This window comes from Tenrec ecaudatus, chromosome 16 (genome assembly GCF_050624435.1).
Source record: "Tenrec ecaudatus isolate mTenEca1 chromosome 16, mTenEca1.hap1, whole genome shotgun sequence".
Taxonomy (NCBI): domain Eukaryota; kingdom Metazoa; phylum Chordata; class Mammalia; order Afrosoricida; family Tenrecidae; genus Tenrec; species Tenrec ecaudatus.
The window spans coordinates 56,518,361-56,662,539 of record NC_134545.1 but is presented as its reverse complement, the minus strand read 5'-3'; the positions used below and the strand labels follow the sequence as shown (position 1 = coordinate 56,662,539).

The 144,179-nt window shown below is 38.1% G+C and overlaps 2 pseudogenes; both read left to right on the top strand.

The window, feature by feature from the left end:
* Positions 1-53,352: 53,352 nt before the first annotated feature.
* Positions 53,353-96,594, top strand: LOC142428606 (AP-3 complex subunit beta-2 pseudogene; annotated as a pseudogene).
* A 12,975-nt stretch (positions 96,595-109,569) lies between these two features.
* Positions 109,570-110,047, top strand: LOC142429484 (large ribosomal subunit protein uL23-like; annotated as a pseudogene).
* Positions 110,048-144,179: the final 34,132 nt, after the last annotated feature.

Sequence of the window (144,179 nt, the reverse complement as noted above, 5' to 3'; positions counted from 1 at the left end):
AAATCTGGCGCACTGAGATGGCTGCGTGAGCAGGTGCATTGTCATGGTGGCAAAACCACTCCCCGTCTGCCACAAATCAGGACTTTTTGTCAAACACTGCTAAGCTACCTTTTTAGAACCTCTAAATAGAAAGCTTGATTACAGTCTGACCTGGTAGAACAAACTCCAAAATTCACTACAAGTGGACATTTTCATCCGTTTGGGTAGTTGATGGATGTCCAGAAGGAGAGCCGTCATTAAGCAACATTTCACCTTCTTCAAAATAAGCATTTTTACCGAGCAGCAGAGAAAATTTCACAGCTGCACGCTGTTCTCTTAAATCGGTAATCACAAAAAATGAGGTCTGAGCAAAAGAAACTGCTTTCACCAAAAATTCAGTGTGACCAGAGAGCACCTTCCCCGATGCTAGTGGGTGCCCTGACTCAGAGCGAGGTTCTGGATACTCTGTTAGCAGGACAAATGCACTACAAAAGCTCCACCCAGCTGTTCATGTGGCTAACCCCCTCGGATACACTAGTGAAATAAATAATAATGATTTAAATTTCTATATTTAAATATACTTTATATTAAATATTTGTAAAATTTCACAGGATTATTAAAATAGAAAGGTGCTCTCCAGTACATTAACATTTTCCAGCTCACAATGCACTATGTATATAAATAATTATTAATATTTTATATCCTTCGCATTGTTCTGATAGGTGACAAACCTAATTCTTAGAATACTTTACTACTGCAGGAAGATCACTTTCATTCTGTGTGATTGTAGAACTAAGCAGTTTGCAATACAACTTTCAAAATAGTTTAGAACATTGAACCATCTCTTTTATTTCATGGTTATATTTAGCTCAATAAAGTTTTACTTATTTCATACAAACTGGTGGTACCTTTAAATATATTGTCTACTTTAATTTTTTAATATGTTGAGAATACATATTAATTTATGCAAGTATATTATGTGAATTTTCACATTGGTAATTAATAACATCAATAGTAGCTATTAATAAGTTTCCTAAATTTGAATCAAAATGCTACCTCAAAGAAATTCAATAATTCTATTTCAAAACTGTACCAGGATCAAAGAAAATGATGGATGATTTTTTTTAAAAAAGGCAGTATTTGTCAATATTTATTACTTTCCTGGATCCTAGAGAACATTGGAAAGAGTTAAGAAGCTACTAACAGGATTTTATCTGCCTCCATTTATGTCTATTCTGAAAACTCTTTGTTTGTCCTTGCCTTGCAGTATATTAAGGGGACCATTAAAGTATGTGGGGAAATCATAAACAACATTGACAGGCAATAAGTGCTCCTGGAAATATCCATTCACAATTACAATGGTAATCTCCTTTGCATTACAATACAGCTGCTCCAGCTCTCAGTCAATTCAGAGGACAAATATGATGTGCTTGATTCTTTGTTGCTCCATAGATAATATTCTATTTGATTTTAATTTTTATAAATGTAGACTATTTTATAGCACTTATATTGAAAATGTGTTAAGTACATTGAACCAAAGTACATAAGTACATTAAAAAATTATCTGTAAAATCAATTATCGATATATCGATCAAGGATTAGACAATGGGGACATATATTCTGTATTTTCTCCTTACCAATCTAAAATTTCCTTCATCCTTTCTAGCTTCTCAATGTTTCTCCTCTTTTCCTCACTCTTTCAGGGCAGCCTGAATTTCTCTTCAACTAAGTTTTTATAAGTGCCATTTACCCTGGTATTCTATTTCTGGTATCGCAATCTATAATCATTACTTCCATAATTTCTTCAATTACACAGTAGACTTCCTTGATTGAATTTCTTTAGTGACTGCCCAGGACTATACAACATGGAATCACAGAGGCCTCGGCTATCCATAAACAGAGCCCTAAGCGGGCAGTCTGTTCCCAGCTTGTACGGAGTTATCATACTGGCTCATTGAAGCCCTGAGTCATCTATGTATCTGTTCCAAGCCTTTAGCTGTTCGAGAGGCCTTCAAATTGTTTATGAAAGTCCCTATTTCTTTTCATTACATTTTTCCATTAAAACAATTGAAACTCCTTCATAGATTAAGTGGCAAAAGTAATGGCTTGTTTATATAATGTCCTGGTGCCTTCTAAACATGTTGCAATTTAATTCTAAATGTGATTTTTTAACATAACGTTAATTATTGCTGAGATTGTGTGCTTTATGACTCAGTGTAACTTATTAACACCTGTTTATATTCAGAATATCAGGTCACATAAACACTTAGTGCCCAGGGAGTTTCTCAGTTTTTTAATGGGGCTCAATAACTTATTAGAAGAGGCCTTTTATACAGTATGTTTTCTAAACCACAAAAGACATAAACTTCCTCCAGAATTCTGTTGGTCTATGGTGATACTACTCTACGGAAGGAAATCAGAGAAACTGACAGAACATTGTTTTCCCCCATAAGACATTTTCCCAAACATGATAGACTATATGTCCCAAGCTTCAGGAGAACTTGTCCTGGAGCCTTAACTTGCTATAGAGCCTTTTTAGACTATGGGTCCCACTGGGGCCTGGGAGCTTCCCAAGTATGTGTCAGAGTGCTCTTTCTAAACTTAATGGGACAGTGCCCAAATCCAGAGGCTAAGTAAATGCCACGGCTCTTCTTATGATGTAAAGAACAGCATTCTTTTTGTTCTAGAGAGAATAGCAAAACATTTTTTGTAAACATTTATTGTAAACATTTAAGCATAATTTATCCCTGTGACTGTATCTTAAATTTTCAAATGGTTCATCTGCCTCCCCCCCACTGCCCTGTAATATGCAATTGTCTAACAAGGACACGGAGGCTTAGACAATCTCTGTCCAACAAAATCTACATTAGAACCCAGGACTCAACTGCATAAGTATTTGGATGCTTTGTATGTTCTTCGATGCAAAATTTTCCTGACATTTTGCGTCGAAATCCAGTTGCATTCAGTATTGATGCGGTTGAGTCCCGGGTTGCTGGATTTAAATTAAAGACGTTTCTTGTTCACCAATCTGAAATCCCCGGGCATTCAAAAAATATAAAGACATAATTTGCTGACTTAGTACAGGAGTATCGCCAAGGCCTGGATGAAAATTGTGTTCCTCAAAGACTGCTTTTACATTGTTTCCTAGAAGTCATGCAAGAGTATTCTTTTTAGCATTTTGCTGCTACTTGATAAAGCCCTGGAGCATTTTCCTCCCATAGGTGACCTAAATGAAGATATGGAAGTCATGGCTCTATCTCTCAATAAGAGTCAAGCTGTGACTCAACCTATGGATCAAGGCATGCCACCCACCAACGATGTTTGCTCAGCAATCGTTGCAACAGGTACAGTAACATTATGCAGTTTCTGAAAGGATTACAAGACTCTGCAATGTGCCTGAATGCTGTGTCTTTCTGAGAGAAAGTTAGAGGAAAATACATGCAGGGAATATGAGGAAGAAAATTCTAAGTTAGGTAAACACTCCTAGCATTCCACCCCTATGGCAAGAACACTCAATTTAGAATTTGATATTGCCAATGTGGAAATAGTCATAGATCATGAAAAAAGGAGGCTTGAGACAGCAACACTGAATGGATGTTGAAGAGGAAAGAAATGCTTATGAAGAAAAAATCATTGAGGAAGAGGGGGAGAGACATTGTCATTGTTTTAGTTAAGGATGGGGGACAGGAATAAAAGGGAAGTAGTAAATAAAACAGTCATTTCTGCTGTCACACTGTAAAATATGAAAACATTATTACCAACATCTAAGAATTTGCAATATTATATATAATTCTTGGTCCAAATTATCTCTGAAATAATGTAAAGGACCAGTAATGATACAAAGTGAATTTTAATATTCATGAATATTATCTGTAGTATTGATTATGTTTCCAAGAATAAATAAAATAATATTATAGATATAGTAATGCTCAAATTTTAATTATAAATCATACCTCCTAAATTTTGCCTGCTCTAATTATTTATTTATCTACAAACAAATGACTAGTAGTATAACTGATGTAAAAAGTTCTGTAACAGAAATTTCGAACAAATGGAATTTGTCAAAAAGGAGAAATAATCATAAGCAAAGTGCAATGCATTATAGGTGATTTTCTGCCCACTTTATGCCATGTACATTGTGTATAAACAGTCCCTCAAGGGGAATACACTTCAATGGACTCAGGTAAGAAATATAACTATGAAAGTACCGTGGAATGCTAAAAGACCCAACTAAGCTGTCTTGGAAAAAATACAGCCAGCATGCTCCTTAGCTGCGAGGATGAAAAGATTTTGCCTCACGTACTTTGCACGTGTTGTCAGGAGAGAGCAGTCCCTGGATAAAGACGTCATGCTTAGCAAAGAAATGGGGGAAGAGAGAAAGACATTCAACAATATAGATTGACCCAGTGGCTGCACCAATGGGCTCAAACATAAAAATATGTGTGAGGATGGCACAGTGCCGGGCAGTGTTTAGTTCTGTCTGTCCCTACGAGTTGGAATTGACTTGAGATGGACCTACCAACAATATATTCAATGTCATGCTACTGATTTTTGACTGTACAGGTCATAGGAACTTAACAGACATGTGTCACTGAGTATAGCTAGAATCTAACTACACTGTTGAGGCTGAAAATACAGATAATGGTAGTATTATTATCAGTATCGTAGCGCTTAGAGTTGAGCTGTCACCTTGGAAACCACAGTTATGTAGATAAGTGAACTAATAAACTCTGTACTACAAGAAACAATAGGAGTGAAAAATCATCTTAAGAAGTAAAACACGAGAGAGGATGGTTCAGATAGAAACCTCAAAGTTTAACGCAAACATAAGAATCCTCTGCTTTTCGAGTATGTGGGAAGGAGAATAAGTTTTTAAAATGAAATGTTCAAAAAGAGGATGCCTGTGATTAGGGGTTGGAAGCACGTTTTTTAATTGTTGCCCAGGCTTTCTTCTCCAGCAAGAGAATGACAAACACTGTGTATGGGGGATGTCGAGCCTACACAAAAGTGTTAGATTTAAATCTCAATTTAAGCATTTACCTGAAAGATTTTATTAATATTTTAAGCACCAATCCTCCCACATGAAACATCAAAACGATCCCTACTTGTACAAACTTCTAGCACAATCACAATGTTACATTCTTATGTTAAGGATCCCAACTTTCAAGAACCTCTATTTATATTATACACACACACGCACACACATGAAAGTATACAGTCTAAGTAAAAAAAAGTGTTCTACAAAAGCATAGAAACCACTAGTCAATAAAAATCTCAAAATGTGGAACTATCATTTTTGTGTGTATGCTCGATCTAGGTCTACTAGTGTTTCCGTCTCTCTAATTCCTCCCTGAAGAATCCTGCGCACTTCAATTTCCACCATGTCAAAGTGGCATTTAGGCACCCTTGAGGAACTAAAAAATTGCTTTCCTTCTATTTATTCTTTGAGTTTAAAGGACAGCAACAACACAAAGTGTGAAGCATCAGGATCAGGCCTTACGGGCAGATGAAGTACCGTATACACTCGTGTATAAGCCAAGTGTTTCAGCACAAAAAAAATGTGCTGGAAAACTGGGATTTGGCTTCTACACGGGTCAGTCAGTGGCATGAATGGATGTCATCTGGTCAAGCCCGACTAACAAAAGGAGGAAATCTCATGAAGCCTGACATAGAGTTCATAGCAAAGTGAGTTCAAGATGCATGGGAAGACATTCCAGAAGACATGGTACGATGTGCCTTCCCAAAATGTAGTATTAGTAATGCTATGGATGGCAGTGAAGACTGTGCTTTGTATGAAAATGACAGCAGTGATGGTGATGATGGCGATCTCAGTAAGGACAGCGTCTATGATGACCTCACACCAGCTGAAGCTCTGCATTGTGATATGGATGATGATGATGAATCCAGTTTTGAAGGATTTTAACTCTACATTTTAGCTTGGTTGCTGATTGAGCTCAGGGAATAGTACTCTTAAGATATCATTGTTGATACCTTATTGTTTTTGTTGAACCTATTTTCCACTTACTGTGCTGGTTTACTAATGTGAAATGACTTGTTGTCCTTTTATTTATGTTTTTTAATTTAGAATAAATATTTAAATACATTATCCCACTGATGTCTCAATTTTTAGTAATTTTATTTTCATTTAATTTGATTATTAAAACCCACCAATAGCTTCTGCATTTTCCACCCTAGGCTTATACTGGAGTCAATCAGTTTTTCTGGTTTCCCAGATAATAATTAGGTACCACAACTTATTCTCTGGTCGGCTTATATTCGAGTATATATGGTAAGTTCCCAATGAAATTCCCATAAGACCCTTGTGAATTGAACAGGGTCACACCGTCCCATGTGACCCTTAAAGAATCGAACAGGTGCATCATTATGTTGGAAAATAATTCTTCAGTGCAATTTTTCTGGAGTTTTAAATTTTCTTTTAAAAAAAAATGTCCTGCTCCTGTTATGTCCTTCAAGAAAACCTATCAAGATTGTCTTTTGGACACCCCACAAAAAACAGGTGCTATGACCTTCTGAGCTGATCTCAGCCGAATATAACTGGCCCATGTAGCTCTTAGGAAGGATCCCTGGTGGTGTAGTGTTTATGCATTGGGCTCCAATCCTCATGGTCTCGTGTCTCCATGGGAGAAAGACTGAGCTTTCTATTCTCGTGAACTGTTACAGTCTCAGAAACCCACAGGGGGCTGTTATGGTCATCATTGACTCAATGGCAGTGAGTTTGGTTTGGTTTCTGTTTATCTCATTGGAAAACTGTTTTGACCACAGCTTGTGCTTTGGATCATATTGGTAAACCCAGGAGTTGTAGCAGTTATGATTTATTATGTAAAGTCATCTTTATCAGCTTTGATTTTTCTTAAAGATGCTGGGAGCATCAGCTCTTTCAGCTAGCTGATGGTCATACACTACGTTTGGCACCCATTGAACTTTGTATTTGGAAAAATGATTCAGGTAACAAAGTTCAAAACAAACACACGACTGAATTTTGTTAGGAAGAACAGAAAGTGGGATACTAAAACCATTTTAAAAATCTATATTGATAAATGAGTATACAATGTATACTAAAATAATACTAAAAAGATAAATATAAAAAATCTATGCTGATGTAAGCTCTATGTATCTTAAAGTAATCATTCATGATTTCATCAGAATGCAAGAATTTTTTCATGAGTTTAAAAACAGTGTAGATTTATTAAGATATACCTGTAGATATGATTACAGAAAATCATTAAAATAACTGTAACATACTTGGTTTGTATTTGAGACACATCCATTTAATTTGTAACTAACTACAAAAATCAGTGAACGTACTTTGATTTGTAACTTAAATAGAGCTAGTGACCTTCTAGTGAATTTGATACTTAAAAAATTATTCACAGATTTAATTCTAATAAGTTAATATTAAGTATTTGGTTGAAATGTCACATTTATTAAGCATCTTTGCATGAAAAAATAAACCAATATAAAATATATAAAATAGTCTTTTTCCTTCTCAAAAGGAGAGAGAATAGGTCTTTAATAGTGTGTAGGTGGTGGTGCCAACCAATTACTTACACAAGAGAAATTACTAAGATAACTATTTGTGGTTCAATGAGACTTTATGGCACCTCAGATTAAGCATTAGGCTGCTAACTGCAAGGTCAGAAGTTCAAACCAATCATTGGCTCTAAAGGAAGAAAATGAGGTTGTCTACTGTGTAAAGATTTAGCTACCCACAGAGCCTACTTGCAAAGGGATGAGGCCCTATCCCTGAGCAAAGTTAGATCACAATTAGGTTTCAATTGCCCTAATTGTCTTACAACTGACTGGCTGTTCACAGAAGATTCTATTACGGAGTTAATGATATTGTGTTATATAACAATGGTATTGTGTTATATAACATCAGGGACACGTATTGGGCCTAACTGCAAACCAAGAATTGAGGCAGTTTAATTATGGTGCTGGAGAAGAATTTTGAAAGTACTGCCAACAGAACAACAACAAAAATTCTGTCTGAGAAGACATACAGGCAGAATGCTCCCTAGAGGCGGGCAAGGATGACAAGACTTCATATCCCATTGGACATATTGTCAGGAGAGACCAATTCCTAGAGAAGTACATCATGCTTGGTAAAGGAGTAGGTTAGTTAGAATAGGAAGACCTTTCACAAGTTAGGTTGCCACAGCAGCTGTATCAATGGCACAAATATAAGAACAAGTGTGAGGAGGGCACAAGACCAATCAATGTTCCATGTTGTTGTACATAAGTTGTTAAGAGTTGGAATCAACTGGAGGGTGCCTAACAACAACTTCAAACCTGACAACCTAAAACAACATCTCATAATGACACCCCCTGAGAGCTATTGTACAACTATGCTAATTGTAGCTAAGAACAATTATATATGTGTGTATACATATGCGCATATATATGTACGTATGTATACCAAAACTCCAAACTCACTGTCACTGAGGTGATGTCTGCTAGTAGCCACACTGTAGGAAGGGTAACTGAGAGTTTCTGACACTGTAACTCTTTACAGGAGTAGAAAGCCTTCTTTCTCCTACAGAGCAGCTGGTGGTTAGCAGACCAACTTAACCACTGCGCCACCAGGATTTGCACACTATCTATCATTTTATCTATCATCTATCTATTGTGTGTATGTATTGATTTCCTATTTCTCTGGCATACATTACTGAGAAATTAGTGACTTAAAACAACACAAATGATACATGGGTGGCACACTGGTGAAATACTCAGTTATAACCAAATATTTTATTTTTCCCACCGGCTGCTGCATGGGAAAAATATGTTTACTTCCATGAAACTAGTTACAAGTTTGGAACCCAATTCTGCCACATCACATCACTGTAAGTTAAAACTGACTCCATAACACAGCTAGAACAGCATAACTTCATTGCCTTACATTTATGGACGTTAGACGTCCTAAAGTCAAGGTATTGACACAGTTGCACCATGTATTGTGAGGCATGTGAAACCATTCACTACAGATCAATGAAACTCTTTAACACAGAGTTTCTAAGCAAACACAAATAAACTTTCCTTTACCTTGATATTGAGTATTCCATCCCTGTGAGGAATTGCAAATTTAAAAAGAAGTTTTGATTCCGCAGGAAACTGTTATGAGTTAGGAAACAGACAGATACCAGCCCTACCTAAAAGAAGAATCTTTTACATGAAATTGTCCACAGGTATTAATAAGCAAGCACAAGTAAGTCTATGCTTAACTTTCCGTCAGAGATTTTACATTCTTATCAATCTTTTATAAGAACTATTGCAATTATACTGGGCCCACCTGGTTAATTCAGGGCAATCTTTTAATTTAAGAATGTTAACACTTATACAAAATCCCCTTTGTTAGGTTTGGTAACATAGTCACAAATTCTGAGCATTAGGGCATCAACATCTTTCCAGGACCATTATTTGATCGACCACAAGATTGTTTCTGTGCTAAGTCGTGGCTACCTCAAACCAAAACCCAAACTCAATGCCGTCCTGTCAGTACTGACTCATGGCTCTGCGCCGTGGGTTTCTGAGACTGGAACTCTTTGGGGAGTAGAAGGCCTCATCTTTCTCCTGCAGAGATACTGCTGGTTTAGAACTGCAGACCACATAGATGGCAACCGAAAGCATACACTCTGTACCACCAGAGGTTAATCGAATGCCCTCTCCCTCTGTGGAAGGAATCAGGCTTACCTTTATTGGCACATTCATTCAATATGTCAGATTTATAAAAATGGCTTCAATGGATTACTCTTTGAATAGGTTGTAATATGAAGCTGGTTTTCTCATTAATAATAAGCTAATTAAAAATCTTTGACACAGGCTTGCTGTATAAGTTTATGAGATTCCTAATTCTTTTTTTTAATGTGACTATACATAGTGGCAAAGTTACAGATAGAATTCATGAGCATATCAGGGAGAGGTAAAATTAGTGCAAAAAAATTTTAATGGTGTCTATTAAGAAAGACTGGGTTTTCTACTCAGTAACAGAAAAAAATGAAAACCAAAACAGTGACAGTCTCAGAGACTCACAGGAGCAGTTCTACCCTGTCCTGTAGGGTCTCCATGAGTCAACCTCCCCTCCATGGCAGTGAATTTCTTTTCTGGTTAGTATTTAGATATTAAGGAGTAATATTAAAAGATGATCTTTGATTCAGAAATTTTGATTGGCTTTATTGATAATGGTATAAAATTTTTCTTTGACCTCATTTTTCTGGTGCATAATTTATATATTCTAAATTGAATATGTGGTGGGAGATTTTTTACTTCAAATTGGAAGCAATTTTTTTAAGATGATAGCATATAATAGATATATAAATTATTTGTGAAGAAATGTAAAAAATATTTAGATTAAAATTGACTGTGGATTTTGTGGCTGGATATGATATTCAAGCATATTTGTTTACTCTTTATTATATAAACAACTGCAATGTGGGATTATAAAGAGACTTTTCCCCCGGCTTTGTCTCCCCCAAATATATGCCAAATATTAGAGGCTTTTTGCCAGCACATGGTAGAGGTCAGACATTTAGAGATCTTCCCTGAAGGCAGGTAGGGTCCACTCCCTGCTGTTAAGGACAATGGGCTTCTTCTCCTTAAAGGCTTGAGACCATCAGTCTGGTCCACTTTAGGTGGGGTTCATACCCTACTGATAATGGTTTCTATGGAGATCCAGAGAACAGGTCAAACCTGCTCAGTGATCTCCAAAGTTAGGCTACCATCCTCAATATAGGATCCGCCCATCGTGTTACATGTGTACCCCCAATATCTCCCCCTTCCTATTGCATATATACCCCTAGAACATCCCTCTCATTACTATATTACCTATAGTATTACCCCTTCCTGTTATGTATGTCTTTTCATGTAATTAGGGGGCTTGCACCCACCCCACCCCCAAAGGTATATAGGCCTTGGTTATCAATAAAGAACTCTCTCTCCCCCCATGCCCTTCTTCTTTCTGCTCTCCCTTCACTCTCTCTGGCTCTCTCCACTCCCCCTTCCTCTCCCCTGTTACTCCCTTCCCTGTTCCCTTTCCCCAGTGTCCTCTTTCCTCTCCATCTCCATCTCTCTCCTGCCCTCCATGGTATGTGTGTGTGTGTGTGTTTGTGTGTGTGTGTGTGTCTCCACATGGACCAACAAGTTAGGCTGAGGTGAGCTTGTTACCATGAAATGTATCTGACTCCATTACTTCAATCTCTCTTCTATCTCTCATGCTCTCTATGACTTTAATCTTTATTTATTATTGTGGTACAATTGTGCCTAGCGAACCCATGATTAGTTGTGGGGGGCTGGCCTTTCTACCACATTGCATGATGCCTTTATTGTATTGATGCATTTAATTAGAGAAACCATATTAACATGAATTTAGAAAGTTATGCAATTATGGATATTTGTCACTTATATTATGTAACGTTTGGGAGTGACATTGAGAAGCCCTGGCCTGTGGAGTCTTAGAACGTCCTGTAATGAAGTGGATTTTGGAGCCTCTACAATGTAGAGGAAACAGTAGCTTATTAAGGCAGATGAAATAGCCTCTGGGCACATGCATCTGAAACTAAAGCACAAGGCATTGTTCATCCCTCATGTTTTAGCAGCTGTTTAATGAAAAGTGCCAGCTCAGTGTGTAGTTAATCCATCTAATAATTAATACAACAGCAGCCAGGGACCAATGTGGATATAACTCCAAAGTTCTTGTTCATTTGCAAATTAATACTGAGGCTTGCTTTTATAGCCAGTTTGTTACATAGAACGTAGGCTGGGATATTTAACATGCTTAATTTCAAGGCTTCTATTTGATCACATTTCATTTGAATACATCACATTAAACAGAATTTAAAAGGATAATGCATAAGACTGGAGAAGAGAAGATTAATCTCCTCATGGTTATTAAAATATGTGTAACCTTCAATGCTAAAGGAAGACCAGTGAGTGAGTTTTCTTTCCACAACGGCTAATTTGAAATCAGAGCTATTTCTAATGACCTTAGTAATATATCACCCTTTATATAGCTTGCATTTATTTACTTACTTATTTAATCAAAATCATCTACTATCCATTCAAAATGATAAAATATAGGAAAATAGATTAATTTCATGTTTGATACTTTAAAATCATAATTGAAAAGTTCTTTGTTTCTTAAGGGACCTCTGGTGGGCACATTGTGAAGAATTCAGTCAGGAAACCAGCAGCTGTTCAGTAGGAGGACAGACCAGTGGCCTGTTCCTATAAATATCCCAGTCTAGACACCTCTATGGGACAGTCCGACTCTGTCCCCCAGGCTTGTGCCAAAAGGGAATCGTCTGGACAGCATTCAACAACAACATGCATTTCTGGGTTATAATACCATGTGAGATGCACATATATTTTCTAGATATAAATAATTGGACACAGGTACTAAGTAAAGGAAAACTTCACCTCCAATAAAAACATGAATTACTTTTTAAATTGCAATGGAAAATTGCATTGAGTTAGAGTTTCAATTTTGACTAATAATAGTGATGTTGCCAGTTAGTAGTCCCAAGTTGTACAGGCAAAGAAGGCCGTATCCAGGGAGACCCTCAACATCTGGCCCACCTGCCATCTGGAAGCTCCATGGACATGCCAGTAGACACAGATTCAAAGTTTAGTGGGGCTCTCATTATCTGGGAGAAATAACACAACAGAAAATAGATGACTAGAATCTACACTGTTATTCTTGTGAAATATACTGAATTTAAGAGAAAGCAGTGTTCTTGTCCTAAACATGTCATTAAAGAGATACAATGTGACACAAAAACTCCACTCTGCAGAGAAATGAAACAGGTGCTTACACAAACCTTGCAACAAACATCAATGGCCAAATTATTCAAAATTATCAAAATACAGAATTAACCCAAATACTCATAGATTCATGGATAAATAGAGTGCATATACTCAGCAAAGGAAAAAATGAAGTGCTAAAACATGCTACAACCTGAATGAGTTTGAAAAACAATATGCTAATTGAAAGTAGATTAGTGATTTCTATGGATCTGAAAGTCTGAAAGGGGGATTGGTAGCGAGTGTGTGTGGCACGAGGGGGCCTGCTGTGAGGAGTTACAGAGATGTTAGATAAGAGTGACAATTAATGCTCACAGACACAGGGCTTTGTGGAATGATGAAAATATTCTAATACAATTTTATTATGATAGACAACTCTAAAATGTAGTAAAATTCACTGAATTATATCCTTTCAGTTGATTAATTGGTTTATGGTTTGTGTTCATCATTGTATGTACGCATGTATGTATCTATCTATCTATCTAATGTAAAGTGGCCTCTGCAACAAGAAGTCATTCTGAAGCAGGTGGATCATATTGAATTGGCCAACCTAATTAAAAAAATAAATCTCCCAGTGTACATACGAATGAGTGTTCAAAGCAATATTTTTACAAGCAATTAAAATTTATTTATTTCTCAAGAGTTTTTAATATATAAAATATAATTACAAAAATAAATACAATTTTAAACTAAAACAAATATTGAAAGAGAATCAGAAATCAAATTTTGCATACAAAACCCATGATTTTAGGAAGAAGTCAATGAAGGCTAGGAAATTATTATAGGAAGGTTAATCAAGCATCAAGCTTCTCTGAAGTTACTTTAAAAAAAATATATATATATATATATATATATATATACACACACAAACACACACACACTCAGGCAAAGATGTTCATATGGAGGTTAAAAGAAAACTTCCTAATATGTAATTATTATTGCTAAATAAACACAGGGAATTGTGACATGGAATAAGGATATATTAAATCTTGCTACATAAATGACAAGCTATGCCTCATGGCATGTTAACATTTCTCATAGTGATTTTAAATCTCTCTCTTATGAACTGAGAGTTAGTTCCCCTAAGAAAAAGGAGAGTCTCTAACATAAATATAATAGAATATGACACTCCATGAAGTGTGTTGTTGTTAGATGCCAACTCATATTCGTCCTATGCACAACAGAACAAGGCATGGTCTGGTCCTGTACCGTCCTCACAATCGTTGCTCAGTATGGCCAGGGTTACAATTTTGGCAATCCTCAGTTTTCTTCAGGACCCTCCCTCTTTTCTGCTGATGGTGTACTCACAAAGCATGCTCTCTGTTTCTAACTATTGGTCCTTACTGATAACATGTCCAAAATTCAAAAGTGGAAATTTCACTATCCTAGTTTCTAAGGAGCATTCTGGCTGTACTTCATCCAACACAGATTTGTTTGTTCTCTGGCGACCCATGGTATGTTTATTATTCTTTATCACCATAAAACAAACATATCCATTCTTCTTTGGCTCTCCTTGTTCATTTCACATGCACATGAAGTGGTTTAAAATACCATGACTTGCATTAGGTATCCTTTATTCCTCAAGGCTACATCTTTTTTTTTTCACACTTAAAGAGGTCTTTGAAGCATATTTTCCCAATGTAATACATCATTTATTCCCTTGCTGCTTCTATCAGAATTGATTTTGGATCCATGTAAAATGAAATCTTTGATAACTCCAATATTTTCTGTTTATCTATAGAATTTAGTGTTCGCAAAATAAAACTATCAAGTATGTAGTATTGCCTTAGAGTACAATCTAAGTATAGAGTAGTGTGTATTGTAACAGAACCACACATTTTACCTCCAATGCCTGCTGCAGTGGTCTGCTATGAGCTGGCATTCTGCGGAATGACATTTAAGTTACACATAAAATGTACTGATTAGACTAAAGAAAATAATCTTAAATCGATGGCCTAATGTTTATAAGTTGACATTAATGGTAAAACACTGACAATTAGATAGAATAAAAGGATATTTCACTAGTAACCATGAAGAATTAAAACAAAATCCAAGCTTTAGTAGTAAAATAATTCCTCTATGTCATCTTGAAGATAAACTAGAATGAGGAGAGCAAGGAAATATCCCTGCGACATTGCAGGCTTGGTTCCAGACCCCTGCAATAAAGGGAACACCACAATCAAAAGAGTCACAGAAATCTTTGATTCCCAGCGCATATAAAAGTTACATTTACACTGCTAAAGTGCGATAAACCAAAGCAAGCAAACTCACTGCCATCGAGTTGATTTTGACTCATAGCGACCCTTGAGGGCAGGGTTGAGCTGCCCTTTTGTGTCTCCAAGACTAATTCTTTGTGGGAGTAGAAAGCCCCCTCTTTCTCATGTAGAGTGGCTGGGGTTTTCAGACTGCTGACCTGAGGTTAGCAGCTCAATGTATAACCAATCCTCCATCAGGGTCCCCTCATTAAACTGCAACAGCATTGCGGAAAAATGTTAAATTAGAGGAGGCCCCAATCATTTCTCTGGTAGTTACGTAATCTGGTGTCAATTTGAGAGGATTATGGGTGAAGGTATAGAGTCTGGCCTGTCAATCAAGATATAACCAATGAGGCCTCTGTGTGGGCATGGCCTTTTCCTGAGAATTCTGGGAACTCCTGTATTTCATCCTTGCAGGCAGGAAACACTTCTCTCTCTCTGCTCACTCCCTGAGAGACTGCTCTACTGACAAGACAGATGGCGTTATGCCCTGGGAGCTGGAGAAACCACATGGACCTACCCTGATGCAACCAGACCTCTGGAGCTTGAGAAGCCACATAGAAAACCCTGTCAGCGCGGAGATGCTTACAACACCCCACAAGACTTCCAACCCACTGGCCTGTGATCTCATTCGGCGTCATTGCATGTATTTCATGGGTCTGAAGTGGACTTTATAGATTGGTATTGGATATATGGGCTAATATTGGACTTACTGACTTGATCTAGACTGGGCTGAGACATTTTCTCAATATTCAATTGCTCTTGTATATACTTTTACTTATATACATGAGTGTCTATGAATTTGTTTCTCTAATGCACCTAGACTAATACAATTTCATAGGAATAATCTATTACCTTTTAGTTCCATTCTTCATGAACTTTTTGAAACCCTCTCAGATTGTAAAAATTACCAATTACCAAAGTGTCAAGCAGAGACACGAAGTGAGCATAACCTGTTGGAAAACTAGCTCTCATAATTTTTTGTATGGAGCATTGCCAAAATTTTTATATTAAACAACAACAAGAACAATTCAATATCTGTGACATGCAATAATGTGAAGTGCAATAAAATGAAGTAGTGAGACAAATTGACTGACAAAAGAACTACATGACTCTATGATCACATGGGTTCTACTTTCATGATAGTCTTCCTCAAGCAAATGATATTCTAGTCGAGGAACGTATATTTCTCAAGGGTTCTATTCAATCTCTTGTGTCTGTGATTTAACACCTTCTTTTCTCTCTATGTGTGTTCTTGAGGAATGACTTTGGTGAGGGGAAAACATAATACAAAAGACGGCAAGAATGTCTCAGACAATAACGAGTGCATGCAATGACATTGGTTACACTCCACAGTGGCATGCTTTTCTTTATACATGAGAAAGGACAGAGCTTCTGTCTCTTTGTTGATTTCCCCCTAGCCCTTCTGTCATTGGCAACGGTGTTTTAATGTCACCTACTATTATTGTAGAGCTCTTTCCTATTTCTCTATTTGTCTTATTTGATGTCTTTTAAAGTCTTATTTTCGGATACATATTTATTATTATTAAGACTTTGGTAGATTAATGATTACATTTTGGGTGTGCTAAAATGGTACCTGTGAGAAGATATGAGTAGAATCCAGCCTGTTAATTAGGTTGCAGACTGATGACTGCTTCTGGCAAGGGTAGCCTAAATATAAAAAGACACAGTAAAGACCTAGCCATACCATTTTTTGGTTGTTTTCCCATCTTGCCAGGATCAGTGTGCTAACTGATGTGGCTACTTTACATCGGCAGGAAGCTCCAGAGTCTCTCATCAGCTCACTCACCACCCTTTGGGCCTCTTCACAACTTCACACTGCACGACCTGGACCAGCTGCATCACATCATCAGCTTATCACTTCGGAGAGTCGAATTGCCCCACGGAGAGTCTCACTGTGCCTTGCCTAGCCACACCATGTTCCCAGGCTCCACTACATTCATTGCTTCTCCTCTTCTCCCTCCTGCATCTTTGCCACTCTGCTCTGATTGCTGTGTAACTTGGAAAGCTCCTCAGCACATCAACTGCCTGGAAAGTGAGCTGGACTGGGATCACTCCGTTTCTGAAGTTGAGGATGTTGCTGTCCTGTTATAAATCCTATTCTCAATATAAAATTTTCTACTCACATACTCTAAGGTTTATTTGGACAAGAAAACAGAATCAAAGACCCAATTAACGAAGTTTTAGAAGCAGGCTTTATTGAGAAGCTTGCGGGCGGGTTCAGCAACTCTGGGTATTGAGCTAATGAAGGCGCGCTGGGAAAAAATCCTGGCGGCGTTTTTATGCCCACTGCTGGCAGGCACAGCTGGGGAGGATCTGCGCACACAGGGGCTTCAGAAGGGAAAAGGTCATTAATCTTATATATATGTCAGGGACGGGTGGAGTGACCATGACCGTATCTTCAGAAAACATTCTGGCTTTGGGATGAGCTGGTTCCAGGAATTTGGGGTTGAGCAGGGGAGGCGAGCTCGGTTAGGGGTCAGTCTTGATTGCTAAGATGGAGGTGTAGGACTCAAAATGGAGTCTGTTGTGCCAAGACCAGACACATACATTCAAAAGTATCCTAATTTTACTTCTCTAGAGAACCCAGCCTAAAATAACCCATCATTATATATAATGACCTTCTATATCTCTTAGAGGGAGGCTTATTAATAACCTGTGATATGTAAATAACGCAACCTTGCTTGCTGAAGGTGAGGAGGACTTGACACCTTTGCTGTCAAAGATCACTTGCAGCTTTAGGTAGGGATTACAGCTCAGTGAAAAGACAATGAGCGTCCTCACAACTGGATCAGTAATATCAGGACAAACAGACAAGATTGAAGTTAAGGGTTTTGCCTTGCTTAGATCCACAATGAAGACTAATGGAAGCCAGTCAAGAGATCAAATCGTGCATTGCAGTGGGTAAATATCCATTACACAAGACTTCTTTAAAGGGTTGAAAAGTTAGGATGTTATTTTCAGGACTAAGGTGAGCCTGACCCAAGCCATGGAATTTTCAATAGTCTCATATGCATTTGGAAGTTGTACATTAAGTAAGGAAGACAAAAGAAGAATCAAAGTATTTGAATTACAGTATAGGATAATATTGAGAGCATCATGGATTGCCAATTGGACAAACAAATTTGTCTTGGAAGAAGTACACCCAGCATGCTCTTAGAAGCAAGGGTAACAAGGCTTTGTCTCACATGTTTTGGAGATATTGTCAGGCGAGGCCAGTCCCTGGAGAAGGACATTATGCTTGCTAAAGTAACGGGGCAGTGAAAAAGAAAAAGGTCCTTGCCAAGATGGATTGATACAGTGGCTTCAAAGATGGGTTAAAACATAAGAACGATTGTGAGGAGGGGCTTGCTGAGTCAGAACTGGCTCAGGGCACCTAACCACAGCGACATGCCGCTTATCATAGATTTTGCCTTAATGTTTACTTTGGTAGTTACATAATCTGTTGTCAGTTTGAGATTTAAGAGTGAAGGGGTGGAGTTTAGCCTGTCAATCAGGTTGCAGCTTGATGATCTCATTTGGAGACACTAAAGAGATAATGAGGTCACTGGAGGTGGGAAGCACACAGACTCCCTGCTAGACATTCCTATTGAGAAGACACATGGTGCTACTCTAGAGCCCTGGAACTGAAGGAGCCATGGGGAAACCCCTGCCAGCACTGAGATGCTTCTACCACCACTGAATTCACAGGACTTTCCATTCACTGGCCTGTGATTGTCCTGCATTCCATGTCATAGCATGTGTTTTCTGAGTCTGAGGAGGACTTTATAGACTGGTATCAGACATATGGGCTAATAGTGGACTATGGAGTTGATCTAGACTGGGTTAGGATGTTTACTCAATATTCAATTGCTCTTGTATATAAAGCTCTTTCTTATACACATGTGAATATCTATGAATTTGTTACTTTAGTGTACCAGGAGTAACACATCTGTTTTATCAGAGATTGTTATCATTATCCCTGCTCTGTTTTTTACTACTACTACTTTAATATTTTTCTATACTTTATATTTTAACCTATTTATGGTTTTGCATTTTATAATGTATATTTTGTAGGCAACACATTGATGGTATGTATTTTATATATTATGCCACTCTTGCTCATTTGAAATATAGCCATCCAGTGTCATTATCAATAAATAATTTTACAACTCCCATTTTTATACTATATTTGTGGATGCTGTCAGTAGTGTCTTTGATTCACTCATTTTCCTGTGCTGAGTTGTTTTTTTAAAAGGTTTTCTTTCCTTTCCTTAGTTTTGTTGATTTTATTTTTCCTGAATATTTTTCTATTTTCTTCTTTATTTTGGTCAGTAAGTTTATTCATTTTCTTTGTGTTTACTGTGAAATTTACTTTTATTGTTCAGTTTAACTCAGACTATTATATATTTAAATAATCTTGTCTTCCTTTTCATTTGAAGCTTCTACAAGTGCATCTTTATTTCCCCCTTTTATTTCTGAAATTGTAGTCATTTGTTGTTGTTGCCATTTGCTTTTGTTGCATGCCATTGAGTCAGTTCCAATTCATGGCAACCCTATGTAACACAGAATGAAACACTACTCAGGCCTGCGCTATCTCATGGTTGTGGTTATGTTTGAGCCCATTGTTGCATCCACTGTGTCAGTACATCATATTAAGGTTCTTCCTCTGTTTTCACTGATTCTCCAAGAATAATGCATTTTTTGTAGGGAAGAACCCCTCCTGGTAACAAGTCCAAATGCGTTCATTGACGTCGCTGTCTGTCTTTTCTCCTCAGGAGCATTTTGGTGATGCTTATTCCAAGATGCCTCCATCTATTCATTCTTAGGACAGTTCAAAGAACTTTCAATATTTCAATGAAATCATATTTCTAATGCATTTTCTGCAGTCTTCCTTATTTATTGTTCAGGTTTCAATTCATATGAGGTGACTGAAAAAACCATGACCTGAGGCAGATGCACCTAAGTCCTCAAAGCGGCGTTCTAGCTCTCTCAGTACCTCAGAGTCCACAGTCAGCAGATCTGCCTGATGCAAGACGTCATTTACTTTTTTTTTATTCTCTTTTATTTTAGAGCTTGACATATCTGGTGTCCTATGAACAGTTTTGAAGCTTTATTTATTTACTTACTTTTGAGAATTTTTTTAGGTAAGTATCCATGCTGTTGTCCTGTCTTATCCTCAGATTTAGGCTGTTGTTGGTTTTCTGTCCAAAGATTTCCATTTAATATTTCTTCTAATGTTGATCAGATTTATAGAAATTATCTTAATTCCCACTTTCCCGGGAATACTCTAGGTATGCTCTAGGCATACCATCTCAGTTGAAAGACAGTTTTGCTGTCTTCTTGATACCAATTCTTCTTCTTTCAGGATTTTCAGTATGTCATCTGATTTCTCTCTTGCATGCATCACTTCTGGCAACAAATGAGCATTGAGTCTTGCTGGTGCCCTTTGTCGGAGTGATATTTTCTTTTTCGTGAACTGCTCTCAGAATTTTGCATCTTGGACATTGAAAATTGGTTGATGATATGTGCTAGTGACTTCAATTGGGGGCCTATCCTGTGTGGAGTTTGTTGAGATCCTTAGATGGGGCTCTTCTTATTTTTCATAATAATAGGAAAGTTGGTTGCCAAGAGACCTTGAAAAGGTCTCACCATCCTTTATTTTCAACAACTTCTGGAATTCCTATAATGAATAATTCTTACATTTTTCTTCTTTATTATAAAAATTGTTTCTCAGACAAATTTGTATCAGAGATTTGTTCTGCATTTTGTGAATCTTTTTCTATTTTATTTATGTATCCACCCTCTCACTTTTTTTCACTGCCCCTGAGTAGAAGCTCATTCAGAGCCACCATGTACGACAGGGAAGAAGGGTCCCGGAGGGTTTCTAAGAATGTGAATATTTTAACACTGTCGGAAAACTTGTGTTTCTCCCATGTCTGTCCTGCAGTTACATCTATTTCTAATATTTTACTGCTAAACTTCTGAATTTCTAGATGCTGATTTTTATGGTTTCCAATTGCCTGATTATTTTTGTCATTTTGTTCTTCTATAATTTTTTTTGAATTCCAACAGATTTGCCTTTGTTTTCCATAATCGTTTTAAGGAATCTAATTATGTCTTTGGAAATTGTTATATGTCTTTTTATTACATTCCCTTGTTTAAATCATGTTATCCTATTGTATCATATGATTTGTTATTGTCTGCTGGCTCCAAGACATTGTGTTAATATAGTGATTGATTGAATGTTTATAGCTTTACTTTGTGTTGATTTGTTTTGTTTAGACATATCAAAATCCTTGTCTTTTATGTTTCTCTCAAGGATATAATGTTCCTTTGTGCTATTTTAATTGTTTTGTGGTACTAATTTATATGTAACTTTGTGTGATAGGTAGGTTTGTTGTGCCAACATGCCCAATGAACACAGGTGAGATTGGTAGAAGGGCAGAGAGATAAATAACTCAGAGAGCTTCAAAGCTCTCTCTCTTGCTCTTTGATCATCGGACCAGTGTGCGGCTGTCTTGCTTGTTCTGTGCCTCCATTTGCAAGCTACACTACCTGTGGGACACCTACCCGTAGACTGTGTCACTGTAACTTGAGGTTCCTTCAAGACCTGCTTTGCCACACTACTGGAAGGTACATCTTGTGAGCTGAGAACTGTCGGAATCTATCATCTGGCTGACTCTTGGTGACCTGCTTCCTGTTTGCTGTCTGTAACCAGATAGCCTGAATTGCTCCATGGAGGACTACCCGGTGTCCCTCAAGACTTGAAGGACTGCCGGTGTACTAGTTGTCTCACAGGAGTGAGTTGCACTGAGCCATTTGCACTGCTTTATGGATTGGTTAACTGTTTATTTCTTATGTGAATATATATATCAGTGTCCTGGTTTTGTTTCTTTAGAGAACACTGTCTAACACACTTTGGTTGTATCATATGACTGGGAGTGATTCTCTTTCAGTGGTGGATAGCCTCACAATTGAACCAATATAGGACTTCATGATAAGGGAAGAAAAGATTGAAGCTGTCAGGAATTTGATTATACTTGGATCTAGTGCTCATGGGACTACTGGTCAGGATATCAAATGACCTGTTTCATTGGGCAAATCTGCTGCACAAGATGTCAGATAGAGCAAGATATGACAAAATAATAATTTATAAATTATCCAGAGCTCATGAGGAAGTGAAAAATGAGGAGCTGTTGCCAGGGGCTTAAGTGGAGAGCAAATGCTTTGAGAATGATGAGGGCAATGAATGTACAAATGTGCTTTATACAATTGATGTATGTATGGATTGTGGTGAGTTGTATGAGCCCCTAATAAAATGATTTTAAAAAAAGACCTCATTAAAATGTTGGAGAGCAAGGATATGACTTTGATCAATAAGCTGCATGTGACTAAAGCCATGCTATTTTTAATTGCCTCATATATTTGGCTATGGGTAGTTATATAATTATTTGTCATTTTAGGACTTAAAAGTATTAACATTGAGAGGTGGAGTCCACTCTGTCAATCGGATCAAAGACCATGAGACTTCTGTGTGGACATGGCCTTCCCCTAAGGACTTTGGGAATTCTGGGATTTCCTCCTAGGACACAGAAGAGAACTCTCTCTCTCGCCTCACTGTCTTGGAGACGCTCTATCGACAAGGCAGAAAACTGACCCCCTGTGAGACATCATTGAGGAGAGGCCACATGTACCTACCCTGATGCAGCCATAACCATGGACCTGGAGAAGCCACAGAGAGACCCCTCCCAGTGCTGAGATGCTTACAATGCCACTGAAAACAAAGATTTTCTACCCACTGGCTTGTGATCATCTTGCATTCGGCACCATTGGATGTGTTTCATGAGTCTGAAGAGGACTTTATAGATTAGCATTGAACATATGGGTTAATATTGGATTATGGGCTTGGACTGGACTGGGTTGGGATGTTTTCTCGATCTTCACTTTCTCTTATATATAAACCTCTTTCTTATATACATATGAGTTTCTATGGATTTATTTCTCTAGTCTACCCAGACTAACACAGGGAACATTTGGATAACCAGTAAGGAAAAAAGCAGAATTGAATTTGAATGACTGTGCCAGTGAAGCATATTGACAGTATCAAGGATTGCCAGAAAAGCAAACAGGTCTGCTTGAGTACAGCCAGAAGACTCCTTAGAAGTGAAGATGGCAACGCTTTGTCTCATGTACTTTGGACTCTGCCATGGATGCCAGACATGTTCTGTCTAAATCTCCAATGTAGCCTCCTTTCCCTGATTTACTTCTGCCACTGAGAAACTCCATGAATATAATTCTTTATGGGATCTGAAGAGGAGGTCTATCATTCTGCAGCTGCTTCTTGCACATATGGGGCAGAGAGTTTCATCACCCTGCCTGGAAGTGGACAGAATCTTTCCTGCTCTACATGAAGGGCAGCAAGCTCTTTCTGGTGCATTTGCTAGACTTGAGATGACAAGTTATTTATATGCTAGCTAAACTCTAGTCTACAGAACCTTATGAGACACAAATACTTGGAGATAAAGCTGGATCTGAGAGATTAACAACCTTTTTCAATCTCACAAATAAACCCATCAAAATCAATCTAATGGTGTGGAAGTTTAAACATTTTATTGTTATAAACACCTTTTATAATCACCCTTTCAGCATAAAAAAGTGAACGTACTATTTTGAAGACATGAACATAGATATATCTTTCCTTTTTAAAGGAATATGAACTTCCAATTACAGCAAGAATGTATTAACTCAATTTAACACCAACAAATAACTTGGAGATATTGATCCTAATATAATAATAATAATTATATAACAATTAAATATATACATGTATATAATTAATATATGTGCACATATATAAACATTTTTCAGAACTATGAACTATTTAAACCTCCATAACATTAGATCAATTTTGTGAGAGAGAAAAAGTGCTGTTAATCTCTTAGGTCCAGGGTTATCTCCAATTATTTGTGTCTCAAAAGGCAGAGGGCACTTAGCATATAAATGACTCATTGCCTCCAGTCTAGCAACTCCACCAGCGAAAGCTTGCTCCCCTCCATGTAGAGTATGAGAGATTGTTCCTCTTCCATGCATGGTGATGAAACTCCATGCCCCATCTATGATTAGAACTGTGGATTCATAGCCATTGGCATGTTACAAAATCAAAGTTAAATTGTTAGGAAAATATATCCTTATATATTTCATCTAATTATCATCCAGATGTAAACGTTTAGTTTTTGCCAATATTTGGTTTCAGAGGGCCTTATACCAATTAAATTAAGTTTGAAAGGCTGTCCTATTAAAATATATATATAAAACTGTTTGTTAGCAGAGGAAGGGAGAACTTGGAAAATGTTTCTAAAGTCAGAAAAGATTTCCCAAATAGGGGCTATTTACCCTGTGTCTGTATGCGACTGCCATTGCAATGAGAGATTCAGATGCTGCAGCTGGTGCTCATTCTGTGCAGGCCTGCAGCGTTGAATGGCCGGCGGGGTGAAGGGAGGTGACTGAGGGGTGTCTAACACCATCTGCTGGACTGGCCAAGGAGGTGCGCCTCACTCAATGTGGAGGAGGACAGACCACTGATCCCTTGTAGAGGAGGCTGGGGGAAGGAGGAGCCTGTACCCTCATCTTTTGTATAGGTCCCTGGGTGTTCACATAGAGAACACCACGTGATCAGGATCGGACGGGGCCAAATATGAAGAAGGTGGTGGCTCTCTGGAGCGTGGTCAGATGACAGATCTCTCGCTGGGATTCCCTGAACTCTACTGTGTGGGTGTTTCCTTTCCATATGATCAGGAACCCTTGCTGGTGAGATTTTCTGTCAGTATTTTCTGGATCTGTGTCTGTTCTGTTGTCACCTGTGGCCCTAGGGCCATCACTTGTTTTCCTGCATTTTCAATCCTCCAATGTCGCTCATTTTCTGTTCACCTTTATTTATGCTGGGTTTTTGTATAAAGTACCTCTATCTCCTCTTGAAAATTTCGATTCTTCTTTGGTCGTCCTAATTCAAGATCCAACTTCCACGTGCATATTCAGCCATGGACAATACAGAGAGATGAGGGATAAAATCAGGGCTCCTGACTCCACTTGCTCTTTTGGCTTCTGGGAACTTTTATGCTCCTGGTTTCACCTTGGAAGTTGTGCATACTGTTCTGGTTGTTTCTGCTCTCCTGAAGTGGCCATCGTTAGTTGTGAGCTCATGTGATAACATGCACCTTTTGGAGACTGTGATACCGAAATATTCCTTTCCCTCATAAAAGACTCTTGGATTTACAAAAGTGCTTCTGCCATGTGATTTCTCTCGGTGTTGTGAAGCAAGAAGCAGAAGACCACTGCCTACAGGTCTTGCACTCTGTTCCTGAGCGACACCCCTTCACCTGTCCTTTCTTTTCTGACACATTTCACTCCATGGTGCTGCCTTCCTTGTAACCTCCCAACTGCTGTTCACCTGTGCTGTCTAATCTGGTGGCCTCTCTGTAGGAATGCCATGATTTCTCTTATCCCCTGACCTCCGCCATTTTGTAGAATAGCTGAACACATGAGCCCCTGCTGACTCACTGCCAAGATGGGGTACGAAGATGGCATCTCCTGTTCTACCCTGGTCCAACCATGTGCTCCTGGGGGTTGGATTTACTGTTCCCATAGCTCTGGTCTCTTGTGGTTCCCAGGGTCCCTTCCCACTTCACTGTCCCCTTTCCATTCTGGTTTGTTCCTCTGGTCCTTCCTCTGAGCACACGTCCTCCAGTCTGTAGGTAAGCCAGGTGCAGATGAATGCCGAGTTTTCTGGAGTTCAGCTCTGCTTTGGTTTTGGTGTTTGGACTTTGTTTTCCTGGCTGTTTTTTTTTTCCTGTGGCCACACTTTGACAAAAGGCATTTCAGAAGTAAGGTCACTAAGCAATTACGAATCCAGTCATTTCCAAGCACAGCTGAGTCGCCTGCCTGGTACATCCCTGGTACAATTCCTTTGTGCTAATGAGTACCCAGCTAAGGATTCCAGTTTCACTAGCGTTGGCTGCATTCCCATTGAGCCATTAGACGGAACCCCTGCCATTTGGCGAATCACCCTTAGGCAATGATCCCTTTGAAAAGTCCCGAAGACACCACAATAGCTGGTGGTACCCTAATGCCTGGCTTGCATTGCTTTAGTACACTATAATAATAGCCATTAACTAGGCGCCTAATGAGAGTCCTATAAGCTTCTTGAAAGGACTAAGAGAAGCCCTAAATAAGCATCCCATGGTAGATTTAGACTCATATGAAGAAGTCATACTAAAAGACAAAGTTCACACAGGCTACACCAGGCATTCTGAAGAAGCTCCAGAAGTGAGGCAAGAGCCTGGAGGAGCCACCCTAGGAGGGATGGTCCCTAGTGCCAATGCTACCTTTTGCAATGGGGACAAAAACAAGAGGCTCAGGAGAAGGAGAGAAGAAGAGATGCTAAGCATGAACAGGTACTAGTCGCCATTGCTAATCAATGCCCATATACTCCCTCCCAGGTCAAAGACCCCTGTACAAGGTACTTAGTGCCATGTATGTTGGCATGTGGGCCACTAGGCAAGGTATTGCCCTAACAGAAATCTCCGAAGTTCTACAAGTCAGACTGTAACTGGCTTCCTGATAGTTGCCTACTAAAATAACAAATCCTTTTTATAGAGAACCCTGATGTCACAGTCCAAACCTGTAGCAACCTCAACCCAGCTCCATTAGTCCCTGATCCTAGGTATGACTCTGAGCCCCTCCATTCTTGGCTTGAGCTAGTGTCTAATAATAACCTGCCTCAGCTACACCTTAGAGACCAACCACTTGCTATCGCACAGTCTGGTCCTCTGATGCTGGCAGCTTTGTAATTGATGAAGGGCATGGGGCCAGTTATGCCATTATTTCCCTTGACCAAGTCATTGAAGCCAATACTGGAACCTCAGCCCAGCTAGCTGAATTCATAGCTTTGTCATGGGGCCTCAAGCTAGCAGAGGGAAAGAGATTAACCTATACAAAGACTCTAAATACAGAATTTTAGTTCTTCTTGCACATTATACAATCTGGCAAGAGAGAGGTTATCTACCAACTCAGGGAAACCCCATTAAATATGGGGTCCAAATCAGAACACTTCTAGAAAATGTCCAAAAAGTAGGTAAAGTGACAGTATTGCACTGCGGGGGACCAGAAGGAGACAAAGAAGTTTCTGTGGACAACCAAAGAGCTAATAGGGCAGCCATACAGGCAACCCTCAGAAAAAACAACCCCTAGTCTCCATACATGCCTTAATTCTCCAGAACCCACTTCCTTTTCCAGATTACTCTCCCAAGGAAGTGGAACAGGCTAAAACTCAAGAATTGGAGGGTGAGAGAAAAAGAACAAACTCCTATTGCAACAAAAGTAACAGTGGAAAGTTGCAAAATCTTTCCACGATGCCACACATCTTAGCTATAATTATTTTTAACCCTGTTCACTCAGCAGTTCTCTGGGCACAATTTAGCCTTGCCTATCAAGTTGGTAACCTCTCACTGTCTCACTTGCCAGATCAGCAGGCCCCAAGAGGTGCTGAGATGTCACATTGTTCAGCCTGCTCAACACAAAAGATCTCACCCTAGGGAAGCCTGGCAGGTGGATTGTACTCAAGTGTAAGCCATCCAAGTGTTCAAATTTCTAGTGTTCATAGACACCTTTACTGGGTGGGTTGAAGCATACCCCACCCGCACTGAGAAGGCTCACAGAGTATCTAAATGACTCCTCCCTGTGTGGCCTAACATGCATTCCAGAAATGTGTGCACCATTTGGAAACTACAATACAGGAAACTTTCCTTTCCCTCATAAAAGTCACCTGCATTTACGAAAGTTCTTCTGCTGCATGAATTCTTTCAGGCTTGTGAAGCAAGAACCAAGGCATACTATTCCAGAAACCATGGTTTCGGTCAGGTACACCTTAATCCTCAAAGTAACATCCTTTCCTTTCTATACTCTAAAGTGGGTTTGTGCAGTAGAAATACCTTGTCATATATGTTGAAAATAGCTGGTGAACTTTCATTGCTATGTAATGTTGATTTTGCTTTTTAAAGACATAAATCCCACAAAGGGCAACAATATTACTGTTTGCACTGTACTGTGTCTTCGTTTGAAGATGACATCAGGGAAGAATTTCTCATTCATTATTTGAAGAACAACTCAGGGGTTATTGAGTTGGAGACTCTGCCAGCCTCAATAGATCCTGTAAGTCAAGATGCACTACAAAGTACAAGGTTTTGTTTCACATTTGTTCCTCTTTTTAATCAGGATTCGTCGATTTTGCGCCTGATCAGAAAGTGCAGTCATGGTAGCAGGGCACCATCCGGTTCTTAAGGTAGAGGGGGCAGTCACTGACATGCATATTCAGTCCTGCAGTCCAGTTCATTCTCCAAAATTTGGGCTTCTTTTATTTTTCATTCCAGACAAATAATGGCCAAGAGATTTTAGACAGCCATTCCTAATCTTATAAGACATGACACTACTCACTATATTTATAGTTAGAACATAAACTTTAAGAATTATGTTATGCCATGATTATCCCTTGAATCAATGGCCTTAAGTCACCAAACCAAAATAATCTCATGAGGTACTTGGCTATGTTTAATTACCATCAGCATCTGCATCCCATCCTCTCAGTATTTACATATAAAATACTTCATGTTTTTCAGTTAAGAAACAAACAAATTTATATTATTTATTCCTCATTAATTTCAAGTATTCATAGTCATTCTCTCTGTATTTTCATTCACTGTCATACCTTCATACGAAAGATAGCAGCTTTAAGTATAGAAATAAAACAGCCAACCTGGTTTCCTAGACATTTAATTTTTATAATTTTAAAATGTTAATTTGTACAAAAGTATTTTGATGCATACACACACACACACAACTTTCCCCTTAGAATGCCTCCTGTAAAAACAAGTGTACATAGATTGTAAATTGCTATTGCTATATTGATATAAGCCATGTTGGCTTAGTTTAACAACTAGGACTATGGCCTTCAAGGTCAGCAGTTCTAAGCCACCAGCTGATTCTTTGAGAAAGATGGGGACTTTCTGCTCCCATACAGAGTTTTAATCTTGGAAGCTCACAGCAGCAGTTCTACCGTGACCTATAGGGCCACTATGAGTTCGCATTGACTTGATGACAGTAAGATAAAAATGTATTGAATTTTTAAGAAAGAGAAAACTTATGGTACTAAATTAAGGTAATAAAAGATGAGGCCAGTGGAAGATATGACAAAATAATAATTTATAAATTATCAAGGGTTCATGAGGGAGGGGGGAGCGGGGAGGGAGGGGAAAAATGAGGACCTGATGCCAGGAGCTTAGGTGGAGAGCAAATGTTTTGAGAATGATGAGGGCAAAGAAGGTACAAATGTGCTTTACACGATGGGTGTATGTATGGATTGTGATATGAGTTGTATGAGCCCCCAATAAAATGATTAAAAATAATAATGATAAAAATAAATAAAAAATGAAAAAAGATGAGGAATATGGTATGTTTTAGTAACTGTCTTTTTATTGTCAAATACATTTCACTTCATTGACATTAAGGCTACACTTCATTTCATCGCTTTACACAGTTCAATTATCTCTTTCCTTTATCACCCCAGGCCCTTCCTGCCACCCCTCAGGCCACTGGGATATTATCTCAATGCCGGTGTAACCCACTGAAAGTACACTGGTTTCTCTGCTCTAGGGTACGAAGCTAAGGATGACAATTCTTAGTCATAGCACATCTACCACATTACGCTCCCACTGGCAGGCATTTCCTCGTCCTTTCTCAGAAACCTTTGGTTACAGATTATTTTCCATTGATCTGATATGTAAAATGGCGCAATACTATAATTTAAATCTGCATTTCTTCACTAACTAATGGTAATGGACATCATTTTACATACGCTTTGCCATAGAAAGTTTATCTGTGTATACCTTTTAACCTCATTTTTCTACTGAGGTTTCTTTCTGAGACAAAAAAAAGGTACACATATTTGCCTACTAGCTTTCGTCAATTATATATGAGTACTCTAATTTATGACTTAAGCATTCATCAAATTTAAGATGAGTTCTCTCTCATAGAAGGAACTCAGGTGTCACAATTATGAAACACTGGGCTGAAACCCTGAGTTAGTTTATTGTGCCAACCTGGTTGATAAACACATGTGGGGTTAATTGAAGGGCAGAGGGATAAATGGCTCAGTGAGCCTCACCTTTCTAGTTCTCCAATCTCTTGCTTTGTGGTGGTCAGACCAAGGTGCAGCTGCCTTAGCCAGTTTTCTGCTTCAGCCGGCAAGGCTCCCTTCCTGCAAGACATCCCTGAGGAGAAGCCACATGGACCTACCCTGATGCAGCCCTGGGTGATGGAGCAGCCATGTTAAGACCCCTGCCAGAGCTGAGACGCTTACACGTTAACTGACTCCGCTTTCCTCCTGCAGTCGGCGTCATTGGGTCTGTTTTGTGAGATGGAGGAGGACTTTGTGGATTGGTGTTGGACATATGGGCTAATGGGTTAATATTGGACTTGTGGACTTGGGAAGTACTAGGTTGGGATATTTTCTTGATGTGCACTTACCCTTTATATAAAACTCTCTCTTAGACATGAGTTTCTGTGGATTTGTTTCTCTAAAGTATACAGACTAACACAAAACCTAAAATATTAGTAGGTCTGAGAAGGAAGGTGTGACCATCTGTTTCTGTGTAAATTAACAGCCAAGGGAACTCTATGGAGCAGTTCTTCTTTGTTACCTGAGGTTTCTCTGGATCAAAGATTGGCTTGGCAGCACTCAACCACATCAAGCACTTGTCTTTTTATATGCATGATTTTATTTACACTGCAATGATGAGGTGGAGAACAGCGTCCTGAGTCCTCAGGACCCACAGTGCTCATGCTGGAGTCCCTCAATGGGTTACACATTGGGCCCCTAACCACAATGGGAGCCGTATGAGACTGCCAGCTACTGTGAGGGAGGAAGATGCCATTGTCTACTCCAGTAAAGAGTGACAGTCTCAGAAACTCACAGGGGCAATTCGACCCTGTCCTATGGCTTCCTAAAAGTAAGAATTGATTTGAAGGCAATGTATATATTAATTTTGTCCATAAGTTTTAACCTCTCCATGTCTCAGCTTCACTGTCTGGGAAAACTATGTGGTAAGAACGGACTGACCTTGTATAAGGACTAAAATATGCTCAGACCCATAGCAGGGGGCAAGATGTTTTGCATCCTAATATTTGACAATTTCCTCATGATTTACAATTTTATGACATTTTTGCTTCTCCTGAGTTTTCAAAACTGCATAGTTTTGTTTTACTTGCTTATTTTAGGGGGATGGGTAGTTCTTGGTTTTGACAGTTGAGCTCTGTTGTGTTTTTCTAAAGTATAATCTCTGCTTTCATGATACTAAACATATTGTGATCTATTTTCCTCGTGAAAAACACACAGCAGGGCCATGTGAGGCCTCCTCTGGCTCCCCTATTGCATGTGACAAAAGTCCAGCATGCCTCCACCATCTGCGTTACATGTTCTAACACCGATGATTTCTCCCACAGCATTCTACTGGTTTCAGTCCTTCATTGCAAGGACCACAGAATTTGCAGACTGTAATCAGGATTAAGAGGGGTTTATCAGAGATGTAAACAGATCACCACAGGCCAGGAACAGGAAACATTAGGAATGCAATCAGTGGTCCACAGCAGCACTCTACGCACCCAGCAGTCAAGTCTCACTCTAGTCTGCGCCCACATAAGCCTTGGTCTTTGCCTCTGAGCAGGAAGGCGCCAACTGCCCTGCCTCACAGTCTTGTCCTCTGTCCTCGCTCATAGCCTTTCCTCAGCCCCATGTCTCAGTCTTCTTTGCTTTATTCCATGGCCTTTAGGCCATCAACTCTGTTGCTCATGGTCTCATCTTCTGCCACTTCAGACAGAGATCTCAAACATTCTCCACCGGTGGTTCTCCTTCCTTTATGCGTCTGGGCTTCTCTCTGTGTTCCTGATTTTCTATTTATTTATTTATTTATTTACTTATTTATTTACATTTTATTAGGGGCTCATACAACTCTTATCACAATCCATACAGAAACATATACATACATCAATTGTATAGAGCACATCCGTACATGCTTTGCCCTAATCATTTTCTTTCTTTTTTTTTAAAATCTTTTTATTGGGGTTCATAAGGCTCTTATCACAATCTGTACATACATCACATGAGCAAAGCACCCTTATACATTCGTTGCACTCGTCACTCTCATAATTCACCTTCCACTTGGGTTCCTGGAATCAGCTCGGTTTCCCTTTTTTTCCCCCCATCCCCCTCCCTCCCTGATCCCACCCCTGGTCCCTTGATAGTTTATAAATAATTATTATATCTTATCTTACACTCCCCGGCGTCTCCCCTCACCCACCTCCCCCTTGACAATCTCCCAGAGAGGAGGTTACACATAGATCTCGGAGATCAGTTCTCCCTTTCTACATGCTCTTCCCTCCTGGTGTCGCCACTCCCACCGCTGGTGTTGAAGGGTTCGTCTGTCCTAGATTCCCTGTGCCTCCAGATCCCCACTGCACCGCTGTACATCCTCTGGTACAACCAGGTCCGCAAGGCAAGGTAGGATTGGGGTCATGATGGTTGGGAGGGGAGGAAGCGTTCAGGAACTAGAGGAAGGTTTTGAGTTTCATTGTTGTTACACTGAACCCTGTGTGGCCCATCTCCTCCTCACTACCCCTCTGGAAGGGGTGTTCAGCTCTCTACAGGTGGGCATTGGGTCCCCATCATGCACTCCCCCTCTTTCACGGTGACGTGATTCTCACCACCACCCCATCTTTGATGTTGGAGACCTGGTCTCCTCTGTCCTTCATGGTCACCTATGTTGGTGTGCTGCTTCCGTGTGGGCTCGGTTGCTTCTGGGCTAGATGGCCGCTTGTTTTGTGTTCCTGATTTTGAGAGGGCTCATTCTTATATGGAGCTGTGGCTTTTGTCTTTCAGCCAACCATACTCCCAAGAAAACAGAAAGTGCTTGAGTCAGACTCTCGACTAAAGTGGAATACATCCCACTTTCATCCTGCAATGGATATCTCTCTCCAAAATGGATGCCAAACACAGGCATAGAATTTATCACAAATCACTAAAAAGATTGTGACTAGACAGACCATATTAAGTAATGAACTATATCCCACATCTTGACATTGGAAAAGACCTAAGCTTCCTATAGGAGTTATTGGGTGAGAAATACAATTAAGAGTTTAACTACTAGTTGACTATTGGAATTCATCCACAGGTGCCTCTGAAGAAGCACATGGTGGTCTGCTTCTGAGAACGGAGTCATTCGAATGTCCCAGAGAGAGCAGGTCTACCGTGGAACCTGTACGTGGCCATAACGCAGAATCAACTCAAGGCAACTGGTTTATCTTATTCCTTGTTAGCTTTCCTGGCACATGAGTTGTTGCTGTTTTCTCTTTTCACAGAAAGTATATCAAATTTTACTCTTTTTGTGACAGAATCATTTCTAGTTACTCTCTTGCTGTTTTACAAAATATACTTTGTATTCTACAAAATATATTTATATTGTTTTAAATTCCTCTTTTAATGTCACCTGAATAATTCTTTTTTTTGTTTCCTATAGCTTCCTTATTACTTTAATTTTTAATTGTTTTATTTTATTCAGCATTTTAATTTAGTAACAGAGTTGGGCACAGAACCAATCACTGATTGCATAACCATATAACGCCTGGATTTTTAATTTCAGGAAAAAATTATTTAGTTTTTATTCTTTGCTTTGATAGTTATCAATATATATAAGAACCAAAATATATTTTAAAAATATAAAATGTGCAATGTTTTTAAAATGTAGCCAAATTGTCACATTCATCCATGGATTTTTAATACAAGAATAAAAAATCCTCCTTCGTTTCTACATTATTTTCCATCTTAATTTATTATTAAATAAAAAATAAACTGAAAACTTATTTTATTTATAAAACATAATAAAAATTTTCTTTCTTTATAATTTTAGTTAGTGTGAAATTGAACTAAACCTTTTTTTTTCTTTTGTGATACAAAAATGAACTTAGCATTTGCTGCAGAAAAATACTGGTGCACTCTTGCAATTTACATTTTTGCATCTTCCTCTGTTTGTGAAGACCATCCAAATGATATCTCTTCTAGGGATACTTTTGGTGACAGGACCTCGTCTCTTTTTGTTAGCAAACTCAACATCAGTAAAGCTAGTAGAAGGTCTGCCTCTTTTGGTTGTTCTATTACTTTTTCCTTCAAGAAGAAGAGCTTCGGCGATGCTCATTTTGAACTCTTGCAGACTTTGGGAATTTGTGAATTAACATTGAAGTGAATCTTGGTCTTTCTATCTTCCCATCTATCTCTACTTATCACTTCTAATACAACAGGACAGTTTAGTTTCCTCTTCCAACATAAACATCAATTTGAGAGCTTCTCCATCGACATAGCAAGCAGTGTACCCCCAATTTTCTCAAGTTCCTGGCTACTCAGTTCAAGTGGTTAATTGGGATTTTGCTGGATTGCATAAAGATTTGATTGGTTGACAATATGAGTAATGATATCCTTCGAGAAAAAAAATGCCTAAAATATTCAACACGATATTTTACTACCCCAGAAGAATCTATTTGTCCTAACCATTCAGGCATAGGTCTAGCTGTACCGTCTCCAGAAATGTGCCACCAAAGAGGAATTCTTTGATTTCTTGATGTAGATGGCTTTAAACTTGTAGTTATTGGAATTAATTCTTCAATTTCAACAACTGAAGTTTATAATTCATCTTGACTAGTATTATCATTACTAACTGCGAGGTCTTCTAATTCATCCAAATCAGAATAATCGGGCGTATATTCACTTCCTATCATGGGAAAAATTAATATTGTTATCAAAATAATTTGAATAGCAATATAATTAAAATTTTATATTGCAAAACATAAATACACATTTTATTAACCAATTTCATCCATATTAGCAGCTAGTTCCTTGTTGAGCCTGTATCGCTTCCATCTAGGTCATAAATTTGCTGTTTTTCCATAAAACAAATCACAATCCATGCTGTGGTAATTTTTGTCACCGCTGATTCAAAAGATGAACGTAAAGAAGTCTGCGTTTTGAAAAAGTGGAAATATATAATAAACATAATGTTTTCTATGAGTGTTACACCTTCGACATAATAACTATAGTTTTATGAACATATACAAAAATATCAACACTAAAACTTCACTACATTGAAAATTATCATAAAATGCACTGAACGCCAATGACCACTTAACCTCAAACACACAATCGGCTAAAACATGTGCCACTCTTCAGCATTTGGCTGCTAAATTGTACGACTAGTGGTGTGCATTTGTACTAGGAAAGTGTGACAATTTCGTTGACATTGTCGTCGGCTCCAAAAGTTTTATAATTTTGTACCAGACACATTTTAATGAAATGTTACGAAAACGTCTCACTCAGCGTTATAGGGATAAATAGTTGCATATTCACCCTTGCTTCTTGAATTCCACACAGCAATACACTGAAAGCATAAGTGTTCGTTTTCATTGGGTTACCAATATCTTATGCCGGGTTCTATAGAGGAGATAATCCAGTGAATTTACATAACCTGCTGTCCTGAGTTGATTTCAATTCACAGTCACCCTGTAAACAGAATGTAACTGCCCATAGGAATTACAAGGATGTAATTTTTATGTAACTAGACTGCCACACCTGGTCTTCTGGTTAACAGACAAATTCCTTAACCACCCAGGCCCCATATATGAAAATATACAGAGATTTATTAAAACATGGTTGACACCAGAAGTGACGTGATTGGGGTTGCTGTGTCCGAGTGAAGTAACTTTTGATCTTACCTCCCTGGTTGGAGGGTTAGCTGGAAACCACTCACCAGCGAGTGAAGGGGCCTGGGCCCACTTAGCACCTCTCTTTAGTCCCTCCCCTTCAAACCCTACACCCAAGACCCCCTGCAACACTTATCCAACCTCAAGAATTGTGGCCCACCTGCCCACAACCTGGGTGTTTTGGGATTTGGTTGGGTGGGTAGTTGTGTGTGGATAGCAGGATGTCAGTGCCTCAGATTGTTTTATAGGTTTAAAGCCTCCTGCACCTTCCTATGAAGACACTGCACACGACAGTGTAGGCTGGCAAGTCCCAAATTCATGGGTTAGGTGTCATGTTGAAGGTTTCTGACTCATGTGCATGCAGGGGTGGCTACACTCAAAATGGGTTGGGCAGAAGACTGTGGGCTCACAGATTTTTGAGAGCTGAGAAATACCTGCATTTGTAGGTTAGACCATAGGCGTATCTTTTAAGAACGAGGGGTCAGAGTTTAAATAAGTGGATTCAGGACTGAAAGGGTGGAGGGTTACCAGAATAGCCATATTTATTGGATGCAGGCCACGTTCCAAGGAAATGGCCCTTTCCACTGATTGGCTGCCCACATCAAATTGCAAAATAGGGGATGATTGCACAATAGCTGCCAAACCACTTAGAATCATGGCCTCGCCAAGTTGACGTACAACTTTAACCATGCCAACCACCAAGGATCCAATTCGTCAGGCGCCTACACAGCTTTACTTTTTTGTGTGGCAGTTTTGCTCCAAGTTTATACTGAACTTTCTGAAACCCCGCTGTGCTTATCTGAAATTTTCTCACAAATCCATAATTATAGAATTACAAGAACATTAAAAGCCCAGGTGAAATTCATCCTTCTTTTATAACAATACATATAAAAATGTCATTCCTTATATTGCTCTGTAATCCCCGTCAAGGCTGTTGCCACGGACTCTCCTTCTTTCAACATAGGCCCTGTTATCACATGTCTTTTCATTGCACGTTTGCACCGCTGATTTTAGAAGTTGGCTTCCTTTATTGGTCTTTCTTTGTAATGAAATTCTGAATACATCCATTGCACATTAATCTAGTTTTAAAAAAACTCTCAGGAAAAATGCAAATGTTAGTCTGGTAGTTCTCTGTGTGATGTTTGAAAACTGTATGTCAGAAGGCCTCTCTGCACTCTGCTGGTTCCACATTTCATGTTAATATTTCTTTTGTGAATAATGCTCCTTAGGCTGTGAACTCTTGGATTAGTTTTTGTTTCTAGCATTTTTCCTCATCTTTTCTATAAACTCAAATGTTTTGATATAGAAAAAAAATCCACTTTCTAGAAAGCTTTAAAATAACAGGATATATTTTTCTCTTAGGCTGAGATTTTTTTCCCATGAATTATTAACTTTCTTGCTCTATTTTCTCACTACTGCAAAACCTTCAACGCCATCCATTCTTTGTGGACAGTTTAGCCTTTGCAGAAAAGCTCAGACCAATAGATAGCACAGTGAGTCATGACTCGGCCTGTGTTGTCCGGTGTTTCTGTGAGGCTGAACAGGCTTCAGCTGTGCTTTCCATCTCACACAGAGTATGGAGAAAGTGCTGGCTATCGACTTGAGAAAATCAGCCAATGAAAGCACTCTGCGTTGTAATGTCCAGTTCCAGTGGATAAAGCGACCTAGGATCAGAGGGCAATGCTCTGTGTTTTCCTGTTTATTTAATTTTTAATATTGTTTGTGCTCATGTTTAGAATACCTCATTCTGTTCTCCACTCCATGTTTTACCTATTTACCTTGAAAACTCATAACAGATGGCAACACCTCTTGGAAACTTTGGGGTGCAGTGCAATGAATTATTTTATATGACTCTTCTAGGAATAGTCTTTGTAGCTGCCACCACACAATTTTTCCTGATGATCCTAGGTAAGAGAAGATGAAGAAGATACATTTTATTGAGTAATTGTTAATGGGATTGATTTTTATTGCCATCCTATTCATGATAAGGTGAATCATCTCATAAGCAGGTAGGAAGTAATTTACTACCAACAAGAGAGAAGAGCAGGAATGGAGCATATAATTTGGTATCTAATATCCTTGAGCATTGACCCTCCTTTATCTCAGAGACAGCTGTGACCCCAGAGGAGCCACTGAGAAATGGCAGAATAAATATATTATTTTAAAACCTTGCAAATAATGCATAAAGAATATCAGAGCTAAAGGGAAATGAGGCTTGGGTGTGCTATACAATACGAGTGTAAATTTTAAAAGAATATAAAAACATTGTATGGGTTTATAAGACTACTGACTAAGTTTTACTTCTAAATACAGAGTTGTGGTTGTTAGTTGCCATCAAGAAAGCTGCAGCTTCTGGAGATTGTATGTACCATGTAACAAAATTTATCCCGTCCTGCATCATATTCCTGGTGATTTTCATGTTTGATCATGTTGTTGTTCCAAACTAGGGCTTCATCTTTTAGTGCTATATTGGACAATTTTCTCTTATAATTATGATGATTGTTTTTAATAAATCATTTTATTGGGGCTCATACAACTCTTTCATACATACATACAACAATCCATACATACATCAATTGAGTAAAACATTTGTTGCCCTCATCATTCTCAAAATTCGCCTTCCACTTGGGTTCCTGGAATCAGCTCATTTTCCTTTTTTCCCCTTCCCTTCCCTCCCTGATCCCCTCTCCCTCATGAATCCTTAATAATTTATAAATTATTATTTTATCTTTTCTTACACTGCCCAGGGCGTCTCCTCCAACCACCTTCCCATAGCCCATTTACAAGAGAGGAGGTTACACATAGATCCCCAAGATCGGTTCTCCCTTTCTACACCCCCTTCCATCCAGGTGTCGCCACTCTCACCACTGGTCCTGAGGGGTTCATCCGTCCTAGATTCCCTGTGTTTCCAGATCCCTACTGCACCACTGTGCATCCTCTGGTCTAACCAGGTCTGCTAGGTAGAACTGAGATCATGATAATTGGGGGGGAAGAAGCATTCAAGAACTAGAGGAAGGTTTTGAGTTTCATTGTTGCTACACTGAACCCTGAGTGACTCATCTCCTCCCCACTACCTCTCTGCAAGGGATGTCCAGCTGTCTACAGATGGACATTGGTTCCCCATCACACACTCCCCTCATTCACAGTGATGTGATTCCCCCCCGCCCCCGCCTTTGTTGTTTGAAACCCAGTCCCCTCGGCCCTTCATGATCACACATGTTGGCGTGCTGCTTCCATGTGGATTTTGTTGCTTCTGGGCTAGATGGCCACTTGTTTACTTTCAAGCCTTTAAATTCCCAGACGCTATATTTCTCAATATCCGGGCACCATCAGCCTTCTTCACCACACTTATTTATGCACACATTTGTCTTCAGCGTTTATGTGAGGAAGGTGATCACACCATGATGGTTTTTGTTCTTTGGTGTCTGCTACTTGATCCCTTCAACACCTTGTATTCACTTAGGCTGTGTGCTTCTTCTTTGTGAGTTTTGTTGCTTCCTAGCTAGATGGCCGCTTGTTTGCCTTCAAGCCTTTAAGACCCCAGATGCTATATCTTTTTGATAGTCGGCATCATCTGCTTTCTTCACCACATTTGCTTATGCACACGTCTGTCTTCAGTGATCATGTCGGGAAGGTGGGTATCATGGAATGACCATTTAGCTGAGCAAGGTGCTATTGTATTTAGGGAGTGTGCGCGAGGAGGCCCAATGTCCACTTGCTACCCTACTACTGAACCTATAAATATATCCACATAGGTCCATTTCCCCCATAATCATAAATATATTTACATATGTACATGTTTATATTTAGGCTTCTATGTATGCCCTTTGCTTCCTACTCCTTCCCTCTATTTCCTTACGCTTTCCTCCTGTCCCACTACCATGTTCAGCCTTCATTCTGGTTTCAGTAATTCCTCTCAGTTACCTTGCCCTTGGTCACTCCCTACCAGTCCTCCCATCCCCTCCCTGGCACTAGTTTTGCACTTCTCATTTTTCCCTTGTCCCTATGTTGGCAAACACCTCCTCCCTTCCCCTACCTCCCACACTCTCATGTCCCTCCGGGACCGTTGGTCCGACTATTTTCTTGGTTTATTTTCAAATGTAGGTTCCCAGACCTTTCTTCATAGCTTATCTTAGTCAGGAAGCTCTGTAGAAACCTAACCCCCATTGATGACCCTAGTGGTATTTGAAATACCGGTGACATCACTTCTAGCATGGAGGCAAATGCAAACCATTGTGAAACAGCTGGGTGTGTAAAGGAGGTGGCACTGTCAGTTACAGAGGAAGAGACAAATAACAAAAAGCATTGAGAATGGAAAGGGCAATACGCATTTCCAAGGCTGCACATATGACCAAATATTGCAAACCAGAAGAATGTGAAGTGAATGGTCATGTCTATAAGATTACTGCTCCATTTAACACTCAGCTCTGGGAGCATGCATAGCATTCATTCAAATCTCTGATAATCACAGATGAAGGAACCTGATTCTGCAGGATACTGACATCAATCTTATATTTATAATATATATGTAAGCTTATCTGTGATACAGAAATATGTGTCATTAGTGATATAGCTAATGAAAAATAATCTTAAATAGGAATAATTTTCATGAAAATAACTCCCCAGATTCCTCCATTGTGGAATTTTCAATAAGTTAGTTAAATGGATTTTTCAAGGAGCATAGTAAATTTATCCACTCAATTGAATCTGCACTTTGAAGCTGTTACCATGAGAGTTGTGGACTTAGTCCAAAGAATAATAAAAGCTTGGGATTTTTCTTGGAATTCCAAAGAATAATTAAAGCTTATGAAGTGGAAGGATTAAAACAAAATGTGTAATTATTGTTGAATTTAAAACAGACAATCTATGTAAATCATTTTGGTAATTATCTGTCAATTCATGATAAAGAGTTTGGAAACTTTCTTTATGAAGTTTTACCTATTTCATCTTAGTGAATAAGACACAGAGATACTTAAAGAGGAATTTCTGAATAATTTATCACTGTTTAATGGTATTTAGTCCATTATTGTACTTTTAATGTGTATTGATATGTTGGGAATCTTTAATTTGAAATTACTTTGATGAACTCAAGAACATCATTCTTAGTGTATCTCACATGCCAATGTAGTTGAATTTTATGAGATTCATTTTTTAATTCAGTGCTTCCAAGCTCATTTTATTTATCATTGGCTCAGAAATAAGTTCAGAAGATAGCATGAATATCTTCACAGTGGTCAGAAAACTATACAACTGAAAGAAAATGGGAAAAAATGAAATATGACAGCTGGGAGGGACCCCAAGAGATCAAATTTAGGCGATTAAATTCAGCAAGCATTTTTTGCATCCTTACCATATGTCAGGCACCGTGACAGACTCTGAAGACAAATGATTAATAAGATAGACCCTCAAAGATCTAACAAATTAAATAATTTAGCTGAGGTTTCAGCTTTTTTAGTAATTTTGTATGTGGACTTGATTACCATTAATCTAGAAAGAATAAGCCTTTTCACTACGTTGAAATGGTCAAATGATTTTTGTATACATGTAACTTAGCATGTTTCCTTTTCATGTGTCTCTGAGAAGCCAGCCAGGCAGAGTTGAAGGTGTTCGATTAAGGGAACTCATCTGAGAGTTGCTGGAGCAATGCACATGCCTGTGATTTTAAGTAGTTTGCTTCTACTTAGCATCCAACATTCTCTCACTTGTTAAATAAGAATTTGGAACAGGTTAACATTTCACTTTCAATATGAGGAGCTAGGCTTCTCTTACTATCATTCACTAGACGTTGAGAAATCAGTATATGTAGTCAAATAAGAGATTTTGAATCTGATGGCCTTTTGAAAATGAGTAGGCTCACCAAATGCATAAAACTGAAGAAAAAAGGATTATAGAGTACGAAAGGAGGTACATTTTATAAAATAAATTTGATGTAGGTGCTGCAAGGCTCTGGGCATAGCTAAATCATTTCAGCTGTGATGTATATTCACTGGCTATTTATTATAATAGTTATTTTATGACTATAAATTTCAATACTTAAATGCATTAATCCCATAAGTTCAGACCTTTTCCCTCTGTTTCTAAGACAATAATATATCTATATTGAAGACTTGAACTACATCCCTTGAAAGAATCACTATTTAAACTTTGTTGTTGAAGTTCAGGGGGGAAATGAGGCAATTACTTCCTAAACTGAATGAGAGATTTCAAATGCTTCAAACACTAAAGTATTACATTTATTTCTAACACAGTCCACCATTATTAACTTAAATAGTTCCAACAGGATCCACACAAGTTCATTTGTTGTGTTATTGCTAAAGTTGTTTTTTTTCCAGAAAAAATAAAATCTCAGATGTGTTAACTCTGAATTACATGACTGTACATTAGTTGTATGTAAATATACAGTCATAATTTCTAACTTTGCCTATGGAATCACATGGCAGCTTGAATTTCATAATATCCATTTCTGAAACATGGGTAAAAACTCTTTCATTGTTCTTTGAGCATTTAAATTGTTTGTCAGCATGCACATTCATGCATATAACAAATATTGGCACACAAAATATAAATATATGCTTAGTCTATTTGTGTTAGTCTGTGTACTTTAGAGAAACAAATCTACAGAAACTCATGTGTAAGAGAGTTTTATATAAAGGGTAAGTGCACATCAAGAAAACACCCCAACCCAGTGCTGCCCAAGCCCACAAGTCCAACATTAACCCATATGTCCAACACCAATCCACAAAGTCCTCATCCATTTCACAAAACACACACTATGATGCCGACTGCAGGAGGAAAGCTGAATCAATGAATGTGTAAGCATCTCAGCACTGGCAGGGGCCTCCACACGGCTGCTCCAGCACCCAGGGTTGCATCGGGGTAGGTCCATGTGGCTTCTCCTCAGGGATGTCTTGCAGGAAGGGCGCCTTGCCTGCTGAAGCAGAAAACTGGCTAAGGCAGCTGCACCTTGATCTAACCATCAGAAAACAAGAGACCTGAGAACTGGAAAGGCGAGGCTCACCAAGCCATTTATGCTTCTACCCTTCAATTAACCCCACATGTGTTTATCGTCTAGGTTGGTGCAATAAACTAACTATCTCACTATTCCATAAATTGAAATACACTGATTGAATTTACTTTACTTATTGACAATCTTATTATCCGGCATTTCACATTTCTGACAATAGTGAAAAAATTAAAAATCCAAATATTTTGTGTATTAACAATATGTATCTTGTAGTAACTAACATTGAGGTGGGAGATGGAAATAACACTGGCTGTGATGATTAAAACTATATGTCTACTTGGCTGAGCCATAATTCTTAAAGCTGTAGCAGTTGTGAATTATGATACTTGGCAATTATGTAATGATGTAGTCTATTTTCATTTTGTGATCTGCTATGGATATTTTCCATTTTCATATAAGGCTGAATTTTACATAATGACAATATATGGAATTATGGAATTTAACCATGCCAATAAGTAAATAATGGGTATTCTGTACATTGTTTTACTTTGTATGATTTTGTCTGATGAAAATTATTATTCTAACTATATAAATATTTTAACACCATTTTTCTGTCCATTTGTCACATTGTGGTGGTTTGTTATGATTCTTGGAGTTATGAAATCAGCATTTCAAACACAAGAGGGCAACCCTCAGTGCACAGATTTCAGTGGAGTTTCCAGACTAGACAGGATGTAAGGGTCTACTTCGGAAGAAAAAATAATTGGCAGTGAAAATCTAGTGAATAGCAAAGCAATGAAAAGGAAAAGCTAAACATTCATTAGTAATCTGAACATGATATGTACAAAGTATGATATTAAATAAAACAAGACTCCAGGAATGTATAAAATAACAATTGAAATGTGTTACCATCCAGTGGTAGGGACCTGCAGTGAGTGACAACCTGAAGAAAAAGGTGGCCAGTAGGCTGCTGATCCAAAGGCAAATTTTATTATAAAGAGCAAATTATATATGTTGCCCTATATAGTAACGAGGCAAGGGGACATATCATGCATAGTGTAACAATAACATTGTGATAAAATTGCTCTAAGCACAAACAGTTCCTTGGCAGTAATCTTATCTTAACAAACACAGCTGTGTTTTCAGTGTACACAGGGCATCTGGACTATGGGAAAACAGCACAGGGACACAGCTTCTCCAAGCACCCCAGACAGTCACCAGTATACTTCACTTCAAACCCAGTGACTCTCTGTAGAAGTGTTTCAACAACTGTGTGGAGTACTCGAGTTGACCTCTCATATGTGCCAAGAAATTTAGAAGATAACTTCTTGAACAACCTGCTGGAAGATATCCCTATTTGTGTGCATTCCAAAAGAACTTGATACAACAACATGTAGAAATTATGTAACAATATCATTAATATTACAGACAAATAGCATTTTGCTAAAGGTATTTCAAAACAGCTATTTCAGAATGTTGACTTGAAACTACCAAAAATTAAAGCCAGATTTAGAAGATAAGGAACTGGGATCTTTACTGAGATCAAATATATGTTGACCGAAAGCAGATAATATAGGAAAGATGTTAATTGTCTTGTATTGACTATACAAATGACTTCCATTGTGTGGATCATAACCAATGCTTTATTGTTTTCATGTGCGCCTTGATCATAATGAAGAGGCAGTGATCTGAACAGAGCAAGAGGTGACAGCTTGGTTTAAAATAAAGAAAACTGTATTTCAAGTTTTCATCATTTCATCCTATTTATTTCATGTGAGCAAATTATTCAGGAATTGGACTATATGAAGAAGAACAATGATATCAGGTTTGGAGGCAGGTTGATTAATAACCCCTAAATTGTAACAAGAACAACTTCACTTGCTGACAGTGAGGAGAACTGAAATCATTTATTGATGATCAAAACTAGAGCCTTCTGTAGGCCTTACAGCGGAACCCAAGGAAACGAAATCCTCACAATTTTACTAAAAAGCAAAATCATGGTAAAGAGAAAGCTGATCCAAGTTGTCAACTATTTTGTTTTGCTTGAATCTACCAACCAACCCAAGGGGAAAGTAGTTAGCAAATCAAATGGCATTGGGTTGGGAAAATCTGTTGAAAAAGATCTCTGTAAACTTTAAAAAAGCAAATATGTCCCGTTAAATAATTACATTCACCTGATGCAAGTCATGATCTTTGAAATCACTTCATATAAAGGTAAAAGCTTGACAATGGATAAGGAATATTGAAAAGAATTGATGATTTGTATAACACTGAGGTGTGCCATGGGAAGTCAGAAGCAGAATTGTTTTGCGGTAATTCTACGTTTAACTTTTTGAGGGACTGCAGAACTGTTTTGAACCATTTATAACCATAAGCAATGTACAAATATTCTAGTTTTCCACATCCTAGCCAACACTTGTTACTGTCCACTTCTTTTCATTGATAGTTTTAATTATAGTCATATCAATGTGTGAAGTAAGAAAACTCTGATAACCTACTTTTCAAAAATTAGCCAGTGAAAACTTATGGGTAGCACCAGTCTGACCCTATTGTATATGGGGTTACTCAGACCCAGGGACAGCTCTATATTGAAACAACAGTGGGTGTGAAGTGGTATCTCATGTGGTTTTGATTTGTATTCATTAATATCTAGTGGTGTTGAGCACATTTATTTGGAAAGTTATCTATATAAGTTGCTCATTTTAAAAATTTTGAGTTGTCTTTTTATTGCTGTAATCTCTTTTGGATACTAGACCCTTATCTGATTTATGATCAAACAGTTCTACAGTTGTGTGGGCTTTCTTTTTATTCGATTATAGGTTACTTTGATTCACAAATGTTTCCAATTTTGATAAAATCTCATCTACATATTATTTTAGTAGTTGTTTGTGCTGTTAGTGTTATATTTAAGAAATCCAAGGACATAAAGATTTTTTAGATTCTTGTCAAATCCAGCACACCAAGATTTTCCATATTTTTTCTTCTTGGGGTGTTTGTTTTAAATCTTAAGCTTCAGTCTTTAATCATTTTAGAGTTAATATTGTGCATAATATCAGTTAAATACTCAAATACACTCTATTGCAGGTGAATGTCTAGCATTTCCAACATAATTTTTGAAAAGACCATTTTATTCCTCTACTGAATGATCTTGGCATCTTTGTTGAAAATCAATTGAAAATAGACATATTGATGTGCTTAGGAACTCTCAAATCGATTCCATTGATCAGTTTGAGCATGTGTCGATATTATATCCACAATGTTGCTGAATTTGTTTACCAGCTCTAACATGCTTTTTCATCTGTACCTATCATTGGATTTGTTTGTCTTTCATTTATTTTTATTCCTTATTACTTTAGCCAGAATTATCAGTGCATTTGGATAGTTATTTAGAGAGTAGCCTTCATTTTCTTATTGCCATTCTTAGAGAAACATTTTCAGTCTTTTATAATTGAATGTTATATTAATTGTTTTTTAATTATCATATAGAAGTTCTTGTCTATTCCTGGTTTATTGTGTGCAATTTTTCATGAAGAGAGGTTGGATTTTTTTTCATCTTCTTAAAGTATTAATTGAGATGATCATCTACCGTCCATTCTTTTTAATGCTGGAATTTCTGAGATAAATTCCATCCATCAGGATGTGTAATTCTTTAATACAGTGTTGGATTTGGTTTGCTAACATTTTGTTGAATATGTTTGCATTAATCATCATAATGACCCCTTCGGAATCCTTGTCCCTCAGATCTAAATATTGGTCTGAGTGGCTGAAAAAGAAGGAAAAGTAAAGCTGCAGTGGACTTGGAGTTTTTAATAACTTACAAGTTTATTTCCAACATAGAAAAAAATAATTATAATGAACTGTAAATTTATTTTTCTTAAAAATTATTTGTCTAGCTTTGGTATCAATTTACTATATGAGAATGTTCTCTCAACATCTATTTTTTGGAATTATATGAGACAGATTTGTGTTAAATTTTATTTTAAAGCTTGATAAAATTGCCAGTGGACAATGAATCCTGGGTTTTACTTTTTTGAGAGTCTTTTGAGATAAATTCAAGTCTCTATAGTTCTGTATTTTCCTGAAAATTAAGTATCAAAGACTAGATTGGTTAAATCAAGAGAAATTATGTTTCATAATTATGGAGGCTAGAATATCAAAATTATCATGAAGACTAGGCTTCACTTTCTCTGAAGGGTAACTCCTGCTCTTCCTTGTAGTTCCTGGAAGTACTTGGAAGTTTTTAGCATGTATATGAACCATTCCAATCTTTGTCTTGGGTTTCACATGACAGAGACACACACACGTCTCTGTGTTTCTTGGTCTCTTCTCATTGATTGATTGATTGATTTAAAAGGCACACATTTTATTAGATTTGCCCTTTTTTTATTCCAGTATGACCTCATCTCAATAATATCTCATTTGTAAAATATCCTGTTTCCAAATCTGGTCACATATACTGACATGGTTAGACACGAGAATGTCTTTTTTGGAGAGCATATTCAATCCATGGGGCATTGCTAGTTCAGTGGTATATTTCTCCTTCCCTTCATCCTGAGTTAAGGAGCCATGGTAGTTAGTTTATTGTGCCAGCCTGGTCTATAAACACATGTAGGGTTAATTGAAGGGAGGAGGGATAAATGGTTCGGTGAGCCTCGCCTTTCTAGTTCTCGAGTCTCTTGCTTTCTCATGGTTAGACCAGGGTGCAGCTACCTTAGCCTGTTAGTTCCCTACTTCAGCTGACAAGGTTCACTTCCTACAAGAAGTCCCTGAGGAGAAGCCATATGAACCTACCCCGATTCAGCCCTGGGTGCATCCATGTGGAGACCCCTGCCAGTGCTGAGATGCCTACACATTCACTGATTCAGTTTTCCTCATACAGTTGCCATCATTGCGTCTGTTTTGTGAGATGGAGGAAGACTTTGTGGATTGGTGTTGGACATATGGGTTAATGTTGTACTTGTGGGTTTGGGCAGCACTGGGTTGGAATGTTTTCTTGATGTGCACTTACCCTTTATATTAAACTATCTCTTCTACATGAGTTTCTGTGGACTAGTTTCTCTAAAGTACCCAGACTTACACAAGTGGTATACTTCTCCTTCACTTATCCTGAGTTAAGGAGCCATGGTAGTATAGTAGTTTGCACATTAGGCTGCTAGCCTTATGTCAGCAGTTTGAAACCACCAGCCCTGGGGAAAAGATGAGCTTTTCTACTGGCATAAAGATGTACTGTTTGACAAGGCACATTGCAGTTCCACTCTGTCCTAGGGATGCACCAGAATCAATTTAAAGTGAACTAGAATTTCAGTTTGCAACCTCAGTTGAACCTTAGAAGCCAAGTGTTGGTGAGAATGATTAGGCTTCAGTCCACCGAATCCAAGGGACTGAAATCCAGGTCCATCTTCCTTACAACCCAAGGCAAATTGTTGACCTTAGCTTTTGACCAGGGTCAGGGAAGGATCCAGGGTCAATGCTGCCCTATTCTCATCTGCAAATGCACCTAATGGGTTGGATGACTGCCAAAAGAGATTCAGTTTTACCAATGGCCTTAAGTAAGGCCATTCCCTCTAAACCTTTCAAACACAAGCTATACAGGAGAGGCCCTGAAACCCTCACAATTGTGGGTTTCTTATTCTATTATTCTGCTATGTGTCTGGCCAGAGGTACCCTTCTGGAAGCCTATATGATAAGATATTCTTGGGTAAACCTGTGGAGGTGATTGTGGCCCCAAGGCTTGTATCTGATGTAAGGTGGGTTGGATGTTTGTTGTTGTTGTTGTTAGGTTCCATAGAGTTGGTTCGAAGCAATTGTGGCAATATGCACAATAGATGGAAACAGCGCATGGTCCTGCACCATACTCACAATTGTTCCTGTGTTTGAGCCTATTGTCGAGTCACTGTGTGAATCCATCTTGATGACAGCCTCTCTTTTTAGCTGCCCCTAAATTTTATGTAGCAAAATGGCCTTCTCCAGGGACTGGTCTCTCCTGATAATATGTCCAAAGTATCTTACCATCCTTGCCTCTATGGAGTACTCTGGCCATACTTCTTCCGAGACAGATTGGTTTGTTCTTTGGCAGTCCACAGTACTTCTAATACTCTTCTCCAGCACCACAATTCAAATGCATTGATTCTTCTTTGTCTTCCTTATTCCATGTCCAACTTTCATAGGCATGTGAGACGACTGAGAATACCATGGATTGGTCATGTTCACCTTCATCCTCTAAGTAACTTTCTTGCTTTTCAACATCAAAAGACGTTTTGTGTAGCAGGTTCACCTAATACCAGGTGTTTTTTGGTATCTTGATATATGCCTCCATGAGCATTCATTGTGACTCCAAGTAAAACAAAATCCTTGACATTTCAAACTTTTCTCCATTTATCATGCTATTCCCTTTTAGTCCAGTTGTGATCATTTTGGTGTTCTTTACATTTAGTCATGATCCGTACAGAAGGCTGAAAAATCTTGATTTTCATCAGCGCTTCCAGTTTTCCTCACTTTCAACAAGCAAGGCTGTGTGGACAGCATATTGCATTTTTTTAATAAGCCTTTGTCCCATCCTGATTCACATTCTTCTCTAATTATTTGCTCAGCTTACAGATGGAACAAGTCGGCTGAAAGGATACAACCATTCCTGAAAGGATACACTATTCCTGCCTTTAAACTGTGCAGTCTTCGTTCGTGCTGCTTACACCACTGCCTCTTGACCCATGCATGAGTTCCACATGAGCACAAAGATGTGTTCTGAAATTCCCACTCTGATGACAGTTATCCTGCAGGGGACCAGCCTCCCGACAACCAAATGGGTCCAAGGGACAGTTGTGTAATCGAGGGGTAAATTAAAGAGACATCGGGTAAGGTAAAGCCTGCAAGTGCAGTCATGACATGAAAGAAGCGCAATGTCATCTCATGAGTTTATATAATCTTGACATGCAGGCCACAGCAAGCACATAACAGGAAGGGGTTGCATGATATGCATATGCGTGACAGATGAGGGACGAGTTAGAGCTAGGTGTATACATGCAATAGGAAGGGAAGCACTAGGGCACCCATGTGACAGGAAGGCACGTCTGTAACAAGATGGGTGGGCTCTAGACTCAAAAGGGCAGGCTAACCTGGATCATCTGAATTGGCTTGACCTTACATGTCTTTGGGTTCTCCTTCAGGGGAACAATCCATTATCCTTATCAGAAAGGACTGGGTGGGAAAGGCAACAGGGTCTGATTGCCTTAGATAGCTGACAACCTTCAAGCAGTTGGCCTACAAGTGTATAGTCAGTGACCATGTGTTTGTGAACAGCATCTTAGATTCGGCATTATTATGGGAGGACACCATGGGCAATAATTTGTACTTAGGAGAGTATGAGTGGGATAAAACTCCAACTAACAAATATGGGAACCTTGGCATTCCAGACTCCTTAACATATGCATGTTGAAAATTTGTCTAAATAAACTCTCTTCCTGGTTTTCATTTTCCCACACTATCCATAGTTTATTATTATCCACTCAGTTAAGTGCCTGTTCATAGTCAATAAAGCAAGAGTAAACATCTTTCTTGTGTTTTCTGTTTTCAGTAAAGGTCCAGCTGATCTCAGCAATGTTTCTTGTGCCGCTTCTCCTTCTTAATCCACATGGATTCTCTGGCCGCTCTCTGTTAATGCACTGCTCCTACTGCTGCTGGATGAGCTTCAGCAAACATTTACTGGCATGTGGTATCAATGATACTGTTCTAGAGTAAGGGCATTCTGTTGGGTCACCTATCTTCAGAATGGGAATAAATACCGATCTTTTCCAAGCACTTGGTGAAGTGGTGGTTTCTAAATTTCCTAGTTTAAACAATTAAGTGTTTTCAGTGCTTCATCACTTTGTTGAAACATTTCAATTGGAGTTCTGTAAGTTCCTGGTAGCTTGGTTTGGGCTAATGTTGTCAGTGCAGCTTGAACTTCTTCCTTCAGTAAGATTGATTACTGGCACGAGTAATTCACCAACCTCTGAAGGTGAGACTGCTGCTTGGAGTGGCCTTCCAATAGCCTTCAAAGGCAAACGTAGGCAGGGGTGGGCTCTTGAACCTATGAAGGAGAGGAGTGATTGGCAGTACCTCAGGGAACATTTTAGGGAAATTGGGATAGTTGAACTCCAAATGTGCTGAAGGTAGTGTTGCTGAGGGAAGTTAACAGTTACTCAAGGGCTTGGCTCCCGAATGCCTTCTGGCTAGGCTTCGGCAATGGAAAACCCGCCGGGAGGAAAAGAAACCCCAGTAACACACTGGCAAAGGCTAAAGTGAACACCCGCAGTACTAAACAGCTTGTTTGTAAAACCAGGAGGGAACACAGGCAGGAAGGGAGGGAAGGGAGGATGGAACCCAGGGGCTAGGCGGGGCTGTCCTCTGGGGCAGGGCAGACAGTCCACTGAGTCCCGCACCCCCATGTGCTTGGAGCGGTGGGCGGCATCTTGCCACGTCATGTGCTCAGTTGTCCAACAACAAAAATGGCAGCGGCCACTGGTGAGCGCCATCTTGCCAGGAGCGGATAGTCCTGTGACCAGGAAAATGGTGACCTCCCCATGCGGTTTAGTGGCGTGGTGGAGGGCAAGCCACTGAATCCACATCCTGCAGAGACCAACAGGGTTTCCCGCGTGTGCATGCAGACCACTGAAACTCAAAAAGGCGCAGAGTTCCCATCCCATCCCAGGAAGCTAGGCAGGGGAGTGCATGGAAGCCCCGGAAACAGAAAGGCAGAGCCGCAGCCTCTCCTAAAACTAGGGAGCACAGATAGAAATACAGACACGAAGGGATGGGGCTTCCGCAACACATTACACATAGTGAAAATGAGCAGTTCACAGCGACTTCCGGGATAAATCAAGGCTGGCGTCCTTTCAAATCGCGCCCAGTTTTAAAGTCCAGCTGAGCCGCTGTTTCCTCAGCCTCAGATCTCCGAGTCGCTGAGCCATAGGTGAGGTCTCGCTTATGGGAGAAATACCTCCAATCCTTTGCTTCACGCCAAAGTCTGGTTTGTGATCCAAGTGAGTTTATAGGGGCTAGAAGCGGCACAGATGTGCGAGCGCAGCCGCTGCGCTGGGCTGTGAAGGCTGGCCATGCTGACCTGAGATCCAGAGAGAAACAGCTCTGTCTTTTCAGGACTCCCGCTAGGAGGCGTGGTCGACAATACTGGTCGACCCCATTGGCTGAATCAAATTCACCTGGCTGACGTGGGCCTATCCAGGTGTAACGCCCACCTAGGTGTACCCATTCCTGGCCAGGAGCATTCCTTTTCTGCATGGACTCCTTGACATTGTCTCCCCTTCACTCCTCTTCCAGCACTGAATCCCCCTCCCCCCAAAACCCTTATTCTACTTGCTATCTCCAGAGCTTCATCAATCCAGGGTTTTGATAGTGACTCTGTGTATTCTTTCCACTTTCTTTGGATGATTCCTGTATCCTTCAATATTTTGCCCACAGAATCTATATAAATTTTGCAAATCAAGTCTTGACTCTTTTCTTCAGCTCATTCAGTTTAAGATAATCTGAGTGTGCTCTTTCTTTCTCCACTTTCTAACTCTAGTGCTGTGCACATTTTATTGTAGTTACTCTGTCTTCTTCGGTTTCCCTTTGTAATTTTCTGTTTGTTCAGCTCTTTGACTTCAGCATTTTCCCATGTTCCTTTGCTATTCTATGGTAAAGAGAAAATTTTAGTCTCTTCTGGTGTCCACTTTGATCTGATCTTTCTTTCCTGTAAATTAGATAAAAAGGAGAAAGTGCCAGTGGCTCTCTGCAGTGACTTCCTCCTGTCTTGGGATGAGGATGCTGATCTGGCTCCCTTGTCTTTTAGAACCCTCTCTTGAACCTGGGATGAGAAGGAACACGGAGGCCACAAAAGTCCAAATAGGCCAGGCAGCCATGTCCTTCTCTGCACCCACACCAGAAGGCTTCGAGGAATGGGATTCTGACTTCCTCCATCTGACCCTGACCGATTCTCCATATCATCATGGGACCAAGCTTGTCAAGACACAGAACCCCGTGTCTGTTATTGATCAGAAAACTCAGCACATGGAACCTCTGCTCCATACTGCACCCTACTGGAGATAGGAGATTTAGATTACCAAAAGGGGAAGGAAATTGCAGTTCCCAGGATGTCAAATTGGAGTCAGAGATTTTGCACCAATTCACAATGTGCATATGTACATATATTGTAATGAATCACTTTAGTGGATTCAAAGTTGGGCCAATCCTAATGATATTCTTTCTCTTGCCCCATTTGAAGTTATAATAGAAGATCAGATGAAGACCTGTCTACATTTGTTTACATGAATGTCTGTTTTCTAACTCTCACCATTAAAATGTCCAAGAAATAATGGCACCTTAATAGCAATAAGTTTGCTTAGCATCCACATTGTGGTTTTCAAATTTCATTCCTGTGTTATTTACATAACCTCGTGTCGACTTGAAGCTATGAGTGAAGTGGTGGGCTGTGATATTTAGGTTTCTTGTGTCAACATGGCTCCCATGGGAACATGTGGACGAAGGTCAGTCTGTCATTCAGGCTGAAGCTTGATTTGAGGCTGGCCTCTTCCTTTTGTCTCCCTGCAGGCAGGTCACACTCTCTCTCTGTTTTCACCTTCCTGTCTGCAAGTCATTGGTCATGCTGATACCTGCGAGAGCCCTGGGGGATGCTTCATTGCCACTGGATCCATGAGATTCTGCACCCACTTGCCTGTGATCTTCCTGCATTTTGTATCATTACATGTGCTGAGTGAGGCTGAAGAGGGATTTATAGACTACTATAGGACGTATCTGCTAATATAGGGTTTATGGGCTTGATCTGGACTGGGATGGGATGTTTGGTATAAACCTCTCTCTTAAATATATATGAATGTCCCTGGATTTGTTTCGCTAGTCAACTTGGTCTAATACAATTCGCTACCAGAAGGAACTAGACTTCGTAAGACAAAGAGCTTATAAAAGTTGGAAACTTCCAGCACTGCAGTATAGGTGGATGAGAGGTCAGACTCAACATGCTACATTCCTACTTGCTAGTCCTACTCAACATGCTATATTGCTACATTCCATACATGGCTGTAATCACGCAGATATTGAATTATGTAATAACGTTCTAAATAGTTTTCCTCTTTCCTTTCTACTGCTCATTTTTACGTTTCCACCAACACAATCAGACATTTCCTCCAAACATTGACATAATCTAACTACTCTTTTGCATAAACCTATCATTTATTATAATTCATTTCTTATTTAAAATATGATAAATTTTATTGCTTGATTTAGGGTTTCCCCCCTACCACAAAGCTCTCTCTAATCTCGCCGCATTCATGTCTATAATTAAGTATTCTAATTTCCCTTTCTTGAACATTTGCTGATAGTGTGTCTAAAGCAAAACCAAAACAAAGCCACTCCTACCGACTCAATCCAGACCGGAGCACAAACTTTTTGCTCTACCCAAGGGTCTCTCCATTGTGCCAGGCCCTGGGGATTTCTTCTGTGTTGGAGCACTCTTTCAATGAATTGTCCTTTCATTATAATTTTCATCATGAATTTTTTTCTACTTGTCTTTTCCAAGAACTATTGTGAGATTATTGAGTGTAGAAACTGTATTTTATCTGTTTTTTAAACTTTGGTATCTAAAGCATGGTCTGATACATACTAAGCACCCTATAAATATTCAGTGAATAAGTGAATTGTGTACACACCCACACATACTTGATGACCAGGAGACTACTTGAGTGCAGGGACAGGTTTTTATATGTTTATATTTCTTGGGTATTTAAGAGAAATAAAAAATTATATTTCCTTAAAGGGAGTAAGAGTGTTCTTTCAGAGGTAGACAACCAGGACATTAACTAACATGTGATATTTCAAGTGCTATCTCAGTAACAAATTATAGTTGGTTGATCATTTTTCTTAAATTTAAACTGATCCTCATAAAAGAGAACTTCTAAGAGAATGTCGGCAATATAATTATGCCTCAATTTTCTTTTCTCTATTTCTGATTCTTTGTAAGTTTTTCTTATCTTTAATGAAATCCTCCACCAGTGTCTACAGTTAATATCATATATTTGCATATTGATTAGTAATTACAATGTAAAACACATAAAACCCTCAATAAAGTATAGTATTTGAATTACTGTCAGCAATAAAGAGACCATCTAGATGAAACCCTATTAGGGTGCTTTTGATTTTCCTTAATATTTGATTAGATTTCATCAACCTTTCACACAAGGGAATTCAATAGATGCCTAGCCACATAGTAAATTACTGTCATGCATTTTTATTTCTATTGGTTATTACTGTTATGGAAAAGCTCTCAAAAGATTCTGTATAGAGATTGTAGGATACTCCATTTGCTTTCTCTGATGATTTATCATAATTGAAAGTGAAAAGTTCCAGGAAGTCAATGTCATATTATCTTTTAAGAAAAAATACTCTTGGTATTGTTCCTATTTTCTTAAATTTTAAGGTTTACAAATGGTTTTCACTAAAACTTTAAACATAGCCTTTATGGTATATAAGACTCATGAACCATAAGACTTTATTGAGCCTATTGAAATGATATATGTATTCACATAAGCTGTGTTTTGCATTTTTGTATATTTTTTGTTCTGGTAAATAGATAAAAATAACTTCCAATTAAATCATTTTACATGTATAACTCAGTGACATTGATTGCAATCATTATGAAAACAACCTACATATATGCAAAATATACATAGCAATACAGTAAATTGTTATCATTCACTAGTATTTCTCTTTATTATTCAATCAACATATTAACAGATAGACAAAATGTGGCATATACCTACAGTGGAATAGTGCTGAGTCATAAAGTTTGGGGACAGCAGTTCATGACTCACATGTTTATACTAATAAATGGTACGCACTCAACTATTTCCTTGACTCTAATATTTCATTTTAACTTTAAGGGAATTTCGTAGTTATGGATTTAATTTATGAGGCATTGCATATACTCTATTTTTTTGTATTCTCAACTCTCATAAGAAGAAATCACTGTCAGCTATGAGGAAACTTGGTAGAGAACATGAAGCTGACTTTGTAAGAGGAGGCCATAAAGGCAACACTTACTGAAAAGTATATAATATTAACCAGGCATTGTTCTAAGGACTATACACATGATATATTATTTTATTTCCACAACATTTGAATGTACTAAGACAAAGACAAAATTTTTATCTGAGGCTTTGATGTTAAAAATACTGGAAATTAACATGTGAAAATTCAAACCTACATAGATCCAGGTCCCCAAATTGCATTATTTTTGGTACACCACATTTCTGCCATTTAAAGTTAAAATATTTCCATCCAAATTCATGATTGAAACAGAGACTTGTGGAGTAGTGTTACATATTGAAAGCATATACGTATTTAAAGAATACTCAAAATAGAATGCCCAGGAGTACACTACTAACTTTAAGAAACAGAATTTTATCAGCAGCTTGGAAGACAGATGTTTGCCTGTTCTCTACCAAGCTTCACTCATGTGCTCCAAAGTTTCACCATTCCTGCCCAGCAATATTGTACAATTACTACCAAAATTGCTTTCAACCCTTCTTTTCCTTATTGAACTCCTTTATATCAGGTCCCTTCACTCCCCTTCTTCCACTGAGCCCCCCAGAAACTCTTATTCTAGCTTTGCCACCCATGTGTATCTCCCTAAAATACATGTTCACCTTTGAAAAGGTAGATAAAATTCTGTTCATAAACTTAGATGATTGCTTATATTATTAATCACTGCTTTCTTTTGCTTTTTTCTAGCCTTGTGTATATTGAAGGAGCCCTGGTAGCTCAGTGTGTTAAGCATTGGGCTTCTAATTGCAAAATCAGGGGTCCAAGGGAGAGAGAGGAGACTACCTGCTCCTAAAATAATTACAGTCGAGGAGACTGAGGAGAAATTCTACTCTGCACTGTGATGTGGCTCCGAGTCAGACTTGAGCAATGGGAGCGGTTTGGACGTGGTGGTTTACATGTATGTTGACACTGTAAAGCATTTCTTATCATTCCTGGATGGGAGTCAATTTTATAATTTATGGTGATGATTTTCCTGCCTCTATGTATTTGTAGCATTGCCATATTATTTCTAATATAATGTTGCTATAAATGTTATTTTACATTTTTGGTATACTTGTGCAAGAGTATGTATAAATATGCACATAGGATTATAATATTTAAGTCTTAGAAGGTATATACTTCAATTTCAACTGAAAATACAAAATAAATTTTATTAAGCTTTTACTATATATTCATGATAATATCAAAAGTTGAATAACATTAGATATTATGCATTTTCTAAAGCAAATCAAATGATAGTTCTGTGAGAATACTTCCGTATAATTTCAATTTGCATTTTCTTGTTTACTCTGAGCTTTTAGAATCTTTCATGTTTATGTAGTATTCTATTAAGTCACTGTGCAAATTTGCCCTTTCCTTCCAGTGAACCCTGGTGATGTGCATTGCGTTGTGATCCTGAAGACTGGTGGTTTGATACCACCAGCCTCTCTGAGGGAGAAAAGTTGAGCTTTCTAGTCCCATAAAGAGTTATAGGCTCTGAAACTTACAGGGAAGTTCTACCCTGTCCTGGTGGGTTGATAGGAGTTGGTATTGACTTGAAAGCAGGGAGAGTGAGTTATAATGAATTATCTTCTTGTTAAAATTTTGGAATCATTTTATATATTTTGGATTCCAATTTTATTAATATATATCATAAAAACCTTTCTGTCTGTGGCTTATCTTTTTCATTTTAAATATATTCTTATGAATTGATAACTAATTTTAATGCAGTTACATCTATTCATATTTTTTCTATAATTTGCAAGAACCAAGATTTTAAAAAATCAAAATATCTTACACCCAAATATACTCCCTATCTAGTTAGAGCTTTTTACTTAATATACTTTTGCCTTTCACATTTAAACTTAACGTCGATGGGAAGTTGCTTTTGAGGCATAGTATTTGCTGTACACATAACTAGTTATTTCAGCACTATTTATTGAATAGCTCATCCTTTCCTGAGAGTATTTGTTTGAGTCAGTTTTAGTTAGTGACCTCTCTATACTGATTATTTCATCTATTTTCCTATTTTTGCACTAGCAGTCCACTCTTTACTCTGGTTTTATAATAAATGTTGAAAAATAGCACACCATTTTGCCATATTTTTATTCAGAACGTGCTGGTTATTATTTTACTTTACATTCTTATATACATTATAAGAAGTCAGTCTGTCAAAAATTTTGCCTTTTACTCCCAAGAAATAACTTTCATATTATATGGGTCATAGATGAGTCATTTTACTTCCTAGTTTATCAGCTTTCTTTTCATAAAATTGCATAATATGCTTTACTAACTTCACAGAATTTATGTGAGAATCAAAAAAAATAGTATATGTAAAATACATTGTCTGCAATTGCTATCTAAAGCACCACAGATACTGTTACTTAAAGGATTGTTATAGCTCATTTTCATTTTTGAATTATTAGTGTAATTTCCCAGTATGCTCCCAGTCGTAATTCTCCGTGCTCAAAAATAAAGCCATACCACCATGTTAATATCAAGAGAAGGCTTCTATAGCTCAACTGTACTTATATAAATTTACCATAGTTTTCTCTATTGATTTGATAAGAAACTGTCTTGTTAGCTTACAGAGTTAAACTAATTTCCATACTTTACAGAATAACATATTTACAAAGGTTTGTGAGCTTTCAATTCAAGGACCACTAGAGAATAACTTTAGTTCTTACTAAGAATAAAGGGTTTAATTAGCCTCATTTTGATACATACATTGAAAATGACACAAGATTTAGATCTTAATTTAGATTTGAGAAATGAACTGATTTGCTTCGACTAATTTGCTTAATTCTTTTGAGCGTCATGTATCTCCTATAAAAAACCAGGCTTGTGATATGAAAGCCTCATGTTACAGTTAGAGATAAATGTCCCAGGACAGCTTCCTCTGGAAAGAAATCTTGCAAAATTGTTTATATAGCAAATAATATTTTTGAATACAAATAAATCAACACAATTGGAATATTTTGATGGTAATATCTGATTAATCATCTTATGAAGACTCATTTGTTTATTAATTTGAAAACAGTGTTATCTACATAAGTGGGAATGATTTCGATTTCTGTGTTTAATGGGAAAAAACTCAATTAAGTTTTAAAGAGTCTTAAGAGAATATGAAAATAATAAATAATTAACTAGTCATCTGCAAAATCACTCATGTGTTAGGAATAGTAGGATCCATTGGACCTTTATTTGAAAATTAAATATTTGCTTTTTATGTGTAGAAGGCTAACTGAACAGTATAAAATCAAGGTCATCTTCTGACTCACAACCATTCAGGGACCCTATAAGAGAGCAGCACTCTAACTTCTTCAATCTCAGAGGCAGGAAAGGTCATTGCTTTTCAAGGTAAATTGACAAATCAATAAATGTCTTCTATTTAGAAAACATATAAGAATGTATGAACTGAAGCAGAGATAGAAAATATAAAATTATCAGATCACACATCTTTCATAAGAGAGTAAATCAATATCGTCTAAAATTGAATACAGATTTAAAAAGTAGCTTAAATGTCTTGTTTTTTCATTTTTTTGGAATGTCTTGTTTTTTCAAAGTCATTTTTATTTAAATAACAGAAGCAATGTGACTGTGATAAAGGTCCTTTTTCTGAACTATTGTTTTTTATTCAATCTTTTGTTTATAGTGTTATTTTCAAAGTTAATCAAATTTACATATTAAAAGAGCACAGATTTCTCTCTTTGATGTTGGCAATTAACTTCAAGGAATAAATTGATCAAACATAACTTGCAGAAACAATTAAAATATTATCATTTTATTTTGAGCCCTTGGAAATCTGCTAGAGAAAGAATGAGAAAAACAGGACTTTGGATCTTTATATTTGTTTTAGTGTTACCTCTAATGAGGGTTTATGTCCTGTAGAAACAGAGTCATATTCATTAACCACAGCTTAGAGTTAAGGAGAGGTGTGGTTGTTTCTTAATCTGGATGTGCTCCATCAGCAAAAGGACGTCCCCCCGGGCTGCATTCCACTATGGTCAACTCTACTTTGAGAAGAAGGCGCTTCCTCAATTGGCATTTTGAATGCTCTCTGCTCCAAGGAGCTCTTCTTCTACAATCACCTCTGACAATGTGTGGGTGCAATTCATAAGGTTTTCAGTTTATCTGACAATGCTCACAAAGTTGTCAATGGCTAGTCAGAATAAGAAACAATTTTAAACATCTATTGATAATTGGAACCTGAAATGTACAAAGTAGGGATATACAAAATATGAAAATTGGAAGACATTAAATGTGAAATGCAAGGTAAAAATATCAATACCCAGGGCAGCAGTGTGCTGAAATGCACTGATATTAGTCATTTGGTTCATTATGCAAAGAATGGCAAATAAAAGAGGAATGACATAGTTTTCAAAGACAAAAAGAGTGTTTCAAGATCTCTCTTGAAGTATTATGCTGACTGTGATACAATACCTATGTACATACAGGGACATCCAGTTAATACAAATATGATTCAAATTTCTATGCCAACCACTAAAGCTAGTAATAAATAAATTGAAGAATTCTACAAATTTCTTCATTCTGAAATTGATCAAACATGACATTAAGATGCATTAATGACAGAAGTCCTGATGAGCTGTGGGATGACATCTACAACATCACACTTGAAGACGGATAATATAATTAAAAGACAGAAAATATAAGCACCGATGGATATCAGAAAAGACTCTGAAACTGACTTTTGTTCATAGAGTAGTTAAAGGAAATGGATAAAATAATGAATAAATGATGAGAGCAGAAAAGTTAAAAGGTCAGATCAAGAAGACAATGTATCAAGTTATAGTTAATTAATATGACCTTTCTTGCCTTAATTCCCTATGTGATATATTATAATTCTGGACTTTGTATGTCTGTGAGTACAGTCCCATTTTGTCAGGCATCTGTACTAATGGGCAAAAAGGTTTCTGTTAGGTGCTGGGGCGGTTTCTGCTCATCGCGCCCTTATATTCAAATAAGGAATCATTGCCCTTTCCTGTGCAATCTTCCCAGTTGTAATTACGTTTGAGTTCATCTATGAAGTCGCCGTTGTCAGTCTATCTTGTCAGAGGTCTCTTGTTTGCTGCCTGTTTCTTACCAAGAATTATGTCATTCTCCAGGGACTGGTGTCCCCTGACAACATGTCCAAAAACATGAGACAAAGGTGTGCCATCTTTCTCAAAGATCCTGACTGTACTTGCAAGTCAGATCTGTTTCTTCTATCGGCAGTCCATGTTCTTCTCCAGCACCATAGTTCAAATGCATTGCGCTTTTCTTCAATCTTCCTTATTCAGTGTCCAACTTTCAAATACATATGAGGCGACTGAAATTCCCATGGCCTATGTCAGGCGCACCTTAGTCCTCAAAGTAACATTTTTCATATTCAACACTTTAAAGAGGTCTTGTGCAATAGATTTACCTAGTGCAATGGCTCCTTTGATTTCTTGATTGCTGTTTCTATGAGCATTGCTTGTGGATCCAAGGAAGATACTATACTTGAAAATCTAAATCTTTTTTTCACTAACCACAAGGATACTTACTAGTCAGGTTATGAGGATTTTTGTTTTCTTTATAGTGAGTCATATTCCATATTTAAGGCTACAATCCTTGATCTTCATCAGCAAGTGATTCAAGTCCGCTTTTTCCGCAAGGAAGGCCGTGTCATCTCCATATCGCAGGTTGTTTATTAAACTTCCTACAACCCCGTTGTTACATTCTTCTTCATATAATCCAGCTTCTCTGATTTGCTTGGCATACAGATTGAATAAGTATGGTGATGGGATATAATCCTGAAACATCTCTTTCCTGATTTTAAATCATGCCCTTGTTCTTGATCCTTTCACAGATTCCACGGGAACACAATGTAGCATTCTGGGATTCCTATTCTCTCAGTGGTGCTCTTAATTTGTTATGATAAACACAATCTAATGTCTTATCATAGTTATTAAAGCACAGGTGAACATCTTTCTTGTATTCTCTGCTTTCAGCCAAATCCATCTGCTGTCAGCAATGGTATCCCTTGCTCCACTTCCTCTTCTGAATCCAGCCGAAAACTTGGCAACTTCCTGTCAATGTATTGCTGCAACCCCTTTTTGACAATCTTCAGAAAAATTTTATTTGCATGTGATATCAATGATATTGTTCTATAATTTGTTCATTCTGTTAGGTCACTGTACACAGGACTAGGTGAAAATGGGTACAAATATGGATTGTTTTCCACATGGTTCACCAGTTGGCTAGGTAGCTGGCTTCCAATTTTTGTGACAAAATGAGTAAGTGCTTCCAGTGCTTCATCAGTTTGTTGAAATATTTTAATTGATATTCCGTCAAATCCTGGGGCTTAGTTTTTGTCTAATGCTGTCAGGCAGCTTGGACGTCTTCCTTCAGTTCCATTGGTTTTTGCTTATATTCTACCTCCTGAAATAGTGCATTGCCGACTAGTTCTTTTTTGTTCAGTGACATTGTGTGCTTTTCCCATATTCTTTAGATGCTTTCTGTATTGTGCAATATTTTGGCCAAAGAATCTTGCAATATTGCAACTCAAGACCTGAAGTTTTTCCTGAGGTGTTCTTTTTCTCGATTTAAAATATGCTTAATGTGTTCTCCCTTTTAAAAAAATTTCTAACACTAGGTCTTCTCACGTTTCATTATTTTACTTTGTCTTCCCAAGCTACCCTTTGACAATTCCTTTATCAAGAGTTTTGTTTTATTTGGATCCACAATCAATGCTCATGGAAGAAACACTCAAGAGATGAAAAGATGTGTTGTACTGGGTAAATCTGTTGCACACGATCTCTTCAGAATATTGAAAAGCAAGGATGTTACTTTGAGGACTAAGGTGTACATGATATGGGTTATGGTATTTTCGAATGCCTCATATGTATGTGAAATTTGGACATTGAATAATGAAAGCCAAAGAAGAGTTGTTGCATTTGAATTATGGTTCTGGAGAAGAATTTTAAAATTACCATGGACTGCTTAAAAGACACACTAATTTGTCTTTAAAAAAAATAGGGTCAGAGTGTTCCTTAGAGGCCAGGATTGTGAGATGTAGTTTTACATACATTAGACATGTTTTCAGGAGAGACTGGCCCCTGGATAAGGACATCGTGTTAGGTAGGGTAGAGGGACAGCAAAGGAAAGAAAGGCCTTCAGCAAGATGGATTGACCCAGTGGCTGCAACAATGGGCTCAGGCATAGGAACAATTGTGAGGATGGCACAGAATCCGACAGTGTTTCCTTGCATTCTGCATAAGGTCACTGTGTATCACAACTGACTTGATGGCATTTAACAACCACAACCATCACTGAGCCAATCCCAGACCCTTTGGATTACTTTGGCAATACATTATGGTTTTATATTGAGGAGAGCGAAACCTCCTTATTTGTTCTTTTCCTTCACTGTTGCATTTGGTATTTGGGTTTCTTTTCTGTTCTTACGCAGCTGGTTACTAGCTTTTCCACTTTAATAAAAAATGCTGTTGAATTTCTGTGGGATTTTATTATATTTTTGGTTTTTTTTTAAGTTTAATTGACATTTTCAATTTAATTGATATTTCCAATTCATGAATACCATAGGACTTTAAGTTCTTTTAGGTCTCTTTTAGTCTCCCATAGTACAGTATTATTTTTATCGCATAGTTATTTTAAGTCCCTAATTACATTGACTCCTAGGTATTTTATAGATTTGGGGTCTCTTGCTAATAGTATTATTTTCTTGATCTTTTTCCTGAATCCCACATCTAACTTATCATTATCTGACCTTCAATTTTGGGGATGTACATCTACCTCTAAATCCTCGAAGACTGTGCAATCTTATAGGACAGAATAAAATTACCTCATTTGGTTTCCATGGTTCCAGGGAAACAGGTTTTCTTTATGGTAGCAGATTATCACATCTTTCTCCTTGAAGCAGCTCATGGGTTCAAACCACTCATCTTTTGTTAGCGGCTGGACCCTTAACTAATGTACAACCTTCTCTTTTTTGTGGGTGACCAACTTGTTATTGACAAATAAGTTGCAATTATTGTAAGAGAATAAAAAAAATCAAGGTGGATCTCAGCCTAACTCAGTCTCTAGCTTTAGGCCTTGACCTTCTTGATGGACACCATAGATATCAATGCCTTAGATATCTAAGCCCAGGCCTCCTGGGAACTTTGGAGTTTCTATCTTTATAGCCAGTTGCACTGGGATGTCTGTCCTTGTCTTTGGACAAAGCCATTGCCTTGATCTTCAGTTCCCTCCCAACTACTGGGCAGCTTTCTTTGAGGGCCTTAGTCATGACCGCTCTCTTCCATGTTTCTAGCCAAGTGGCACTGTTCTTCTCTTTGCAACCTTAGCTTACTACAGTAAGGTTACTCCAGTATTTATTTTCCAGGGAGCCTCCGCGTTCATACTGGGGCTGCCTTTGACTCTTAATATCCTGCTAAGCCCATCAGCACTAAGAATGGCCTTGTGGCCATCTCTAGTTTAAGGACAAGGGAAGCGTCTTGGCCTTATCCAATTTTTCCACATTAGTTTGGCCTTACTACCTTTTGGGGGCTTGTTCCTTGCTATACCTGGATTGGGGAACCCTTCTTAACTTCACTCAGTTTCTTGTACACAATTTTATATCTCCTACATTGGAACAGTCTCTCTTTGGTTTGCTGTGGTTCTTAGTGTCCTTCTCCTTGACTTCATCATGCTTTCTAGTGGCTATGATTGAGGATATCTTTCTGGGTTGATTATCTACTATCCTCCCCCTCCCCAACACACACACACTCTCTCTCACCTCCCAGCTTGGAAACTAACTGGTTTTGTCATGACTTGTGCCCAAGTACCCTAACTCTTTCCCAGGACTTGTGATTAGCATCAGAATTAATAAAGGGACTGTGACATTACAGGTGCAAAAATGCTCCCATTAGTCCATGGAAGCAAGGACTTGGGCTGAATAATGCCCACCATTGGGGCTCACCATTGGGTACTTCCACTGGATGTGCCAATTGATACCCACCACCAAGGTGTCAGGTCATTGCTTATCAATTGATAGGTCATTGCCTATCAATCCTACAGCACCATTAAAAGTGTTGTGTCATTGCAATGCAACCCTCAGTTAAAATGTGCGTTTGTTTTTTCAGACCAATAAAAAAATCCACTGAGGCCATTAAGAAGACCTCTGAGATATTTCTGGAAGCAAAGCTCCTGAGCCCCATGAGACAGGTGAAGTTGCCAGCTCTCCTTTCTTGCCAGTGTATTTACAGTCGCTTGATAATGGCTTCTCTGCTAAGTTCATTACCTTTTCTGCTTTTGTTTTTGCTTCTCTTGACTGTTTTCCATTTTCCTCCTTTAACCCATGTGTATCATGCATTTATTAAATTTCCACCACCATAAATCTTACATTGCTTATTGTTTTCTTCTTTTTCATTCAGGGGTATTTATTTTCAACTGTCAAAACAATAAAATTATGTTTGAATTTATTTTTATCATTTGGAGACTATTTAGTTTTAATGTTATTTTTATATTATTTTAGTAGTCTTTACCTGAGGATAATTTAAACCCACTAAGAAAGTATGTTTCTTTAATATCTATTCAAACAACCTTGGATTTATCAGCTCTGGTTAAATTTTTTTAATTTTTTATTTATTATAGACTTATCTAAAGTATAAGGAAAGAGAATGCTTAACAATAAAAAAGTAAAACATGATATACAAGACAATACTAGCCACAGAGGAAGGGATCTAGTTATATGAGATATAAAAAAATTCTAGGTAAAGGAAAATATTACATAGGAAAAAGGAATCTTGTAGACTTAGGAAGTAAAATGTTTCAGTTCAATGTTGTTATGGTTAAATTTTGAATGATTCCTATTCATTTGCATATTTGGGAAATTGTTTGGATGGAAAAAACCTAGTATAATTCTGCCCTTGAAGTTGATCTTTGTTGGGATATGGGTGGGAAATTTCACCCCATCCATGCATATTTTTATATCAGTCCAATGAGTTAAGGTGTCTCCTATGATACAAATTATAGTTCTACAATTTGTGGACAATATTGCAAAGAATGGGAATTTCAGAATGCTTAAATGTGCTTATGGGGAGCTTATACATAGACTAAAAAGCAGTCATTTGAGCAGAACAAGGGGATATGGGTATTGATTAAACTCAGAAATGGTGTATATCAGAGTTGAAAGTGTCCTATGATGGTTGTGGTTTTGTGTCAACTTGTCTTTACCAGAATTCTCAGTGGTTTGGCAGATCAGATCCAAAACCCATCATGGTGATATTTCATTGAGATTGTGGCTTTCTTTCAATATAAGTTGATGCTGTGGAAAAGGTTGCTAGCATGTTATTGGATCTGGAGCAATCTTGTTGGCCCTGGTTCTTTGGATTTTAGCCAATCACCTAATTACCTTGCCTGCTGACCTTAGATTCATTCATCTCTGCAAGTACAAGCTTGCCTTCCTGACAATCTTGGGTTCATTAACCACCCCACGGTTATTTGAGCGAGGACAAGCCTTGAATCCAAGAGTTGATCCATAGACATTGAACTTGCATGCCTCTACAACTATGCGAGGCCTTTTCTTACTATAAACTTCTAAATATACATATATAAGTTCCATTCATTTTGCTTCAATAATGAACCCAGCCTAAGCCATATCCTTGAGAGTGAAGAGCAGTCTCTATCCAATGGTAAACATGGTATTTTTCATGATTTTCAGTTTTGCTTCACTTACCTCCCACCCCTTACCCACTATCCACTCCTCCCTACTCTATCCTTCAGAGCAGTTGGCAGTGGTAACTGAGCTCTTCTAGACTCGGTATTATAGAAACTGCTTTTGTATAGTCCACTAAATTGTTTAACTATTTATTTTCATAAGTAATTTTTATTTCCATCACTCTTCCCTTAATCAGAAGAGGCCAATAGTTGTACCTTATATGGCTGATCAAGACCTTTTAATATCCTAGTCACTACTCAAGGAAATAAGATGTATAGCACTGTCTTTGTGAACTACTTTTTTGCCAATTAAGCTTTATGTACACCAAAACTAAGGTGCCAAGTTCCTAGACTCAGGGCCTCAAATCCCATGGTCATTGGTATGTCTAAGACATTTTCATAATTATGCACCCTGTATATTCCAACACATTCGTGGATATATTTGAAGAAAGGGTAAACTAATATAAACAAATATCTTTTGTAAATCTAATGAGTAAAAAGAATTGTGATACACTCCCACTCTCACCCCATCACCTGTTCAACCTCTGTGTCTGTCCAAGTGCCTACTATTGCAGAAATTTTATGTTTAACAGTATTTGTCTTGTGTCAGTTGATTTGCAAACTTCCCTGTGTCTTCCTCTGATTTGCACACACACACATACACACACACACAAATCTTGTGTTAGGTTGAGTTACTAGAGAAACAAATCCAGTGACACTCATATATGTAGAATATCTTTAAATCAAGAAATAATTATATATAAAGAAAATATCCCAGCCCATTCCACCTCAAGTCCATAAGTCTTATACTAGTCCATAATTCCATTTTCAGATTCACACAGGCACATTTAATAATGCAGAATGCAGGAAGCTCACAGGGTTGTTTGCATAGAGCAGTGGTTCTCAACCTTCCTAATGCCATGACCTTTAATACAGTTTCTCATGCTGTGGTGAGTCCCAACCATAAAATGATTTTCATTGCAATTTCATAACTGTGATTTTGCTACTGTTATGAATCATAATGTCAATATCTGATATGCAGGATGTATTTTCATTGTTACCAATTGAACATAATTAAAGAATAGTTAATAATCACAAAACAATATGTAATTATATGTTTTGAAATATTTATTTCTAATTAAAAATAAATGAAATTTTGTCTTAAAGTATGGTGTAGCGTGGGTAACAGTCTCAATATAACAACAGTAAACTACATTGCTACATTTTGCTAGAGTGAGTGAAAGCCAACGTCATTGCGAAGGTTGAGATAGCTTCTTTCTCACCAGATCAGAAATTCTCGGGGCTGTCTTTGCAAGAGCACAATGAAGATCATCTTCCACAAAAGTCTACTTCCGTATTTAGACGTGATAATCAACAAGTTGGAAAACCCTGTTTCACAAAGATACGTTGTTGGAAATGGAAGAAGAAGGTGCAACACAGTCTCAGACAGAACAGGATATGACTGCAAACACTTGATCCAGAATTTTGTAATAGGCATTGTAGCTAAATCAGTTCTTACTGCATCACTGTTAATAAGTTCAATGAACTCCTCTTGTGCTGTCTCAGGAACATCTGTGAATGGGCTCTGGAAAGTGCAAATGTGGTGTCAGGTAGATTTAGAAAGTATGATGAAATATTGTCTGTAAGCATGTGCAAGTGTTCTTTCACAGAATTTATCATTGTAATCCTTTTGTCTGGTTCAATGTCATGCTCTTCAATGAAAGCAGAAAAAGTAGACAACATGTATTTTCATCTAATATTTTTTTTTGGCCAAACCTGAAGTTTTATTTGGAATGATCAGATCTTTTCAGACACATCGAGGCATGTTGCATTTGGTCCTTTCCATGATAAATTTAACTCATTCAAGATGACAACCAAGTAAGCTATTTTCTGCAGTTCACTTTTATCGCTGAAAAGTGCTTTGAACGGGGATATTGCTTTCTGATTGAAAAATGTTTTGAGTTCATCAGGAAGCTCAAAAACACGTTTTAAAACGTTGCCTCTTGACAACCATCTCACCTCAGTGTGAAATAGCACAGCATTATTCAGCACATCCAATTTGTTGCACAGTTGTGAAAACAGTAGATTGCTTAACGTGTTCACTTTGCAAAATTGACAGAACTTTTGAGGCTTTTCCTGACTTCTTGTAACTCTTGTAGCAGGCTTCATACCCAAATGACTTATTATTCATGAATTAATTAAAAGCTCTAACATTATTTTATCCTTCACTATAGCCATTGTACTCCTTCTAAACCTGTTTCTATGTACGCGTTAGATAAGGAAATTGCGCTCAATTTTGTAACAAATTCGTCTCCGATCATAACTTGAGTACTGCCTTTGGCCACTGCCAGCAGTAAATCCTCAGCAAAGGTGTGAGGTTTTGTAGCTCTGGCCATTGTGAGTGGCACCAAATATGAAGCTTCAATGGCTGCTAGGTTTTGTTTTGTCACCAGTGGTCCTTGCCACCAGTGTCAAGTCTGGCTTTCTTAAGTCCATCAGCTTTGCTTCTAAAATAGTTGGCATCCTTGCCGGCAAAGCTCGGATGCTTGCTATCAAAATGGTGTTTTAGTTTGTTCGGTTTCATAGATTCGGCTGACAGACCTTCACAACAAAGAACACATTGCAGTTTATCAATTCCTACTGTAATTATTGGGGTAAATCCATAACAATCTTCTCTACGTGATCCATTGTCATGAAATAGTTTGCTAATGAAAATAATGTATAGCAATAGCTTTAATACTGCAAAAGATGATACATAGTATAGTTCTGTCAATACAGTTCATTAAAATTTCCTATGATTTACAATTGTTTGGTTTTGTTTTTTTTTACATATCTGTTACTATCACAAGGGGGCAGTATTCACATCAACCACAGCTGAATATAAAAACACCGATCAGCTTCCAGATTAAGTTCCCATGGTATATATATATATATATATATGTATATATATATATATATAGTAGTTGGTGATTTTACAGTACATGATTTTACATTTACCCAGTAATTATAATTCATGAAGTATTGTTTTACCTCCAATACTGCTGCTTTCAACACAATATGTGCTTTTAAAAGAGTAGCTGCTTTCAACATAGCAGCAGCTGTAGCTGGTCTCTACACGTGTGACTGGTCCACATCAGTACATTATGGCGCCAAACCTGTCACATAGACCTGTATTTGTACATAGTGTATGTAATGGGATTGGCGAGATGATGTCATCATGTCAGGTACTTATATGGAGGCATATCTGCATGTAGGCGGACCTGCCTGGAGATGGATAGAGGAGTGTGGTGTCTCGCTTTCTAAGACCATCGGAAATATGTGTTTTCTGATGGTCTTAGGCGACTCCTGTGAAAGGGTCATTCAATCCCCAAAGGGGTCTCGACCCACAGGTTGAGAAACCAGGTGTAGAGTTTCATGGATCCATGTTTGGTGGAAACATGGCAGGCTCTAGTAGCTCTCTGGGTCAGCAAGCAGGAACAATGAAAATGCAAAGAGAGGGAGAGACTCCCAGGCCCCTACTTATGTGAAAGCCACACCCAAAAGAGGCCCCATGGGCTGTGGCCAGACTGAAATTTTGGATACCACCACTACATTTCTTTTTTTATTTTTTAATCATTTAATTGGGGTCTTATACTACTCTTATCACAATCCATACATACATCCATTGTGTCAAGCACATTTGTATATTTGTTGCCATCATTTTCAAAATATTTTCTTTCTACTTGAGCCCTTGGTATCAGCATCTCATTTTCCCCCTCCCTCTCTCCACCACTTTCCCTCCCTCATGAACCCATGCTAATTTATAAATTATTATTTCACATCTTACACTGACTGATATCTCCTTTCACCCACTTTTCTGTTGCCCATCCTCCTGTGAGGGTTCTATATAGATCATTATGATCAGTTCCCCATTTCTTCCTGTGTTTCTAGCTTTTATCTGTACCCATGTACATGCTTTGGCCTAACCAGATTTTTAAGGTAGAATTAGGGTCATGATAGTGGGGGGCAGGAAGCATTCAAGAACCAGAGGAAAGTTTATGTTTCATCTGTGCATGTGTGCATTACTGCACTCTGATTGGCTCATCTCCTCCCAAAAACCCTTCTGTAAGGGGATGTCCAATTCCTAGAGATGGGCTTTGGGTCTCTTACACAATGACAGGATTTTTTGTTTGGGGGGTTTGATGTCTAAAACCTGATCCTAATGACACCTCATGATCACACAGGCTGTGTCCTTCTTCCAACGACTAAAATAAGAAAAGCCTATAAATAGTTCAAGGTCTGTCTGTTGACCTTTATGAGTGTTTTCTGGTTGTCTGATGGGGTGCTATGCCCTGGCCCCACAGTCTATTTTTGGTTTCCCCCAGGGACTTCCCTTGCTGTTCTGTTATACACCCTTACCGTTTCACCTCAGTGTAGTGGGTCAGATTGGGCACAATTTCCACACTGTGTCTCCAATGTTGTCCCATAGCCCTATGGGTCAGTGAGAGATGTTGTGTCTCATGGTGGGGCCAGTCATATGCATTGGCTTCTCTGAGCAGGAATATCATCTTCAGGATGTGGTGGACCAGGATGTGATCCACTCTTTCTCCCTCCCCTTTTATTTGCTCCTGCGTACTCTGATAAGAAATGTCCCTCTCCCTGAGCTGTAGCTTTGGTGCTGTCCTCTGAAGTGAATTCTTCTCAGAGACGGGGAGACTGTCCATGTAGTTGGGATTGGGGCCAGCCCCTCAGACCTCTCTATTACTTCCCTGCTTCATGCTGGTATAATGCTTTCACATCTTGGAGCACCGGGTTGACCACCCCTACATTCCTATGCATCTTCATGTTGACACGGGGTTTCTTAACCATCACACCTCCTACATATAGCATATATGGTCCGCCCTTGCCCAAGCTAATATGTGTGTATCCTCTACTCCATGTTAGTCAATCACAAAAGGACAAATAGTGTATGGAAACTCATAATAAAAAGTCAAGAAGGAGTTTTCCCATTAAAAGTAACAATCTGCCCAGTTATTGAGGATTAGAAAATCCAGAGAATTTAGCTCTTTACGTCTGATTTAGTGACTCTCACAAGCTTATAATCAAGCTATCGGCTAGAGTTTGAGCAACATGAAAGTTTCCGTGGGGTTGTAGGCTAGCTCATAACATGGCATCTGATATTTTTCCGGTATAAGAGAGCTCCAAAACAGAGTTCAACCAAGATATAACTTGCAGTGTCTTTTATAAACCAATCTAAGTAGTCCTTTATTCTTTTGCTCTTGTAGACCAATCCTGGTAAAATGCAGAAGGAGCTACATAGGATATGAAGATAAAGGGTTGGGATTATTGGGTTCACAGTTTTTTAATGGAGTGACTAAATTTAAAACTAAACAATTCCACTTTTTAGCCTTTTTTGCTTATAAATCAAATTTCCTTAGATTGGGGAAGAATCAATATTTGTGAACTTGCTAAATTCATAAAATTATGAAGAAAAATATTTAGTTTAAAAATATTTCTTTGGCTTTGTGAATTTTTGTGCACCTGCTAATATTATTTGAAGTATTAATTCTTTAGGTATCAATTAAAAATTGACAAAAATGTAAAACTTCTGTGTACTTATTGTTTATAATTCCATAACACATTACATTTCATTGGAGAGTATTATAAAAATTGGTGTAACAACTGCTGAAGACTAAGTGGGTAAAAAGCAAATCTGGTGAAGAAAGCTGATGGTGCCTGGCTATCGAAAGGTATAGTGTCTGGGGTCTTAAAGACTTGAAGGTAAACAAGCAGCCATCTAGCTCAGAAGCAACAAAGCCCACATGGAAGAAGCACACCAGCCTGTGTGATCATGAGGTCCTGAAGGGATCAGTTATCAGGCATCAAAGAACAAAAACATCATAGAATTGTGTGCTCACCTCCATGATATGATCACTGAAGACAAATGGGTGCATAAGCAAATGTGGCGAAGAAAGCTGATGGTGCCCGGCTATCAAAAGATATAGCGTCTGGGGTCTTAAAGGCTTGAAGGTAAAGAAGCAGCCATCTTGCTCAGAAGCAACAAAACCCACATGGAAGAAGCACACCAGCCTGTGTGATCACAAGGTTTTGAAGGGATCAGGGATCATCAGAACAAAGAATCTTACCATAGTGAATGAGGGGGGAGTGCGGAGTGGAGACACAAAGCCCATTTGTGGCCACTGGAGATCCCTTTGCAGAGGTATCTTCAGGAGAGGACGAGCCAGACAGGGTGCGATGTAGCAAAGATGAAAAATGCAACTTTCCTCTAGTTCCTAAATGCTTCCTCCCACTGCCCCCATCTCCCTCCCTCCCCCCAGTGTCATGATCCGAATTCTCCCTTGCATGTCTGGCTAGACAAGAGGATGTACACTGGTACAGATAGGAACCAGAAACACAGGGAATCCAGGGTGAATGATCCTTTCAGGACCAGTTGTGTGAATGGCGATACTGGGAATGTAGGGGGAGGATGGGTTGGAAAAGGGAACCGACTACAAGTAGCTACATGTGACCTCCTCCCTGGGAGACAGACAACAGATAAGTGGGTGAAGGGAGATGTCGGACAGGGCAAGATATGACAAAATGACAATTCATAAATTATCAAGGGTTCATGAGGGAGAGGGGAGCGAGGAGGCAGGGGGAAAATGAGGAGCTGATACCTGGGGCTTAAGTGGAGAGCAAATGTTTTGAGAATGATGAGGGCAATGAATGTACAAATGTGCCTTACACAATTGATGTGTGTATGAATCTTGATACGAGTTGTATGAGCCCCTAATAAAATAATGTAAAATTTTAACACTCATTTTAGTACAAACAAAATTATTTCCTACAAAATAATGAATACATCCAGAAGATATTTATTTAATCTAATGAGCGTCTCTCCCTGACAAGATAATTAAAGAGATTTTGCTGAATAAAGACACGCTGTATTCATATTAGAGGCAACTAAACAGCAGCCAATAACAATACATTCATATTATTGTTTTCCATACAATTTTAATTAGATTTGTCCAGTTCAATGCTTGTAAGCCAAATATAGTATCAATGCCATGTATGTATCACCTTACATTTTCTATGATTCAATTAGGTCATTTCACCATTGTCTCAGTTATCCAGTGCAGCTCTAACAGACATTGCACAAGTGGATGGCTTCAAAAACCATAAAATAATTATCTCACAATACAGGACACTACAAGTCTAAATCCCTAGTGCTGTCTCGAGGGCAGTGGCTCTCCACCTTCCTCATGCCACGACCCTTTCATACAGTTCCTCATGCTGTGGTGAACCCCCAACCATAAAATGATTTTTGTTGCTACTTCATAACTGTAATTTTGCTACTGTTATGAATTGTGCGACCCCTGTAAAAGGGTCCTTTGACCCCCAGAGGGGTCTTGACCCACAGGTTGAGAACTGCTCCTCTAGGGGAAAATTTTCTCTCTGCATTGGCTCTAGGGAACCATTTTATTCTATTTTACCATCCATAGGCCAGGAATTCCTTGTAATCTCTATGTGTTTTGGCATCAATCTTTCCCTGGATCTAGGAGTTCCTCAGTGCAGGAACCCCACACCCAAAAGACACATTCCTCTCCTCGTTATTCTTTCTTGCCTCTTTCTTATTTCTGCCCAGTGCTCTCTACTTTTATTTCCGGGGTTTGATGGGATCAAAGCTGTAGCATCCACCTGCAATCTTCTTAATATTTGATTGTTTCATCACATCAAATCACATCATGAGTGATTATTTCATAAGTGTCACTTCAGACAATCCTGCTCAAGACAAGTTGACACATATTTTGGGGTGATATAATTCATTCCCTGAAAGCAGCCCTCCAATTCAAAAGCAGTTACATTATTGAGTAAAGGTGGAAGCAGAGAGAACAGTAGATTTAGGAAAGCAGCATGTAATGAAACTGGATTTTTCATTCCAGGAACACTGTGTTTTACATCTAATTGTTTCTAATATGGATTGTTTGTTACTATAGTATAGAAAGCTTTAACAATAAAATTCACAAAAATATCAATTTTCATATAAAACTGAAATGAAATTAAAATGCACACTCTAAAAGTAGAGGTATTAAGTGAAAACTAGTTATCAATTTCAATTTTAGTAATCTTTATATTTTATCCAAAATAATCATTGTATACACAAATTTGCTTAAGTGTAATTTGGAAATGAAATATCCTTACTGTAGAGAAATTTCTGTTAGAAGCTAGACATTGTATTGACTATTTATTATAAATATCTAAAAATAGATAATTATACTGGAGAATTGAAATGGCTGAACTGAACCCTGGTGAAGTTATAGTTTGGTAATAGATTAATAACAAATTTAATTAGAATAAGTGTTTTGACTCTACTCGCCACAGAGTATAACTGCCAAGAAAATGGCCAAAGATTTGGGTTTATGCCAAAGAGGAAAGAAACTAATTATGGAATATCAATATTCAAAATCAGTTAAGCAACATATGAGTAAGGTGAGAAGCTTCATTTCCCTCTCAAATTTAAAATTCCTAAAGGAAACACAATGACAAAAATAAGAAATCAAGAAATCCTTAAATTATTAAACTCATTCAAAATGATTTACATATTTTATAATTTCCCTCAGATATGAATATACTATGTACATTTGCATCCTAAATATAAACATACATGCATATGACATTACTATATTTCTACTTACACAATTTATTTTCTCCTTTGAATAAATTTAAAAGTGGACATGGAGGGTGGAAACAGAAACTACAGAAGGAAAGGTGAGATGTTGATTTTTAGCTGAGTGTAAGCACTTGGATGCTTGTCCTTTCTGCCTTCCCTCTCCCAGAGATTTGTTCAAGACTTCACATTAAAATATATTGTCATTTGTTTACTGTTGTATGCTGAAGGTGTATACTAGTTTTTGCCACACACTTCCCTGGAATACATTTAGTTTAAACAAGTGAATTAGTATCTCAAATAGTTAATGAGCCTCATTATCATTTTGCTGTTGTTTTCAGGTGCCATTAATTGAGTTTCCACTCATAGCAAACCTGTGTACAACAGAACTAAACACTGCCTGGTCCTGCAACAGTAGTTGCTATCTTTGAGTCCGTTGTTACACCACAGTGTTACTCCATCTTGTCCTCAGGCATCTTCTTTTTCTGTACCACACTACTTTACCAAGCATGGTGCTACTCTCCAGAGACATGTCTCTCCTGATAAAATATCCATGGTGTGGGAGACCAGTCTTGCCCTCCTTGCTGCTAAGGAGAATTCTGGCTGTCCTTCCAAGACAAATACATTTGTTTTTTTTGTGACAGCACATAGTACTTTCAACAGTCCTCACCAGCACCATCATTCAAACGCACCAATTCTTCTCTATGTGTGAAATGATTGAAAATATCATGGCGTGGGTCAGGTCTGCCTTAGTCCTCAAAGTCACATTCTTGATTTTCAACGTTTTAAAGAGATCTTAAGCAACAGATTTACTCAATGAAAGGTGTCGTTTGATCTCTTGACTTCTGCTTCCATGATTATTGATCGATGATCCAGGCAAGACTTAAGCCTTAACAACTTCGATCTTTTTCTTATTTATCATATTATCAATTGATCTAATTGTGATTTTTTTAGTTACAATCCTTGATCATCATCAGCAAGGGCTTCATTTCCTCCTCATGATGAGTAAGCAAGACTGTGTCTAAAAGCCTGCCTCCAATCTTGATGTTTATTCTTCTTCATGTCATCCAGCTTTGCTTAGCATATATATTGAATATATATGGTGAAAGGGTACAACGCTGATGCACACCTTTCCTGATTATAAACCATACAATATCCCCTTATTTTGTTTACATAACTGTCTCGTGATACATGTACAGATTATATGGAAGCATATTTCTGGAATTCCCATTCTGCTCAAGGCTATCCATGTTATGTCCTGGTTCACACTGTGGGCCTTTGCATAGTCAGTAAAACAAAAGTAAAGATCTTTCTGCTATTCTCGGATTTCAGCTAAGATCCAATTAACATCAGCAATGATATCCCTTGTTCCATTTCCTCTTCTGAATCTGGCCTGAATTTCCTAGAGGTCCATCTCAATGTCCCGCTACAATCACTGTTGGATGATCTTCAGAAAAAGTACACCTGCATGTGATATTCATGATATTGACCTAAATTTGAGCATGCTTTTGGGTCACCTTTCTTTGGAGTGGATAAAAATGTGGCTGTTTTCCAGTCCGTTGGTCAAGTAGCAATTGTCCAAAGTTTCTGGCATAGACAAGTGAGTGCTTCTAGCGCTTCATCAGCTCGTTGAAACAATTCAGTTAGTATACTATCAGTTTCTGAAGCTTGGTGCTCGGCTAATCCTAAAGTTCAGCTTCAACTTCTTCCTTAAATACCATTGTTTCTTAATCATATGCTAAATGGAAATGGTGGGATGCTGACTCGTTCTTTCTGGCGCAGTGACTGTGTGTCCCTTCCATATTCTTTTGATGCTTCCTGCGTTAGTCAATATTTTGTCTATAGAATCTTTCAATATTATAACTCAAGGCTTGAATTTGTTCCTGAATTCTTTCAGTTTAAAATATGTTGAGCGGTTTTCATTTTTAGGTTTTCTTTGCACATTTCATGATAATGTTTCACATTGTTTCGTGAGCTGACCCTTGACCTGTTCCACCTATTTTCCTTCATAATCTTTTCTATTTGCCTCAGCTACTCTGTGATTGAGAGCAACCTTCATTCTTTTCTGACAGCCATTCTAGTCTTTTCTTTCTTGTCTTTTTAAAGACTGCTTATTTTATTTATGTTTGATGTCCTAGAATTCATCCTACAGCCAGCCTGTCAGATCTTTTTCCATTACTGCTGAACATGTCAAATGTGTTCTTGATGTGTTCTAGAAATTCAGATGGAAGACACTCAAGGTCATATTTCAGCTCTAGTGAATCTGTCTTACTTTTCTTTAGCTTCATCCAGAAGTTACATATGAGTAATTGATGATCTGTTCTACAGTTGGTCTCTGTTCTCATTTTCCCTATCACTGTTTTAACCAAAGACAGAAACCAGGCAGATTCAAGAGACTCTAAGTTTATTTCTAAAAGCACTGAAGAGAAGGAAACAGTAGGGTCTTCTGCCTCTAAATTGCTTCAACATTTAGTGAAACTTAAGCATTTTATATACCTTAAAGTAAGTATCCCCCAAATCAAGTTTTGCAATGATACCAGAAAATAATTAACAAGTTTTGCAAAGATCAAAGGACCCCAAATGAAGTGATCAAAGCAGAATCTTCCACATGAAATAACAGCTATCTGCATTGCTCCGGGGCACCAGACCACTAGTTGATATCTGCATTTCTCCATGGCGTATGAGAACAGCATCTCAGACCACCAACTCTTGAAATCTCATGCTCCATTGTTTATCTAAATGGCCTTGCTTGCCTCCTTCCTGAGTTAAAGCATATTTAAAGTTTAGGCTTAAATATTGTTTTTATTGCAAGGGGAGACAGTGTTATGTTCAGATTGTGTAACAAGCTAAACCTTAAATTATGTTATATTTCTATTATTTTGATTTATAGAAAGCTAACTCTTGCACTCCCTCTATCAATAATGATCTTCATTATCCTTTCCCACAGATGTAATCAATTTGATTCCTGTGTAATCCATTTGAAGAAACCCATGTGTATAGCCTCTGGTTTTGTTCTTGAGAACAGGTATTTTAGATGAAGAAGTCTTTGGTCTTGCAAAAGTCTCCAGCTTTGTTTTTATCATGAAGGCCATAATTATAACTATTTTTCCTTCCTCTTTGTTTCCAATTTTTTTTGTATTCCAATCACCATTCTTGATTGCATATTTGATCAATTTCAGGCTGAATATGTTGGTAAAATTCTCCAATGTCCGCATTACCAGCTTTAGTGGTTGGTGCATAAATTTGAATATTGATTTTATTGCTGGGTTTCCTTACACGGGACTAGATATGAGCCCATCACAGACAACATTGTACTTCAAGAGAAATCTTGAAATGTCCTTTATGCTGAATCCATCTTTACTTGCATAGAAAACAATGTTTTTTATTATTAGAAATGACCAATAATAGTTTATTAATGCGTGGGATATCCATATTTACTCATTCAATCTCATTCCAATATCCTGCTGAAAATGTGGTTTTCATGTCCAGTTCCTTTTCACAGGCATTCTCAGTCTGGACGCTCTGCTACAATCTGTTCACTTTGGATGACCCTTCTGATACTTGAAACACCAGTGACAACTCTCAGCAACATTGCAACACAGAAGTCACAACAAAAGGAGAAACTGACAAATCAGTGGTGGATTATATAGTTAAACAAGCAGAAAATATCTAAGTATGTTCGTACTTGCACATGTGTGCATATATATTATAAATCTAATTATATTACTAAACATGTGTCTAGTGTTTATTTTAGGTAGTAAGATAGAACACATGTACAATGTGCTGCACCATATTCCATCTAGCGTGCTGGGTGGTTTAATCAGGAATGAATGCATCTTGGAGAAAGAGACCACACAGGTAGAGCTTTTTACCTTGCCAAATTCTGTCCCAGCTTTTGTTCTTTCTCTCTCCCTCCCTTCCTACCTCTCTTTCCACTACAATACTCAGGACAAATCTAAAATTGACAAAAGACTCCCTCTGAAATAAAACGCTCTTGACAGATTGTTTACATAGGAAATACTGTTGTTTTTTGTAATTTTGGTTAATTTAAATTTGCTACTACCAGTCTTTAAAACATGATTTATAATTTCTCTGGTCTTTGTTTTTTTTCTTTTTAAGTTGATGCAGTAGCTGTATGGTCTACCTTACTTATTATTCTTTAGAACCTGAATTTTTATTTGGTAATTTAATCTAATATACTGGGTTTTATTTTGAAATGTGTTTAGTGATAAGCAATAATTTGGCACAGATATGAAACACACATTAAGTCGTCTTGAAGGATTCAAACCAGTTCATTTTATTATTGTTTTAAATCTAAAATAACATTTCCTTAAATTGTGTTGATAATTTGTGAGCATACCAATGCAAAAATGCAGAGGGACTGATTCTAAAATTTCCAACACTTTCATCTCCAGATGTCATTTTGAGCATAAAGGTACAAGTATTTTCTGTGGTAAAAACAGTTAAAAATTACCAATAATCTTGGAAATATTATACAGACTTTTTCTCTTAATAGAGAACATGATCTAGCAACAGTATAACAATGTCCCCTTAAATCATCAAATTCTCCCAAATGTTAAGGAGTTCAATACATTTTAAGATTATAGAGAGTAGATAATAAATCATAGTATATTACATATTAAATGATGAAGGGAGTGGAATGCTAACTATAAAGACAAAATAAGAAAAATTTTACATAGGAGGGGGTACCTCTCCTCCACTGCCCCCCTGCAGCGTAGTACACATTTTCCCCACTAGGCGAACATTGAGCAACTTGCTCTGAGTTAGTGCATCCAGTGGCATTGCCTGGAAACGTTCTCTCTGGTCACAGTGAATATGTTTTGTAAAAGAAGTTTTGCTTCAACTAGTTTTTTTGCGGTGGACAATTTAAGAGAACATCGCAAGGCTGTGAAATTTTGTTTCCTACTTGGGAAAAATGACACAGAAACTGGTGAGGTGTTGAACACTTCTTTTTTAAAAGTATAGCGCTATGGAAACAGCTCAAGTGTATAAGTGGTTTTCTCATTTCCAAAAAAGTGAAATATTCATTGAGGACAAATCTCGCTCTGGACATCCATTGATGTCCTGAATGGATGAAAATGTCTACTGGTAGTGCATTTGGAGTTCTTCCATCAGGTCAGACTGCTAATCAAGCTTTCTATGTAGAGGTTCTGAAAAGACTGAATAACAGTGTGTGACTTCTTTTTGTTTTCATGAATGAAGAGGGACATGTAAGGGCAATGATTTGATGGCATATAAAAGGTTAAGGAGAAAAAAAAACACTGAGGAGCCACCAGTCATCCAAATAGATGAGTTTGAAAAATGTTTTCAAGAATGGAATCACAGATTTGACAATGTTTCAAGTGTAATGGAGAGTGGTTTTAAGGTTACAAGGTTGTTTTATAGAAAAAATTAAATACATAGCTTTGGACACCTCCATTTTGGGCAGGATACCCCTTGTATATTTTACATGGAACATATACAACTTAATTAGGAATTAAAAAGGTGTCAGATAATTTCACTAATGCTTTCTATTTCTAGAGTACATGAAATATTCTTGCAAAGGGAAATAATCAGAAGCTACACACATAACAAATCAAATAGTTCACATAAAGTTAACACCTCAAAGTGCAATATTACAATGTGTCTGGGACTGAGTGGGATAAGTAAGGAGCAAAGGCAATTTCCTTGTGGACTTATTTATTTTCAGTGAAACAAAAGACAATGCTGTTCTAAATCAAACAATTTAACTTCTCTGTGAGAGATTATATTTATCAATATTGTTTGGAGAAGTAATTATTTATACTCTTTGAGGTGGTTCTATTTCTTCTTAATATAAATTTTGTTGATCCAGTTAAATATAATTTAATCAAAAATGGAAGTGAAGCAAAAATTATTCCTTTATTTTCCCTTGCCATGTGTAAGACTTCTAATCAGTTTTACTACTTCTCCATTTTTTCTTGGATCAGTAAGTAATTCTACTGTCCCAGGGAACTATTTGAAGTTCTCTGAACTTCCTGTATTAGCAGTGGCTTTCAGAATTCAGTCAGTCGTAAATATAAATGCCTACATGAATAAGCAAATTCACTTTAAAATATTCTACCAGACATGAAAACACTGGATACCTTTGTAAAAAATTATTCATGCTACATAAAAAATATTTTTTGACATCCTAAAATTTCAATTTGTTTAGGTTTAGCATGTAGTTTATCTACAAAGACTCACCCTCGCCCTTTATAAAGGTACTTTCTTTTGATAGTAGTTTAAAAGATGCTAAGTGAATCTCAGGTCATTCATTGTCTACATCCCTGAGAAGTGATGATTTACAATGAGGAAAGGGTTTGGCATTCCTAATCCTGTAACCTTTCATGAATTTCACTGATCTTGACCAGAAAGTTCTCTATATTGATGCAGTTTTCTCTGTCCTTTGGTTAGACAGCAATTTCCTTGATTGATTTTTAAAGTTTCTTACTCACGATTTCATATTTTTTCTCTTCAGTTTCATTCCTAAATTGAAATATTAAAAAGAGATGAAAGTACCAACAATCATGCCCATCATTTTGGCAAGTGTGGATTTAGCAGTTATTTATTTGATTGATTGCTAGGAGAAATACATTTTGTTGTAAAAATAAATTGATTGAAGGGGTTTCCTTAAAAGCCCAGACATAAAACAACCTTTAAACCCAAGATTATCACTACTGTAGCTAATGGAATATAAAATAGGCAAGAAGCTATTTTATGACCAATGCTAGAGAAGAATATCATCTATATGCAACAATTCTCAAGATACTTTTTAAGATATAATTCAGAGAACGCCAATTTGTCAAGAATTTCAAAAGTCTGGCTCTATCAATTCAATGAAAAGAACACCTTTATGAACAATGGACATTCAATATTCTGTCAGATTTCCACTGGCATCCCTTACACTTTTGGACTGTAGAAAGTCATGCTCCTTATAAAGACTTTACCTTAGAGCACTGTGTTTGTCCGGGTATGTTAGAGAAACAAATCCGCAGAAACTCATGTATAAGAGAGTGTTTTAAATAAAAGTTAAATATGCATCAAGAAAACATCCCAACCTAGTGCTTCCCAAGCCCACAAGTCCAACATTAACCCATATGTTCAACACCAATCCAAAAAGTCCTCCTCCATTTCACAAAACACACACTATAATGCTGACTGCAGAAGGAAAGCCAAGTCAGTGAATGTGTAAACAACTCAGCGCTGGCAGCGGTCTCCACATGGCAGGGGTCTCCAGCACCCAGGCCTGCATCGGGGTAGGTCCATGCTGCTTATTCTTGAGGATGTCTTGAAGGAAGTGAGCCTTGCAAGCTGAAGCAGGGAACTGGCTAAGGCAGCTGTACCCTGGTCTGACCATCACAAAGCAAGAGACCTGAGAATGAAAAAGGCAAGGCTCACTGAGCCATTTATCCCTCTGCCCTTGAATTAACCCCACATGTGTTTATCAGTCAGGTTGACACAATAAACTACACCAAGTCTTTACTTTCTTTGATGTGGGTTTCATCCACAGCATTTAAAAGTAGCAGTTAACATTATTTTGCTATGTCTTTTTATATCTTTCTTTCCCTCAAGTTACTGGGTATCTGCATTTGAATATACAAATATAGCAATAAAATATGTGTACATTTCTCCAAACCTCTCATTAACTTCTTATCTGGATAAGAAGAATTTCTTATAAGAGTGGCATGCAACAATTCAAGCACAATATTTTTTGCTAGATATAAGCCAATAGTAGTAGCCCAAGAAAGCATTGCCTCAAAATATTACCTCTCTAGAATACTAAATATGAAAATTGTTTCTGAAAAAAAAGCTAAAATTCAAAAAAATGATATAAAAGCATCATATGAATCAACAAAGTAATCAGTGGAGAAACCTCCAGAGCACATCTTATACATATTCTGAACATTTAAAGTATTTTCCATTTGTATTTAACAATTCAAAGTAATCAATAAAATGAAATAATCTGAGCTAGATAAAGCTGACATTGAAGTGAAAACATGGCTAATAAGCATAATAATAATCCAATGTCACTCAGTAGGTTCCAACTCATAACAGCCTTACATAAGGTTTTGGAGATTGCAAATATTTATGGGTGTAGACAGCCTCATCTCTCTCTTGGGGTGCGAATCATGGATTTGAACCCTGACCTTTTGGTGGGTAACCAACACCTAACTCACAAAACCACCAGGGTTTCTTGAAAATTATGATAGAGGTGGTTAAAAGAGAACTAAATGCCCCACCCAAAACTATCTTTGTGAAGAAGAAATAAAACAAGAAACCTTAAATAAAAAAAGAAAGTGAAGAGGGGAGGATAAAAGATAAAGGTTCCTTCTAGCATTATAACACATTGCAGTCAGACCAGAAAACTGAAAGTGACTATAAAAGTGCTTCTATTGGCTATATCCAATTGCTACTTACATAAGACACTGTACCAATCAAAGTGGTAATAAAGAATGCAGATGAACTTTGTACATGGCCAGTTTGTCAGTACTTTATGCAGAGCACACATGGAGGAACAAGGCACTAACCCACCCAAGGAGAGAGTATTGTTTGTATCTCCACAGTGAAAGAGGGACCAGATTTCAACCTGGTACTCCAAGATGTGACTGTAACACACGGCATGAAGCAGGGAACCAGTAGAGAGGTCTGAGGAGCTGGCTCCAATCCCAAATACCTGGACAGGCCCTCTCCCCTCAGAAGAATTTACTTCAGAGGACAGCACTGAAGCTATAGCTCAGGGAGAGGGACATGTCTGATCAGAGTACATGGGAGCAAAAGAAGGGGGAGGAAGAGAGAGTGGAGCACATCCTGGCCAACCAAACCTTGAGGACAATATCCCCGCTCAGAGCAGTCAATGCACAGAGAGGACCATATGGCTGGTCCCACTGTGAAACATGGCATCCCTCACTGAACCATAGCCTACAGGGGACACAGTGTGGAAATTCCGCTGGTCTGATCCCACCAAACTGAGGCAAAACGCTAAGGGCGTACAACAAAACAGCAAAGGGAGCAGAGCAAGGAAGTCCTGAGGGAATACCAAAAATAGACTTTTGGGCCAGTGCTTAGCACCCGATCAGACTCAACTGGAAAACACTCCTAAAGGTTAACAAACATACCTTAAACTATTTATAGGCTTCTCTCTCTTTTTTTTTTTTTGGTCATTGGTTTTTGTTGTTGTTGTTTTCTTTTCTTTTGTTGCTTTGTTTTGCTCTGTCTTGTTTTTTGTGCATATTATTATCTCTGCAGGTCTATCTAGATAAGATAGGCTGGATAAATAATCTGGAGGAGAAAACAATGCGACCAATGGTTCCGGAGGGATATGGGAGGTGGGGAGATTGGGGAAAGAATGTGGTGTTAACCAACACAGGGACAAGGGAACAACAAGTGATCCAAAGTCAGTGGCAAGGAGTGGGTAAGAGGACTGGTAAGGCTTGATCAAGGGCAATGTAACTGAGAGGAATTACTGAAACCCAAATGAAGGCTGAGCATGATAGTGGCACAAGAGAAAAGTAAGACAAAATAGAAGAAAGAACTAGGAGGCAAAGGATATTTGTAGAGATCTAAATACAGGCATGTACATATGTAAATATATTTATATATGGTGATAGGGAAATAAATCTATGTGCATATATTTATAGTTTTAGTATAAAGGTAGCGGGGGTAGTTTATTGTGTCAACCTGGCCAATAAGCACATGTGGGATTAGTTGAAGGGCGGAGAGATAAATGGCTCGGTGAGCCTCACCTCTCTTGTCTCTTGCTCTTTGATCATTGGACCAATGTGTGGCTGCCTTGCTTGTTCAGTGCCTCAATTTGCAAGCTACACTACCTATGGGACCCCTAAACTTTGGACTATGTGGCTGTAATTTGAGTTCCTTCAAGACTTGCTTCAAAACACCATTGGAATTTATATCTCTTGAGCTAGGGACTGTCAGACCCTATCATCTGGCTAACTGTTGGTGACCTGCCTTGCTGTTTGCTGTTTATACCCGGATAGCCTGAATTGCTCTACAGAGGACTACCCAACAACCCTCAAGACCTGAAGGACTGCCAGTGTCTCTCACAATTGTCTCACAGGAGTGAGTTAAACCGAGCCATTTGTACTGCTTTATAATTTAATTTACTGTTTATTCCTTATGTTATCTATCTGTATAAATATATATAATTATTAGCATTTGGATTTGTTTCTCTAGAGAACTCTGTCTAACACAGTAGCAGATGGACATTGGGCCTCCACTCAAGTATTCCCTCAATGCAAGAATACTTTGTTCTATTAAACTGGAATTCCATGATGCTCACCTTCCTGGCATGATCGCTGAAGACAAATGGGTGCATAAGCAAATGTGGTGAAGAAAGCTGATGGTGCCTGGCTATCAAAAGATATAGCCACTAGGGTCTTAAAGATTTTCAGGTAAACAAGTAGCCGTCTAGCTAGAAGCAACAAAGCCCACATGGAAGAAGAATACCGACCTCTATGATCATGAGGTGTAGAAGCGACCAGGGATCAAGCATCAAAGAGCAAAATATCATATAATTGTGACTGTGGAGGAGTGTGGAGTGGGGACACAAAGCCCATCTGTAGGCAACTGGACATTCCCTTACAGAAGGGTCATGGGGAGGAGATGAGCCAGTCAGGGTGCAATGTAACAACAATGAAACATACTACTTTCCTCTAGTTTTTAAATGCTTCCTTCCCCCACTATCATGATCCCAATTCTACCTTAAAAATCTGGCTAGACTGCAGGATGTACTGGTACAGATAGGAACTGGAAATACAGGGATTCCAGGACAGAGGAATCCTTTAGGACCAGTGGTGAGAGTGGCGATACCAGGAGGGTGGAGGGAAGGTGGGGTAGAAAGGGGGAAGCGATTACAAGTATCTACATATAACTTCCTCCTTGGGGAATAGTCAAGAGAAAATGGGTGAGGGGAGATATCGCTCAGTGTAAAACATGAAAAAATAATGATTTATGAATTATCAGGGGGGGATAGAGAGAGTGTGGGGGAGAGAGGGGGAAAATGAGGATCTGATACCAGGGGCTCAATTCGAAAGCAAATGTTTTGAGAATGATGATGGCAACAAATGTACAAATGTGCTTGACACAATTGATGCATGTATGGATTGTTATAAAAGTTGTATGAGCCCCCAATAAAATGATTTTTTAAAAAGCTCAGCTAACTACATTATTTCTTCTTTTTTACTTAATAATTGTCCTCATTACAAATTGATATCTCTGATTTCCTTTAAAAATTGACTATTTTGTAAGAGAAAAATGGGACTTTCTACTCCTATAAAACATTACAACCTTAGAAATCCACAGGGGCAGTTCTATTCTCTCCTACAGAGTTAATCTAAGTCAGCAAAGACTTGATATTATTGAGAGAGAGAGAGAGAGAGAGAGAGAGAGACCACAGTATGGAATGTCCCGGGGAATTCACTGGGCTTTTACATACATGTAACCCTAAAATGTGCAAATAATAACACCCACATGTTAGCTTTTATTACTGAAGGATGGAGATCAAGAACTAGATGTTGCTGTAGCAACCAGCAATGGAGATGGTCATATTTGACCTCTTCTGACTTCTGTGTTGCCATGAGGCAGCAGTCAGACACACATGTTCCATTCTTTGTTACCTGTTCTGAAACCAACCCTTCCTACACTGCAATCCGCATCTGTGCTTGGTTTCAAAATGAGTTGCAATGGCCACATCAAACCCATAGACAATTAATGACTAAGGGGGTTTATTAGGAAAGGTAATAGGTTACCACAGGTCAGGATTGGCAAACAGTAAGGATCCAATTACTAGTATACAGCAACACTGCTCCCCAGCCAGTGCCAAGTCTCTTTCTGAGCCTCAGTCTCTCAATCAGAGGTCCTTTAGCCTTATGCTCCACAGGCTAGGACGCCAGCCAAATTGTCGATCTGTCTCATAATTCCATAGTCTTGGGCCAGATGAGGAGATGGTACCACATAGTCTCAGAGCAGCTCCTCTGAACCTTTGCGATACAGTCTCAGGTGCATCTGCTTTGCGTGGCCTCTGTGACTTTGGACAGAGGTCTTGGACATACTCTACCAACTGGTCCTGGGATATTTCTGAGTGTCCCACAGAATATCTGAGGGTCTCTTATATGCTGAGCAGTGGCTTTGAGGAAGGTGTGGTTTGTGTTTTAGCTAATCATATATCAAGGAAAAAGAAAAATGGAGTCTTAAATCCAACCCTCCAGTATAAACAGATGCTCCCAACAGAGTAAAGAATGTGGCTTGGTTCACACTCTGTACTGCAGTCAGGTCTTAATCCCATCTTAATCCTGTCCATTAGCATAGGAGAAAACATCCTCCAAAATGGGACAACAGCTGCAGCATATTGATCCTAGATTTATAATATAGCACATAAGGAAGTATGGCTAGGAGGCCCATGTTACTTGGCTATAACTCAGTTTCCCTTTGATTCTTCAGGAAAATTATTCTGAAAGATATCCCATCAGGCTCCAGTGCAGCCACTCTCCCTTCACTGTGTGGAATCACTTTCTACATAAGCATTATTGTTGTTAGGTGCCATCGAGCGGTTTCTGACTCGCAGCAACCCTATTTCGCTTTTGCTGCCTTCTACTTTATGATCATGACTTCCTTTCCAGGGACCAGTCTCTCCTGATGATTGGTCCAAAGTATATTAAATGTGTCTCACCATCCTCACTTCTAAGGAGAATTCTGGCTTTTAATCTACCAAGATATATTGGTTTGTTCCTTTGGCAGTGCACAGAATCTTCAATATTCTGTGCTAACACCATGATTCAAACGTATGAATTCTTCTACCCTCTGCTTTAAATATTGTCCAGATTTCAAATACATAGGAGGTGAACAAAAATATCAGTACCTGGACCAGGTGCACCTTTCGCCTCAATATGGTATCTTTCCTCTTCCATACTTTAAAGAGGCTTTAGTGCAGCAAACTTTCTCAATGCAACACACTAGCTGTGTTTTCACTGCTGCTCCTATGAGCAGTGATGGTAGATCCAAGTTAAATGAAATTCTTGAAAGCTCCAACCTTTTCTCCATTTATCGCAATGTTGTCTTTACATTGTCTCCACACGAAAGGCTTGGTATTCACCAGCCCTTGATCTTGACCACCAAGTGCTTCAAGCCCTCTTTGTTTTTAGCAAGCAAGGCTGTGTCACCTGCATAGTGCAGGTGGTTAAATGCTTTCTTTTTCATATACTCCATCTTCTCTCATGACTTGCTCAGCACACAGATTGACGAAGTAGGGTGATAACATACGACACTTATGCACATATTTCCTAAATTTAAACCATGGAGTATTCCATTTCTCCTTTATTAATGTATATGTGAAGCTGTTACTTTCCCATTTTAATGGTGTTCCATCAGCAAACGGAAGTCTCAACAGCTTTACCACATCCTTGTCATCCTGGTAGACTCTACTTTGAGAAAGCACCTTCTTTAGCTGCATTTTGTGTGCTTTCTTAACTGAGGGACTCATCTCCCTGCAGCATCTGACAAATTTTGGCAGCTATTAATTAAGTTTTCAGTGCTGATCACTCATAAATAGGCAGCCTTGGCACCATATGACAGTGTTCTACGTTATTCAAAGGTTCTCAGTGATCAATTTCTCAAAAGTGGACAGGTTATTTCTTGTCATCTGTTCTTAGACTGAAGTTACTCTAGAACTGTTTACCTTGGGTTACGATGCTAGCATATGAAACACTAATGGTGTACTTCCTGAATCACAGCACCGAAAAGGCCATCACTGTACAAAAAACTGATAGATAAGCCCTGGTCCTCAATAAATGAGCTAATTGCAATTAAAAAATTAAATTTTCTTTTGATACTGCTTTCAAGGAAGCCTTGTTTGGCCACGTGTTTTACTAGAAAACTCATATCCACAATGAGATTTTGGCAATGTGTCATGTAACAGGTGGCAACAATGTTCCACATGCTGGTAATAAAGTAAAATGAAGGCAATGATGCTTCACCTGCAACAGTGTCACTTTAGTCTGTGGTAAATGAATAAGTTCAACAGTTGTTATAAGTGATATAGACATTGTTAGCCTTTGTTAATTTCTCAAAATCCCTAATGGAAAAAAAATTTTTTTTCAGGAAAGGATTAGGTCAGTCAATTTTCCATAAAATAACAAAGTTGTATTACTTGAATATGCTGATAAGAACATAAGAACAACTCTTGATGCTCAATTATAATATATGCATGTCAGCAGTTAGGTATCAGATATAAACCTGATGACATTGAAGAGCTCTGTTATCTAGGTAACATGTTCAGGATCCCAGTACCCTGAAGCATGCTGGAGTCCCCACTGTCACAGGGGCAAATGGGTTTCCCCTAAGACCACTTAAGAGGCATCATCAGAACAGAACAAAAAAAATCTTATCACAGTGAATGAGGGGGGAGTGTGGAGTGGAGAACCAAAGCCCATTTGTCTGCCACTGGAGATTCCCTTACGGAAGAGTATCGGGGAGAAGATGAGCCAGTCAGGGTGCGATGTAGCAACGATGAAACATACAACTTTCCTTTAGTTCCTAAATGCTTCCCCCCCCCACCCCCCACCTCACCCCACACACTATCATGATCCCAATTCTACCTTGCAAGTCTGGCTAGACCAGAGGGTGTACACTGGTGCAGCTAGGAGGTGGAAACACAGGGAATCCAGGGCGGATGATCCCTTCAGGGCCAGTGGTAGGAATGGCGATACTGGGAGGGTAGAGAGAGGGTGGATTGGAAAAGGGAACCAATTACAAGGATCTACATGTGACCTCCTCCCTGGGGGACAGACAACAGAAAAGTGGGTGAAGGAGACATTGGACAGGGAAACATATGACAAAATAATAATTTATATATTATCAGGGGTTCATGAGGAAGGGGAAGTGGGGAGGAAGGGGAAAAATGAGGACCTGATGCCAGGGGCTTAAGTAGAGAGCAAATATTTTGAGAATGGTGAGGGCAATGAATGTACAGATGTGCTTTACACAATTGATATATGTATGGATTGTGATAAGAGTTTTATGACCTCCTAATAAAATGATTTTTTAAAAAGGAGAAATATGCTTGGAATTTGAAGACACTGCAGTAGTTCCTAAGCATTAGACTATTACCGCAAAGTCGGCAGTTCAATGCCACCAACACAGAGCTTTCCTCTTCTTCTGTAAGGAGCTGCAGTCTCGGAACATCACAGGGTGATTCTCCCCTGCCCGGTACTAGATGGCAGTGAGAGTTTCTGATGTTTTATTTAGAAAAATACTTTCTCATACAATCACTGGCAGTTTAGGAGGATTCCAGTTGTTGTTTTTTAAAAGCAAGAAAAAATACCATAGAAGATCAGACCATATGATCCAATAGATATTGCTAGAGATATTCACTGTAGATAAGAATTCTGTGTAGAATTTCTGGTAAATTTCAACAAGAAAATGCCATAGCACATCAACCAAAACGTTTCCGGAGCAAGGTTTTTATGAAGCACAAAGCTACCATTCCTTGGAAAAATAAAAGTTCTTGCTCCGCTACAAAGCTATCGGCGCCATGAGTTGATTATTTGATGAAAGTGCTTCACACTGTTCTGGGCGTTTTAGGTACATTCAGATGTTCAAATGAATTCATTGTAGGGTGAAAATAGTTCAGTTTTCCTTGGCAAACTAATCCTACCTGTAAACCTCACATCTATAACTTTATTCAGATTCTTTTTCCTTGCACTCAATCTAAACGAATTATTTAGAGTGTGCAACAATTGTCTTTTCATATAAAAATCCCTACTAAGAAAAAAATTTTTTTAAATGTCATGACTTAGAGAAATTTCTTACTTAGAACATTAAAACAACCACAAGAAACAAGAGCATTAATTTAATGGAACAGTAATTACAATTTTAAAGGGTTAAAGTTCTCTATTATGAAGACAAGACCCTCTCAATCTCTATTTATTCATCTTGTGGGCTACTATGAGGAGTTGTTTTGAGGATCAAATGAAGAAAAAGCAGCATAAATTAACTTTCATTGTGTGTCATGCGTTTTTATCAATGTATATTAACTCTTGTGACACGCAAGAGCCCAGTGGTATAGTGGGGTATAAGCTAGGTCGCTACCCGCAAGGTCAGCAGTTTAAATCCTTCAGCAGATTCAAGAGAAGAAGGTAAGGCGTTCTGCTCCAGCAAAGTTTTCTAAACCCAAACTCCATGCTCTCCAGTCCAGTCTGACGCACAGTGACTCCATAGAAAAGAACACAACTGCCCCCTTTGCGTTTTCAGGCTGGAGGGCTTCATGTGGTCAAAAACTCTGTTGTTTTTTCCCCCAAGAGTGGCTGGTAGTTTCAGATTTCAGACCTTCTGGTTAGAAAATCAGCGCACAACCCAACTCACAAACGGGGCTATCTCTGAAAAGAGTCATAGCCTTCTCAATCCGAAGGGGCAGTTCTGTCCTGACGATGTGGTCCTTACAACAAACGACTTGGTGGTGGCGGGTTTTGGTGTGTTTCTTTGTCTGTGTTGAAAGGAGCTATGCTGGCATAAAGGCTAAACTTTCTCCTACTTGTTTCGGTGTTAGTTGGTTGGCAGTCAAAACCCACTCAGTTTCTCCAAGACAGAAAGGCCTGGAAATCCCCTCCCATAAGTATTACAGCCTAGTTAAGCAATGTGTGCACACTACTCTGACGTATGGGAATGTTAAGAGTTGGAATCATCTCAAGACACCTAACAACCACCATAATATCTTCATTTTCACATCACATGTGCTACTGTGCAACAGCAAATTCATAAGGAGGAGAATTATGGTTCTATCAATCAATCTATCAATCTATCTATCATCTATCCATCTATCTATCTATCTATCTATCTATCTATCTATCTATCTATCTAATCTATCATCATCTCCTGCGCATTTTGTAATCAGCTCATTACTCAAGTTGGAAAAAATGCTAATTCATGATTTATTCACTTAACTAATTACTTATCCTTCCATTTTTGCAAGATACATAGATTAGCTGTTTTCTGTGGCAAGGCCATTAGATAAGAGGAAGGACAGCACACCACTAGCGACTCTCCAAGAGGCAATATTGTACCCCTTTAACTCAAAATCATGTAACTAAATTAACTAAGTGTCATTGTTTCACTAATCTAATTGAATGACTGCTTTTATAATCAGATCCACAGTGAAATGAATGTTATGTAAAGTAAGGGATACATCTTTTTTAAAACCATATTTTCCTATTCTGTCAAAATGTTTCTAGATGAATTTCTCTCTAAATCAACATTCGTACAATACTGAAAGCTGTTTAGACATATGCTACACAAAAGAGATGACTCTCCTCTTTCTCTCTCCTCCTTTCTGTCTTTCTAGCTTTCCTTTGAGTTATTAGAATTCAGAGCATCTCGTGCTGTTCTATGTAATTTAAAGGAAAGATCTAAATTCCTCTTATTTTACATGAAAAACCCGAAGTGAAGCTCTCATTTCGTATAAACACTTGATACCGTTACTACCGATGAACGGGCAATGCCTGCGAGTGGAGTGCGGAGACACTTGACTGTGGCCTGTGGCAACCAGGGAGACGTCCAGGAAGAGCATTATGGGGAAGTACTGTCCACTGATTTGTTGTCAAGTGCATTGATGCGAGGTCCCAAATGACTCAGACACTGCTTGCTTCAATGACAAGACCAACAACATGCTCATTTCATATCACCAGGGGGCTTTAGTATGTAAACTATATTCCTCTTCTGTCAGCTGCTCAGGAACCTGGAAAGAGAAATCAACATTTCAATTTCAGTTGTTCAACACTCATTGCATATTGTTTATGTAGCATGCTGACCAGTGTACATTTGGTGAGGAGGAAAAATGTAATTTGTCCAGCTTAAGATAGTATTTCATATATGATGGACTTTTCTTAGAACATTAAAAAGTTGTGCCTTGGAATTTTTCTCTGTGATTACACATTGTATTTTGAGAAATTATTCAAATGACATTAAAACGTGTTCTCCCAACACATTTTTAAAATTATGATGATCTCACTTCTTGTGGTACTTATACAATCTGTTGTCACTTTGAGATGCAAGAGTGAAGGGGTGGAGATTAGATTGTCAGTCAGGTCTCAGCTGGATGACTTCATTTGGAGGTGCTAAGGAAATGAATAGCTCTCTGGGGGCGGGACATACACTCACTCCCTGACAGACATGCCTGAGAAAGAGCCTGATGGAGCTACGCTGAGGCAGCCAGAGCCCAGGGAGCTGGAGGAGACACATGGAGACACATGGTATCTCAGTGCTGAGATACTTTTACTGCCACTGGATCCATAAGACTTTCTGCCCACTGGCCTGTGATCCTCCTGTATTTGGTGTCATTTTATGTTTTTTGTGAGTCTGAAAAGGACTTTATGGATTGGTACAGGACATATGGGCTAATATGGGACTTATGGACTTAATCTGGACTGGGCTGGGATATTTTCTCAATATTCAATTGCCCTTATATATAAAGCTTTTTCTTATACACATCTGAGTGTCTCTATGAATTTGTTTCTCTAGTCTACCCCGACTAACACACTTCTGACGTCAAACTCCTCAGAAATTTTGAAGAGTATCTGAAAGTAAACTTGGGTGGCCTACTGTGTTGGCCCTCAGGAGAAAGATGAAACTTTATACTCGTAAAGATTTGCAGCCTCAGATATCTACAAGGTTAGTTCTAACTTGTCCTATAGGATCACTATGAGTTGTAATCAATTCAATGAGAGTGAGTTTGGTTTTTGGTTCTTAAGATAATATTGAAATAAATGTTTATAGTGTATTCAAAGAATCTAACACTCGTTTTCTTTTCATATGTTGGTATGTTTCTATAAGATCTCCTATTTGTCACTGACTATCAATTTCTTGTCATTGTATTTTTTACGTAGGTACTAATTTAAATTTTTCTGGACTCTCTGTAGCTGTGTTAGGTTGAGTTATCTAGAGGAGCAAAGTCAGGTGGATGGCTGTGAGTCTGTCTCAGGCAGGAAGCTACAGAGGCTTTGGTTTGGGCCTGTCATTTTCTGAGAGGCAGATGGGAGCAAGATGGTGACCAAGGAGCACACCCAGGAGCGACCCTGCAGAGAAGTTGCTCAGGTTTCACAAGGGCGCCTTGGTAAAGAACCCTTAGCCAGCTCAGGACTGCATCTGCCTGCAGGGACAAACTGAATGGGCTTGTGAATAGCCCTGTCAGTGGACACTGGCATGGTAACCTTAAAGAGATGCTAGACACAGCAATGTGTCACTCAAGTTAGAGACCATGGAGAGGATTCTGGTTAAGATTGCCCTTGGAAAGAATGCCTAAGACCTGCTCTCTCCTGTGCTAACGAGCACCATGACCTGTAAGAACATAAAGGGGAAGAAGTTTGTCTATGTGTGTCTGTTGCGCTACTTTGTGGAGCAACAAACTTGGCCCTGCTGTCCACTGTGTGTTAAAGGGCCCCAATCAGGTGTTTCAGGCCAGTGGCCTCTGTGTCCTCTCTAGCACCTGTGTGCTCATGATAGTGCTCATCCTGACGTTGTCCATCAAAAACACTGCCTTGGACATGCCACCCTAAGTCCTGAAAACTGTTGTCCATGCAATCCCTAAGCCACAGTTTAGACCCTGACCAGAAGGACCTGCTACTAGAAGCCATTGAGAAGCTGCTGGTGGACCAAAGCACACTGGTGGCCTGCAGCGTGGTAATAGTCTTCGAGGAGGTGTGCCCCAAGGGAATTGGTGTCATTCATAAGAACTACCAGAAGCATTGCGACCTGTTGGGCACTGTGGAGAAGTGGAGCCAGTTGGCATCATCAGCATGCTCACCCAGTTCCTGAACCCCACCCAGAATGAATCCTTGCTAGGAGAAACCTGAGCAAGCCTTCTAGGGCTCAGAGGAGGATGGGGCCAAGGATCTGGAACTTGAGGAGGCTGCACCCACAGCGCTGCCCATCAGCAAGCCCAATGTCATGGACCATGACCACCGGCTGCTGCTGCACAACATAAAGTCCCTGCTCTCCTTCCACCTGGCACCCAAGGTGAAGGTAGGCATCATAACCAAAACATTTGTGCACATACTGCGCAGCCACAGTGAGGTTTCAGAAGGTGGCCACTGTGTCCATCAAGCACCCGGAGATGTTTGAACCTTACCTGAAGAGCTTCTACATCAGACCCCTCCCAGATCAACATCCTGAAGCTGGAAGTGATTGACCAATGAGACCACTATCCCTCTTGTCCTCCAGGAATTCCAGACCCACATATACAGCATGGACAAAGATTTTGTGACGGCCATGATCCTGGCCTTTGAACGGTGTACAATTAACATTGGTTGAGTCAGTAACACCTGTCTCAGTGGGTTTGTGCAGCTGCTGTCCAACCGCAATGCCTGTGGTTGCAGAATCAGAGGTCATCCTTAGAAGCAGACAGTACCAAGCAGGAAATCTTCAAACCATTGGCCAAATTCACAAACAGCATCCAGGAGCTGATGGCCCAAGCCAGCATCCTGTGGCTTACCATGTGAGTCTGTCCCCAGGATTGTACAAGACGTCCTGAGAAAAAAATGGCCAAGTCCTTCACAGCAGAGAAGGATATTGTCAATCAGCAGGTCATAAACTTGGCAGCCAAGGTCTAGCTAACTAACTCTAAGCAGACTGCTATCACTTCCAGTTGTGCTCCCTGCCCCACCTGCTCAATGCCAAGGCCACAGACCACTGCTAACTGCCAGACTGGCCAGAGGAAGACTTGGATCCATCTGTGTGCATCATGGAGGTTCCTGAATGGGCCGGGTGCTCAGAGCTGGAGACGAGAAAGGAAGAGAAGCCCTCCTACTCTGGTTGGAGGGGGAGTCAGGACCTACGGATTCAGAGTCAGTGCCCAGGGTCGGAGAGTGAGTCGGTTACTTAGAGCAGCAGAGTGAGCAGCCCTGGGGAGGCCGACAGTGAATCTGATGATGAAGATGAGGATGAGGACACAGGGAGGAGCACTGACAGGGAGCAGAGTGAGGAGGAAGCTCAGAGGAAGATGACAAGGAAGAATAGGTGCCAGAAGAACACAGAGATGGCTTGTCCTCAGAAGAGGGCAGCTCTTCACTCTCTGAGGGACATGAGTCTGAGGTGGAGCCAGTAGAACCTGCCTGTTGGAGGAGTTAAAACTTCCACACAGTTGAAGTGGCCCTGCAGCCAAGGAGTGCTCCCCACTTGATACAGAGCATTTCACCCCTCCCCCTGTCCAGGCTGCAACGCTCCCTATAATTGTGTCCTCCAGGCTGGCTGCTGGCCTGATGCTCACGGACTCCTCGCTGTTGGTTTTACTCTGAAAACCCCACCAACACCGGCATGTGGGTGCCCCAACCTGGCTGTTGGCATCAGCATCCAAGACTTTCCAGAAATCAGTGTGGAAAGACCTTGGGCAGGGTGCAAGAGGGGGCTTTTGTGGTTGTTGATGCCCATCCCATGCAAGACCTGGGGCTGGAGTGGCAGTAGGGTGGGGACAGAGACTGTTTCTAACATGATTCATAACCTGGTAGGCAAAATTAGACTAGGAACCACGCAACCCCATATCAGGGTCGAAAGTGCTTAGGGGGAAGATAGGGGTCTTGATTTTTCCAGGACTGGCCTGAAACCCAGCTGATGGCACTTGCATTCATGAGGGAAGATGTTATAAGGGCTGTAAGAGCCCCAGTAACAAGATTTATTAAAAAGAAAAAAAAGTACTATCATGAAAACCCACAGGGATAGTTCTACCCCGTCTTAAGGAGTGGTTATGGGTCAGAATTGACTCAAAAGCACTGAGTTTGTTTTCGTTTTAAAAGGGCATCAGGGTGCCTGCTGAGCCATGCTATTTTTAGGACTATAGTGGAGGGTCCTTTCTTGTCTCTTCCTAGTATTTGGGGGTTGTTAGCAATGTTGATATTCTTGGTTTATAGAAATAGTACTCCAATCTCTACATCTATCATAACATGATAATCTCCTTATCTATAACTATGTTCAAATCTTCCTTTTCCTATGCCAATCATTGTACTGGGATTCACCCTAACTTGGCTGGATGCATTTTAACTTGATTGCATCTGCAAAGGCTATCTCCAGACAAGGTCTTAGTTTTCAAGCTGATGGCACACAGGACATCACTCAACCCCGTACTTACAGGATGATGTGTTTGACAGGTTTGATGTAAAACTAATACAGGCTAAGAATTGACTGCAAATTCAAAGAAAGAGAGAAAGGAAAACATGAAGGTCAGTAAACTAGAACTTCCGGAAGGACTTATTTGGTCAAGGTCACCATATGATATTGAAGGGACAGTCTACGTATATTTTTGAGACATATCTAAAAAAGCTTTCTGACAGTGATCAAGTATATGAGTTTCAGAGAAGGCACAGAATGTATTCAAAAAAAGAAAAAAAACCAATTTAAGTATTTTCTGGCTAGAATTTCTGTGAACCTGTCTGTACATATCACTGAATAGTAAGTTATTGCTCAATGGATTGATTTCTCCAAGTAGAGGAAAATATTTGCACATTCATTTCTTCTAATTTTAGCCCTAATTATAACTCTTTTTCACGTATGGAATGACTTTTATCTATGAAGCAATTGTAAATAATTGGTAATAAAAAATAGGAAGAGGAACTTTGGAATCTATTACATGACTCACTAATATTTCCATTTCTAATTTGTTTCAAAGTTGTACATTTCATTTTTGGCTTCAAAGCAAAAAATATTGACCTCTGTCTAATAGCAGTTATTTTGTATTATGGTTTCTCTTTTTTATGTCATCTAAACACTTTTGTAAAATTTTAGATAAGACCATGACTATCCAAATCTGCTTTCTTCAGTAGACACTCAAGAAATGAATAAATAAGGAATGAATAATTACATGTTCCTGATAAAGGCACTGAGGCTCCAGATCGGTCATTTTAAAATTAGGGTCTGCTGGTCTCTGGAGACTTTTGCATAGCATGATGTTCTAAGTGCGTTGTTTAGGTCTGTTGGCAGAGAGTTGTAGATTTATCTCAATGCTGGAAGGACTGGAGAGGGTTCCCTGCACTTGCTTCCCCTATGAGCAACAGCTTACATTAGTATAGTGCATAATTTTTCAAAGTGATTAAGCCAATGCTAATACTTATTAAAATCAAAATGATTATTTATTCATTTTCCTTACTTCTACCAAATATCCCTTTTCGGCTCCAGATTCTCATCTAGGTAGGGCACCATATTAAATTTAGTTGTCTTGTGTCTCCTTGGCTATGAGTAAGTTTGATGACCTTGAGAGTTTTGAGGAGTGCTGGTCAGTCATATATCTCATAAAATGTCCCTCTGTTGGTATTGTCTGATGTTTTTACTCAGGGTTAGAATGGGATTATTTCCCCCTGAGAGAAAGCCTTAAGAAAGGTACATTGACATTCTCATCAAATCTGCTATGTGATAGCAATATGACTTATTGTTGTTGATGTTGACCTTGATCATCAGATGAGACACTGTTTGTCAGATTTCACTACTTTAAAGTTATTCTTTCCCCCTTGTTTTCACCTTATATTAATTGGAAGAAAGTCACTATTCACAGACCATTAAAGAATGGGAAGTTATATTTCACCTTCTTGAGAGCAGAGTAGTTACATAAATTATTTGGAATATTTCTGGATGGGAGCCATATCGATATCCAATAATATATTAACAATATGCCTCAAGGATATTTATTTTACACTTTAAGCTACAACTCAATAGCACTTTTTTTGTAGGTCAAATTGTTATGATTTGACTGCGGAGAACTCTTGCATTGGTTCTTGTGTTCCTTTTGCATAGTCCCAGCAATGTCTGACATGTGCCACTCTTTATTTCTTGGCACAGCAAGATGCTTCGGGCCCATCTAGTGTAGTCACTTCCCTAGATCGACAGTGATTAATCTAGGGAACTTTAGTTTCGTCTAATGGAGACTGGTTACGGATACCAAGATCAGAGTCATGGGTGCAGTCCTGGCTATTAGGGTGCCATTTCTTTTAGACTTTCTCAGATGAGAGATTGGAGAAATTTATATGATCCCAGGTAATATAACGGATTACTCTTTAGCTGCTCAAGTACAAGCCAGCAGTTTCCTGGGAAAGAGATGAGGTGTTCTAGTTCAGTAAAAAGTGAAACTCTCAGAAACCTGAAAGGGAAGTTCTGCTGTGTCCTATAGGATCGCTGTGAATCAGACTGGATGGCAGTGAGTTTGCTAGTGTTGGAGATGAGAGATAAAACAAATGTGTGCATACTAACCCTGTACAGTAATATTTTGATAAATATTTATGTATATAATCATCTTCATCAGTACTAAGTAAAACATGCGTTTATTTTATTTTTTTAAATCATTTTATTAGGGGCTTATACAACTCTTATCACAATCCATAAAGCACATTTGTTCATTCATTGCCCTCATCATTCTTAAAACATTTGCTCTCCACTTAAGCCCCTGGCATCAGGTCCTCATTTTTCCCTTCCTTCCCTGCTGGCCCCTCCATCATGAACTCTTGATAATTTATAAATTATTATTTTTTCATATCTTGCCCTGTCCAACGTCTCCCTTCACCCATTTTTCTGTTGTCCATCTCCCAGGGAGGAGGTAACATGTAGATCCTTATAATCAGTTCCCTCTTTCCAACCCACTTTGGCTCTACCCTCCCTATATCGCCACTCACACTACTGGTCATGAAGGGATCATCCACCTGGGATTCCCTGTGTTTGCAGTTCCTATCTGTACCAGTGTACATCCTCTGCTCTATCCAGACTTTCAAGGTAGAATTTGGATCATGATAGTGGCGGGGTGGGGGCGGGGGGGAGAGCATTTAGGAACTAGAGGAAAGTTGTATTTTTCATCGTTGCTACATCATACCTTGACTGGCTTGTCTCCTCCCCTAGACTCCTTTGCAAGGGGATCTCCAGTGGCAGACAAATGGGCTTTAGGTCTCCACTCTGCACTCCCCCCCTCATTTACTATGTTAAGATTTTTTTGTTGTTCTAATAATGCCTTATAACTGATCCCTTTGACACCTCGTGATCCCACAGGCTGGTGTGCTTCTTCCATGTGGGCTTTGTTGCTTCTGAGCTAGATGGCTGCTTGATTACCTTCAAGCCTTTAAGACCCCAGTCGCTATACCTTTTCACAGCCGGACACCATCAGCTTTCTTAACCACATTTGCTTATGCACCCATTTGTCTTCAGCAATCGTATCATGAAGGTGTGTACCCAATGATATGATTTTTTGTTCTTTGATACCTGATAACTGATCCCTTCGGCACCTCATAATCACACAGGCTGGTGTTGTCTTCCATGTGAACTTTGTTGCTTCTGAGCTAAATGGTCGCTTGTTTACCCTCAAGCTTTTAAGACCTGAGACATTATATCTTTTGATAGCTGGGCACCATCAGCTTTCTTCACCACATTTGCTTATTCACCCTCTTTGTCTTCAGCGGTTGTCTGGAAGGTGAGCATCATAGAACGCCAATTTAATAAAAGAAAGTATTCTTAAATTGAGGGAGTACTTGAGTGGAGACCCAATGTCCTTCTGCTATCTTAATACTCAACCTATAAATATATGCACATAGATCTATTTCCCCAGCCTCATATATAAATATATTTGCATATGTGTGCATGTCTTTATCTAGATCTATATAAATTCCCTTTGCCTCCCAGGTCTTTTCTCTATTTCCCTTGACTCTCCTCCTGTCCCACTATCATGCTCAGTCCCCACCTGGATTTCAGCAATTCCTCTTGGTTACATTATCCTTGATCATGCCCTACCAGGCCTCCCACACCTACCTCACCACCAATTTGGGTCATTTGTTGTTCCCTTGTCCCTAGACAGCACTTCCTTTCCCCTCACCTCCCCCTATCTCATGTCTCCTCAGAACTGATTATATCGATATCTGATTTAATCCATTATCAGAAGGATTATTGTTACTTTCTCTGTTACCCTTACTTATATATAACTTGCCACTGAAACAATGAAAACCTGTCTCCCATCATTCATCACACATTTACTGTTGTTCAATAGCAATATGTATGAATGCCAATATCAAAATTGTTCATTCATATTACCTTTAGATAAAATTTTATCAACTATAATCGAGAGGTTGTGCACATTTCATTTATCTTTAATCTTATTAACTCTTCTCATTTTTAAGGTAACTTGGATAAAATCATTTCCTTCCATTTCTGTTAGTGAAGTTGTTTGCTACATTTACAACACAGTTCTTTCATCATGATTCACCATTCTTTCATCATGAGCTGTAAACAATTTCGAGATACTTGAAAAATATATAGTGTCATATATCACCATTCTAGTTCTATATCGAATATTTTTACCAAGCTAAACACCTCCTGTGCTTCCCCTATTTACCCTTGTCCCTAAAACTCTAGATACATCAAGCTGTCTATTATCTTAATTGATTTGGATTTCCATAGTGTCATATAATTCTACTCAAACTGTGTGTAACCTTTGTATTCTGGCTTCTTTCACTTAATAGATGTATTTAAATTATCCATGTCTTTTTGTGATAGCTCATTTCTTTTCATCACGGAATAATTATCTATTGTATAAATATATCAAATATCAGTTATCAACTCACCTATTGAAGTAAATATTGATTGCTTGCAGATTGATGATTATAGATGGAGTTGCTATAAACTTCCACATTGCAGATGTATGTGTGAATTTTACTTTTCAAATCTATTGGATCAGCATCTAGGAATGGGATTGTTGCATCCTATGTTAAACCATACTTATCTTTGCAAAACTGTGCCTAAAATCTGACTGAACATTTTGCCATCAAGTGAATTTCAACTCATAGCAACTCTCTTCAGAAAAAAAAAGTAGAATTGTTTCATAATTTTCCAAGGCTGTAATATTTATTAATGCAAACTGCTCTTTATTTCTCCTAGGGAAACTATGTTCGGTTCTAATGGTCAACATTTCAGTTAGCTGTCAAGTTTGTGAGCACTGCACCAACAGGGGTTCTAAGGTCATCTTAAGTTCCTGGACCATTTTGCATTCTCACCAATGAACGAAAATTACTGTTATTCTACAGCCTCAGCAGAAAACCAATAATTGGTAGTTCAGATTAGTTTTAATTTAGTTTAATTATTCTAGTATGCATGTATGGGTTTTGGGTTGTTGCTTTAATCTGTCATTCCCTACTGGAATTACAGCATCTTTTCATATGTTTATTTGAAATATTTAATAAAGCATCTTTCAGAATTTAGTCCATAATTTAATATAACTTTTTTATTTTTTAATATATCTTAAATATTCTCTTAAACATTTTGATATAACTTTATCATATATACTTTGCAAAAGTGTCTTCTGGTGTATGAGTTATCTTTAAATTTTATTAATGGTGTCTATTACAAAGTAGAAGTTCTTATTTCCAACAAAGTTCAAATTAACAATTATTATTATTTTTTTGCTTTTATCGTATGCAAAACCTATTACCACACTAAAATAAAATATATTTTCTAATATATTTTATTCTGAAGATTTTATAGCTTTATGTTTTATGTTTAGGTATGTTATAATTGTTGAAGATTTTGGTTTTATGTTGATGAAAATGTTTGTCTGCAGTTTCTTTGTTTGTTATATCTTAATTTGATTTTTATATTAGTATAATTCTGGTCTCATGGAATGAATTAGCAAGCGTCCCCTCTACTTTCATTTTCTTGAAAAAAAATTGTGAAGCATTAATTCTATTACTCCTTTAAATATTTTGTAGAAACAGTGAACTCACCTAAGCCTGGTGGCTTCTGTTTTGAAAGATTATTATTGTTCCAATCTACCTAATGAATAGAGGACTACATTAGTTACCTGATTTTCCTTATATAAATGTAATGATTTATAACTTTAAAAGCATTGTTCAAATTAATTTGAGTTATCAAATACATGGATATAGAGTTGTTTATAATATCCTTCATCATCATCTACTGTTCATGATGAGAGCAATCTTGACCTTCCTTAATTTCTCATATTGATGGTAACCTTGGCTAAAGTGTTCTTAATTATATTCATTTCAAAAATACCCAAGAAAATGTTTCCAAAAGCCTTAATCTCATTCGTATTCCTCTCCTATCATTGAGCAGAATTATTTAAATTTTTTGTTCTTAAATTAAAGGTGAGTAAGGTATTCTGGTGGTGCAAGAGTTAAACGCATGGATGAAAAACCTGGGGATCTTTCCGATAAAATATAGTCATGGAAACATTGCAGAGGTCATTCTATCTTTCACACAGGGTGGCTATGAATCAGAATCTACTCACTGGCATCCCAAATCAACAAAGAAATAGAATTACCATCTATTTGATTCAGGGTCCAAACCAAACTGCTTCTTGCTTTTCCATGGCTAGTTTAAAAAGATATTTACAACTTGAGTGGTCCAAAAATAAATCAAAATCAAAGGAGAGTAGTATTTTATAACATAATTCTTATGATAGTTCGAATTTTAATATTAATATATAAAATTTAGTTTATGTTTTCATTTTCCTGGTTTACATACTATGTGTGGCTGCTTCCCCCCTATAATAAGAGGTCAATAATTGCTTCAAAACCCTTACAGCCTGTAAAACTGACAAAGAACTTATGGTTGATACTTTCCCACAGAGTTTGCAGATCACAGTTGAGTTTAGCCTTGCTGTGCTTCATTGGGAAAAAGACAAACTTCCCTGAGGCCCAGTAGCATCTCAAAGGGGAAAACAAAAAGTTGTATGTGTAAGTTTGAGAGAGGAAGGTGAATGTTTATTATGTATGCAAATAACACAATCCTTCCAAAACTATGAGCATGATGTGTCTGTTTCTACTGCTAAAAATTTACTTCTAAATCAATGAATTGTGTATATTTCCTTAGGCGTTTCTTTACTTTTCCAGTTACCCACTAAGGTTTAAGAGCCAGCCTAGGGAGCACTGTGTATTAAGTAACGGGGGAGCTAATTGCAAGCAACACAATCCCACTAATCACTCCAAGGAAGAAAAATGAGGCTGTCTGCCTGTCTGCTCTAGTAATGACTGAAAGTCTGCAAAACTTTATGTAAGCTTGCTATGACTCAGGGTTGACAAATAGCAGTGGGTTTGATTTTATAATTGTTATGATTATGCAGGTCTCATTTTTATGATTCCTTTAATTTTTCTTGTCTGGGCTAGCTTTATTTCATGTTTGCATTTGAGGGATAAGTTTGGCAGATACAGTATTTTTGGTTCACAGCATTTTTTTTCTTTCGGGATTTTACATGGGACTTGATTGCCTGCTTATCGCAGTAGTTTCTGCTGATAAAGCTGGTCTTATCCTTATCATTGTCCTTTGTAGGCAAGTGTGCTGTTTTCTTTAGCTTCCTGAGCCTCTCTCTTTGTGTGTGAAATTGGAGGGTTTGACAACATTTGATGATATCTTTCTTTTGAAGTCTGTTCTATTTGGGATTCTCTCAGCTTCTTACATAGTTTTTCCCTCCTTGTTGAAGGTGAGGAAATTTTGTTCCATGACTTCTTGTACCTGTAGGTTATGTTTGTTTCTTTCTTCTTACTCTGGGATCCTAAGCAGTTGTGAGTTGCTCTCTTTGGAGTATCCTACCTCATTATCAGGCTTTCTTAGAATTACTTTGGTTTTGTCTTTTGCTTGTTTGGCTTTTGGGTTTGTTTGTTTGGTTTTTGCTAATTGTTTCTCTCTCATTGATTGTCCTCAGAGTGATTGTCATTGAGCTCACTGATTTGATTTGCTTTCCTATCTTTCTACTCTCAGGTCTTTTACTATGTTGCCTAATTTTGTTATCTTATTGCTTATTTCTGGGATTCCTTTTGATTTAAGCATTTTGGTTTTTCAATTTCTTGCATTTTTTCCCCATAAATGTTCTCCACATCTCTTGAAGGGGCCTATATGTCATGCTTCTGAATTCTGTTTCTTAATACTTTTATTGGGGGCTCTTATAGCTCTTATCACAATCCATACATTCCTCAAATGTATCAAGCACATTTGCACATATGCCGCCATCATCATTTTCAAAGCATTCTCTTCCCACTTGAACCTCTGATATCAGCTCCCAATTTCTTCCCTCTTCCTCCCTCCCCTGCCTGCCTTCCCTCATGAACCCTTGATAAGTTATAAAATATTTTTTCCATATCTTACATCATCCTCCATCACCCCTCATCCACTTTTCCATTATTCGTCCCCCTGGGAGGGTATTCTAATTAATCCTTGTGATTGGTTTTCCCTTTCTCCCCCACCCTCCCCTAATCCTCCTAGTATTTCTACTCTCTTTGCTGCCCCTGAGGGGTTTACCTATCCTGGATTCCCTTTGTTGCAGGCTCTTATTGTAGCAGTGTGCACGCTCTGGTCTAATCAGATTTGTAAGGTAGAATTGAGGTCATGATAGTGGGGTGAAGGAAGCACCAAAGAGCTAGAGGAAAGTTGTGTGTTTCATCGGTGCTATACTGCACCCTGACTAGCTCATCTCTTCCCTGTGACCCCTCTGTGCCCAATTGTCTACCGATGGGCATTGGGCCTCCACTCCGTGACTCCCCTCCCCATTCACCTTGGGTATGGCTTTATTCTGGGTCTTAGATGCTTTATGCCTGATCCCATTGACACCTCATGGTCCCACAGACTGGTGTACTTCTTCCATGTGGTCTTTGTTGCTTCTTAGCTAGATGGCTGCTTGTTTATCTTCAAGCCTTTAAGACCCCAGATGCTATATATTTTGATAGCTGGGCACCATCAACTTTCTTCACCACACTTTCCCATTCACCCATTTTGTCTTCAGTGATTGTGTCAGGAAGGTGAACATAATAGAATGCCGGATTATTAGAACAAAATGTTCTTGTGTTAAAGGAGTACTTGAGGTAAGGCCCAATGTCCATCTGCAACCAACCTTAGTTTTAGAAACTACTTGTCAGGGTATTCTAGTGGTTTGGGTGATTTCTGGTTGTTTGTGTCTGTTTTTACTGATTTATTTTTTGTTTACTCTCATTGACTCCTGTTTCCTTGGCATCAAGATGCCACTATTAGTGGTGTGTGAATTGCTGGGTTGTGTAGAAGGAGTTGGTTCTAAGTAGTTAGAAGTAGTGTTGTGGAGAGGTTTAATGGGAACAGAAAACAAATGATGATGAAATAGAGAAAAGGGGAAACATATGAATAAGTAGGGAAGAAGAAAAAAATAAAATGAAATTAATGATAGTAATAATAAGTGGCCCTACAAATGAGAACATGTATTTTAAAGGGAATAATCAGAATTGATAGGTTTCATGGAAATATATTTTATGAGGAAAAAGAGGGATCAAAGAAAGAGATGATGGGTAATGTAGGAGAAAAGCATAAGAAAATATGTACCAGATTAGTTATGTCACATGCACACACATATCCAAATGTGCACACACACATACACACATATAAGTAAATATGTGTACGTGGATAAATATATGTGTATACACACATACGTGGATGTATACATACATATATTTGTATATATACACCGATGCATATATATATTCAAGCATAAATCATATACCACATATATATACACACACATGCATATGTGTTATAAGAAATATAATTAAAGGAGAAAAAGAGAGATAAAGAAGGAAAAGACAAGTGGGGAAGAAGTTAAGAAAGACAGAAATAGACACAGAAAGAGGGACAAAAAGTGTTTATGTTCAGAGAAGAGGAGAAACAAAAGACTGGCTGTGGTTTGGGTGTGGGTGCTGGAGTTCTGTTGCAATGGCAGCCCGAATGTGGGTTTCCGCACTGAGGGGTAAAAGATGAAGGAGGGGAAGGCAGTGGGGATGTGTATTATCAGGAGGGCAGGGTCAAACCAAAAGAGGAAATGGAAGAGAATCAGAAAATATAAAATACTCATAATAAAACAAAAGTACAACCCCCCCAAAAAATAAATTGGGGGGGGACCACTTTGTATGTGGGGATTCCTGCTCCTCTGGTAGTGTTATTGTGTGTATAAGTTCCATGTGGGAGAAGAGAAATGTGTGTGTGTGGCCGGGGGTGGGGGCGCTGCACACACACCAGAGAAATATTAGGCAAGAAGTCACACAGCGAAAAGTATAACTTGGGGACTGTGAATGTCTTCACTATGCGCTCCCCATTCAGCCATTCAGTCTGCTGACCATGCAGGGCCCCAGTGGCCCCCAGAGGAAAGAGCTTTGCGCACCTGGTTGCCTTCAGGAGCCGAGAAGAATTATTGTTCTCAGGAAGAGCTTGTGCCCCTAGCCAACAGTGAAGGGGAATCTGTCATCAGGCGTTGTTGCTCTTCCACTTCAAGAAACTTTTGGTTGACTTAGCTTTGATGGTGATTTTCTCACTGCGTGAAGTGCAGTATATTCTTTTTAGTGGAACCTCTCTGATCGTTGTTGCGGAGGTTTTCCCATGCTTGTTGTCCGGCAGCCATATTTCCTCATCTCTTGATTCAAGTAGCAAATACACGACTACAGAAAGGTTCCTCCTTACCAAGGCTGACATTGTGAAAAAGCAGGACATTTGAATGAAATGGATTAAAATGGATTAAAAGTGACTACTGGAATGTGCGTCACTAGTAGTCTTTGTCTCTAGCACTTACGCTACAATCAGCCTAAAATCGGGAATATAATGGGAATTGCCAGTTGGCCTATCTTGGGTATCACCTCAAGTCTTTGACAACTAGTTGTATGTTCAGAGGGAATATCTACTCCCTATTACAAGCAGGGTGACATGGAACAGAGTTTACATGTGCTACATCTGCTTCTAAGAGTCCTGGTGACGTAGTGGTTGTGCACTGGGCTGCTAGGTGCAAGGTTAGCAGTTCAAAATCACCAGCCACCACTCAAGAGAAAGATGAGGTTTTCTAATCTCCTAAAGAGTTATATATTCTGAAGTACACAAAGACCTTACCCTGTCCTATTGGATTGCTATCATTTTGAATTGACCCCATGGCTGTGAATTTGGTTTTGGTTTTGTATATCTGCTTTTGTTTTCCTTAATATTTCTTCATAAAACTATCTACTAATTTTAAGAGATAATCATGCCTCTTGAAAAGCAATAATAATGGGGGAAATATAAGTACTGTTTCACAATACCCCTACGTGAGGTAGGAATGTCATATCTACTCTGCCGTTGTTATCATCTGGTTCCTGCTGTGTTGCACCAAGTGGACAGAGGGCTCAGAGAAGCAGAAAAATAGCACCACTCTAACTTCTGATTTTGTTGTGAATTATAAACTAATTTTGTCTTTGAACAGAATGTCTCCCTTTTTCTAGTTTATGAATTAAGAAACATTAAAATAAAATTTCTTTGCCTGTTTGATTTGAGTCCATGTTCTTGCATTAAATTGACATACCCATCTCTCTTTGTGTATATGTGTATACATAATTTAGTACATATATATCATGCCTTGAACTCTCTTATAATTTTGTTTCACATTTCAAATATGAAAAATTGTTTTTCTTTAATCTATAATCTACTATTTTATGATTAGCAAATTTTGCTATTGTTAATTATGTGCAAAATAAGATGTTCTTTATAACCTATGGGATCTTAGGTTTAATTAAATATTACATGTAAACAAAATGTGTATTCTGAAAAAATCACCTGCAGTTTCCAAATCTATCTTTTTGTGTTTGAAAAATAAGGGGTTGGGGGCCAACATATAAAATAAGAAAGCTGAAAATAGAATTATTGATATCATTGCTGCTAGAATCCGGAAGCCATAGTTCATATCTAGAGATCTTATCTTGGCCATTTAGAAAGCCAATCTAGTCATTATATTAAACAGATGTGACTTTTAGAATTTAATAATAAAAAGCCATGTTTGGGCTCTAATTTTCCTTTAAGTTATTCTTTCAGAATATTTATACTCTTGCCTGTGGATTAGAACAACTAGTTCCCAAGAAACACCCATAACACTGAAACACTGTTTGCTACTAAAGTTGTGGGATTATGCTCTGCCTTCATAGAGCTGGTCTACCTTTCCTATGTTATTTATTGCATAGATGCGCATCAGACTTTTGCCCACTGTAGCCCACTGAAATGCAACCTTTTTCTTAGGGTTTTCAAAGACATTAAATTAAAAAATTTAAGAATTCTGAAAGTAAAAATAGGAAAACTCACATTTAAATTTTAATTTCAATTAAACAATAAATTACACTTATAATTATTTGTGCCCTATGTAATCTGTAGGAGTCCTGATGGCATAGTGGTTAAGCATTAGGCAGCTAACCTGCAGGACCAGCAGATCAAAATCACCAGTGCTCTGCAAGAGAAAGGTGAGGCTTTCTACATCCATGAAGAATTATGGTCACCCTTTTATGAAGATGGCACCACAGGCAAAGGAGGAAGCCCCTGTCCCTCCCAAAATGGAAGGGAAGCCAAAGCAAAGGCATTGAAGGCAAATATGCCCATTCTGAAAAGAGTCTACAGACACACACACACACACACACACACACGAAGAAGATAATCCATGCCTCACCCACCTTCCTTCAGCCCAAGTCATGGAGGCTAAGAAGGCAGTCCACATAACCTCAGAAGAGCGCCCCCAGGAGAGACAAGTTGACCACTATGCCATCATCACACCCATGAAGATCAAAGATAACAACACCCTTGTGATGATTGTGCATGTAAAGGTCAACAAGTACCAGAGCAAACAGTCTGGGAAGAAGCTCTATGATATTGATGTAGCCAAGGCCAACACCTTGATCAGGCCTGATGGCAAGAAGAAGGCATTATATTTCACTGGATCCTGACTATAGTGCTGTGTATGTTTCCAACAAAATCTGAATCATCTAAACCGAGTCCAGCTGGCTAATGCTAAATATAAACTTTTTCAATACAAAAAAAAAAGAACAAAAACAAGAGTTACAGTCTTGAAAACTCACAGGGGAAGTTTTACCTTATCCTATAGGGTTGCTATGAGACAGAATCTACTTGGTGGCAGGGAGTTTGGGGGTGTATTACTAATTTCTGCGATGCAATCTCTGGGACATACTTAAACTAATAAAACCTAGTTTATCTGAAATTCAAATATAAGTAGTATCCTGTAATTTATTCTGCAACACTACTGGAGTTGAAATAAGGACAAAGGGCCCCAGCTCTCCCCTTTGTGGTGCGAGTTGTCCTTATTCAGATAACAGCATCCAAAGAACTCATGTCTTCAATACTCTCCTTGGACAGCTAAAATCTATCCTACTTTAGGAGGTTGAAGTTTGCTAAAAGAAACTTCATGGGATTGAAGACGACAGAAACTAGTAGCAATTCCTTTGAAGAAATACTATCCACAGTCGCAGTCCCCAGGGATGAATAGAAAGGTGTTTGCGTTAGTCTTGTTAGACTAGAGAAACAAAAGTCATAAATACTCATATTTTATATGACAGTTTTATATGAAGGGTAAATGTACAATAAGAAAGCATCCTAACCCAGTGCCGTCCAAGCCTGTAAGTCCAATTTAGCCCATATGTCTGACACCGATCTACAAAGTCCTCCTCAATCTCACAAAACACATGCAATGCACCAACTGTAGGAGGAAAGCCAAATCAGTGAGCATGTAAGCATCTCAGAGCTGGCAGGGGCTTCCACGTGGCTTCTCCAGCACCCAGGGCTGCATTAGGGTAGGTCCATGTGTCTTCTTTTCAGGGATGTCTCATAGGAAGTGAGGCTTGCCAGCTGAGGCAGAGGACTAGCTAAGGCAGCCTCACACTGATGGGACCATCAGAGCAAGAGACCAAAAAGGCGAGGCTCACTGAGCCATTTATCTCTCTTCCCTTCAATGAATCCCACATGTGTTCATCAGCCAGGTTGGCACAATAAACCTTCACTATCACCGTTGCTCCAAATATTCCGTCTTTCTGGCACCTCATTTGAGCTAATTCTGGGCCACAGTAGACTCTTCCCTTCAGCTCTTCACAGGGATTGACTATAATTGCTTACAGAGGCAATGATGTTTTGTTGTGTTTAATGACCCACTAGAAGCTTCCTTCAATTCTGTGTCTCTTTTGCTCACCCTATTAATAAATTGTAGGCTCAACCCCAAAGTATCCTATTTGCTAATATTTTTCTTATTAAGAAGGCCTTTACACTCAACATATTTAAAGGAATTCATGCTTGCTTTCAGGATGAGGTGATCAGTCTTTGTCTCCCTTTTTCCTGATCCTTTTATTTTTGTTCCTTTGACATATTATGCTGATATCAGCTGAGGTCTAGGGAACACCTATTACCAGCTGAAAACTATTACTCCTACTGTGCCAACAAATTATTTGTTACCTCTTAGTTTATACTACCTTTTGGAAAAACTGACCTGCCAACACTGGGATTTTGTTAGTTCAAAATGGGTGTTCTTCATGGTTTCCCACTTCCAGATTTAATATTTATTAACACTCTGTAGCAGTTGCGATCCAGAATTATTAGATGGCATTGGCATCCATGCTGCATATTCCTTTTGTTGTCTGTGGGTTATTTCCAGGGAAGAAGAAAATTAAGTCTTTTTCTACTACCATAGAAGCATTTATTTTATACCTGGCTACTTAGCAGGTATAAATTATTTCTTAGCTTTAATAGATTTTTGCTTGATTATTTTACATTTTTCTCGTAGAAAATCATCTGAAAATGAAATGCTTGACATCCCTTTTATAAAGTTACATTACATAGTGTCTCTCACATGCATAAAAAATGATTAATTTTTATCTTCAGTTTTTAACATAGGTTCCAGGAATTCTTAGCAACTAAAATCATGGGTTTCCTATAAATATAGTTATACAAGAATGCTTCTGTATTATTAATTCAATTGAACTTTCCATTTGTATTTGTTTTTTTCTTGACTGGAAAACATATCTTCCCATCAAAAAGTCTACTCTATATTTAAGTGTGTCCAATCATTTTAATTAGAGGCATACCATTCATCATTCAAACTTTATGCAGAAGCAGGATAAAAGGGTTCTGGCATTTACTCTAAAGCTATTGTGAATTGAAATGTCTAAGCTACGTTGACATCATGACCCAAGGATTTTATTTTGAGGGAGGGGGAAAGAAAGAAAAAAAATTTAAACTCTAGCTACATAATTGGAGAGCTTTGAGCATATAACATAGGAATGTGTTAATTTTGGTATTCTGTGAGGTCGTTTGCAAATTAAAAATGCTGTGTCTGCTTTATATTAGAGAAGGACACACTAGCCCACATAATATGATGTACTACAGTCGTATTTTGTATAAAAATCACTCCATTTCCACAGCTGTTAAAAAATCCATTGATAGTGGTAATTTAATTGTTTGAATAAAGTGAATTTGGCTCAAACAATTATTTTGTTTCCTTAATGAGGTTTGAGTTTTTGTCTATTTGTTTTTTTTTAATTTATGTCTCTCATTGTCTTTAAATTATCTGTTGAATATAGTATTTGTGGTGAGTATGGGTTGTAAATACATCTTATTTTTCTCAAACAAATTATATCATCATAAAGCAACTTTAGAAGTTGGTTTTAGAAGTCTGAAAACCAATTCTTTAACTTTATCTCTTAGAATAGTAATTCTATCCATGATACTCAAAATGAAATGTCCATGAAGTAAAATAGATATGCACATGTCAACAGTTTTTCTTTTGTGAAAGTATTTGCTTTAATCTCTTAATTTATGAAGGTGTAAAATTTTATGTTTTGTGAGTTAAAATAATTAAGTGTGATAAAACAATCCACCAGACATTTTATCAACTTTGACAACCTTCCATGTTTATCATAGTGCCTACTAGAGCTCCCTCTGCCTTTTATTTAATGGATCAGTCTAGTGCATGAAGTATCCCCTATTATCTATTTAATTTTTGACAAATATTTAACTAAGTAAGAGGCATCACATCAGAGGGTCCTGATTATAAAATAATTGTTATCTGGAAGATTATTAGAGACAATTTAATTCAAACAAATATTTTGAAGACTGGAAGACACTTTTGAAGCTATAATATGCAATGTAAAGCTACCCACACCTAATTTCAAGGGTTGTGTGTGTGTGTTGTTGTTGTTGTTGATGTTGTTAGGTGCCCTGAAGTTGGCTCCAACTCATGCTAACCTGATGTACATTAGACAGCAACATGGCAGGGTGTGGAATATACAGATGCTTCAAATATTCATGGAAAACCACAATGGTCATTTAATTTTTTTCACAAACTTTTTGAAGCATCTTCATATATATTTAATTTGTCAGCATTTATTTATTTAAAGTGTTAAGCATATATCAAAGATAAAGAATTCTGTAAGTAGGACTTATCACCTTGATTCAAAGAAAAGAATTCTGTAAACAGGACTTATCAAAATATTTATGAAAAACTTATTTCTGAATTATATTTTTCCATGACCTTTTTAAACCCTCATGGTATAATGGCCAGTACATTTTTGGAAAAGGTTCTTGGATCTCAAAATAATATATATTAAAATATAATGTCATTATATTTTATGTATAATATTGGCACAAATTAAGGTATAACAAGTGTTGGTGAGGATATGGAGAAAAAGAAACACGTGCGGTTTCTGTGATATTGCAAATTTTGTCAGCCTTCTTTATGGGCAACATGCTTTTATCTATAAAAAATTAAATGTTTGATGCCTTTTTGGAGGATGAGGAAGTTTTGGACACTATTAAGATATAGTTAATTGTCCTCAATGATCCCTGCTTTATTTTTTATGTGTTACGGTGATTGAAAAGTTCTGAGACTGCCCATATATTTGGAATATTCTAAACAGAGGAACCAAATTAATCTATGTGATAATTTGCTCTAAATATCATTTGTGATATCATTTATTGAATAAAATATGGGTGCCTCCATTAAATATTCACTGGAAAGCGAGTCTTCTGATTTTTATAACTCTTAAAAAAGATTGAAGCTTAATTCTTAATCATAAGTAGCAGATTATCTATTGCTAATTAATCTGTTAAATTAAAATGATAAGTATCCCTTTCATAATGTTGACACACAAAACATCTTCTTTCCTCAATACTCCCTCCCTTAAAGTTCTTGTCAAGTTTCCATTATTTAGGATAAGTAATTATCTAACAAATACACATGTTTTAATTTCAGGACAAATTTTCACTTGCTAGAAGTAATATCTCATAGCTAACTTAATTTCACAGTAGCAAAAGAGCCATCAGATGCATTTTTCAAACTTCAAGTCTGAATTAATTTGCTAAACTGACTCCGCTTGATCTGAAGTATTCCAGGCTCTCTTCTGTTCAAACAATCCATGCATGCCCTGAAATTTTGAGTTTGAATTAAATGTATAATTTGCATTGTACATTGAGTTTTACTTGTTGACATGTGCAATTGTTACTAAAATAATTGCCAGCATTTCACCTACTTTATCTTAATGTTTTCTTCCTACACAGAAGAGGAATCAGGTGAAATAGGAACTTTGTTATATTCTAATTCATCATTTTGCATTTTTATTTTTTTACAGGATATAATATATGGGAATTTATTCACTTTATGCTTTTATATTTGACCTAATACTTAGAACTAAGCTTAGCAAAATGTTAACTCTTATATTCTTCTTATATGACATAAACAATATTCTTATACATATTTACTTTTAACATAAAATAAAAATGATATATCCCTCTCTGTAGGCCAGAATCATTCCAAAGATATGTTTGAAATCATTAAAATGGGTAGTCTAATCAAAACTAGAAAATCCCCAAAGCGTGAATAGATGGATACCTGAAACATAAAAATTTCATCTTGATCAATTGGATTAGAAAAATTTTTTTAATATGGTTCCAATAGAAACACATTTAAGAATTAGAACAAGATAATACTGGGAGATTAAGCGAGCCTGCAAGAACATGGGCACAAAATATGTGATTGCACTTTATCTCCCCTTCATGATTTCTAAACTGGGATTACATATTTTTTTAATTACCTAAAAAATGTTCCTACAATTTTTTGCTCTGTCTTGTTTATGTGCATGTCATTATTTCTGCAGGTCTGTCTAAATAAGATAGACTGGATGAACAATCTTGAGGAGAAAACAATAGGACAGACAGTTCCCTGGGGATATGGGAGAGGGGGAGGTTCGGAGAAAGGTAGTAGTATTAACAAACCCAGGGACAAGAGAACAACAAGTGATCCAAATCAGTGGTGAGCAGGGTGTAGGAGGCCTGGTAGGGCTTGATCAAGGGTAACATAACCAAGAGGAATTAGTGAAACCCAAATGAAGACTGAGCATGATAGTGGGACAAGAGGAAAATCAGAGTAAATAGAGGAAAGAGCTAGGAGGCAAAGGGCATTTATAGAGGTCTAAATAAAGGCATATACATATGTAAACATATTTATACATGAGAATGGGAAAGTAGATCTATGTGCATATATTTATAGGTTTAGTATTAAGGTAGCAGAGGGATATTGGGCCTCTACTCAAGTACTCTCACAATGCAAGAATACCTTCTTCTATTAAACTGGGATTCTATGATGCTCACCTTCCCGACACAATCGCTGAAGACAAAGTGAGTGAATAAGCAAATATGGCGAAGAAATCTGATGGTGCCCTGCTATCAAAAGATATAGCATCTGGGGCCTTAAAGGCTTGAAGGTAAACAAGCAGCCATCTAGCTCAGGAGAAAGAAATCCCACATGGAAGAAGCACACCAGCCTGTGTGATCACAAGGTGCTAGACATATCAGTTATCAGGCATCAAAGAAAAATATCATATCATTGTATGCTCACCTCCCTGATACAATTGCTGAAGACAAATGGGTGCATAAGCAAATGCGGCAAAGCAAGCTGATGGTTCCCTGCTTTAAAAAAAAGATGCAATGTCTGTGGTCTTAAAGACTTGAAGGTAAACAAGCAGCCATCTAGCTCAGAAGCAACAAAGCCCACATGGAAGAAGCACACCAGTCTGTGTGATCATGAAGTGTCAAAGGATCAGATATCAGTTATCATCAGAACAAACAATTATATTATTGTGAATGAAGTGGGGAATGTGGCGTGGAGAGCCAACGCCTATTTGTCGGCCACTGGACATCCCCTTACAAAAGGGTCTCAGGGAGGAGATGAGCCAGTCAGGGTGCAATGTAGCAACAATGAAACATGCAACTTTCCTCTAGTTCCTAAATGCTTCCTTCTCCTCCCCCCTCACCCCAATCATGATCCCAGTTCTACCTTACAAATCTGGTTAGAGCAGAGGATATTCACTGGTACAGATAGGAACTGGAAACACAGGGAATTCAGGGCACATGATCCAATCATGGCCAGTGGTACGAGTGGCGATACTGGGAGGGTGGAGGGAGGGTGGGTTGGAAAGGGGGAACCGATTGCAAGCATCTACATATAACTTCCTCCCTGGGGGACAGTCAACAGAAAAGTGGGTGAAGGGAGATGTTGGACAGTGTAAGAGATGACAAAATAATAATTTATAAATTCTACTCAAGTACTCCCTCAAGGGTTCATGAGGGAGGGGGGAGCAGGGACGGAGGGAGACAATGAGGAGCTGATGCCAGGGGCTTAAGTGGAGAGCAAATGTTTTGAGAATGATAAGTGCAATGAATGTACAAATGTGCTTTACACAGTTGGTGTATATATGGATTGTGATAAGAGTTATATAAGTCCCTAATAAAATGAGATTAAAAAAAATGTACCTAAGTCTAGCGATCATTCACTAGGGACAGTTTTGCCTAGTGACTCAGATATTGATATCAGTCTGGATCTTCCACTTGCCTGATTTTTTATTCTTAAAAGCTACTGGTAGTTAAATTGGCTTAAATCTCAGTTACTTCATCTCTAAAATTTCACTCATACTGAAATATACCTTCATGGAGTTAATGAAAGGATCATATGCCTTGACGATAGTAAGATTCTACCATTTTAAAAGTACACTAAATCTAAAACTTGGCATTCCTTCAATAAGATAGACAATGCTACACAGGTGGATTATAACCAGACCTAGGAGAAAAGATTAATAGCAGTTATTCTCTAGGAGAAAATTGTAACCTGAAGCATTAAAATATTTATTTTTTAATGAAGCATTTTATGATCTAACCTATTTCATTAAGACATCTTTTTTTTTTTTTTTAAGAAAAGAAGAAAAATGCAAAAGGGGCACAGGGAAAAGCTACTGTTTACAAACACTCCAGGGGTGAGGTCCAGGTAGTATGGCAGGGGCCAGACCAAATCCAGGGGTACATATGTTGGCCAACAAAAAGAGGGGTGGGTTGCAGGAAAGGACAAGAAAAAAAAAGAGCTGTGTGGTGGGGGAACAGGGCACTGACCCACCCAAGGGGAGGGTACTGTTTTTGTGTCCATAGGGAAAGCGGTAGCAGACTTCAATCCGGTGTTCCAGGATGCGAATGCAGCATGCTGGCGTGGAGAGGGGAGCAAGTACAGGGGCCCGAGGGCTGGGCCCCGAGGGCTGGGCCCCCATCCCAGCTATGTGGACAACTGACCCTCCCCGCAGATGAATTCACTTTAGAGGACAGCACGGAAGCTGCAGCTAGGGGAGAGGGGCATTCTGATCAGAGCACAAGGGAGCAAATGAACGGGGAGATAAAGAGAGAGGAGCACATCCTGACCCACCAGGCCTGGAGGACGATATCCCTGCTCCGAACAGCCCATTCAGAGTGGAACATATGGCTGATTCCACTATGTGACACAACGTCCCTCGCTGACCCAACAGGAGACAACACTGGCCCGGTCTGACTCCATGACACTGAGGCAAAACAGGAAAGGCCTGCAGCAGAGCAACAGGGGGAGCAGAGCAGGGAGCTCCCGAGGGAGTGCAAAGGATAAACTTTGGGGCCAGAGCGGGGGAACCCGATCAGACTTGACTGGAGGACACACCTAGAGGTAAAAAATCAGACCTTGATCTAGTTACAGGTTTTTCTTTCTTTTTAAAAATTTTTCTTTTTTTAATTAATTTATCCTTCTCTGGATCATTGGTTTTCTTTTTTGCTGACATCATTGTGTTCTCTTTTGTCACTTTGTCTTGCTATGCCTTGCTCTTTGGTGCATATTATTATCTATGCAGACAGATCCAGATAAGATAAGTTGGAGGAACAGTCTGGGCGAGAAAATAACAGGATGGATGGTTCTGGGGGCCATGGGTAAAGGGAAGGCAGGGGAAAGGAGATCGTGTTACCCACCCAGGGACAAAGAAGCAACAAGTGATCCAAAATCAGTGGCAAGGAGGGTGTGAGAGGCCTGGTAGGGATTCAGCAAGGGTAATGTAACCGAGAGAAATTACTGAACCCCAAATGAAGGCTAAGCATGATAGTGGGACAAGAGGAAAGTAAAAAGAAATAGAGGAAAGAACTAGGAGACAAAGGGTATTTATAGAGTTCTAAATCCAGGCATGTACATATGTAAATATATGTATATAGGATCGTGGGGAAATAGATCTACGTGCATATACTTATAGGTTTAGTATTAAGGCAGCACATGGACTTTGGACCTCCACTCAGGTACTTCCTCGATGCAAGAACACTTTGTTCTATTAAATTGGCATTCCATGAGGCCCACCTTCCCGACATGATCACTGAAGATTAATGTGTGCATAAGCAAATGTCGTGAAGAAAGCTGATGGTGCCCAACTATGAAAAGATACAGCATTTGGGGTCTTAAAGGCTTGAAGATAAACAAGCGGCCATCTAGCTCAGAAGCAACAAAGCCCACATGGAAGAAGCACACCAGCCTGTGTGACCACGAGGTGTCGAAGGGATCAGATATCAGGCATCAAAGATCAAAAGAATCATATCATTGTAAATTAGGGTGAGTGCAGAGTGGAGACCCAAACCCATCTGTAGGCAACAGGACACCCCCTTACAGAAGGGTTATGGAGTGGAGACAAGCCAGTCAGGGTGGAGGGTATCAACAATGAAACATACAACTTTCCTCTAGTTCTTAAGTGCTTCCCCCCTCCCCACTATCATGATCCCAATTCTACCTTACAAATCTGGCTAGACCAGAGGATGTATGCTGGTACAGATAGGAACTGGAAACACAAGGAATCCAGGATGGATGATCCCTTCGGGACCAGTGATGATAGTGGTGATACAGGGAGGGTGGAAGGAAGGTGAGGGAGAAGGGGAACTGATTACAAGGATCTACATATAACCTCTTCCCTGGGGGATGAACAACAGAAAAGTGGGTGAAGGGAGATGTTGGATTTCTTATTCTGTTCTTTTTATTACCAAGATGAGAACAGAGATGTTACAGAAGAAAAAAAAAATCTGTGAGAGAAAAGCTAGACTTCACTTACCCCATTATTTTGGAGGTAAAATAGTTATATTCTGAATCATAATAACTTAGGAGAAAAAATATGATGTGCTTTGGTGAGGTCAGAAGAAAATAAAAGCATATCTGACAAATATACATTAATAATAGCACTGCATATTGTGCTTGGTTTCTTTTTTCAGAAATCTTACTATTTATAGTTTAGCTAATCTTCAGGTCTTTCTCTTGAAATTTACATAGGACTGACATGTTAAAATGAGTTCAGAAATCATGTGGTAAGCATGAATTTACCTGTTGTTACCAAGTTTTTCTCCTTTGTTTTCTTATGAATTTCATAACTTGAGATATATTTTTGATATATTGGAATACATTTTGTGCATATTTAAAGGTAAGGGTCTAATGACTTTTATGTACCTGAATTTCCTTTTTAATTTTAATCATTCTTTCACCATTCAGCTTACTTGACATTTTTGTGAAAAATCAATTTAAGGAAGACGTATTGGGATAGTACTGGATTTTCAATTATGTTTTATTGACTTACAAATCAAATATAAGTTGTTAGAAACTGTGGTTTTGGTTGCCTATTGTGTTAGGTCAGGTTGATTAAAGAAACAAATTTATCGACACTCATATCTGTGTAAGAGAGAATTTAATATTAAGAAATAATTTTGCATCCATAAAACATCCCAGCCCAGTCCAGATCAAGTCTGATTTTAGGCCAAAAGTCTGATATTAGCCAATGAATTCCTCTTCAGACTCATGTAGCACATGCAATGAGGACAAATGCAGGGAATCATAATCATAGGCCATTGGGTGCAAAGTCTTGTGGATCCAATGGCTGTGGACACATCTCCAGGGAGTTCGCTGCCATCAGCATGGCTCCATGTGGAAGATGAAACAGAGAAAGAGTGTGTCTGGCCTCCAAGGAAGAAGAGCGGGAGTGTCCAGAATCCTCATGATTAGGCCACACCCACCAGGAGACATCTTCAGGCTGGGATCTGACTGGCAGGCTAAATTCCACCTCTTCATTCTTTTATCAAGGTGACTTGAAATCGTGTAACTATCACAGCTGTAACTACCACACCTGATTGGCTGTGGACACAAGACCTTGTCTTTAGTGATGATAAAGTAGTATAACCTGTTGGAGGGGTTAGTTACCTATAAGTATATAATCAAAGGTAATTCAATTCTGTAATAAATATCTGTGCACTTCAGCATAAGTATCTTAGTAACTTTATGGGCAATAAGAAATTATGAATGACGTTGCAAAGAATGGAAATTCCAGAACTGCACTGTGCTCCTGTGGGCAGCCATGCAAAAGGACAAGGGGATTCTTCTGTGTGATTCAAAACAAGAAAAAAATGTGTGCATTACAGTTGTATCCTTTCATCACACTTGTTCAATTGGTCTGAGGAGCATATAATCTGAGAATCTGGTCTACATTAAAAAGCTGTAGTTTTCTGGAGAAAATAGTCAAGTTGTGGCCCAATGTCTCCAGGGCAACTTTATTCTGCTGTGAAATATAAATTTGCATTAACAGACATCATACAATTAACTATTTAAATTATATGGGAGATTCCATAAAGAAGAAGGTCATGAGCCCAAAAAATAAGGGCAAAGGTAGGAAGGAATTAAAACATGTTTACTTCTGGATACATATTTACTTATTTAATTTTATCTTTTCTTGTTGTTGAGAGTATTCTCAGAACACACACACAACACTCCTGGCTCTTCCTGGTAGTGAGATTTCCTCTCTTGTTTCTCACTAGGTCCAATTTAGACTGAGCAGGATGACAATCACAATGACTTTTTTCAGTTTCTTCCCCCTCTTCTTACCCACACCCACATGGGGCCAGGTCCTTTGGCTTGAGTTACAGAGACTTGGACCAGAAGAACCACATCAAATAACTCACTTTTTCTGCATCCACCCGTAGCCTCCCTTCTCTTTCTGTTCTTCATTATCAAATTTATAAAGGCCTCTTTACAGACATCTACCTTCAGTTTTATGCCACCATTTTCAATGTCAATTTGCCACAGAAAGTAAATCTTGCATCCTAATATACTAAACTTACATAAAAAAAACAAACTTACATAAAAAGCATGGTGTAACACTAAAATAAGATTCAATCATCATTTAAATAATTATAAAGGGAAATGGAAGAACTTTTTTTGTTGTTGCTTTGTTTTTTTACCACTGTGGCTAGCTGTGGCTACCCTCAAAATCCACAAAACCTCATTGCCTTCAAACAAGGGCCCGATTACTCCATTTGTGTTCCCTCCCACAAGCATGGCATCGGGATGCCCACAACTTCTTCAAAGCACAATAGCCGAATCCATAACAATTACCATTTTTTATAAGGTAAAAAAATGATGGCCCTCATGTATTTAGCTCCCACATAAATGAAATAACTTAATTCAGCTCTACTGTGCTCTCTTTAATTTGCAAACATAAGGACCTCTCAACAATTTCTTAGATACAAGCTTATGTAAATTTCCATAATTGCATACTGATACTATTTTTTAAGTACCATAAAAATACATAAGAATTCATTTATAGGGAAATGCAAAGCAAAGAAAATTCACGAGTTTGAAATGGAATGAATAGTACATGAGGCCTATTTTTGGCTCACGAAGACTTCTTCCATAGTGGGCCACGCTTTGCTGAACCACGAGGTGTTATTCCTTTCTGTAGTATCTCTGTCCACAGAAAACTGTTATTTTTTAATTTCCACTTCTCACCATTTCTAATTAATGTCTTCTGAATTGTAAACCCAATAGAAAAAAATGATTAACAGAGAAATGAACATGTACTCAAAGCAAAAGGGATTGCGATAGTTTATTATGCCAGGATCCTTTTGGTTAAGATCAAGATACAACCCATTCAATATAATATATCTGACAATTTACAGACACATAGAGAAGTAGCATTTCTCCTCAAAGAGGCAACAAAGTATATGAAAACTATCCCACATATTATAATCAAATTACATTCGTAAAAATATTCCATATTATATTAAATTTTCTATAAATTATTTCATTAAATTTGGATCTGTCCCCAAATATTTAGGCATTTGATATACATTATTCCACAAGCCCACTGTCAACAACTTGCACCACTAGATAGGGTTTTGGGGAGCTGTATATCTTTAGTGAAGGAATTAGCCTCATATTTCTCCTATGGTCTAGCTGATGGGTTTGAACTTCCAATTATGCTATGAGCAGGCAAATGCTACTGAAAAGCATTACCAAGGCTCCTTGATATAAATGAGTATAATTGATATACATAGAATTGTCATTTTATCCTGACCTAAGGATATTCTTCATATGTAAATTTAATATTTTACCATCTATAAAGGAAACTTTTGACTTACAAACATTTTTATTTTACTTTTTCTAAAATCCAAGATTTTATTTTACCTATCATGGTTATTTTTCACAATTTATTCACTGATTAATGACTAGTGGGATTAATTTGTACTGTAGTTTCTGGATTTTTATATACAGACCCTACAGAACAATGTAGAACTGCTTCTTTGGATTTCCAAGGCTGCTGATCTTTAGGAGAGCATAAAGTCTCATCGTTCTCACGTGCTGTGGCACCACTTGCCTGTCAGTTTGTCATACTGTGATGGTTTCGGTACTGTGATGCTGGAAGCAGTGTCACTGGTAATTCAAATGCTTGCAGGGTCTCCCGAAATTAAAAGGTTTCACCAGACAGAGCTTCCAGATTAAGAAATGTCTAGCAAGAAGGGATCCGCTGTCCACCTTGAGGAATTCACCACTGAGAAGCTTTTGCGTGCATGGAACCATTGTCAGGTACTGAAAAACTAATGCAAAGAAGGACGAGATTGTCAGAGGCAGCTGCAGAAGATGAGCCTCCAGGATGGAAGGCACTCAGAGTATGATTGAGGAAGAGCTGCCCTCTCAAGAGAGTCCACTATCATTCCATTAATGGAGTGAAGCCTGTTGGAATAAAGTCATGAGGCCTTCAATTGCTGATTCGGAATGACTCAAAATAGAAGGAAAAGCTGCAAAATCTATCAATAATTGGAATTTGTAATGTACAAAAATATGAATCTAGTCATCAAAAATGAAATGGAAATATAAGATTGAAATGGAATGGTGTTGGTCATTTTGAGTCAGAAAAAAAACATTGTTTACTATGTTGGGAATGACACAGTTGAGGAATAACATTACAGCCGCTTCATAAAGAATATTTCAAGATTGATCTTGAAGCATAATGCTGGCTGTGGTGGGATGTTATCTGTCCACCTTCAAGGAAATTCAATTAATACAACTATTATTCATTTTATGAACCCGCCATGAAAGCTAGTGATGAAGAGATTGAAGAATTCTACCAATACACTCCTTCTGAAATTGATCAAGCACACAATAGGATGCATTGATAATTATTGGTGGTTGGAACACAGCCGTTGTAAACAAAGGGGAAGGAAGATAAAGAGCCTTGAGAAGAATGGGAATTCCAAGTAATTTCATGGCGCTCCTGTGGAATTGTACATGGATCAAGAAGGGGCAATTGTGGAAAGAGAACAGGGCACACTGCATGGTGTGAAATCCGGAGAGGTGTACATTGGGGTTGTATCCTTTCACCATAATTATTTAATCTCTACGCTGAGGACATCATCAGAAATTCTGGTTTATATGAAGAAGGATGTGACATCGGGATTGGAAGAATTCTTATGAACACCCTGCATTGCATATGACACAAACTATTGCAGTCTTTAGTACAGATTGTAGCTCAGTGTAAAGAATGAAATGCTCAGAACTGGACTATCAGGTAACACTATGATCAATAGGGAAAATATGAAAATTGTTAAGTATCTCCTTTCTTGAATTCAGAATCAATGCTGATGGAAGCAACAGTCAGGAGATCAGACATGACACTGAACTGGGTAAACCTGAGGTGTTTCTGGCAGTCCTTGCTCAGGCCACATCATGCCACTTGCCTGTAACCTGGCTTCTGAGCACACAGCATGAGCTTGCTGCCAAAAATATCATAAGTAAGATGTTGTGCTTAGAAATATTGTCAGAACAACTAACTTTGTTAAAAGCGTGCTTTATTTGTATATTTATTTTATATATCTACACAACTGGGATCATATGACAATTTCCAGGGTGGAAAGGGGTCTCAAATGGAAAAAGTCCCTCAGAAGGGTCAGAATTGATAGCAAGGGTGGTAGAAAATGCAGGTGGAAATGAGCTTGAATAAGTATGATGTCTAGGGTTCGGAATAGAGGTCCTGGCTAGAGATAGGGCTGCAGTGAAGCTGAAACAACAGGCACAGGCTATGTGTTGAGAACTGAGCATGCAGTGATGTTATATAATGCAACCCAGACAGGCGAGTACTGCCAAACACCTTGGATTCATTAGGCATTTGATTGTGAATTACTTTCTGGATCTTGAGGGTTCAGAAATCTTTTATTGTCAAATGTTTTGCCAGCCCTGCATTCATAAGGGCGTCCTCATGTGGAGTTGACCCCAAACGAGGGCCCACACCACAACATAAGAAAGGCAAAGACAACAAAAAAAGAATTTATAAATTGTCAAGAGAACATGGAGAAAAGGGTGGGGGAGGAAGGAAAAAAATGAGGAGCTGATACCAAGAGCTCAAGTAGAAAGAAAATGTTTTGAAAAAGATGATGAAAACATATGTACAGATGTGTTTGACACAATGGATACATGTGTGGATTGTGAGAAGAGCTGTAAGAGCCCCCAATTAAATAAAATTAAAATTTAAAAGATGATAAATTGACAAAGAAAAAATAAAGAAAGGGAAAGACTAGATCAATAAAGGTTCCAAAATGAAGCCATCGTTTAAATTGGTCCTCTTCAGATGGGTGAGGATTTAGTTATGATTTTTAATAGATGCTATCAGTGACTAAAAGAAATTAAAGCAAAATAGATAATATCACAGAGTGTAGAAAAGGTTTAAACAGTTTTGTGTAATTATAGGACAGATCTTATTTTTTATTGTAAAAATAGTAACAAACTTCTATAGAAATTGTAATTATATTAGAGTTCAGAATGCTGACATAAAAGTAAAGTTGAGGGAAAGATGCTCTTTTTCAGTTCTAAACCCATACAAAAATGATAACCATGATACGGTAACCTTTAAGTTTTAGTATGCTACAAATATATAATTGTCTTTATATGCAACAATTACCGGCATATTTTACAAACCATTTCAGTAATAATTAGGCATTAATGTAAAAAATTAAACATCGTTAAATTTATATGATAATTTGCACTTCATTCATCCTCATCAGATATTTATTTTGTTAAGTACATTCTGACACAGGCAGAACTGACAGCATCATATGCATTAAAGGATTGACTGACAATTCACATAGCTAGTTAGTGGTATAGTTTCCAAGAAAAATATGTTATTTTGATTCCTAGTCTGATTGTCTGTCTTCTACTACTACTAATGATATTAAGACTAACCTTAGATAGAGATGCTGTGAGTCAGCACCAACTCCAGGGCAGTGGCGTTGGGGGACTAGATGCCATAGGATGGTAAAATCAATGTGGACAGAATTTTGCCTTTAAGGAAATTCTATGCTAGTAGAACCAAGCCAACATCTTCACAATTTCAAGACGATAATTAAGGTTTATTTCTAAAATATATGGTAGTAGTGGCAAATATTCCATAAGAAATGTAGTAAATTTTATCGTACTGCATACCAGTGAGAACGTATTTAAGGGAAGATTAAGATTTGTATACCTGGAACTATGTGTGAATCCGGTTTTAATTGTACAAAAGAGAACACAATTTATTTTCCTTACATGGAAGTACCAAAGAAGGATGGTGACAGAGAAAGACCTCCTGTTGGCAACTAATGACTGACTAAGATAAAGGAGCAAAGATGAGCTGCGCAAATTCTCATAATTGTAAAGAATATTGAATAGAAAATGAACTCGAGAGCTATCTGAGTCTAGAGATAAGTCATGAGAAATAAGACAGGAAAATGCAAGTCTTAAATAATCAATTATCTATTTTTTCAGTCAGATATATGTGGGGTTCATCAGAACCCTGTTTGGTTTATTTCATGGATTTAGGTGCTTAGCTCTTCACTTACTCTCCTGTTCTAAAACATGCAAACATGCGATGATTTATATGACGTTGCTCTTAAAGCTATAATGGAATTCCTCAACCATCACAACCATGACTATCATTTTTCACTTTTTGAGTGTTTATATTGACAATAATTCTAGAAGGAACATCGTGTGCCCTTTCAATAGCAAAACATTATTGATAAGCTGATATTACATCACAGGTCTTAGATAATTAACTGAAGTGCTTCATCCAAATGCTTTTAAAGTCTCCTCCAATCCAAGCTCATAATTATCCTAGGAACAGTGGTTATATTAAAATCAATAAACTACAATATGCATCCCCGAGGAACATCTTAGCAGTGGAATTAATTTAGAACTAGATTAATCAATGCAATCAATCCTTCGGTCCATATGACTTTAGCACTAAATTTGGCACAAATGTTAAATGCTTAATTGTTGACAGTTCAAACCCACAAAGAAGCCGCTTATTATACAAATCTAGGGGCCTGCTGCTGAAAGATCCAACTTTCTAAACCTTACAGGGTTACTAAAAAATGGAATAGACTTGATGCCAATATAATAATAACAATAATAATAATAACATTATTAACAATAATAATAATCATAACGAATAGCATTTGTCAGGTATTATGCTAGATCCTGAGGAAAATTTTTTAAAAGTCATACTTGTTTCTATTCTTTCATGTTTGTTTTTGTTTTCTCTAAAATCTCACAGTCTAGTGATGCAGATTGGCAAGGAAAAAATAAATCGTGATTCAAATACTGGCTACTTCAGGATATTCAGCACAATGTATGCAACACAAGAGAGGCATAGTAAATTCCAACAGAGAATGGAACAACATGGCTCAATTTAGAAAGAAAGTAAAATAAATAAATAAATAGATAGATAGATAGATAGATAAATAAATATCAGTTAGGAAGAAGCATGTTGTTGTTCTTAGGTGCCAAGTAATCAATTTCAACCCATAGACCCACCCAACAGAAAAAATCCCGCCCAGATCAGTGCCATCCTCACAGATGTTTGACGCTTGAGCCCCTGTTGCAGCCACTGACCCCATCTCACTGAGGGCTTTCCTCTTTGCCTCTGTCCCTCTACTCTATCAAGCTAATGGCCTTCTCCGTGGACTGACCTCGCCAGACAATATGTGCAGAGTGCATTGGATGAAGTTTTGCCATCCTTGCCTCTAAGGAGCACTCTGGCTGCACTTCCAGAAATATATGGACCTATATGGAGGATTTTTGAAGAAATGAGAGATTCATATCTTGATATTTTTGGTTAATGAAGATTTCTAAAATTCCGATGCAATGTTTATACCTAGTGGTGCTGTAAACCTCTTGTAAGCAAACCTATAAGGAAAACCTTAAGCTGCTCTTCAATCCTGTCAGCTTTATAAATTCTTGAATTCTTTCGGTTGAAGATAAGGCTAAATAGGTTCTTCCTCTTTTGGTTTTCTAACTCTAGGTCTTTGTATATTTTTCATAATATTTGACTTTTTCTTTCACAGCTGCCCTTTGAAATGAACTATCCAGCTCTTTGACTTCATCATTTCTTCCATTTGCTTTAGCCCCTCTACAATTGACAGTAAATTTCAGAGTTCCTTTTGAAAGTCCCTTTGATTCCTTCTTTCTCTTCTGTCCTTGTAATGACCTCTGCTTTCCTCATGATACTGTTCTTGCTTTCCTCCAAAAGCTCATCAGATCTGTCATTAATGTTCATGCATCAAGTCAGTTCTTGAGATGTTCTTAAAATTCAACTGGGACAGACTGAAGGTCCTATTTTTTTTTAACAGTTTCTTAGGATTATAAGAGAGGAAGTTTCAGGGAAACGAAGATCAAATACCAATCAATACAAAAATGAAGAAAAGGTTCTAAAATTGATTGTAGTAATACCTAAACAACTCAAATATGTTTTGTTATAAAATATATTTAAATTTAAATAATTTAAATACATCAGGCTCTCCGAATAAGATGTAAAGATACAACCATTATGTGATAACCTCTTAAAATTTCAAGGGGACAAAGATCATTTTCAAATATGGAAAATAATTAACCTTTCTAGACTAATCCCTACGAGCTATTCTCCTTTATAAACCACAATATTGTTGTCAGTTTCATATACTTTTACTTTATAAAGCAGTCCCACAGGAAGAAATTTCTGGAGGTTTTCCCAGATATATACAGCTACATTTTCTGTTGTGCTCACAACATCTGCAAAGTATGGGACATCTAGATCCAGATTCTTATGATCGAGGGCCTTCATAATTGCTTCCTCCATGTACTCTTGAGATCAGTCAAATTCATAACCATTCCTGTAGACGGATCAAACTCTCCATGTACTGTCACCACAACTTCATACTTGTGCCCATGGCCATTTGGATTGTTGCACTTCCCAAATAGTTACAGGTTTTCTTCATTACTCAGATATTTGCTGTGGAGCCGGTGGCTCGCACTGAACTAGACGACGCGGGACAAGGCGGCGCGGTGGGCCGGGCGTGGAGCGTTCATCTTTTCGGAGGGGGCGGCCACAGGACGCCCAGGTCCTATTTTACTTCTTATGGACTTGCTTTAAATTTTTCCGTTTTATCCTAAACTTACATATGAGCAGTGGTTTATCTGTGACCTGGTCTTAGCTGCTGATATTGAGCTTCTCCATTGTCTCTTTGCAGAGGTAGTCAATTGACTCAAACGTCAATCTACAGATTTCTATACGATAAAGTCACCAGGTCTGTAAACAAAGTCAATTATTTATATTCCTTTTTAATACTGACTTACAGCAATCTTAAAAATTTTAAAAGAGTATATCAAATTGACTTTTTTATAAGACTGTGACTTCATCATACAAGAATCTAAGAAATATAGAGATCAACTTAATTTAAGTCATATATTTCAAGTTAGCAGCATGCAAAGTTAATATATAAAATGTGAGATGGGCTTTCTAGGGCAATGAATATACCCCACGTATCGATTAGGTACGTCTTAAAAACCTCATTCAATGTTCAATTGTACTTCATACTTAAATAGAGATTTAACATCTTTGAATATAACATGTATTCTGTATACCTATAGTGTGTTCACTTTAATGATATTTCTAGGGATAAAACATTTATGAACATAAAACCTAGTCATTTAAGAATCTCTTTCTCTCATTACCACCTAGTCCATGATGCTGTATCTTCTCTGTAGGACAGAGTAGAGCAGCCTCTGTGAGTACCTGAGACAGTAACTCTTTCACAGACAAGAAATTCTCATATCTCCCTCTCAGAGTAGCTGGTGGTCTCAAAATACTCGCCTTGAAGTTCGCAGCCCAATGCATAATCACTGTGCCACCAGGGTCCCTTCGCTTAACAATCGTGCATTGAAATTTCTTTCAGATATTAATTCTACTTTACCTTCTCTTAACTACTGATAATCAGTGACATTCTTTTCCATTCTAAACGTATGAGTTTTGTAATGACGAATGTTTACAGCTATTTGGATGACTTAGGACTGACCTCAATCTATGAAGAGTGATATCCAGTGATCAGCATGATTTTTCATTCTATAATCCATCACTCTGAAATCTATAGTACGTGAAGCAAAGCTGATTTACTGTTGTAGCCACTTCAGCACTTCCTACCATCTCCTGTGAATCTTCTTGAAGGCTGACTGATAGAGCAATCATGGCTCATTTTTATACTAATCCTTAGCTCACAAAATTGTTGTTTTAAAAAGAGAAAATCAAAGTTTCCATTTTAATAGTTTTCTTGGCATTAAATGCAACTTCATAGTTTGCACATATCATGCAACTTAATAGTTTGATCATATTTATAAGAGTTGTATAATCATCACCACAATCAATTTCAAAACATTTTCTTCTTTCTTGAACTCATTGTTGTTAGATACCATTCCCCTCCCCCAATGTGTTGGACAGGGTTCTCTAGAGAGACAAAACCAGATTGCTGATAATTATATATATGTGTGTGTGTGTGTTTATATATGTATAACACAGAAATGAACTATTAAATTATATACAGAGAGATACATAATACAAGAAATGAACCGTTAAATTATAAAGCAGTACAAATGGCTCAGTGCAACTCACTCCCATGAGACAGTTGTGAGACACTGGCAGTCCTTCAAGTCTTGAGGGCCACCAGGTAGTCCTCTGTAGAAAGATTTAAGCTATCCCGGCACAGGCAGCAAACAGCAAGGCAAGACACCAACTTTCAGCCAGGACACCAACAGTCAGTCCCCAAATCCAGAGATGTACATTCCAATTTTCTGGTGAGGCAGGTCTTAGAGGGACCTCAAATTGCAGCGACATAGTCCATAGGTTAGGTGTCCCACAGGTAGTATAGCCTATAAATTGAGGCACAGAACAAGCAAGGCAGCCGCACATTGGTGGGATGATCAAAGAGTGAGAGACAAGAAAGGAGAGGCTCACCAAGCCATTTATCTCTCTGCCCTTCAATTAATGCCACATGTGTTTACTGGCCAGGCTGGCACAATAAACTATCTCACCCAACTTCCCCTGCCGTACACCTAAGTAGTTATTAATCCAGTTACCTCTCCTGGATTTCCTATGCAGAAAATAATACAAAACAAAACAAGAAATAAACAGACAACAAAAATCAACAATGACAAAACAAAACAGATTGAAAACCTCAATTTAAAAGAAAGCAAAGAAATATAAATATTAGAACAATTGTAAATGGAAAACTATCTAATTGGCTTTTCTTATAAAATATCTCTCACTTCATATTATATCTTTTATCTATTTCTCACCAAGTCTACTCTAGCACCCTTGTGTCGTCTTTCTTTTACCAGAATACACAGAGTGCACGACGTTACAAGCGTTTAAATGTTTTTTTCCTACAAATTTTTCATATAAAGACAGTATAGCACAGTGGTAGAGAGCACAGAAATTAGAGCAGAAAGCTCAGGACCTCCACTTATGTTCTAGATGATAATAAGGAATATATCGAAACTTAAATTTCACCACTTTTTAAAAGTGGGAAATAGCAGTGTCTACCTGCACACAGTTGTTGCAAAGAATAATGGAGAAATACATGATTACTGTCGTGTTTCATAAATTTTAAATGTATAATAAATATTCAAGTTTTTATTATGTGCAGTTATTTTTGGTAGGTTTGCCGTTTATAATAGCGGTTCCAACCTTCCTCATGCCACGGCCCTTTTATACAGCTCCTCATGTTGTGGTGACGCCCCAACCATAACATTATTTTTGTTGCTACTTGGCTGTTAATCCCCCAATAGGGGTCGTAACCCACAGGTTGAGAACAACTGCTTTGGACGGTAAAGAATACCAGTAAGAATCAGGGAGTAACTAACAATGTTGAAGTTAAATTCGATTCTTCACACATAGAGTACATTAAGTGATAGTCTTGTTAAAGCAGGCAAAGGCTATTATGAAAGCCAATGGAATGGAGTCATTCCTAAATTGCCTGAATCGCAACGTTCAGCTTTGCTTTTCTCACTGATAATTCTCAAATATCACTGTTAAATAATTCTCAAGTATCATTGTAAAATACTATATGCCTTCAAATTGATTATGACTCAGCACAATCCTATGTACAACAGATAGAGTAGACACCAATAAATATTTCTGAATACATAGTTATACAGAAAATACCTAAAGTGCTTGGATATACTTAAACGTTTAAACTATTTTTTCTGCATAATTTTCATGTATAGATAGCAAAAGCATAATGTTTAAGAGCATTTAAAGTAGGACTAAATCACACACATACACACTCAAGAGAGAATGCAAAACTTTGTGGAAAAAAATCTATCAACATAACTGTCTCAGAGGTCACAGGTTCCAGCCTTGATGCTGCCTTTCATGTGACTATGTCTTCTCAATCAAAATGGGGGGACCATTGTAACTGCTAATTTCTGTAGGGAATTGTCCCAATAAACTTTTCATGAAGCACCAACCATTTCACCATTCTTTTACCCAAATCCACCATAAACTTTAGTTTTGTTTTTCATTCAATATTAGCAGAATTCGTGTTGCTCTGATAGATCCTCTTTGCAAACTGAAGTCATGCACTCTTAGTGTCTCAAATTAGATCCTGTTCAGACATCTGTTTGGGAAAGAAAAGCAATGTAGAGTTCTATTTATAGTGTATGTTTTCTGTGAACTTTGTGAAACCCCTTGTGTGGTGTGTGTACCCTTTTCAGATGTTATAACAACTTATGATACACACACACACACACAGACACATGGACCTTCAAATGTTTTGTGGAAAACCCTTATATTTTACTTCTATTTTTCCAGGAACGTTTTGAATCCCTTTAAATATATATGTGTGAATTATTTAAATTCTAATTTTTATGTTTATATTCATAAACATGTATACACACATTGATTTTGGAGTGAAATTGATTTTAAATTTACAATTCAGGAAGTGATGCATCAGTAGACTGAGTTTGAGACTGAATTTTGTCTATACTATTTAAAGTTAATGTATTTCACTACAAAGTTTTTTTCAAATATTTTTATTATGGTAAAATAATCTAAATGAAAATCTCATAAAATATGTTAAAACCGCTTAACAACTTTCAGAATTTTCAAAGATATGTTTACTTATTAAATTATATAATAACAACTTATTTGTTGTGACTAAAATGTCATACCGAGTTCTTCTTTTTTAGAAGACATGAGGATCATTTTGATCAGAAAAAATATCGCCCAAATCAGAAATCATTAGTCATTGAAGGGTTTCATAAAGACTGTCACAAAAGCACTGTAGACAGATTGAAGCAAAAATTTGTTGACTTCTGTAGTTTATTGCCAGTCCATACAATGATCTGATTTCTCATCCTGGCTCCTCTATACTCATCTCCCCAGAGCACATAAAATCCACAGTAGCAAAACTAAATTATTTCCTTCAACAAAGCTTTCCACATGACAATTTTAATCAGCTAACTTTCCAACCAGTCATTCAAATCATAAACATGATATTTACCAGAAGTACTCTTTTCCTTCATTCTGACATAAAATAACTCAAGGTAATTTAAATTCTCATTAGTTTTTTTCTTCCCTCTTTTTTTCTATTTCTTCCTTAGTCATATTAACCCTAGTGTTCATCTTTATTCAATAAATTATTGTAAGAATAATTAGACAGTGTTTAGTACAAAAGCACCAAACCCATAGCTTTCCAGTTAATTCTGACTCATAGCAACATGTTAGGGCAGAATATAACTTCTCCTTAGGGTTTCTGAGATTGTCCATCTTAGAGGGGGCAGAAAGCCTTATGGTTCTCCGGCTGAGTGGCTGGGGTTTGAATATCAACCTAGTGGTTAACTGCACAGTACTTATACCACTATGCCATCCGGCCTCCATTGTTTAGTAAAAGTTTATACTCAAATATAAATAGTTTATTTTTCTTAGTTATTTAATTGAACTGCTTCAAAGGTTGCAAGTGATATATATGATTTATGGAAAAAAGTATATATACAAGTCAGGATATACAATATATTATATAGTACATATTATAATATACAACACACACATATACACAGATATATATCTCTCTCACTGCCATTGAGTCAATGCAGTCTCATAACAACCTTCTGTGGGTTTATGAATATGTAAATGTTTATGTGAGTAGAAAGCCCATTCCTTCTCCTGTCGAGCTCCTTGTGGTTTTGAACTGCTGACCATGCAGTTCTCACCCCAATGCCTAACCACTGGATCATTGGGGCTCCATATAGATGTACATAATATAAAGTTAATCAGGATAAAAGCCATAAACATTGCTTACTGAATAATTTAAAAGTATAAATGAAGAAGCAGAAATAATACAGCACACCACAATTAGAACATAATAAAAATAAGTGCTGCAGAGAAAATTTCTCAACAAAACCCTCAGAACAAACAGGAAAGTCACATACCATCAATATATCTCTCCATCAATGTTGGTGTGCTGTGTAATGTTGGTGTGCTGTGTAATAGGTGAATGGGAAGCTATAGTATATAATTGCTTCCCATTCACCCATTGTCTTCATAGGTGTGAATACCTACAAATTAGTCTTTTTAAAGGGAGGCGAATGTCCTCTGAATAAACCAAGAACCTTCTCAATCTGCCTTTGTGAGTAAAGTCTAAAGGGCTGTAATCAGGGGCAGTGAACAATGTCCTTTGTCTGAAGAGGCGCTTCCATTTTGATTACCAGCATCAACAGCACCCTCGCTCCCACCCAATTTTCCCTAGTGGCTCTCTTTGTCCATGCTATTTGGAAGCTTTGGTAGGAAAATTTCAGGCTATTTATGTAGACTCATGAGGATTTATTTCAATCTCTGAATCATTTTTCAATTGGTGTAAGTATAAGTTAATTGGTGTAAGTTTGAAAAGGCACAAACTCTTTCAGAATTGCTCCTCTCTTCTTTTGACAATATTTTAAAGGAATTTAAAAAAATTAATGAATCATTTTATTGGGGTTTTTACAGCTCTTATAACAATCCATACATAAATTTTATCAAACTCATTTGTACATGTGTTGCCACCATCATTTTCAAAACATTTTATTTCTACTTGAGCCCTTGGTATTAGCTCCTCTTTTTTATGCCCCTCCCCTCCCTTTCCACCCTCATGGACCCCTGATAAATTATCATTATTTTCCTATCTTACACCAACCACTGTCTCCCTTCACCCACATTTCTGTTTTTTATCTCCCTGGTGGGGTGGGTTATACATTGATCATTGTATACAGTTCCCCATTTCTCCCCACCCCACCCACTTTCCCCTTATGGTATCAGGACTCCCATTACTCTTCCTGAGGGGTTTCTCTGACCTGGATTCCGTGTATCAAGAGCTCTTATCTGTACCTTTGTACATCCTCCAGTCTAGCTGGATTTGTAAGGTAGAACTATGGTCATGATAGTGGGTGGGAGAAACTATGAAAGAACTAGAAAAATATGTGTTCTGTTTGTGCTGTGCTGCACCCTGGTTGACTCGTACCTTCCTTGTGCCCCTTCTGCCAGGGAGTGTCCAATTTTCTACAGATGGGCTTTGGGCTTCTCTATGATTCTCATAAATTGTATCAATATATTTATTTGTTTGGGATCCTCTGGTGCCTGTTACCTGATTCTGTTGACACCTCAAGATCAGAGGCTGGTGTGCTTTTTCCATGTAGGCTTGTTGCTTCTCTGCTAGATGACCAGTTCTTCAACTTCAAGCCTTTAAGACCTCAGATGCTATATGTTTTAATAGAGTGGCACCATCAGCTTTTTCACCAGATTTGCCTATGCACCCATTTTGATTTCAGCGATCATGTCGGGAAGGTGGGCATCACAGAATGCCAGGTTATTAGAACAAAGCATTCTTGCATTGAGGTAGTACTTGAGTAGAGACCCAATGTTCATTTGCTACCTTAATACTTAACATTTACTATATGTACATAGATCTATATGCCTTTTAACATATTTATATATTTACATATGTACATGCCTATATTTATACCTCTATAAAAGCCTTTCCCTTCCCAGATTTTTTCTCTATTTGACTTTCTGCCTGTTGCACTCTCATGCTCACCCTTCATTTGACTCTCAGTACATTCTCTTGGTTACATTGCACTTGATCAGTCCCCACAAGCATTCAATTATAAAGGGATTTTTTTTTATATTCTGGCAATATAAGAGCCTTTACTTTTATCTTTTAATTATATTGTCTTCAGCACAACTACAATCAGTCCTTTTCCCAAGGATCTCTGTTTCTTCTTTGAAATGGTCTTTAGAATCAAAATCTAAGGCCTAGATATGCTCCTCATCATTACTGACATGGTATGACTTCTTGTTCCTGTCAGTGCACAGAACCAGGAAATATAAGAACAAGTAGTCCATGATTACAACATACTAAAGTTACCAGAAACCATGCTTTTGACTTTGTTTTCCTTTTGTTTTTGTACCACTTATCAATAATAATTCAGTGTTGCAGCATTTATTCTGTTGACAATATCATTCTCAGACATTCTCAGACATTCATGTACCCAACAAATAAATTCAAATAAAGACTAGCTTGGTAAATATACTGAAAATAAGAGAGCACTGTATTGCAATAAATGCACACATGAAAGAAGATGAAAGAATCATGTTCACTTCCATAATACAGCCCCTCCAAAAGAGGCAAGAACCCTTCCAACAGGAAAAGACAAGAAACCATAAAAATAATAGCGGAAATAAATGAAATGGAAACAGAAAAGCGATGGATAAAATTAACAAAAGAAGCTGATTCCTTTGAAAGGATTAACAAAATCGGCAAACTGCTAGTAAACTTAACAAAGGAGAAGAAGGAACGGACATCCATATCAAAAATTAGGATGAAACAGGGCAGGTCACAACAGACCCAAATGAAATAAAAAAGCTAATAACACAGTAATACAAAAGAATGTATGCTAACGAATTTAACAACTTGGAGGCCATGGGAAAATCCCTAGAAAAACACTCTCTCCCTAAATTAACACATATGGACAGTAAGAACTTAAGCAGACCCATAGCTAAAGAAGAAATAGATAAGGTCATCAAGAAGCTCCCAACTGAAAAAGTCTGGGTCCAGATGGCTCCAGAGGAGAACTCTACCAAGCGTTGAGAGAAGAGCTGACACCAGACCTACACAAACCCTTCCAGAACGGAAAAGGCATAGCAAGCTTCCAAACTCATTTTCTAAGCTAGCATAACCCTGATGCTTAAACCAGTATCACAAGAGAAATACAGATCTATACTTTCATAAACATAAATGCAAACAAGCTGGGGACCAGACAGCCTGGCGAATAGTTGAAACAGTGTCAATCCTCCACATGCCATCCCCTCCAGATAGGTATAGTGTAGGTCACTTGGCCGGAGGGCATCTCAGGACAGCTGTGATCAAGTGGATGGGTGAGGGCAGGGGATGCTGCCTGCTTTGTGGCAGCTGAGTGGAACTGGGATGAGGAAGCTGAGTGGAACTAGGAGGCAGCCCTTTCAGAGGAATGTGACATATTGATGGGGGAGGAAGTACAGGAGTCAGGAGAGAGAATTGTCAAGTTTGAGATAACATGGTGCATGTCTGCTGATGGAGGGGTGCGAGGGGGGCCCTGCAGATGGGGGCTGGAGAGCCTGGGGATGCCCTTGAGAGCAGTAGATGGGGCGGGTCTCTTGTGGCATGCAGTAGGTGGGCATAAGGGACCTAGGGTGTAGGGGGTGTCCCAGGGGCTGTAGACCCTGATTCCAGTATCTAGAAGATGCATGGGCATGCTCAGTAGGCTGCATTGGGGAGACCCTGTAAGGAATTTTGGGGCGCGAAACAGAACCAAAGGTCCAATCGGCAAAATTTAGAAGCAGGCTTTATTGGGAGGCTTGCGGGCGGATTCAGCAACTCAGGGAATTGAGCTATTGAAACAGCACTTTGGGAAATTTAGGCTGCGGTTTTTATACCCCTGCTGGCAGACACAGCTGGGAAGGGTCCAAGCTGGGGAGGATCTGTGCACACAGGTGCTTCAGAAGGGCGAAGGTCTTTGACCTTATCTATATGTCAAGGACGGCTAGAGTGGAGTGTGCATATCTTCAGAAAACATTCTGGCTCCAGGAATTTGAAGGTTGAGCAGGGGAGGGGGAGATCAGTGAGAGAGGGAGGTCAGTGAAAGGGAGATCTATGAGAAGTGAATTCTGAGAGCCAAGCTGAAGGCACCAGATTCAAAATGGGGTCCCTGTTGCCAAGACCAGGCAGACCCGACCTGGGGAATCCCACTGGGTGAGCTGGACTCTGCCTCGGCACACTGGTGCTCTGATAACTTAAGCCAGGAAGCACATGGCGCCTGAGGAGATAGAAGACACCTGTGCTAGGCGTGGTGTACTGTTGGTTGGTAGACAAACAAGATTGTGTGACATCAGCGCCCTGTACACCCAATTGAGGTGCATGTTATTCTGGCGATCCTATGGTGGTCATTCTGATATAGTTTGCTTATGTTGGTGTATGTTCGGGTGTGTCACAGAAACATTGTAAAGCATCCGCCTGAAGCTATGTTATTTGTTTCTCTCTTCTTCAGTAAATGAAACCCAGGGGAGGGGAACTTACAGGGGGAAACAAAACAACACAAGGGGTGGAGAGAGGGGTGAAATAGAGGGGTGGGAGAGAGAAGCAGGAAAAGACATCAAGAAGCCCAGGAAGGAAAAATATGTTCAGAGGCTGATCATAGAAACAATGGCATAATTATGTTTGATATGATTGAACTACGGGAAGATAAGACATATGTATAGAAAAGTATAAATCCGTGATGGAGTTATGGACTTGCACTAAATCCTAGCTCCAACTTAAGAACAACTAGTTCTTACATCATGGCCCTGCTCCATACTTGTCTTCACTGAAGAAAGTAAATAGTGCCCAGTTATCCATTGAAATAGTGACGGAAGTCTTAAAGGCTTGTATTAAAGCAAGGAATCAATAAAGTCCAGAGAAAAGAAGCACACAAGCTCGTGTGATCCAAAGATGACAATTATAAAATCGAGCTAAAAGTATGAATACCCAATTGGTGGAAGGACAGTGGAAGCTCCAACCCCATCAGCAAAGTGAATAGTCAGACCAAGCCACTGGTCTGCTACAGCCAAAGGCAAGAGTCCTGAACAGCCCTACTTAACAGGCAGAGACCATTGCAACCGTGATGATGCTGGCTAGAACTGGACACTTGTCCAGTTGTCATCACCATAGAGATGTTCTGAATTTGTTCAGGAGCAAGTATCACTTAGATGTTCCCTGACAATAACTTCTTCCCTGGCTTCTTGAATGTTGATGGGGTCTCCTACCTCTCACCCTCTCACAGATTATTTGTAAGTTTGCCTTTATACTAATGTGACCTTATCCATACCATCTTCATCCAATTTGTTTTTCATTGTTTTCGGTGGGGTTTCCCAGCGGTGAAGCACAGGAGGAGTGGATAGACAATGATAATAACTGATGCAAGATGTTTCAGGGAAGGTAAGGGTGGGGGTGTGTTGGGCGATAGGGAGGGAAAGGGAGTTGGGGAGTAAATAACGAAAGTGGGAGGTGGGAGGGAGCACTTGAGCTGATCATGATTGAACAGCTCACTTGGGGGACAAATCAATTAGGGTGTAGAGGAAATGCCTTGAATTGGACATGGTGGTAACTGTACAATCCTCCCTATATATATGATTGAACAATTGATTGAACTATTTAATTTTATGATATGTAAATTATGTGCCAATAAATTATGTGTTGAGAAAACAAAAGATCCTGATAATAAACAGTAGTAATAATGAAAACTTTGAAAATATGACATTTGACTTACATTAGAAAGGATATAGGTTGGAGCTATTGGATTAGATAGAATCCCATCATGAATCAGGAACTAACTGTATTAAAATCTGTATTACATATTTTTTCACCTTAAAAGAACATAATTTTTGTTTCTATACTTTAAAATCTGATGAGACTAATTTATGACCCAACGTATGATATAATTTGGAGAGTAACCATGTGTGCTTACAAACTATGCAGAGGCTATATACAATGTGTGACAGTGTTCATGTCTTCTATGTCCTTGATTATTTCCACTTAGTTGTTCCAGCAATTATGGTGTGTGGATTACTAGGTAATAGTGTAATACCTAGGTACTATTGTTCAATTGTCTGCTTAAGTATCATTATTTGAAAATCCCTTATTGTTTGACTATGAATTGAAAGACTCAAGTGTGGCACATATTTAGAAGCTTTAAGTATACCTACATAGTTTTCTACTTTTAACATAATCATCAACTCACATAACATGCGGAGGTATAATACAAAGTGTTGTTTTTAGTTATTTTCTTAAGGAAGCATTTTAGAATAACTTACCACGTTGAAGTCTTATCATTTTGGAATAACTTATCACATTGAAATGGAGTCTCAATATAATTTTCAAAATTAAGCTCATACCTATTTGCCATTTATTCATCAGACACCATTTGAGTTTTGCCTATTTTTATAGCAAAAAGACAGCTAAGTGCCATGCTTTGTAATTCTCATTCCTAAGAATCATTTTCAGTCTTGAACAGCTTTGAAATCTTTCTTTGACTTTCATGATCTTGACAATTTGAAAATTATAGGCCAGTGATTTTGAAAATTATCCCTCAATTTTAGTTTGTTTGATATTTCCCTGGAGTTTGTATGGGAGGCATGCTGCATTCTTCCCTTTGCATCCTGCCAGGGGACATCATATTTCAATCAGCTCCTGCGCTGATGATATTTGGAGCATGGGATTAAAGTGGTAACCAGGTAGATTTCTGTGCTATAAACTTACTTTTACCTTTGTTTATTCATAAGAATTTGTGGATAACAATTTTGAAAATATCCCATTAATCACCAAGCATCTAATGTATTCACTATTTATGCCTGTATGGTCTCATGAGTATTTAATTTAGTAAGTTAGAATACATTGTATTACTACATATTTTGTTGTTCAAATGGTAATCTCCTTGTCCAGTGGGACATTAATCAAACTGACTCCTTGGTTTTTACATTTTATTATTATTACACCATCATTTTTTAAAAGTGTGTTCTTGTTTCTGGTACAATGATATATTTTGTGATCATATTGTGCTTTCTCTGTTCCAGACTTGGAAGCAATGTTTTTTTCAATTCAGATTCTTTGAATAAGAAATAATATTTTGAAATCATTGTTTAGAAAATAACATTTTAGATGGAAAAGATGTCCTATTTACACTGCTCAGGATTTGCCATTCCAATCGGAATACCCAATTAATGATTGGAATGCTCGTGCCAGGTTACCGTTCTCTTAGAGGAAGCTCTTTCTGCCCTGGTCGGGTTGGTACTCTTCATCCCAGTCTTGCCCTGAACTAGAGTTGCCAGATTAAAATACAAACAACAACGAAACAGGATGCTTAGTAAATTTCTTCTTTCAGATGAGCAATTTTTAAAAATTAAAAGTATAGCCCAAATATTGCCTAGGGTATACTTATAGTTCTCCTTAGTCCTCTACCTCATCCAAAATAATAGGACGTTTATCTGAAATTTAAACTTCACTAGGTATCTTGGTTTTTTGTTTTTGTTTGGTTTGTTTTGTTCTGCTAAATCAGGCAACCCATCTCCAAGTGGATGCCTTTCTCATTTAACATCACCTCTCATATCTACCCTCTGGGCCACAAGCTGCTTTCTCACTTATTGTTAGGTTTCAATGATTTCTTTTATCATGTGTTCCTAGTAAATGCCAGCAGTACCTTCGCTGAGTGTTTGCTTACTAACTGAAAGGCAGGTGTTTTGAGGCCACCAGTGGCAATGTGGGAGAACAAAGTGGCAGTCTTCATCAAGAATCTACAGCCTTGCAATTTGAGTTCTCCCTGTCCTATGGGATCACTGTGCATCACAATCCACTGGAAGGCAATGGATTACTTTGCCATTTTGGTTTGCTAAGAAGTCCAACAGTCACCAATCACCTCAAATAGTCTACAGAAACCTAAAGAATCTAATAGTGAAATATTCTAAAACCATGTGGAAAGATAGGGCAAAGTAATATTGAAGTATATAAAAATCATGTGGAAATATAAAGAAAAGTTTTTGTGAATACGTGCTTACAATTTCCATAAAATGAGGTGGATACGGTTATTAACTTTACATTTTTACCTGTATCCATGATGTAAGTGTGTATGTTTTATATATCAGTATAGTTAAATGTCTGGAACCCGAGAAGCATAGTTGTTATTATGTGATGACATGGTCATTATGTGATCAAGGGTCCTAGAGTTGTGCATAAAACATTCAAACCCACTGTCATCACGTGGAAAGGATCCTTCATCTTATTGCCTGGGAAGCACTGCACTGCTAATGGCACGGTTGACTGTTTCAACCCACTAACGACTCCTCAAGAGAAAGCTTAAGCTATTTGCTCTTGTAAAGGTTTAGAGCCTGCACAACTATACATGGTTGTTATGGGCCGACATTGACTAGATGGCGATAATTAAATTAATTGAAAGGAACCCTGGTAGTGCTATGAGATTAAACACTGGGCTTCAAATTGAGAAATATGAAGCTTCCTGCTCCTGTAAAGAGTTATACTCTTGCAAATCTTTTACCAGGTAGTTAAAAGGCAGGGTCCATTCAGTGGTAGTGGTTGGGGTTAATTAAGTCAAAATCAGTCACGGTGGGATAGTGCACGGTGTATGTAGCATGTAGCTGGTACGGGGTTATGTGTATGGCCTGCTAACCAGAAAGACCATGATTCAAACCTCTTGGTGAAAAAGAAGACCCTAAGCAAGGCGGTTTCCGCCTATAGATTTTGTATCTCAAACCATTATGAAGTAATTCTATTCTATGCTTCAGGTTTGCTACTAGTCACAATGGACTCCGTGGCAGCTGATTAATTCAGGAAGCAGCTCTGAGGGAGAATGGTTAAATACTAAATTACTAATGGAAATGTTGGCGATTCAAACCCATTCATCAGCTTCACAGGACAAAGATATGACATTCTGTTTCCATACAGATTGTAACAAAGAAAAGCCTATGGGAGAATTCTACTCTCCATTCAAAATCTCCTACAAGTCAAAACCCACATTTTTTTCTACAAAAATCTATGCTTTAGAAACAAAGGCAAATATTTATGCTCATTTACCGAGCAAAGATGAGATTTAAGGCACATGGTTGATTATGTGGTTATATGTGTGTAAGTACCCACATGTATGTAAAGAATAATTTGGGAAAATAATAATTCAGATCAGTGTTTTTATGTTTATGGGAGTAATGTAATAATAATCAAGCAAATCTAGAGTGATTTAAATAAAGAAGTGTCTTAAATACATTTTTGTGGAGAAGAGAACTTTTAAAAAAATTGGTTTTTAAAAGTTTAATTTGTGATTGGCCATTTTTTCAATTGTTTATAAGAATATTAATTATGGATAAAGAAAGAAAATCTTACAAAATTTTGGCAACAATTATATAATATTTATGAACTCTATACTTATCAGGACCCCTGGTGGCGTGTAGGGTAAGCATTGGTCAGCTAACCTCAAGGTTGGTGGTGTAAACCCAGCCAATATGTGGGAGAAAAATGGCGTCTACCTGCTCCCAGAATGATTTGCAGGCTCAGAAATCCTATACAGGGTAGATATGTCTTGTAATCTACTCTATGGCAGTGGAGGGTAGATGCTTAAAATTAATAAAGGTGACATGATATTAAAATTGCTTAAATTAAATTTGTATTGATGGTGTAAAATGTGCACCCGTGATAAATTAATTAAATGAAATTTTTCAGTGCTCTTTTTTATATCCTGGAGGGAATGCACATTGTTCTGTCAAATATTTAGTAATGACCTTGAAAACTCTTTCAGCGGTGTGGTTATAGTGTCAAGGAGATGTAACCTAATTTGCCAATCTTCATCATGAATAAAGATTACTGAGTAAAATGTGAGTTGTGTTTAGATTATAATTTAGGTATAATCATATATTTTTGTCTGTTATATATGTGGGAATTATCATGAAGAAATGAGAAATACTGGACTCAGACTCGCTCGTTAAAAAAAATTAATAATAATCAAATGAAACTCCCTGCCACTGAACGGACACTGATTTAGAGTAACCCTGTAGGACACAGGAGAACTAACTGCCCCTGTGGGTTTCTGCAGCTTGAAAGCTGTCTTCCAAAG